At 40.8% G+C, this 144,179-nt stretch overlaps 4 protein-coding genes across 7 annotated transcripts; 1 reads left to right on the top strand and 3 right to left on the bottom strand.

The window, feature by feature from the left end:
* Nucleotides 1–15,750: 15,750 nt before the first annotated feature.
* On the bottom strand, nucleotides 15,751–36,777 carry meis2b (Meis homeobox 2b). The gene is made up of 13 exons (XM_026142974.1): nucleotides 36,423–36,777; nucleotides 35,978–36,192; nucleotides 35,486–35,627; nucleotides 35,284–35,334; nucleotides 35,002–35,052; nucleotides 34,759–34,905; nucleotides 32,527–32,641; nucleotides 26,776–26,915; nucleotides 24,360–24,436; nucleotides 23,589–23,647; nucleotides 23,392–23,481; nucleotides 22,620–22,716; nucleotides 15,751–16,041 (listed from the first exon to the last, which is right to left on the bottom strand). The coding sequence occupies exons 1-12, from the start codon at nucleotides 36,432–36,434 to the stop codon at nucleotides 22,658–22,660; spliced, it is 1,158 nt and encodes a 385-aa protein (XP_025998759.1). The 5' UTR covers nucleotides 36,435–36,777; the 3' UTR covers nucleotides 15,751–16,041; nucleotides 22,620–22,657.
* A 27,548-nt stretch (nucleotides 36,778–64,325) lies between these two features.
* Nucleotides 64,326–102,980, top strand: kcnk10a (potassium channel, subfamily K, member 10a). The gene is made up of 7 exons (XM_026194931.1): nucleotides 64,326–64,944; nucleotides 66,885–67,270; nucleotides 92,615–92,732; nucleotides 95,950–96,110; nucleotides 97,908–98,100; nucleotides 99,610–99,752; nucleotides 100,130–102,980. Exons 1-7 carry the CDS (start codon nucleotides 64,890–64,892, stop codon nucleotides 100,805–100,807), a joined length of 1,734 nt encoding a protein of 577 aa, XP_026050716.1. The 5' UTR covers nucleotides 64,326–64,889; the 3' UTR covers nucleotides 100,808–102,980.
* A 748-nt stretch (nucleotides 102,981–103,728) lies between these two features.
* On the bottom strand, nucleotides 103,729–120,410 carry cfap206 (cilia and flagella associated protein 206). 2 transcript variants are annotated; one of them, XM_026143526.1, is made up of 12 exons: nucleotides 120,118–120,410; nucleotides 119,953–120,036; nucleotides 118,055–118,145; nucleotides 116,654–116,842; nucleotides 113,383–113,550; nucleotides 110,652–110,866; nucleotides 109,492–109,611; nucleotides 109,142–109,229; nucleotides 108,880–109,020; nucleotides 106,912–107,123; nucleotides 106,643–106,786; nucleotides 103,729–103,991 (listed from the first exon to the last, which is right to left on the bottom strand). In XM_026143526.1, the coding sequence occupies exons 1-12, from the start codon at nucleotides 120,268–120,270 to the stop codon at nucleotides 103,770–103,772; spliced, it is 1,827 nt and encodes a 608-aa protein (XP_025999311.1). In that variant the 5' UTR covers nucleotides 120,271–120,410; the 3' UTR covers nucleotides 103,729–103,769. The 2 variants fall into 2 exon arrangements, with proteins under 2 accessions (XP_025999311.1, XP_025999310.1); XM_026143525.1 differs by having other exon boundaries at nucleotides 109,142–109,328; nucleotides 120,118–120,409.
* Nucleotides 120,411–122,362: 1,952 nt separating this feature from the next.
* On the bottom strand, nucleotides 122,363–139,587 carry LOC113037207 (uncharacterized). Of its 3 annotated transcripts, XM_026194020.1 has the most exons (24): nucleotides 139,357–139,587; nucleotides 139,052–139,138; nucleotides 138,660–138,783; nucleotides 138,478–138,580; nucleotides 137,791–137,904; nucleotides 137,587–137,703; nucleotides 135,828–135,988; nucleotides 135,198–135,344; nucleotides 134,878–134,980; nucleotides 134,290–134,418; nucleotides 133,936–134,118; nucleotides 133,194–133,447; nucleotides 131,247–132,107; nucleotides 130,701–130,791; nucleotides 130,395–130,502; nucleotides 127,863–128,444; nucleotides 127,044–127,733; nucleotides 126,567–126,689; nucleotides 126,143–126,271; nucleotides 124,887–125,079; nucleotides 124,628–124,752; nucleotides 124,305–124,495; nucleotides 124,049–124,182; nucleotides 122,363–123,952 (listed from the first exon to the last, which is right to left on the bottom strand). In XM_026194020.1, exons 1-24 carry the CDS (start codon nucleotides 139,409–139,411, stop codon nucleotides 123,720–123,722), a joined length of 5,037 nt encoding a protein of 1,678 aa, XP_026049805.1. In that variant the 5' UTR covers nucleotides 139,412–139,587; the 3' UTR covers nucleotides 122,363–123,719. The 3 variants fall into 3 exon arrangements, with proteins under 3 accessions (XP_026049805.1, XP_026049803.1, XP_026049804.1); XM_026194018.1 differs by having other exon boundaries at nucleotides 127,044–128,444; XM_026194019.1 differs by having other exon boundaries at nucleotides 127,044–128,444; nucleotides 135,828–135,916.
* Between the last annotated feature and the right edge of the window lie 4,592 nt (nucleotides 139,588–144,179).

Genomic DNA, 144,179 nt, shown 5'->3' with positions numbered 1-144,179 from the left:
CACCAACCTTCCAATCAGTAGATGACCTGCTCTACCTCCTGAGTTACAGCCACCCCCATGCAGTTTGTTTGGCACCACCATGTGCAAAGCGGGACCTAGAAGGAGGAGGAGGGGATGATACCATCTCCAGCTGAGTCTGGTTGAAGGTAACAGTGATGCCTGCCAAGAGAACCCAGGGGACAGGGCTTAATGTGACTGAGGTGGTGGAGCAGAGAAGTCACTGTCCGTCCCTAGGGGATATGAATGTTGATTAAACATGTGCTCAGCCTTGGATATTGAGTAATTGGTTGTGGAGCAAATGTCAAGCATTTGTTAATTTCAGTATTATGTGGGGGTTCATAGTTTGTGATCGGTGAAGGAGGACAGACATGAGACATGTCTGTTTGTTCTCAGTGAGAAAAGGTGCTACTTGTCTTTAGGTGACGAATTCAGTCATATGACTGGAATGTGATATCCAAAAATTACTAAAAAATAAATAGCATTTCTAGCACTGTGAGAGCGAACCAGAAAACCTAGAGGAAACCTATACCGGAGAACAGTTACAATCCTACTGAAAGCCACTCCCTTTTTTACATTAAATTAATTAATTACTGAACGTTTATAACAAGACAAAAATTTTAATTAAATGTCAACATTTTGACCCAAGGAGAACAGGACTTAGTTCCAGGTGAAAGGAACTCTTAATGCTTTAGAATACTAAGAGACACCAGTGCAAAAAGCAAACATAGATGAGCAGGTTTGTAAAGGCAGGAAGGTGAATGCTGTGGCAATATAGTTTAGAGCTGGAAACCATGCTGGGAAGCCTTGCTGGGAATTTGTCTCATATTGGTCAAAAATCATTATTGTCAGTCTGAAAATGTTAGTGCTGATATTAGCATTTTGTCTGAAAGAGCAAGGTAGACTTACATTTGTATTCACATATTTCATAAATATACACACTGGATAAGACGTCTTTAAACTTTTCTGTTTGGTAGGAAGGGAGACTTCAGTCAATAAACTTTGACTTCAGTCAAAGTATTGACCGGTATAATGATCTGGCAGGAGAAAGAGGCAACAAACTGAAATGTCATATATTACGCCAGCTAAAGTTTGAGATATGAGTCACTTTTAGTGGTCTGGTACATAATTAACCCATATTTCTGATAGCATTTAAAGTATTCATCTGATTTGGCGACAGTGACATTGTCTGAGTCTTCCTTCAAAATCTTTATAAAATGTAATCTGACACATTCTTTTCACCCAGACAACTCCTGCAACACTCGCAGAAACAGTTTTAGCATTAGTGGCGAATTAGGAGCCCTCACTGTGAATACTGGAAAAAAAAATTCTGCGCCATCATCTGTGCAACCAGAACTGCATACACCTCATGTTTCTATCACTATTTTGTGTAGGTGCTTTGAGCTCTAAATGCAAAATCTGGATGTGGTTTATTTCTTCCAATCCAATCTAATGAGCATCATCTCTGTCTAGGGATGCAGGCTGTGGTTCTTGAATCTTCTTTGTGTGGCTGGACAGGTGTCTAACTGAATGATGAATGGCCCTGTTTCTCCCCACATAATTGGCTACTCGCTGTTTGGTCTTAGACTGCCTGCATGTCTGCTGGGCAGCTACCTCCATCTGTCAATCAACAACCTGCTGCTGCCTGGCTGGACCTCTGATAGCTATGCTAATGTGCAGTCCTCATGCCCCATTGGCTGAATGTGTGCTGGTCCAAGCTAATCCATTAAAGCGGTGACAGTAATAATCTCTCCCCAAACACAGGGCTCCAAGTGTGCTAAATGTTATTTGACCGTTCCTGTCACATTGGTGCTGCCAAGTGCACCGGTGAGGAGATGGATGAGCCTAGTTCTGGGCACTCATTCATCACCTGCTGACTTGTGTTTTTGTGCTGTATCAATAATTTAAGGGTTTCTGTGATTTTTGATTTGTTTCAATAAAGATTTTTTTTTCTCCGTTTCATTTTGTTTTGGGTAAAATTACTATACATTTGGTGTGTTTATTGTGTAAAATTTAATTTGAAAGTTCATAAATTGTTAGTCACTGTTTTCTTTAATAATGTAAATCGACTTCTTAACCAGCTATGCTTGAAAGAACAGGAACAAAATATATGTAATCAATCCAGCTCTCTTCACAATTACTACTGTTTTCTCACACTGTGTATAAATATGCTTATGTGATGAAATATCACTGACCAGGATTGAATTTTCCGATAAGCAATAATGCTAAGAGTTTATTTTTTACAATAATTGCGCTGCCTTATTGCAGTAAATATAATCAACAATAAAGAGACACGCAAGACCAAATATTTAATCTGTCCTGTGTGTGTGTGTGTGTGTGTGTGTGTGTGTGTGTGTGTGTGTGTGTGTGTGTGTGTGTGTGTGTGTGTGTGTGTGTTTACGTGCAACACTGGGCCTGGAGCCAGCCACACATGTCAACAATCAAACTCACCTGCTGTTGATAATCCTCATCAGGACCTCACTATTTAACAGAGGGGCTTAGGTTCAGTCAGTGGTGGATTGTTGAGTCTCACAGTCAGTAAAATGCTGGTTCATTAAGGTGAACCTGTCATTTTTCAGAGAGAAGCTAACTAATCATTGTGTCTTGTTTTGCCAGGAACCCTGTGAGGAGAGTGTGGAGGGAGCCGAGCACCCTTTGTAAATACTGCATTGAAAATTGTATATCACACCACAGGCCAAGACAAAATTTGTCTTCTGTCAGCCCCACTCGACCCAGCTGACCCACCTGACCTAACCGCTGTACTTGCAGTTTACCACGATTTAGCTAAAGTGTTTAGCAAAGACCTAGCTCTCTCTCCTGCGTCACCGTCCCCACGACTGTGGCATTGATTTGCTTCCCGGGGCCCTCCCTTCCTACTATCCGTCTATACAGTCTCTCTAAAATGGAGGGGAAAGTCATGGAGTATTTATTATATTACCGATTCTTGGGCTGCCGGGAAAATTCTGTCCATGTTCCCACTTGGTGCAGGGTTTTTTTTTCTTCGTAGAAAAAAAAAGACAAGTCTCTCTGCCCCTGTACCGATTTTTGTGGTTTGAGCAAAATCATGGGAAAAAGAACAAGTACCCTTGCCCTCTTTTGTCTTCAGCTTTTGAGTTACTGCAAGGAGTTACTATGTTCACCAAGCTTCATTTACGTAATTCTTACCATCCTCTCAGAATCAGAGAGGGAGATGAATGGAATCGAATAGCTGGTTATGCCATTTGGACTCAGTAATGTAAATAGTACAGAGAGTAAAGTACAGATACCTGAAAATTCTACTTAAATACTTTAACAAAGTATTTATACTTTACCACATCTGAAAACCAGATGCGAAATTCATACTATGCATTAATAGCACTGGTATGAGTCATCCACCAAAGCAACATCCATCCTTTAACTATTGAAGCGTAGTTTGTCATTTTGGGTATGAGACATGTAATTTTAATTAATCTTTTAAAATTCACTTTAGTTTGTCTTTGAACTCAAAAGTTCAAAGACAAACTAAAAAATCTAGGTTCTCTTAAAAAGTATATGTACTGTATGTACGGCTGCAAATTTTTGGTTACCAACTTGTAAATCTTGTTCATATCCCAGTCAGCATTCCCAAATGAGAATCTATGAAAGTTCTTGCATGTCCAATGGGGCATTTATAAAGGGACTGCAGAGGCAAAAAAGCCACATTTCAGCCAAAATAAAATTCATGCCAACGTGATCAATGTTAACGAAATGGCTTTGGCCATCATGCTCACTTATGCTAATACTGAATTCATTAAAGTGACTGGAAATGCCACAAGAGCAGTGCAAAAAAGTGTGATGTGAAATCAGTCATGAATAAAACATGAAAATAAACTGCACAAATAGCCAATGACTGAGGAAAAACAAATGAAAGTTCCTATCTAGAAAATGTATGCTCATACAAAACTTAGTGGCCTGTGGCAAACGTTGCCAATTATGCTTTAGGAGATTTTCGAAATTAAAGAGAGATCTTTTTATATTCTTTTAAGTAATAGATATTTATGACTGTCAGTATCATTCAACACAGTCAGATATGCAGCAACTAAGAGTTTAAGTACACACATTTACGTATTTAAGCAGAAACTATTCTCAATTCCAATCAATCAACAGTATGGTTCCACAGGTAACAATGTCAGTCACTGAGGTGTGTAAATCACCAATTTCTTCTTCTTCTTCTTCTTTTTTACTGTTGAGAATCTGATGTAAGTGGTCGTGGTGTACTGTCTCTTTGAAATGGTTCTGTTAGGTGTCATTGCAGGCAAAGGACAGAGGCACTGCCACCCATGAGAACTTCGTATTGAGAGGATTCATTTCATCAAGAAGAGCATTCATTGTGGAGCCAAATTGTTTCCACTGAGTCCACCCTTGACTACTTGGATTGAAGCCCGAGAAACTCTGAGGAAAACTGTCTGTTTCTACACAGTACTATCTCACACAAGCAGCACTGCTCGTTGCTGTAATCTAATTTTTTTTTTAAAAACCCGGAGGATCTGGAAATGCTTCACATCAGATGCTGTCACACCACCCCAGTGCTGCTGTCATCAGCACTGCTGTGTGAGCAACAGCGGTGAGCACTATTGTAATGTAAGGATCGAGAAAAGTGGCTGTGAGTTCAGAAACTTTACAGTCTTGCCCCCTTCCTCATCCCTTGCTGCTTCATGTACACCAAAGCCCTGCACATCTGTCCTTTGTGTGCATCCATCAGCCCAGACACACAGCTTAAAGACAAAATGATGGTTCAATCCCTGGCTATTCCAGTCTGCATGCCAAAGTATCCTTGGGCAAGATATTGGACCACACACTCACAAAAGTGAAATTGAGTGGTTGATACATTCACAAGAGTCTAACATGTAATTTGTAAAATTTGTAAAACAAAATACTTTTATGTTTCTATAGTGAACGTAATTTAATCATGTACAATCTGAATGAAATTCAACAACTTAAAACTAAATTTCTTTTATTTTTTTATTTTTTATTTTTTTTTTAGTGAGAGTGGTTAGAGTCCTGGACTTGTGATATCACAAGATCTTGCGAGATTTAAAATTTCAGGTAAATCGCTCGGTTTATAAGACGCTGAAAAGCATACAGACACCACATGTACGATATTGTGATTTATATGGGAGGATCGGCTGCTTGCGTCGGCAGCTAGGTGACTGCAGCCTGGGGAGTTGGAGGGTGAGGCATGCATGCTGGCAAAAGTAGCCCTGGAACAGTTTGCAGAGGGCCTGGTTGGGAAGTGGCACACCGCTGCTATAGACCGGCGAGCCTGGAAGTTGGGGTCACTCTTGCCACAGAGAGCAGCGCAGATACCAGGGAACAAGTGCTGGAAGTGTGGGCTGCTGGGACACCTGAGTTGGCACAGGTGTTCCGCATCGCTGGAGCTCTGGCACCAAAAAGGACGTACAGCATTCTGGTAAGGTGTCACCAGGCTTTGGTGGACACGGGCTACATGCAGACTATGATCCACCAGACTCTGGTTCATCCCAAGGCATTACTGGAGGCAGAGTGGGTGAAGGTTAAATGTGTGTATGGGGACATCCACAAATATTCCACAGTGCTGCTGGTTACTAAATTTAAACTTTTCCACATTTTGTCACATTACAGGCACAAACACGAATCAATTTCATTGGAATTTCACGTGAAAGACCAACACAAAGTGGTGTACACGTGAGAAGTGGAACAAAAATCCTACATGATTCCAAACATCTTTTACAAATAAATAACTGCAAAGTGGGGTGTGCGTAATTACTCAGCCCCCTTTGGTCTGAGTGCAGTCAGTTGCCCATAGACATTGCCTGATGAGTGCTAATGACTAAATAGAATGCACCTGTGTGTAATCTAATGTCAGTACAAATACAGCTGCTCTGTGACGGCCTCAGAGGTTGTCTAAGAGAATATTGGGAGCAACAACACCATGAAGTCCAAAGAACACACCAGACAGGTCAGGGATAAAGGTTTTGAGAAATTTAAAGCAGGCTTAGGCTACAAAAAGATTTCCCAAGCCTCGAATATCCCACGGAGCACTGTTCAAGTCATCATTCAGAAATGGAAGGAGTATGGCACAACTGTAAACCTACCAAGACAAGGCCGTCCACCTAAACTCACAGGCTGAACAAGGAGAGCGCTGATCAGAAATGCAGCCAAGAGACCCATGGCGACTCTGGACGAGCTGCAGAGATCTACAGCTCAGGTGGGGGAATCTGTCCATAGGACAACTATTAGTTGTGCACTGCACAAAGTTGGCCTTTATGGAAGAGTGGCAAGAAGAAAGCCATTGTTAACAGAACACCATAAGAAGTCCAGTTTGCAGTTTGCTACAAGCCATGTGGGGGACACGGCAAACATGTGGAAGAAGGTGCTCTGGTCAGATGAGACCAAAATGGAACTTTTTTGCCAAAATGCAAAACACTATGTGTGGTGGAAAACTAACACTGCACATCACTCTGAACACACCATCCCCACTGTCAAATATGGTGGTGGCAGCATCATGCTTTGGGGGTGCTTCTCTTCAGCAGGGACAGGGAAGCTGGCCAGAGTTGATGGGAAGATGGATGGAGCCAAATACAGGGCAACCTTGGAAGAAAACCTCTTGGAGTCTGCAAAGACTTGAGACTGGGGCGGAGGTTCACCTTCCAGCAGGACAACCACCCTAAACATAAAGCCAGGGCAACAATGGAACGGTTTAAAACAAAACATATCCATGTGTTAGAATGGCCCAGTCAAAGTCCAGATCTAAATCCAATCGAGAATCTGTGGCAAGATCTGAAAACTGCTGTTTGCAAACGCTGTCCATCTAGTCTGACTGAGCTGGAGCTGTTTTGTAAAGAAGAATGGGCAAGGATTTCAGTCTCTAGATGTTCAAAGCTGGTAGAGACATTCCTTAAAAGACTGGCAGCTGTAATTGCAGTGGAGCGGTTTTACATGACTGACTTTCTGACACTCTTGGAGCACTCGGGGCCCTTTATACAACATGCCTCATTCACCAGTTCATACAAACACTTTTTTCTGTGCTTAAATGCTTTGTATCTATTCTATCTGCCCCTGCCTGAGCCTGGTTCTGCTGGAAGTCTCTTCCTGTGAAAAGGGAGTTTTTCCTTACCATTATCTCCAAAGCGCTTGGTCATAGGGGGTCATATGATTTTGGGGGTTTTCTGTTTTCTTTTTATTATTGTCGGGTCTTTACCTTACACTGTTGTTGTGATATTTCTATATAAATAAAGTTGAATAGAAATTGAATGTATCTCTTGCCACATTCTTACTTTGATGGATGCATCTGAAAGCAATTTGGGGTTAGTATCTTGGATGAAGACTGGAGCAGCCAGGGATCAAACCATGAACCTTCCAATTAGTTGTTCTCATTTTACGCATTCAGGAACATAAAGCTGTACCAAATGTGATATGAGGTTGGCCTTTGTGACAAGTGAGAAATGTTCCACCCTTTAATAGATGTATTTATGGAAATATTCACAAATTATTCACTCACTTCGGTATTCTGAGTCTATATTTTTTGTTAATGAAGGATACATTCCTTAAAAAGCATTTATTTTGGTTATCCTTTGTTTTGGGGAGAACATAACACAGAACTGCAACACTTTCTTTTTTTTTTTTAATCTGTAAAGAAATTTTCTGCTTTATGCCAGCAGCCTAAATGGAGCTTACTTGGATCAATAGATATCAAATAGAGAGTAAATTATCTGAATGGAATTTAATGGACCTCTTGTGTAGGTAAACAATACAGCCAGTAGTAAATTTCTCTGCATGAGGAGTTTGGAGACGGAGGGTTGGTGGTTGGGAGCAGTGGGGTCAGGGGTTGTAGAGATGTGTTAACTATAGTGTGAGGAACTGTCAAACAGACTGGACAACAGTGGCTACAAAAATGTCAGGTGAAAAAACTGGGACGACATGTGTCACTTTAATTCCAGAGCAAAGGCCACTGCTGCAAGTTTAATGTCCAGAGTGCCTGTCCAAATCCTCATCTGTCTCACACTAATCAGTAGGAAAACATTTATATTCAGAGCCTCGTGGACAGAGCTGCAGGGGAAGAAGGGTCTGGCTGACATAAAATACTGATTTCTTTATAAAACTCAGGGAATGTGACACTGATGGTCTGAGTTAGGCAAGAATATCTTTCACTGACAAGACACCGGAGAGTGACACCGGCTGGGATCACGCCCGCCATGATTTCCTCCTCTTCCTGTTATTACTCCTGCCCCATCTTACAATAAGCTATTTATTAAATAATTAAGATTTATATTATTCTTTTTTAAATGTTCATCTATGTCAGTGCATACAATACTACTAAAAATACTACTATAATATTCTATTATGCTATATGCTGGGTACATGTGTGTTTATAGCTGTTGGGAATCATAAAATTAAATGGACTTATATAGCCATTTTCTAGTCTCATTAACCACAATTTAGATAAAGGCTTCTCTCCACACTTTATTTTACTTATTCTACATTTACGCAGCAAGCGTGCTCAACCACTGTCCCATTCAAATATTCATCCACATCAAGAGAAATTTAAGGAGAATCAAAGAGGTAAACCATATGGAAACAGTCACACTACATCCCAGAAGCACACGTAAACTAACACTGTGTTGATGCATGCCCAATCATCCAGGTAAGGAAATCCCAAAAAGTTGATTCTGTTCATCTGGACATAGTGGGAGAAATGTGCAGTGTTAATTAATACTCCACATTTACTTTCATCAGCACATGTATGCTCAAACCAAAATGATTCAGAGAAAGAAAGATTGAGTTGGCGCAAATACCGCATGCATTAAGTAATGGGTGCAGTGCATCAGCAGTATATTATCTAGGACAGTGGCTAGGGCTTGTTGACAGGATGAAGACATGATTGAGAAAATGAGACCTCAAGGAATGACCAAGTCATCAGCACCACCAACTCTTTTCTCAAAACACCTTCTTTCGATGTATTTATGTCTTATCATTTGCCGTGAAACCCACAGTAAACTCACCATGTGGGGGGTTTCAGTTCTCTTTGGACTAATTCTCTTTGCTTTTTTCTTCATTTAATTAAATTATTCATGTCTTTGTATTTATGATAAACTGTTTAGGACAAGCATCTGGATTATTTAAAATAAGGCAGGTGCCATCATTCCACTGGTATGTGGTGGTGGATACAAGGTCCAGTTTTTTGACCATTTCATTCACTCTTTCACTTTTATGTGCACAGGTGCATGTAAATAAATAGAACATCCATCCATACATACATGCATTTTCTTCCACTTATCCAGGTTTGGATGTGGGGCAGCAAGTCTAAGCAGAAAATCCCAGACCTCTTTCACCTTGGTCAACTCCCCAGCTCATGCATAAAGCAAATAATCTATGTATTGCCATTCATGGAATTAATTTTCTTGCACATAATTTTAACAACTTGTGTGCTTAGTAGTAGAAACCATGCACACAAAGAAGCCATCATACTGGCAAGAGTGTCAAAGCTTAATTTTGCTTTCTCAAACCAACCTGACTTTTGACCCTTTGGAGGGCAGAGCACAAAGAGAGGAGGGTAATACTGACAATACTGAAAACTTTCACTGGATTATTTTAATGCTCAAAAAATCTTAAAAACCAGAGGATTCTAAGGTGAGTTCTGAGGCCTCGACACTATTGTCCCATTAGTCTCTTATACTGTATCACAATATTGCATACTTCATTATGATTTTAAAATGATTTTTAAAATGATTTTTGCACTTAATGCAAGAAATTTTTGCTTGAAATAAGTTTAAAAAAATTTTTGCCAATGGAACAAATGGAAAATTCTTCAGATCCAAGATGCACTGTCTAAAAACAAGTTCCCATATCTCACTGAAATGTTACTCTGCAGCTGATTGTGTCTCATTTTAAGTGTGATGAGATATTTTGACTAGAAATTAGACAAATATACTTGATAAGATTTTGAGTTTTGCAGTGCACTGTGTTGGAGACAGACTGATTTTATGATATTCAGCTGGAAGTATACTCATGGTCTCAGCCTTGCTGCCATTTGAGACAAGGTAATTGTTACAGAGCCAATTACCCGAACCCAACTGACTTTCTACAATTTTTCTAATAATTTACTAACAAATGGCAATTTTGAAATAGGCTGATAATTATCAGTTGAGCTGGCATCAAGATTAGTTTTCTTTAGTAGAGGAGTTACCTCAGCATGTTTAAATAACAAGCTTGCCTCCATGAGCTATTAATAATAGACAGCAATGTGGAATCAGTGTTGGCGAGAGTCCCAGATAGGACAGAATGAGGTAACATGTTCAAAGAGGGTTTCACCTCAGTGCTCTGAGTCGTAATTGATAAACGACTCAGGGCACTGAGGCCCATCTTCATAAAGGGAGGAACTTTTTAGACCTCAAGTCTATAATCTTTACTTACAGTGTGATTAAGAAATATGTTACAGTCTTGATCAGAAACTAATACAGTTGGTCAGTCAATGCTGAACACAACTGGTTCCTTATGCCCTGGTTCCTACCTTGAATATGGATATTTCTCCACAGTGAGTTGAAGACTTTCTTTAGTACACATCTCCAACTTCTCAAAAGTAGGGTTACTAACAAAGTCATATAAACTGATCCAAACTAGGCTAATTTAAAAGCAATGTCCAAACTACAGAGTGTGATTAACGGATGGATTCTCCTGCTCAGTACCCTGGCAAAGAGTTTCTCTTAGTGTGACCCATGTAATTAGAGCACACTCTCTGGTCCCGCTTCTTAAAAATAGGAGCCACCATCCCAGCCTGAAAGGCACTGCCCAAAATTTCCACCCAATGCTTCAGATACATGTTAACCAAGACAGGCCAACACAGTCAAGATGCTTGAAGTGCTCAAGGCAAATCTTATCCACCTGAGGGGACCTGCTACTAAGGAGCTGTTAAAATGCCTCAGTGACCTCAGTCCTTGTGATGGTCAAGTTGTGCCCTTGTCCACAGACCTTGCTTCCTCAATGTCATAGGAATTGAAGTATTCCTTTGAATGCATAACTACATCCTCAGTCAGCGGCACCCCATCCCCACTATACACAGTGCTACTGGATCACTTATGGTTTGTCAGAATTGCTTCATGGCCAACTGAAAGGCTTAGTCCAAGGCTCCACTTGGCCTGCCCGTACCTATATTTTGCACGGACAAGCTCAGGCTTCTTCTTCATGCGAGAAGTGACATTCCATGTCCCAGGAGCTATTTCCAATGGTAGAAATTGAATTCTAGGGCATCCACATTTGGGTGCTGGCCACATTGCACCCGATCTCTATGACACCTTCTGCAGGTGATGAGCTCACAACAGGATGGGCCAATGTTACTTCTTCTGGCTGCATCTGAGTGGACCCTGTGGCTCAGGCGCAATCCATCGAGCCGCCTCAACATGCCTGAATCCAGGATGTTTCTATATTTTGATGATTGAAATCATCAAAATTCAAATTATTACAGTAATTCCTAAGATGATTCAAAAATGATTTACAGTATTTACAGTACAGAAACGTCCAGCTTTTGAAAATTACATTAATTTGTAAACCCAATACTCAATAACTCTTTATCGTATAAAATGTAGTGTGGTGTGGAGGCATCACATCGTGGCATTGCTGAGGCAATACTGTAGCTCAGGTTACTTTGCTGACTTTTTGTGACTTAGTTGACTTGTAGAAGCTGTAAGCAACTGTCAGCAGCAGTCTTTCAGTGATTCTGGTTGTGTGTCTTGAAATAGACAGGTACGTGCTGTTTATACTTTTTGAATATTAATGTAACAAAACTTGAAATACTGTTACGGAATTTTTTAGCAGTAGGCCAAGTTTATCAGAGTTAAATTAGAAAAATCCTTAATCAAATGAAACATTGTAGCTTCCATGTACTAGAATATTGATTTTTTTTTGATTTTTTTTTTTACTTTCTGAAATAGCCGATGGATGATGGACTGTTTTACAATATTCTGTTTGTTGGTTTTTTGCATGTGACTCTGTCGTGGGCAGTAAATAATTGTGGTATTTCTGTCATAAAATATGTATTATGTCATGAATGACACCATTTCTTTTAAAAGGGAAATTAAAGGGAAAGAGTGTTTAGCAATCTCCTGCTCACAGTTTGTGCGCTCATGAACTTTCCCGGGAGTTACCGTTTAATGTTCTGCTCAGTCATTTGGTAGAGCACATTTTGAGTCCCTATGTTTTTCTGAAACATGCACTGAAATTAACTTAAGCTGTTTCAACAATTTCTACCACTTGCTTTTGATCTGTTATTGTCAAAAGATCCACTGGATGTCAATCTGCCTTTAAGTGGTAGACCTCATCTATTAGCTTCCTTACAGGAAGTTAAACAACAACAAAGGGACGCTAGAAATGTGTGGACTCTGTTTGGACTTTTGTTTTTTTAGAAAGAAATAAAAACTCTCCTGATCATTTATTGGTATTTATATTATACGTTTATTTCTACTACATGAAATTAATACTAGAATGATTTCATAAGTATGCTTAAAAGCATATCTAAAAACATTTTCAACCAAATAATTAAATTGTCATTTAGGTGCACAGGTAGCAATGCTGAGATGATCAACTTATAATGCTGAAGAAATTTGTAAAATCTGAAAATTTACTGTTCATCACATTTAATCCTATTTGATCTAATACTTGAAAAATATATGTTAAATGTCTAGAGAAAAATATGCAGATGTATTTCCATTGTGGGTAATTCTAGTGCCTGGCATATATTGGTGCACTGACATGTTACAAATTTATTAACACTGCATGGCATATCATTTTTGGTTTTTATTTTATCCTAACAAATAGATAGGATAGGATAGGATAGGATAGGATAGGATAAGGCCATGCAGTCTGATGTCTGTGGGATCATGCCTCTTTTGACTGTTAAACTGTAGAGCAAAGAGAAAGATATCCATACACTGCTGATGGTTGATTTGTGCCTAAAGTCGACATATAGCAGGTACTGATCTTTCTGACATGCTAGTACACATGTACAAGATACCAGCATGGTCAAGATATATATGTCCATCCTTCCACTTATCAATGTTTGGATACATCTTTGACCTATGCACCAAATACAGCTAAGTTGTCTGTAAGGGAGATTATGACCTATTGAGCAAGAAACCAATATCTCTTAAAAGGATTTGATTGCAGTCAACCACAATTTGAAGCAAATCAACATGACAGCATCTAGAACTGACCAACCATCATCCTCCTCTAGACACATTGATACATCGCCAGACCCTCACAACCACTATCAAATGTGTGTTAGCACAAGTGCAGACATTTGCCATGTCGATGTGACAAACTGGAATGGTGCTAATTATGTCACAATTGTTTGTAAAGGTGTAAATCCCAGAAATACAATATGTTTCTTGACTTGAATGTACACCAACAGTGTTTTGAGAAATACCTCCCACAAATATAAGGATTCTAAAGCCCCAACACTTAATGTTTCAGGTGGTTCTCTTGAGCAAGGATTACAGCTTTTGCTGGGAAGTTTTAAGAGAGTCCAAGAATTTTATTTGATTTTCTCTTATCTGGTTATGTATTCGGAGTTTTAGCACTAACAGAATTTCAACAATTTAGTTGAGGCCTCTATTTTAAAATTGTAGGGTTGTTTAAATAAAAAATAAAATAAAGACTCTTGTTACTGTTGCCTCAACTGAGTAAGAAAAATACAAAGACATTTTTTTCATTGTTTTGTTTCGCCCTGACAGCGGTTCTTCTAATTTGGGGCTATTGAATTTATTAGCTATCTTATAGAAATGAAAACATAATTAGGCTCAAAGCACTTAAAAGCCACATTTATATAGTGCTTCACTATATGCACGGTAAGCATTTTATCTAACTCATAGCCACTGCGAGTTCCGTAGGTTTGCCGTTATTTCAACCTATAATATTAAAGGTTTGTTCTTCGACGGCTTCGGCGCTTTGCTTTTCTGAGGAAAAAGCAAAGCTCGTGCATCATGTGATACAGCTTTCTGCTCGAGCTCTGACCCATATTTCAAATAGATTTGCCTTCGTTTCCGACAGCCTTCAAAACGCATTAATGTTCAGCATAGGAGATGCACGAATTAGGCCCGTTACAGCGGAGCTCCTCGGCCTAGAAAAGAACACGCACAAAATCGCTTCCTGCGACATTCTTTAAACTTTTTTTCTTTCACTGTAGTTGGCTACAATTTGTCACTGTGAGGCCTTTAAATGCAGTTTTGCACCTTTCGTTTCTGGTAGTATTAAAATATTAACTGAACACACACGGAAAATAGACCGTGGAATACAATAAGATGATGAAATAAGCGATACGTGTTCATTGTTAAACAACAGTAAATACTAAATATAAACCACTTTTTTCTTTTCCATTTTCTTGCTTAGGTGTTCTGTATATAAATGTGAACAGATCGAAACAGAGGCATGTAACTCTGTTATTACTGATTTACTGATGATTAAAGCCACAGTTAAAAGACGATGTGTTTCCTTCTTTATTTGGTGGTTAGCATAGTCGCATCACGACAAGAAGGTCCTGGGTTTGAATCCAGTCTGCAGCCTTTCTGTGTGGGGTTTGTTGTCCCCGTTTTGCGTGGGTCTCTCCGGGCTCTCCCTCCCACGGTTTAAACACATGTATGAGGGTATTTTAAATTGAAATTGGCCGTAGGTATTTTACTAGTGCTACAACAACAGATAGCTAATAATAATAATAATAATAATAATAATAATAATAATAATAATAACAATAATAATAAATAATAATAATAATGGATCGATTTTTTTTTTTTAGCATTTATTAAACATGTATTAAGAGTTTGCTGCTCTTCAGTACAAAGCGCAGATAATCGGTGCAGGCTGACAGTGATAAACGAGCTGTTCGCTGCATTAATGTATTTATTTATTATTCCATATGTGCTTAATTTAATGATGTTGTCCTGTTAATAATTAGTGTTATCACACACACACATACACCCAGAGCAGCAGCCACGGTAGTCATATTGGAGTGAAAGCTGGAGCTTCCGCCTTGTTTCAGATTTTCTTGAAATCGCCCATCCATCATCTCTGCCGCCATCAATCGAATAATACGAGACAACTGCAATTTCGTCTCGTATCGAACCACAGATACGTGACCTGCTCCACGAACCGCTGCTGCGGCCTCAGCTGCTTTCTCCTTAGGCCCGCTGTTCAAGTAAAACACAAAGCTCTGCTCCGTGCTCGTTTTTGCTTTCCTCCGTAAAGTCTTTATTTACTTTTAGTGCAGATTTGTTGTCCGTGATTTGGTGCTACAAAATGATTTTAAACATTGTCAGGAATTCAACTCACAACCATCATCTCATATTCCGTCATCCAGATCCTTCCATCCAGGAGTCTAAAAACTGTGAGATGTCAAACAGAAGAAAGAAATGCAGAAACAAACAATCACAGAGTTTTCTTACAAAATCTTGCTTTGAGCTTGGCTACAAAACGTGTCCGTGAGAAGAGCTGCAGTCTAACGTCTAACAGATCACAAGCACGAATATGGACTGAAAGAGCCAAACAAAGAGCACAAATCTCTACAGCACAATCGAGTTCCCATCGTTTTAGAAACATATGGGTTTTTTCTCATCAAGGTGTGTGTGTGTGTGTGTGTGTGTGTGTGTGTGTGTGTGTGTGTGTGTGTGTGTGTGTGTGTGTGTGTGTGTGTGGTTTTCGTTGTACAGTTTTTTTTAAGAGGTGGTCAAAAGGTAGGGGTGTGTGTGTTGGGGAGGGTGGACAGGAAAAACAAAGAAGTCTGTCTTTGTAGAAAAATAAATAAATAATTTAAAATGAAACAGAGGATATGTTTGGTTCTTCCTCTCTATAGTCATTGCTCTTCTAATTTCCTGTGCAGACGCAAAGCTCCTCAGCTCACATCAAAAATCTGTGGGCTGAGTTGATGACACGTTTCCGTGGTGATCCTCCACAGGCGCACGCAGGACGTGGGAGTGGTACTGTCAGGTAGATGTACGGTCAGAAGTGTGACTTGTCAACAGATCTGTGCAGCCAGAAGGAGATCCCTGAGCCAACCATGAAGGCCTGGACACAAAGAAAGGAGATGAGTCCACAGCTGCTCTGACCCACTGACCCACAACATGTCCTGTCTCTGAAAAAACACTTTAATGTAGATCTTGCTCTAAGACATGCCATAGAAACTGTCTCTTATCTGATCATATCCTAATAACATTTACATTTACAATGATAGACTACACAGCATTGGCAAGTAGGCTTCATCACAGCAGATTTTAACCATTAGAGGAAAAGTTACTCATAATCATCTCACAGATGTAACGGTATGTACGGTTACTTTCAGTACCAATTAGAAATTAGAAATATCCTGTCTCAGAGTGACGCTGAAAAACTAGTTGATGCATTTAGTACTTCTAGGCTGGACTACTGTAATTCATTATTGTCAGGAAGTCCTAAAAACTCACTGAAAGCCTTCAGTTAATCCAAAATACTGCAGCAAGAGTCCTGACAGGGACTAGAAAGAGAGAGCAGATTTCTCCAGTATTGGCTTCCCTTCATTGGCTCCCAGAATTGCATTAAAATCCTGCTCCTCACATACAACGTCTTAAAAGATCAGGGCTCATCTTATTCTATTGACGTTGCTGTACCATATCACCCAATTAGAGCACTCAGACTGCAGGCTTATTTGTGGTTCCTAGAGTATTTAAAAGTAGAATGGGAGGCAGAGCCTTCAGTTTTCAGGCCCCTCTTCTATGGAACCAGCTTCCGGTTTGGATTCTGGTTTTTGAATATTCTTCGATTTTGTGTTTTTCATGGTTTAGTAATTTGTATTTCTTTCTTCTTTAGTTATTCTCTTTTTATATTTTGTGGTTTCTACTTCTTAGGTTTCACTACTCCTCTGTGGTCCATGTATCATGTCAAGTTAATTATGTTCTGTTCCCCAGTTCCAGTGTCGCGTCTGTGTCTCAGCATGTTTCCTGTTTTATTATGATAGTCCCTCGTCTTGTGTTTAGTGTGTTCAGTTTTGCTTCCTCCCTGTCCCATTGCTTCTGATAAGCCACAGCTGTGTTTCCCTCCTGTTTCCCATCCCCTCATTATCAGTGTGTATTTAGTCCTCTGTTCTCCTCTGTCTGTTGTTGGTCCATCTGCTTGTCTTCCCTCATGTTTCCCCAAGACCCAGGTTTTATTTTTCAGGTTCTTGTATTGTTTTTCTATGCATCTCGTGCTTTTGTGTTTAGCTTCTCCCAGTTTAGGTTTTGTTAGTTCTATCTCATTCTTCCCTCACTTTAGTTTGTTTGCGTAGACCTCAGCAGATGTGACACAGATACCACAACTTTTAAGATTAGGCTTAAAACACTCCTTTTTGCTAAAAAATATAATTAGGGCTGGATCAGGTGACCCTGAATCCTCCCTTAGTTATGCTACAATTCCCTGCTAGGCCCACATCCTCATTTTCGACAGCATTTTTTTTAGTAGATAAAGGTGAATGGCTTAAACATGAATTGAGCTGCCGTTTGGGGAAGGCCTCGGAGGGGACTGGTGGTGGCTCCTGGGCCTGGCAGATCCCCAATGAAGGCATCTCGCATGAGAAGCAGTAATAACTGTGATAATAATTACTAATAACAGTAATAATAACTATTCATACTGTGCGGTATGAAGGCCAAAGACCTCTGCAGTAATATCACTGGTAGGCATAGCGCAGATAAGCAGCCCGTGGCCTCAATAAGGTTGTCGAGGATTCCATAGAGTGGAGCGGATGGGCTCAGAAAAATCGGGAAGAAATGGTGGGAGAGGAGATCAAAGAAAATTTCAGACAATGAAAGACCTTGATAGATGAATGAGGGGAACTCTCGATCGGGTAGCTAGACTCTACAGAAGCTCTGACAGTGACACATGCCGGGATTTTGAGACTTGTGGTAATGGCTTGACGGCTCGTGAGCTTGTCTTGGAGTAGAAGATGGAAAGGGGATGCCTGGTTGGTTAATTTACTTTGGATAAGGCAGCGATAACTACTGTGCCAATTTCTGAAACGAAGGTGACAGTAAGCAGTTTTGGAAGGGTTAACTCAACACTTGCTGGTGGGTGACTTTGCTGAATTTCACAGAGGTGGCGAGCAGCCGGAGTTACTTCATAACTGGATCTAGCGGAGAGAAAATGACTGGATGGATCAATGTAGCAGACCGGATTGTTGGCTGGCAAGAAAACTGCTAGAAAGTTTCCTGGGACGGCAGGTGTCAGCGGCGTTCGGTTACTCTGAAGCACCGCGTTGACGTTCAGAGTGTTTGGGTTTCTTGGATTGCCTGGAGGGAAATCGATGAAGCAGAGCTGTGTAGTTCTTCATCTGATGTGGTGACGGACAAGAGGGCGATTGTAAGCAAATGGAAGGGTGAGTAAAATTACGTTACTCTTGTGAGATAAGTTGTATTAAAGATCTTCTCGAAAGAGCAAGAACGAAACGTGTTCTCACGAAAACGGGAACAAACAGCTTGTAGAACTTGGGGGTCATATATAATATAAGAACTGGAAGGGCCGTGTTTGGAGGTGTGGTCCTGCTCCGGAAATTCAGATCATTTTTCTCCAATAGGTGTAGGCTGCAGGTGGATTTCCATGATGAATTGAGTATTTCTTCTTCAGTCACCTTTCTCAGTATGTGTTTATACACCTCTCTGTCTTGAATCATTACTTATTTCTGGCTCTCTTCCACAGCGTGGCTTTTGTTCTGTCCTGTCTTTTAGCATTCAAGAGAATTTTATTTTGAAAGGCCAAACCACTCATAGGCATCCTGTTCACACAGTAGTAGTCACAATAGTAGTAGTGAGATAGCCACACGATAGTGAATAATATATATCAAAGAAACTGTCATATTTTACAAGTGCCAGAAAAAAAAAACTGCTACTGATGCTTTTCAGCTTTTATTATGAAAGTCATTTACAGCCTCTGTGCGGTCGAAGGGTTTGGTGGCAAAGGCAGTGCAGGTCTTTTTTCTTTTATGTTTTGTAACACAGCAGCTTCCATTTCCACAACACTTAATGACCTGACAAACTTAGTTTATCTTGCTCTCAATTGTCCTGAGGGATAGCAGCTACTTTTCTTTTCCAAGTCAGGTTTTACAAGTCTACTTGTGTTTTGTTTTAGGATTTTGCTTTTTAGTAAGATTGAAGTAAGGCCTTCAATCCTCAAGGAGCTACTGAGGATGGGCTTTGTCAGCTAGAGGAGTGAATTCATAAAATAAAGTAATGTGAAAAAAATGTTGTTGTTTTGCATATTTGTCATACATGTTTCAGATCATCAAACAAATTTTAATGTTACAGATAGATACTTAAGTAAATGCAAAATACAGTTTAAAAGAATTATTTCATTTATTAAGGGGAAAAAACAATTAAAACCCCCTTGTCACAAAGATTAACCAGCAATTTCTGGAAAGCTCAAGTTTCACTAGCTGCACCAGGGTTGAGTACTGACAGACCCGTTGGATCAATAAATCATTTAAATAGAACCTGTCTGACAAAGTGAAGCAGGATAAAAGATCTCAAAAATCTTTTATGATCTAAAGAAACTGATGACACACAAAATCACCGACATCTATCAGTCTAAAAAGTGTTACAAAATAATTTCTACAGCTCTGGGATTCTAGCAAACCATGGTGAGAGCTATTATCCATAAATAGAAAATCTTGGAACAGTGGTGGACCTTTCAGGGGTGGTCGGCTTATCAAAATTACTCCAAGACAGACTGACAAGTCTCCAAGAACTCACAAAAGCACCTATAACAACATCCAAAGACCTGCAGGTCCCACTTTTCATGATTAAACAATAAGAAAGTGACTGGGCTAAAATGGCATCTGTTGCGAGTTCCAAGGTAAAAACCACTGTTGACCAAACAGAACACAAAGGCTTGTCTCACATTTTCACATTGAGAACTTTTTGGAAGATTTGCATCCAATTACATCTGACATAAAACTAGCATACACCTCTCATAAAAAAAAATCATAGCAACAGTCAAATGTGGTAGTGTAATGGTCTGGGATTACTTTGCTGCTTCAGGATTTGGATGACTTGGCCAATGATTTTCTGGTAGAGAGCAGAATTCATCAAAGATCAGTTTGTGCCCTAAAGCTCAAGCACACTCGGATTATGCAGCGGAACAATGATCTGAAACATTCAGGTGCGGCAACTATGCAAACAAATTAGAAATCAGGAAGAAATCAAATTCTGTTTCACAGATGTATGAGACAAAATATGAACTATATAGGTCCTAGAAGACCCAGAGGAAATACTGTGAGAAAGAACACCCACCTGTCTTCGGTATTTTTCTCTCAGACAAGATGATAATCTAAGGTACGAAACAGGATTAGGGCCACTGAAAAAAAGTGGGCATGTCTTTTTTTTCTTCTTTTCCAGAGTTCTGAGAAAAAAGTCAGAATTCTGACTTTAATCTCAGAATTCTGATGAAAAAATCAGATATCTGAGAAAAAAGTCAGGATTCTAAGAAAAAAGTCAGAATCCCGACTTTTTTCTTAGAATCCTGGAAAAGAAGAAGAAAAAAAAAAGACGTGCCCACTTTTTTTTTTCCAGTGGCCCTAATCCTCTTTCGTACTAAAGAGTAAATGTGCAGGGAAATGTCACACATTAGAGCGGACTAATATGTTTCATGTAACACTGATGAACTGCTAGCTGTGAGAATGAATCCATATTTCTGAAGGAACTCTATTTTGTTTTTGTCGTTTGAAATCATTTTGAATTCAATCTGAATATATGCACTGCTTGGATTCCCCTGGTGGCTATGATGAAGTTTGTGATTAAATGGACAGTTGTGGCTCAGGAGGTTGAGGGGAACATGTGGAACAGCAATCCACATGTCAAAGTGTCATTTAGCAAGATACTGAAGTTATACCTGATACAGTCATCAGAATGTGTGTGTGCGTGTTTGTTGGTACGGTTGGAGTCTATTCCATTTAAGCCTACCACAATACTTGTGTTTATTTTTGATTATATTTTGTATTATAATTATTTAGCTGATTGGACTCTTGCATTATTTCACTTTGTTGCCTCAAGGTCCTTATAGCACAACGTGATTTGTGCTATATACATAAACTGAATTGATTTTTTTTTTCTACTAAAATTAGTCGCTTATTTTTTCATTTTTGCATTGCAATATTTTAATGAACTGAAGCTATTTTGTTTTGGGTTTTAATATTTTGTCTGCTGTGACACAATACATCTAACTGACTAAACTATTGCCTGAGTAGCTTTAAACTAAACTGATTCTGTAAATTCAAACATTACCTCAAAGAGTGTTTCTGTTTTAATCCAACAAAAATTGCTATTAGTTTAAAACTGACATGTGCAGTACATAACATAGCATATGGTGGACCAATCAAAAAAGAGTGCACAACAGAGGAGTATAAAATTGTGTAGATTCAGTCATCTGTTCTGTAATGGCTAAATGTTATGGTTCAGGCTTTATTGTGTGTGGAAAAACCCTCATATTACTCCAAACATAGCTCTCTTTCTTGATGCAGTCTGGAAGAGATTTATTGCCACTATCAGCATATGCACTCACCAGAGATCAGGAGAAACTAGACAGTCAGTGATTATTCACAGAGAAATAGTTACATTAAATACCTTACAAAAATATACAGATAGCACTGATTCAGAGCGCTCAATGTTTCTATGTAGATGTATGTTTTAAAATAAGCCTTGTGAACTTCATTAACAGAGCCCTGGAATTATTAGACAGGGAAGAGAGGGCTGCACTGGCAAAAAAAAAATCACCCTGCTAAAAAAAATGAGCAAATGCAGCTCCTATTTACATATAAAAAGCTCTATTAATCAAGGTAAGTGTCATTACAGCATGGCTCATTGAGCAGAGGAGAGTGGGTGTTAAATAAAATTCTCTGTGGTTGGTGCCTCCGGCAGGCGATATGTCTTGATTTGAGAACTGTCAGCAGAGGTGAGAAGCTGATAGAGGGTGGAAGGGGAGACAGAGGGGGGAGCATTACCCGATTCTTAATCAAATTGCAGCGGGAGAAGAGAATGAGGACAAAACTGGCGGGTTGGGGGTGGAGAAGGAGAGAGAAAGTGGTTGAAGTTAGATTTAAAATGGAGTGTGAATCTGTTTCCCCCACAATGACTTGTTTACTGATGTTTACTGAGAGAGAAAAAAGCTTTTTATTCTGAAAGATGGTCTGACTGACCCCACGGATGTTTAAAATCTGAACTGACTGAAATAATCATCTACAAAAATAATATAGTTTATATGTAAATAATTGTTTAAAAAAAAAGAAGAAAGGAGTCTGACAAGGCACCAATCCTAAAGCCTTGTGCAATGCATGAACTTGAGCCAAAAAGATGTCATTTGTGAAACCATTAAGAAGATACTGACATTCTTTCTTATTTCAGTTTCATATCTATTTGTAAAAGAATAACTGAAAATCTCTAATTCCACAAGTTTGTGCTGAGATACCTAACGCTGGCATTACCATGACAATTAAAAGACCTTGCTGTGTCTATGTTAGACTGTAAACAAACTGAAAGAGCAGAGTGGAAGACCAAGTAATAAGAGATAAGGAGAAGTGAGTTCAAGAGTTCAAAATTGCTTTTCTGGGATGAAACAAAATGAAAAGTGACAAAAACTTTACTTCTTACTTCACCCTGTTGTTCAGGCTTGCCTCAGTGGAGTGAATTTACATGTAGTGCCACTGCCCATCCATCCCCATATTCATACCCATGCTACCCATCGGCCCTGCAAGTAAAGTAAATACACTGTTAAGAACCACCAACACAAGACAGAACAGTCCTGCACAGTATCACAGAAACCAATTGAATTTTTCAAAATATTCATAAAGGACTTTTAAGTTCAGCATCAACCTTTCTTGAGTAAAAATACACAACATAACTACTTTTATATTTACTTGTTTAATGATAGGTTTCACTCATAAAGTGATGTGCTCTGAATCAAATGTTGCATTTATTATATATGCCACTTCTTTGACTTTTGGTTCTTTTTTGCATTTTCAATGAAGACTATAGACATAGATAATATAGACATGTTCCTCTATGGTTGTTGCCACTTCCTAACATATAAAACCTGCTTTGTGTCACTTTATATCTTTATCCTGTCCTTCTTTTTGTATTATGTTCAGTATTACTTATATGTCTCTCTGTAAATGTATAAAAATACACTTATACGCATGCAGATGGACTTTCTTGACCTATGCACTGGCCTGACCCACATACTCTTATTTTCTGTCCACTGGGGCTGCATTTAACCATGCCCTCATTTTCATTAAGATAAGGACAAATAACAAGGTTTACTTTACTAGACCATAGAAACTCACGAGGACAAGATGAAACCTGTTACACTGATTTTGTCCGTCATGATTATTTTTTTTAAATAAATGTTTGAGCGATTACTCACCACCAGGTCGAAGATTCATGTGCTGCTGCCCATCAAGAACAAAGCCTCCCATTGGCTGGCCATCTGGACTGTAAGCTGTACCCTGACTTACTGTGAGAGAAGATGAGAAATAAGACTATTGGTTAACTTGAGGTTAAATTTCGACCCCAATTCATACTGAAGGAAAGGAACTATTAGCAGTATAGTGAACACTGAACCTGCTCTGTTCGACTGGTCAATCATAGGCTGGACTATTCTCCTCCTTGCATTGATAAACCTGGAAAACAAAGATCAGTAACAATGAAAATGCTTAAATATTTTTTATTAAGTTCAATATTCTTGACCCTTGAGAACAGATACATGATCCAAAAAAAGAAAAAAAAACCCTGATGTGAAAGAATACTTTTTTCGACTTTTTTTTAGAAAATAAATTACAGTTAGTTTCTTTCCCAGTGGTGTTAGTACACAGAGATTTCTGATAACTTTGCACAGAAATTAAGTGCATTCTCTGTAAAAACACATCCTCTAAAATGCCATCCCTCTTGTAATTATCAAAAATGAAGAAGACGAAGTGTTTTGTCACCTAAAGTCAGTATTTATGAACACTTTCACTGTAATTTGGAACCTTTCCGTGCGTCTCCAGGGACCTGACCAAAAGCCTGTTTTTTCCTTATTAAAATAATTTGGGTCACTTTGAGAAAGTAACACAACCTACACATGTATTGATTTGGGTTCAGACCTGTAGCTGTGACATGACAGCGCTAACCACTGCACCACCCTGTGTCACCTGTTCATTCAGTAATGATAATACTTATTATAAGTATTAAAATTACCTGTATTTAACTCATAAGCATTACTTATGTGTTAAATATAGGTAATTTGGGCATTTTCAGCAGCAAAAGTCAGGTTTTATGTATATTCTGCACTGCACAAAGCAAAAATGTTGAACATATGAAGATGCTTACTTATCTGGTTTTACACCAACTTACCAGTTGTTCACTTGAAGAATGGTGAGACCTGTGTCCTGTGCTAGCTGCTTTTTCTGTTCCTCTGATGGGTATGGGTGCTATTAGCAAAAAGGAAGATAGACTAATAGATAAGTGATGCACAAATTAACTCTGCAAACACACAACCTGGTCCTGTTTTGGCTCCCAAACATTTTACACTAAAGCATGTGGCTTTGTGCCACAGCATTTAGCATTAACCGGGTGGTATATAAAATTATTGGATGGTATACAATGGTAGCTTTTATTTGGGACCCAGTAAGGCCAGGCCACTCCCCAACCCTCCCTGTCTTGATTCAACCTCTTTTCCTCTGGCCCCAGTCCCTTTGCAAACTCTGTGTTTGAGTGTGTGTGAGACTCTGGGAGAAGGGTGGCAGATGGCAGACAGAGGTGACCTGTCTACTCAAAGCAGGGTCGTGGGCCAGTCTCCATTCTGCTGTTGTCAGGCCATCTCCCGCAGTCATCGTTGAAGGATGAGCTTTAAACTACTTTTCAGGGAAAGTCAGTGCAAGCACACACACATACTGGTTTCCTTTTTTTTTTTTTTTTGTATGTTTGTCACACTTAAATATTTTAGGTCATCAAACACAAACATACACAAAATATTAACAGGAAATCAGGAAGGGGGCAAACACTTTTTCACAGCACTGTATATTATTACATTTACATTCAGACGTCCACAAAGACACACTCATATACTTACAAGCTTAAACACAACCATATATATTACAAATACACACACGCAAGCATTTGTACAGTAGGCCTCCAAATATCACGAGAGATGCACAGAGAGGAAAGAAGAGACACCAATTTAAATAACCAGAGGGGAAAATGCACAGTTAGCTTTGTGAAATCAAGTGTGTGATGGTGGATAGTCACACACTTGTAATAAAACACACACAGTCTATGTACTGAGGATGCTTTTTGCCCCCTCCTAGCTCTCAGCTGGCAGAAGAGTAGCATTTAAAATACTCTGAAAGAAGTAACATAATGTACTTTAGATAATGTTGTTTTGGATTCAATGTTAGATAACTTAACTCATTTTCTCAGCTTTTTCCAGTACAAATGGCCACACTGAGAATGACTTTTTCGTGTTTGAAATTCACTCCAAGAAAGATGCTGTAAATGATTAGTAAACAGCAAACAGAATGTTTTTTATACAGCACCTTTCTACTCAGTACTCAAAGCCATTCACACATTTACACTCCGATGGAGCAACTTGGGGTTAGAAACCTCCCCAAGGATATTTGGGGAGGATTGAACCACCAACCTTCCTGCTCTACCTCCATGTAACCCCATTCATGGGTGTTACATGCAAACAAGTGCTTAAATTCAAGGTGAGAGAACATCTTTTCAGCTGACACTTATGAACACTTATGAAAGTTTGCTCTACAAACTCTGACACCAATCTTTGAATGTAGAGAGATAAAGGTTTGCATGGAAACCAATAGATATCGTTCTGCTAATAAGCAGGTAACGGATAATCTACTGAATTAAATCCTTGCACTGCTGCTTTTTATACAGCACTCTCGCAAAACCTTTAAGAGCTTTAAGAAGAGATAACAAAAGCAGGAGGGGACAGCTACTGATGGATAGAAACATCCCCACTGCCCCCACAGACATCTAACCAAAGGCCTCACACTGTAATGTCTGACAAAACATAATCCCGCTCCTTTCACACCCTCAACAAGTGATGAATGCTTGAGCGCTTGGGTGTTGCAAAAGGCCTTTGAGGGGCCAAAGTCCCCTTGCACACTTTTCATAGACACATCCTGCCATGGCAAATACTTGTGCTTAACAAATTAGGCCTGAAAGGAGATGGGAACACAGAGGGGATAATTCAACTATCCTTGTCTTTATCTACAGAATCTAAAGGTGGGCTTTGGAAAGGAAGGGATTACTCCAAGTCCAGGACCTGTGTGGGCCTTTTACAAACTAAACAAGTGAGGGGTTACAGCACATCTAAGAGTATAAGAGGTAGAAAAGGTGAGGAGGCTGTGATCATTGGATAAAACGTGATGCTGTCCTTGTTGGATGTGCTCAACATCTTTACAGAGATGAGCTTCTTTTGAATGAAAGGCTTCTGATGTTGATTTCTGAAGAAAATGCCTGGACTGCTATTTCAAAAAAGGGACCTTTAGTCACAAGTTCCTCTTTGCTCCGTTCTCTTGCAATGGAACAAAGACGAACATGGTTTCAAGATGCATTCGGAAAACACAGAAAAACAGTGAGGACTCATTTCAAACAACTTTTGCCTGATGGCGCGGCCTTAGCTGGACGACATTACATTCTGTCCTCGTGCACATTGTAGGGTTTCTATTACAAAGAGGAGAAAATGTTGCAGTTGTATAAAAAGCCACAGCTAGATGTGGCTTGTCTGAATGAGGCTCTGTTCGCTTACTGTAAGGTGCTGGAATAGCCACGCTCTCATTATGTTTGTCGCCACTTTGGGGAAGATGCCTCGTTTCTTCTGTCTCTTCTTGTCTTGGTCATCCTCATCTCCCGTGCCTGGTGATGCCAAGCTGTTGTCAAGGCCGTCACCTGCAATCAGAAACAAAAGGAGTCATATTATCAGGAAGCTTTAACGTGGCCCGATCTCTCTATAGAGCCACGTTCTCCTTTATGGCACGGCAGTACAAATTTCTTTGTCTCACCTCTGCTTTACTTCCCGGCCACTGGATAATGAAGAGGAGTTTGTAGCATAGGAGCTCAGTAAAACCAAGAGTTATTAATTCAATGTGAGCCACGGCTTTGACATGAGGTAATGACTGCAGGAGCTGTGCGGCTGACATGAGATAATGAATGTTCAAAATGCAGTCAGACTGTGTTCTATGTACTCGTATGTGTATGTGACCTCTGTTTGAAGCAGGACTGAAGTAAAAGTGGGGACAAACAAAAACAGAAAGCCAAGCTTGTAAATGAAGTATGAACCCAGTGTGTTTAAAGTCACAGCGATGTGTCCGTATGGGCGACTAAGGCAGAACGAGGGGGTGTGGGTGGATGGGTTGTTAGAGCGTGAATCCTTCACCTTGCAGTTCAGTATGACCATCCAACACACACACTCCCCCTCCCCCTTCCTTCATCAACAATACAAGTGTCAGGCTGTCTGCATCACAGCATCATTCCTGCTCTGGATCCTGCTATTAGCAGCATCTCTGTTTGATTTCAGCAGGAAGCTGGCGCGGGTCAAAGCAGGAGGCTTCCTTTAAGCTGAGATTTCCGCTCCCACAAGCTAACTCACTCCAACTTGCAACACAAGGGGCACTCTGGTCTCTCTCCTTCTCTGACATTAATTGTGCATCATGCGAGATGATTTACTTTTAACAGTGGTGGTTATTTTTCTTGCCCTCGGGGCAGAGAAGCCTTGAAAGCCTGCCTGGAGGGTATGTGAATAATGCATCTGAGAGACTCCTCCCCTGAGGCGAGACAGGAACCCTACTTTTCTTAAGAAATGCCCTAGTATGTCTTTTTGTTTTTAGAGATGCATCAATCAAATGTGCCTATATGAGCCATATTCATGCATAAATATTTCAGCTAATGAATATTGACACTAAAAAGCCCTGTTCCAGGGTCAGGCTCCAGGGGCTGTGGGAGTTTTACGGATGGTGTCCACCAGCTGTAAGTCAGAGACAGGATAGCGTTCCTGTTGCTTCCGTCCCCCTGCTGCTGTCTTCCTGTTTGTTTGTCCAGCTGCTGTCACTGCTAACTTCAACATGATGATAATTAACCAGCATAAAATTGTATTCTTACTTCAACTCTTTAGGAAAAAATGTAACACGAGCACATTCGATTCAGACTGACCTAATCATTCTAATTAACTACATACACACCGACACTGACATATAGCGGCCAGAGAAACTGAACCCAAAGAATATTCAAATCTCCACTAAAATGATAGCTGTGTAAGAAAGACAGAGAGAAAAGGTCTTGCTCAGCTTAATTGTATCAAAGGGAGGCACACTGTTCCCTCTCCACCCCTCATCCTCATCACTGGTCTGCTCCTCTCCTCTCCTTTCTTCTGCTCCAGAGAGGGAAAAGCCGCAGGGCATATCCTCTGCTACACTAATCGCTTCTGACTGTTCTCCGGCAACTCAGCCAATCTAACCAGTGTGTGACAGTGCAGTCTCAAAGTCATATGCCCGTGCAAGTCTCCCATGCCCCTCTGCTCCCACCCTTTTTCATCTCTACTCCCCCTCCCTAGTTAAGTCTGCCTTCCAGTGTCTGCACGCGTGACACACGAGGGGGTACAAGGAGGGGGGAAGATACCGCAGGGATGACTGGAGTATTGCCCCGGGGTGAAGAAAAACACACACAAAAAATAGCATCCTGAGATATCAACACAAGTCTTCCTTTTTTTTTTTATACCTCCTCAGCTTACTCGATAGATAGATCTGGTTCTACTGACCGCTCTGAAAACCAAACAGTCAGACAGCCCTTTGGCTGCTCATCTGGTCTGGTACGTAAATGGCGTGACCCACAGTAAATGTGATATTTATTATATGTTTAAAGGAAAATAATCATTTTTAAAAAGCAGTGAAATGTTTTTAGAAAAAAAACAAACCCAAAAATAACATCTAGATATTTAAATTGTTTTATATTAATCTCCCCACTGGACATGTTGGTAAGTGAGAAGCAGCTAGCAGAACTGATTGTCGCACCCCCCCAGCAGCATCACTGATGCAAAGCCAGCGTGGGCTACCTAATGAGCTCAGCAGGGCCCTGATTCATCATCACTGACACCCCAAGACTCCTCCCATTATTACACATGAGACAGAGCATAGAATGGAGCAGCCGGGAAGACTTCCAACACAGAAAGTGAACACATGACAGTTAGAAACTCTGATACGGAGGAGCATCTGTTTGACGGCAGGAAGCTTTCATGGTAGCAGCACCATGTGGCAGTGAGAGCTATTTATTCTTTCTTTCCATATATATATATATATATATATATATATATATATATATATATATATATATATATATATGAATCCACTTTTTGAGTGATTGATGATATCATAGGTGAATGATTTTTCACCTATGATTGAGGTACAGAGACAATTTAAGATAAGCAGGATTTACAGAGGATGTGTGTGCTTGCAGTAACTATAGTATAACTATAAATTATGCTCTCATCATCCGCTGTTTTACCTAAACAGGTTAGCAAAAGTAAAAATGGCTTCTCCACAGCATTGAAAACTTCAAACTGCAAAATCCAGTGACAGACATACACTTTATTATAGGCTCAAAATCCGTTGTTAACAAATGTGCACACTGTTTGTATCTGTGTGAACACGTGGCTCCTGACCAGTTAGAGCATAATTTCACGTGTGACCTCAAGCTAATTACAACAAAAATTTTGAATAACATTTTTGTAAGCAGTCTGTGCAAACTGAAGTAAAACATGCACACTTACAGGCAATAAAATACAAAAATGTGATCTTTTTTAAAATAAATAACTTGTAAGATAGATGCTGAAGGGAGGTGTCACTAACATAACTCAAAAAGTACAACACATCCTGTCCCTCACATTCCACTTCTCAGCAAGAGTGAGGAGATTTTCTAGCTTCTCCCACTGCCTTTTGTTTTATTTGAATGGACACCTTCTCCCCCTCCACACTCCTGGGAGAGCACGGTCCTTTTAGCTGTGGTCAACCCAAGCGGTTGAGCTATCAAACACAGCCTTCTCTGCATATCACACAGCTTACAAGGCAATGACCACAGAGTGGGAGGTTACAGAGGAGCAGGCAGTTATGTACGAGGCTACCAGTACCACCAAACCACTTCAGTATTCCCCAGTCACAGTGGATTTCTTTTTTCTGTGGGTTTCATCAGACCACAGAAGCTTGGCTAATGATGACGATACCATAATCACTTCCTGTTAGGAATGTTTTTAAATAATTCTGCCAGTTTGTAGAGTCTCTTTCACCACGTGTGCTTCTGAACAAATGTCACTGTTGTTGAAATTATGTTTGATCTCATTTCTTCTGTAGTCAAACTGTGACTGATTTATATACTGATGTATATATGAACCAATAATCAATAATGAACAGCGGAGACTGATTGATGGACATCTTGGACAAAAACGTCAGCAAAGCCATCGTTAAAAACTCCCGTACAGAACAAGCTTATGATGACATAATATGAAATTTGCTGTCTAACAACATTCAGAAACTGTTGAATAATAAATAATGAATAAATAAGATTAAGTGGTGCTGATATTTCCCCAGTTGCTCCTTTCCAGACTTTACTGTATGTTTACTTTGCTTCAAAGCCCTTAATGAAGCATGTGGAATACCTGTGATCTTGGTTGAATGCTAAGAAATATTGATCCATTCATTCACACTCTCCTTTTCCCCTCTGCTACAGCTACAACTTCTGCACTGATGCCAAGTGCTGCTACCGAGCTTAAATAGTGCGTCTGGTGATTTGGTTAGGATCACCGACTCGAGAAAAGAAAACAGAACCACTAATGTTCGATGTATATTACAAACCACACCCTTGTTTGTTTCAAATGTAAAACTACTGCAAAGAAAATGTTAATAATGAGGAGTTTTGGAGGCGATATAGGCAAAGACAGAAACTGGGGGATTAAAAATATACACAACACTAAGTTCTACAGTGAGAAAATAGAAGCAAGGTTTGTGTTGCCAAATACCAAATACTCACAACATTAATCATTCTTTATTGGACTGGACCGATTCCCATATAACTACAATATTATAACTCAGTGAAGATCATCCGCCTGCTCTGACTGAGTTTAGTATGATTTTGTTCCTTTAAGGTTGTGTGCTCTTCAGGTTAGAGAAGAAGGATCTTTTCTTTTCTTCCTTATACAGAAAACAGTCTGTCCTTTCATCTCTATGAAGGGGCATTCTGCACCCCCATCCACTATCCATTCTCTACCAGGTCAAAGGGCATGGACCTTGGGTTTTCCCTGCTGTTGTTTAAACAACAGCCAAAAGGAAAGAAACTATTCATAAGGCTATTTAGACTATGGACTTCCTCAGCTCACCTCCGCACCCAACTTCTGGATCATTAAAGTGTCAATTAAGATTTACCAAAACTGCTCTCTTACTGCATTTTAGTTGAAATGTAGAAGTGAAGATTGTAAACTGCTGTGTTTATAATCAAAGTAAGACTCTTATTCACTTTCCCATGTTCTTATAATCGAATCTAAGTTTCCAATTGTTCTCTTCGATGCTCTGCTCACTACTACCTGATGAGCAGAAGGTAGAAAGTCTCTTAAAAGTCATAAATAGCAAGTCATAAATCTGTTACAGCCTCCAAACAGAAACCACAGGCAGGACACAGAGTGACAAAAGATAGAGCGGGGCTGGACACAAGCACGGGGAGACAGAAGCAGGCAATAACAGCAGTGAACTCAGTTTTCTTTATCAACTACAACTGATGTGAGGGGACAACCAGCATATGTGCTTACTAGAGCAATTCATAATGAACTAAAGAAAAAGATTACTAGAATACAGAGGTATCGATGTGCAATATTATTTCTTGAAAATGTATGCTTTAGAAAGTGTAAAGGATGAATAAAATATATTCTGTGTATGTTTGTTAAACAGAGAAAGCAGACCAAACCAGAACAAAACCATTATTGCCATTCTCACAAATCCTTAATAGTTATATTCTAAACAGGAACAATTTATGAGTCTGAATAATGTTTGAAAACTTACTCTGACAAAAATCAATTCGGGAAGAATTATTAAGTCATCATTTTGCTGATATAAAAATAGTCAGGCTTTGATTTCTTGGTTAAACTGGACATTAAAAAGACAAATTGCTAAGTGATATGCCTGCATACCTAAATACTGGTAGCCAAAAGGTCCACAGCCAGAGCGCGTGAGGATGCTTGTGGCCATATGACTTAATAGTTATATCCTTTTATATAGAAAACCGGGAGTAAATACACATATGTGTATTTGCTGTATGTGTTTTATAGCTTGGGCACTGTCTTAGAGCAGGCTTCCATGAACTTAAATCATCTGTTTTATCAATCAATGCAATTAAGCTAAAGTGATTAGATAAACTAAGAGTGTTGTCTTTCTTGAAATGCTCCCCCAGAATCACCAATCAGCTGGGCCCGGTGAGGTCACAACAAAGTCAAACCTTTGTTATGAAGGCCTGAAGGCGCTCTTACCAAGTTCGCTGGTGTTGTCTCCGCTCTGGGAAACGTGTCCCCCACTGGATGGTCCTGGAGTACCCACAGAGGGAGTGGAATGGGAATCATCCATGTCTCTCCAGGACGCTGGGTTCTGAGAGGTAGTGGACAGGTACAAGGAAATGAAGCAGGGAAGAAAGACGAGGGTAAAGACAAAAGGAATGTCCAGTAAAGTCCAGTATGAGTTCCATTATGCAGTTAAGCGAAGGCACAAACACAAGTAATGTGACAATACCAGTTTGTCCATGAGGAAGGTTTGAGCAGAAAGTACAACAGCAACAGTTTAGTAACCCTGCAGCATGTGGATCCTGCCGTGTCCCGACTGTTTCTGTGACCAGAGTTGGGGAGAAACGTGCATTTATTGGGCTCACTGGCCTGCCACTCAGACTTTAGCCTAAACCCTCTTCACTCTCTGCGTCAGCTGTTTGGCAAATGGTGATCAGATGAAGGGCTCAGCAGATGACAAGAAGAAGCACCGGGACAATGGCACAGTATGAATAAGGCTCTCAATGCTGGAGCCTCTTTTCATACCCAGCCATGCAATAATTACAACTCCTTGGTACACACAGCTACTCAAAAGAGGTGACATGTGTTTTCATGTTCATCAAGCTAATGAAGAACATCTGGTAACAGGAACAGAGCCTAGTATATAGTGTTGTGTTCATTCACACAGGAAAAAACAGTCTTGTACAGTCTCTCTGTGTCTCACACTGTCCTGTCCTGCTACATCCATCATTTATACACTGACCAACTGCAGAGCACATGAGGCACTTATGAAAAAGTACACAGGCTTTGTCTTCTCCAACCCAGCACGTGCTCTAAATAAGTAATGGAATATTACAACACCATATTCACTTGTCAGTTGTGCAGTGGCAGCTAATAAACACGTCCTTCAGGTTCTTGGAACGTAAAACTGAGTTGAGGTCCATATATCGTTCAGAAGGATTGGTAAAATCAAAGTGCTTCCTCACACTTGAATATTGGAAACAGTTGCATTAAATATATATATTTAGAGACGTAACTTTTGGACTGGGGTTCGTTTTAAGATGACACAGCTGCATGCATTCATGAAACTGCAAACTACTGAATGAGTAGAAATTTCCTGTTTTCATTCAGATCATCTCATTTCATTTCATTCGACTTTAAATGTTCTCTCAGTTTAGCAGCGTCGTTGCTCATGCTGAAGGTTTGACATCACTGAAGCAGCGTCAACAGAACCATACACGACATCAAATATCTATTTCCGGGATGTCCTAATGTAAATCTTTTATGAACAAATTTACCAAACAATAACTAAATAGACAAAATAATGCATATAGCATACAGACTGCTGACAAATGAGATTCCACATCAGTTTCAGTGCTCCTCTGCACTGATTCTCATTCAGAACTCTGGAAAGTGTGTCTCTTCCCTCACTCAGTGTTTAAATATGAGCACTGTTTAACAGTTTTCCTCAAAACTCTTGAACATTTGAAAAGGATAAGATTTAATTAAATTAGAATGAGATTCTGACACAAATGTACCCAGTAAAGCCAAAGAGAAAAGACACACTAAAGCTGATGTTGGACGACATGCTGTACCACAGTTTAACCATTATCCTCCTTGATTGTGATGAGTGTCATTTCTTGAGAGCTTCTGTATATTTACTGAAATTACTCATTTGAAAAAATTATACTTTTATTTATCTATTTAAATAAATATTCATCAATTTCAGATTAATTTTTTTATCTGATCTGCAGCAACTATGAACTCCACAATGGAACATTAGTAAACCCAGGAATTCTACATTCTAATTCTACTCTTTACCAGTCCAATTTTTTTGTGTCAAAACTTCAGCCATCATCATTTTAAGATCCTCATGCTGTATGTAACTCTACATTAGTTCAAAATTGGACTTTCTTAGTAAATGAACAAAAATAGGAAGTCCTGTGTGAGGCACACAGGACAGCCTGACACAGGCCCTGCGCTCTAACGTTTCTGTTCAAAGCTGCAGCCGTAGCACCGGCACTGATCATCCTTTCTTTCAAGCCTTTCCATAGAACAGGCTGTCTTAACAGCACCTGTTACGGGCTTCTTTTATTTCCTGTTTTTCATCATTTTTATGATCTATATATATATTTAAAGAGATCATAACAATAACGAGCAATGAGAGTATATATATATATATATTGAATAACGACCAAAAAAAAAGGTTTCCACGCCGTGACTCACATGATCTGCGAGATTAGTGGAGGATCCTGAAAGGTCGTCAAAGTCCGACTTGCAGACGTCTCTCTCCTCTATGACCAGATCGATGGGCATCTTTCCTTTCAGGCAGCTGATGTAGCGGTGGCAGAAGTTATCACAGAGCTCATGGACCTGCCGAGGCCAAGCTCACATTTAGCGAACACCACGAGACTGAAATACTGGATTAAAAACCTGTTTTCACTGAGCCACGTGAGAATGAATCTTTACCTTTTCTAATTCCAGCAGATGAAACCGCAGGACTTGAATGGCTTGAATCATCTAAAAATCACAAATATTTTTTTGTTGATGCTTTCGTTGTGGTTGTTTTCTAGAACCTCAAAATATTAGCACCCATCCAATAATAATAATAATAGCCTAATAATAATAATAATAATAATAATAATAATAATAATAATTCATAACTCATAATCAGCTATGCGTTTGACGCGGGCGGACACTTCTGTAACGCCCTACTGCGCGTGGACAGCAGAGAATGAAAGGTGAGCTCACCAGGTTATCCAGCTCTGGGTTAGACGAGAACAGAGGTTTCTCTGCGCGGATCTGCAGAGCAAAAGGAAACCGAGTGCGTGAGTAAATGCTGTGGACCTGATTCCATTTCCACTTTTCAGGAGTTCCCTCCATCACGGTGACACGCAGAGTGCCGTGTGCTGAGCGCAATGGTGACACTTGGTTTCTCGCTTGTGTGTTCTACCTGCTTTGCGAACACAGCGATGTCTTCGTTGAAGGAATCTGAGGAGCAGACGTCTCCTCCCGCCACACCGGGCTCTCGGGGCGTGCAGGTCGCCAGCTCGCACTTTTCGAACACCAGAGCCAGCAGAGGGAATAAAGGGTGGCTGCAACACACAGGAGCACAGGCCGCAGAGGCCTACACATGAAGCATCAAACCAGCGCTCGGCCCTGTCACGCATATTTATGTCTTCCTCCTTAATGCCACTGAAATATCAAATATATTAATACACAGAGAGGATTTCATCCGTCCGCCGCCAACTACCTGTAGACACCCAAAAACGAGCTCAACACGAGCTGCAACACGTACATTGACTGAATATATTTAATTTCCGAAATTTAGATGAAACTGTTCAGAGGCTGATCGCACACAAACAATAATAACTTACGCCTTTTTCTATGACACAAATCTGCACATTAATAATAATAATAATAATGTTTGCTGCTGTGTCCGCACCCGTAGATTTGGTCCTTGTCTCTCTTGAGTGCGTCGCTGACGGAGCTGCCCATGATGTTGTGCGGAGCGTGGGCTCCGTAGTGCTGTGTCGGGTGTGGGGGAGCCCCGTGACTCAGGTGGTGGAGCTGCGGTAGGGGCCGGGGTGCGTGCGGGTCTCCGTACATGGAGCCGGGGACTCCGTCCATCGCGCCTCCGTAATGAGTCAGCTCATCATACTGGAGTGAAAGTTAGAGTTCCGTCAGTGCACGAACATAAGAGGAAAATTTCAAAGTCGACATTGATGATTTCATGATAAAAAAAAACATATTTGATATTTTTTGATAAGTATAGCAACTTCATGACGTTTTTCAAAGGTTCCTCAGGTTTCTTTCAAGGATGTAATGTGACTAGTGATTAAGTGGACTGTCATTGTGCAAACAATTGAAATAATGGTCGTTAGACGTACCCTTTGCGCCATGTCCGTGCGCAGTCACCACGCGTGTACACAGGAGCCTGGAGCGGATAACTAGTTAAGTTTTAAACTTTTGAATCCACGAAGGAACTGCAACCGTGTCCTTTTTTGTAGCATGGAGTCCGGAGTTAATGGGAGTAAGACGGCACACGTCCTCGCGCACACTGACACGTTCCCGTGGTACCGCTTTGCCAGATCTGCGACTGTGATGCTGTTCCCAGCTTTGCTGTGCCTGTCGCGGGAATGCGCCGATCTCTGGTCTCACTGCGTCCCTATGCCCACGCCTCTGCGCGCCAACACGCTCACTGTCCGCAGGTCCACTCCGCTTTAGAACACGGCGCTGACGGACCCGCCCCCAGCCTTCTGCGAAATCTGCGAGGTTTTAAATGTTTTTATAGGGTCACTGATTTCGAAATAAAACGCCACGAAATGCATTCATTCATTCATCGCCTTAGGAGCAGGAGAAAGGTTTCTGGACAAAACTGCTCAAGTCTAAGAGAGATCATCTTATTCTTCTTATTCATCTTCTACATCAGTTAAGTCTTCAAATTAAACAAGAAATGAAAAGAATGTTACCTACTGCCACTGGACAGTAGTTCATACCCCAACCCTCCAGCTACTGCATTTTTTTTACAATATCCCTAAGATGGAACTTCCTTTTACACGGAACTGTATTTTGTTTTTGTTTTTTATTAAACGTGTCAGAGTCAAATAAATTCAGTGCTGCTCACGATATCAAACAAGGAAAGTAGTTCTAAGTGTACAGCTGGTTCTATGTACACTACGACGGTTCTATGGGAAATCATTTGAGGGCCACACACATGGACCGCACTTGATAATTTTCAATTTCGAAATCAGTTGCAGCATATATAGCCACAAAGTTTAGTCTCCGTGCTTTTATTTTGAAGACCAAGCACCTAAACCGTTAGAGGAAGCTGAGCCGGTGACACGCCACCAGCTTCAAGGTTTGCTTTGCATCGGATGAAACGATCAGTGAGGCAGAAGAGCCGTCAAAATAGAAGAGAGAGATGAGAGCAAGATAGTCCCAGAGATGGGAAATTCACATTGTTGTAGCAGCAAAGTGGACAAGGCAGAATAAATAAATAAATAAATGCAGTACACTTAAGAACCATACTATGCAAAGATAGTATGGTAGAAGAAATATAACTTCAAGTATATGTACACACGCACGTGTGTGTGTGTGTGTGTGTGTGTGTGTGTGTGTGTGTGTAAGTTTCAATACTATTTCATATTGATTTTCTATTCTCTTTTTTACCTTTTTGGTGTGCAAGTCAGAAGTCAAAGGTCAATCTGTTGAGTTGACAGAATAAGAGTCTTACTGAACAACAGTTCAAGTGCTGAACACATTACTGCCTTGCGTTAAAATATTAATTGCCTTTATTATATGTGTGATTTTACTATACAAGCAACTTTCCAGAGATTAGTCCACATTGGTTTCCCATCACATGGTGGTGGTCAGAGGGCCCGGTGGCGCCTGTGTCCTGCAGCCTCGCCTCTGTCAGTGCGCCCCAGGGCAGCTGTGGCTACAATGTAGCTTGCTATCGCCAGTGTGTGAATGTGTGTGTGAATGGGTGAATGACTGAATGTAGTGTAAAGCGCTTTGGGGTCCTTAAGGACTAGAAAAGCGCTATACAAATGCAGGCCATTTACCATTTACCATACCACATAGTCCCTTAAACTGGCAGTTGCCTACAGACATCTGTGTCAGACACAATATGTTTGAAGGTTGCCTGTGTGGTACCTGCACAAGTCGGTAAATAGTGTTTCTTTTAAAGTCTGACCACACAAAGCACTTTATATAACATGCCTCATTCACTCATTCATACAACCACTTTTTAGCTAATGCATAAGTAGTTTCTGTCTAATTTTCACACTCTGATTGATGCTTCAGAGGTGTTAGCATGGTTTAGTATAGTTGGGGTTAGCATCTTGCTAACTATATTTGGCATACAGACCAGAGCAGGCAGGGATCAAACCATCAAACTTCTGAATAGTAGATGACGTGCTCTACCTGCACCCCTAAGTGATGCTGTTAGATGCTTTGACTGAGTTATTAAATGTTGCTGGGTCAGACAGAGATGAGTTAGAAATGATAGAGCCAGCAGACATGGTAAGGCACAAATAAAAAGCAGAATAAAGAACAGGTTGTGGCTGTGCTGAGTGCTGTCTTTCAGGATCAATGGACCTCTGTACAGACACCTCACCATCAGGGATACATGCCACTGTTGACAGACATGAATGCCTTCCTTTACATGGAACTACTGTTTGTATGCTCTATTCTAAAACCTCCCAAAGGTTTATTTCATTGCTAACTCTTTCTGTCACCAGGACTGTGATCAGAATTCAAGCATGAGCTTACAGCCTTGACATCATTACATGACATCATATATTCACCGTGTAGAAAAGCACTATATAAGAACCAGTCCATTTGCCTTTACGAAAGAACCCCAAAAATGAGTCCACACTATAAAAATGATGCCAGATTTGACTCAGGATCCTCACTGTGCCCCTACTTTAAAGTGGATTGAAAGGATGGTTGTTGATTGTAGAGAAAGAACACACAAGCAAACAGATAAGATATAGACTTAGTGAAATATTTTGCTCTCACACTTGATAAAATGTATAGAAATATGTATAATAAACTCTAAATCAGTATATTAATTATTAAACCATGAAACGTATCCACATTTTCAGTTAGCAATCACCTTTAATCACATTCGTGTGATTAAGTGTTTGCTTAAAAAGTGAAATATTTTCAGCACATTGCTCAGAAATATCTCACACATTTTCTTTTGATATGTCCTGTCTGTAAATTATTAAAGGCATATATTTGAATTATAAATACACTAACTATAAGAAAACAGGCAAAACATGCACCATGCCTGAGGCTACGTCTCTTCATTGCATATAATTTCCATGTAGTCACTCTCTGTTTTCTCCGCTCCGTGCTTTCTCCTCCTTTGTGTTTACCTCCCCCTTCCTCCCTTCAGCTACACACACCCTCCCACCACCCTGGCCAGCCAATATGGTCTGAATAGAGGCTGATTCAGGGTGTCAGGCCCTGTCTTAAATGTAATAAATTAGCACTGAGCTGGGGAAAGGTGCATCCTTCCCAACACATCACCAGAGAAGGAGCGTGTGCACCACCATCCTTGACCTCGTCTTCTAACCCCCACTTTTTATACACACACACACACACACACACACACACACACACACACACACACACACACACACACACACACACACACAGACACTACAACCTCCAATTCCCCCTCCATCATCAGCTAGTCCTGGTCTGGTTGGCTCTGTCAGCCATCATCCAGTGCTCCAGTGAGAATCATTAGCATTGTCATAACTGGCTGGGAAAGGAGGCCAGCAGAGACCTGGTTGAAGGGGTAGTGGGGGATATCTGTGTTTGTGAGAGTGAAAGAGTGGGTGGTAGTATGCAAGTATTCATAGCTATGTGTTTGCATACAGACACTGTAGGTTTATGAACAAATGTTCATCTTTTTCGTATGTGGCTATTTCATGAGTGCGAATGTCTGTGAGGGCTGGTGCGTCTGTTTGCCTGCACGTGCGTGTGTATGTGTGGTTGTGTGTGTGTGTGTGTGTGTGTGTGTGTGTGTGTGTGTGTGTGTGTGTGTGTGTGTGCAGAGGTGTGGACTCGAGTCACATGACTTGGACTCGAGTCAGACTCGAGTCATTAATTTTATGACTTTAGACTTGACTTGAAAAAAGGTTGTAAGACTTGTGACTTGACTTGGACTTTTACACCAGTGACTTGGGACTTGAATTGGACTTGAACCTGTTTACTTGAAAAGACTTGATATTTTACCCAAATCTAAAATTTAACATACATATTATATAAAAAGTGTGGACCATTAATTCACTTTATTCATTCATTCATTCTTACCACACTCCGTATGTATGTGAGCGTGAGCTGTAGCACAGCCAATCAAATTAACCAGATTTAAAAAAAAAAACAAAAAAAAAACGCTCGAGCCAAAAATGCTCCCAAGAGTAATTTCTTTCGGCTACATAAACTACGAAGTAGTCAACAAAAAACGAAATGCAACATGCAAAACATGCAAGAAGAGAATTACAGACGGAGATGGAACAACTTCCAACTTTGTCCGACATTTGAAGTTGCATAAAGAACGGTAAGTGCTGCCTTTTTTTGCTACGATGAGATAGCGACTTAGCTAACTTCATCTTATTAGCAAATGTTCTCCGGGCTACGTTGATGATACTGTTTGGCTTTAACAGGTATGATATGTTTGTCATGCTATTTTAAATCCGGTCCTACAAGCGCATCCAAGAATAATACGCAACTTGTTCGCTCAGAATTGTCGGTGAATGGTGAGCAGGGTCCGTTTCAGAAAGTGGGTTCTGTAGCTGTACTCAAGGAAGACAGTTTCTCTCCGTCTCCTCCTCATCATTAACCCCGTAGAGCTACATGTTTATTTTTGTAAGAAAACCAATTACACCCTTATTTTTTGTTTATTATTGTGACTTATTTTGACATTGTTATGTGTTGCCAGACCATGGTTATATTTCATTATGCCAGTAGATACTGCTCTTGCATTGCTGTGGAACTACCAGAGAGACTCTAGCAATAGGCTCTGTGCACGCGCAGCTCAGAAATAAATGAGCTCCGTCCTGAGCAAGACGCTAACTTCGGTGTCCTCTCTATTAATCCACAGTTTGCTCATATTTGGCTACGCAGTGCTCTCTAGCCTGTGTGCTGCTTGCTGCCGGTCCAGATTCCCCTAGGTCTGGTGCCGGTAACATATGGTCGTGTTTAACTTTTGCATGTCTGAGCCAGGGAAAAAAAATTTTGGTTAGAAAATCTGGCCCACCTTAGTGTGTAATTGAGTAGTCCTGCTATATAAGGCCTTTTTCTTCTGTCATTTATGTCAATACATCAAATAAAATACTTTGATCTTATGTTATTAGCTGTTGTTTATTTGCAAAGGTCAGTTATTCTTAACAGGGATGCTAAACATTGCTTATTGGAACTGTATGCAGAGTTTTGAGAAAAGTGTTTTAATAAATATTGTTTATATATTTTTCATTTATATTTTTTATTGTCTGAAAACTATGAGAGTTTAAGTGTTAATAGTTATTTAGGATTATTAGGATCAACTTAAAGTAAAATGCAATTCATGAATGGCTGAAATGGAATTTCTGACATGAGTCTAATATGCTTACCTCTATCAGATTTGAAGAATACCAGATGAAAAAGAGGATCACAAATGAACCTCAACAGCCTTCCATATCACAGTTTATGGACACTTGTGCCGGACAGTACAGCATGACTCATCCACAGCAGAAAGCTATCACGAATGCATTATTAAGTGACTTGATTATTGGTTGCAACCTGCCCCTTTCTATTGTGGAAAACAAGAATTTTCGGCACTTTCTGACGGTAGTTGACAGAAAATACAGCCCGGTATGTCGCAGAACAATTATATCAAAAACGGAGAACCTTGCTGCTGAGAAACGTTCAATGTTAAAAACTCAGTTGAGCGAGACTGATCATGTTTCAGTCACTGTGGACATTTGGTCAGACCGAAGGATGAGGGGTTTCCTTGGTATCACTGTGCACTGGATACAGAAAGAGACAGAGAGGATGCAGCTAAAATCCAAACTGCCGGCCTTTGACCGCTTCAAAGGATTACACACTGGTGAAAGAATCTGTGAGAAATTTGAAGCTATATGTGACGAATACAACATTAAAGATAAACTAGACTATATTATTAGTGACAATGCTGCCAATATGCGAAAAGCATTCACTGTGTGCTTCCCCACTGAGCAAGCTGAGGAACATGATGATGGTGATCATCTTGACGACCCAGAGCTCTGGCATGACTTAACCTTGGAAGATCAGGAAACAGTAGGTGCTGCTATGGCAAAGACACAGCGCCTGCAGTGTTTTGCGCACACACTTCAGCTGGTGGTGAAAGATGGTTTGTCAGAGACCAAAGTGGCATCTCCTTCACTTTCAAAGTTATCTAAGCTCAGCTCTCTACTGCACACAAGCACAACATTCAAAGATGTGTTTGAAGCTGAATTTGGTGAACAGAAAGCGATCCCTGCTGCTGTAATCACAAGATGGAATTCAACACTGAGACAAGTGAAGGCAGTTATCCAATGTGATCATCTAAAACTCTGTGCTGTTCTTGAAATGACTGGGCACAAGGAGTTATTATTCACAACACGAGAGTGGAACCTTTTGAAGGAGATGGTGGACATCTTGAAGCCTTTTGGAGAAGCAACAGATTTGACACAAGGTGAGAAAATAGTCACGATTAGTGCTGTTGTTCCATCCGTGCTGTCCCTCAATCACCACCTTGAGAAACTGAAGCCTCAAGTCTGTTTCCTGAATGGTCTGGTCAGGAGCCTCCAAGCATCTTTGAACAAAAGATTTCTTGGAATCTTTATCAGTGTGCGAATGTCTAGAGCAGAAGATGGGATCACTGCCCCCTTTTCAGATCCAGTGTACCTTAAAGCAGCTGCTTTGGATCCAGCATTTTCTCTGTTGTGGGTGGAACACCATGTGTTGGGCAGTTGTGACATAAAGACAGAGGTGACACAAAAAGTTAAAGGTAAAGATTGAATATAGTTTATATTTTTTCTGTATTTTTTTTTGTCTAAAATTGTAATAAAGGCTCTTTTGCTGTTGTTAATTTGTTTTGCCAGATCTGATCCTGCAAGATGCGGCAGATCCTGCAAAGTCAGAGCAACTTGTGACTCCTGGTGAGGAACATCAAGAGGACTGTGAAGATGGAGGACTCTTTGCTGCTTACTGTAAGAGGCAGAAGAAGGATGTGGGGAAGAGTCCAGCTCTACAGCTAAGTCACTACCTGGATATTGCTGATGGACAGAACGCCCTCTTGTTCTGGGCAATGAACATGCAGACTCTTCCTTCTCTGTTTCATGTGGCCACCAGAGTTTTGGCAGTACCTGCATGTAGTGCTCCTGTGGAGCGAGTTTTCAGCTATGGTGGCATCATTCTACGGCCTCATCGTGCACAAATGACTGACAGACTTTTGGCCAATTTGGTCTTTTGCAAATGCAATGCAGAATAGTTAATAGTGAACTGAAATAAGTTAAAGTGCACATTCTTGTTCATTGTTTATTTATATATATATATATATATAATCATTCATTGTTTTGTACATACGGAAATCTCAGCACTTTTTGTTTCAACAGGAAGTTCTGCTTTTGCATTTTTTCACTGAATGTTTATTCTGTGAATTTGTAATTTAAAGGAAGACTATTCTTGCAGCAAAGTTTAATTGAGCTGTGCAAGGTGCAATTTCAGAATTAGTTTGTTCATATTTTGTAAGTTACTTGTTTCATCAGGTGATGAGATCAATACAGATTTAAAAAAAGAACACATGGTCTATTATTTACACCTAACATATAACTGCAACATTATTTTTTCGTTTTTTTTTTTTAAAGACTCGAAAGGACTTGAAATTCAAAGTTTCAGACTTGTGACTTGACTCGGACTTTTACACCAGTGACTTGAGACTCGACTCTGACTTGCCTGACATTACTTGAGACTTGACTTGAGACTTGAGGATAAAGACTTGAGACTTACTTGAGACTTGCAAGACAATGACTTGGTCCCACCTCTGTGTGTGTGTGTGTGTGTGTGTGTGTGTGAGAGAGAGAGAGAGAAAGAGAGAGAGACAGAGAACTGGTCCTGCATGCAGACATAGAGTGGTAATAAATAGAATGTATGTGGCAGCTGCAGAATTTGAGCAAAGTGGATACATGACTTAACAAGGTGTCCTGATGAAATGTGCAGAAATGGTTAATGAGTAAGATCAATTCAATTCAGTTTTATTTATACAACACCAAATCACAGCAACAGTTGCCTCAAGGTGCTTTATATTGTAAGGTAGACCCTACAATAATACATGCAGATAAAAACCCAACAACCATATGACCCCCTATAAGCAAGCACTTGGCGACAGTGGGGAGGAAAAACTCATTTTTAACAGGAAGAACCTCCAGCAGAACCAGGCTCAGGGAGGGGCGGCCATCTGCCACGACCGGTTAGGGAGAGACAAGGAAGACAGGACAAAAGACATGCTGTGGAAGAGAGCCAGAGATTAACAACAAGTATGATTCAATGCAGTGAGGTCTTTTAACTCATAGTGAGTGAAGAAGAAGTACTCAGTGCATCATGGGAATCCCCCAGCAGCCTATACCTATTGCAGCATAACTAAGGGAGGATTCAGGGTCACCTGGTCCAGCCCTAACTATATGCTTTAGCAAAAGGAAAGTTTGAAGCCTAATCTTAAAAGTAGAGATAGTGTCTGTCTCCTAAATCCAAACTGGAAGCTGGTTCAATAGAAGTGGGGCCTTAATAACTGAAGGCTCTGCCTCCCATTCTATTTTTAAATACTCTAGGAACAACAGGTAAGCCTGCAGTGCGAGAGTGAAGTGCTCTAATGGGGTGATATGGTACTATCAGGTCATTAGGATAAGATTGGACCAGATTATTGAAGACCTTGTAAGTGAGGATTTTGAATTCAATTCTGGATTTAACAGGGAGCCAATGAAGGGACGCGGGTATAGGAGAAATATACTCTATCTTCCTAGTCCCTGTCAGTACTCTTGCTGTAGCATTTTGGATTAACTGAAGGCTTTCAGGGAGTTTTTTAGGACATCCTGATAATAATGGATTGCAGTCGTCCAGCCTGGAAGTAATAAATGCATCAACTAGTTTGTCAGAGTCACTCTGAAACAGGAAATAATTACTAAAGTTAACTCAGAAAGATCAATTGGAGAAAGAGACTCTAAATGAATATCAATGGTACTGAAAGAAGTTGTAGATAATGTTACATCTGTGAGATGATTATGATTAATTATTTTCTCTAATAGTTAAAATTTCATCTGTGTAGAAGTTCATGAAGTCAATAGCGCTTTGCTAATTATTTGAGCTGTATAGTGTAAACAGAATTGGTCCTAGCACTGAACACTGTGGAAGTCCATAATTAACCTCAGTGTGTGAAGAGGACTCTCCATTTACATGCACAAACTGGAGTCTATTAGAAAGATATGATGTAAAGCACTGCAGCACAGTACCTGTAATACCTACAGCATGTTCTAATCGCTCTAATAGAATATTATGGTCAACAGTATCAAATGCTGTACTAAGGTCTAGCAGGACAAGCACAGAGATGAGTCCACTGTCAGAGGCCATAAGAAGATCATTTGTAACCTTCACTAAAGCTGTTTCTGTGCTGTGATGAACTCTGACACCTGACTCAAACTCTTCCAATAAGCCATTCCTCTGCAAATTATCAGTTAGCTGTTTGAAAACTACTCTTTCAAGAATTTTTTTAATGAATGGAACGTTAGAGATTGGCCTATAATTAGCTAAGACTGCTGGGTCTACAGATGGCTTTTTAAGTAACGGTTTTACTGCCAGCTTGAAGGCCTGTGGTATATAGCCGATAAATAGAGAGAGGCTGATCATATTTTAGATTAAAACATTAATATTAATGTAATAAATGTAAATATTAATCAGTTACACCTGATATGTGTAATGTACATTCCAAGCCTATGTAAAAACCCAATTTTATTTGTTGTTATTTATATATTCTTTCATGGTTAGGGCCAGTATTTTTTATATTTCTTCAACAACATGTACTAAAAAAAAACACTTGCATGGAGTATTTACAAGAAGACATGTTCAGCAAACAGAATAACCTAAATAATTCACAATTGAAGAGTGTTTAAAAAAGAGTTTTGCCCACAGTGTTTTAACCTACAAAGGTCTCACATGTCCCTGACAGTTCTCCATGGTCCATCTGTGCACTCTGTCATCCTGATACAGTTTGATAACCACTGGTTAAATGTACCATCACCTGCAGTACATGTGTATTTCTCTCACACAGTCACAGTCAGTGATCACTGATTCGTTGATACCTTTGAAGAAAGGTAGTCCTCTTCATTTCCATAATCCATAAATCAAACTGTACTTCTTATAAATCTGTCACTGCAGCCTGCGTATGCCATTAATCTTTCTGATAATCAATCCTCTGCATGCTATTAGTTATTAGACTACATTCTGTTCATGAGTTAGAAAAAAAACACGTAACATATGTGAATAGTTAGCATGTCTATTTCTCCTTTGTTTTTTTAAGTGATTAGTAATTCGATATTAGTACAGGTTGCACAGCCATTTTCTCTGCACTTTTGTATTTAGCCAGTAAAAAGACAAGTCATATTTCTATTAATATAGTTTAATAAAATATATGCTCTAAGCCAGGGGTTTCAACCCTAAATGAGCTGTGGGTGTGCTGGCACTGTCATCTCATTGGAGGGCCACCTTGGTGTTCAAGTAGCATAACATAGCATCTTTATTTAAAATGCACTTTACAACCAACAATGTTGACCAAAGTGCTACAAATATAAAACAGAGAGAAAACAGTTTAAATTACATATAAAATATCTTAAAATTAAAAATAATATAGTTAATAAGAAAACATATTAAGAGACATCAACAAGTCCTGCTGTGCTGAAAGCCAAGGTAGATAAATATGTTTTAAGTTGTGATTTAAAAACAGATAAGGAAGGTGCCTGTCTAACATGTAAAGGCAACACACAGCAAACGCCCGATCCCCTCTGAGCTTACGATTAGTCCTGGGCACACTCAGGAGGAGCTGGTCTGCCAACCTGAGGGACCGGGAAGTTATGTATGGATGAAGAAGCTCAGAGAGGTACAGAGGGGCAGCATTGGACAAACATTTAAAAACAAATAAAAGCAGCTTAAAATGGATCCTAAAATGCACGGGCAGCCAATGAAGTGAAAATAAAACTGGGGTGACATGCTCGCATCTACGTGTGCCAGTTAAAAGGCGTGCAGCAGCATTCTGAACTAGCTGCAGTCGAAAAACAGAAGATCTACAAAACAAACAAACAAACAAAAAACCCCACAAATATTTCCTAAAATGTAGTGAATGTAGTGTTTTGTTTTGTTTTTTTATTATTATTTTAAATATTGTATAACAAGACAAAACTGCAAATGTAAACTCAAATTATTTTTCTCTCGTAACTAACTGAAGCCTTTCATTGAACTATAATAAACACATTGGTCCTCTCATCTGGCCAGACACATAGCAGTACTTCTGCTATTATTTTGTTCGTATTCAACAAAATCAAAATGCAGACAGAAGTGTACACATTAGTTTTTGACTCTCTCACTGAAATAACACAGCCAATCCCTCAGGATGTTTGTACTCTCTGCTCATATTGCCTTCATATTAAATCAGTTTGGGCTTTTTAAAGAACTTATTTAAATACTGCACTCGACAACAAACAGATCGTCCCTAACAAAAAAAGGAACATCAAGGGCCAGATTGCATTAGATTTCTTTCTGTAGGGTGACATGGGCTGGAAGTGGCCCCAGGGCCGTGAGTTTGAGGCCCCTGCTCTAAGCATTGTAGCTCGTATTGATTACGTTTTTATATTCACTATCATTTGAGAATTTACATGACCTAACAGTTTGTCTCATTCAGTTTAATTCACAGCCAGTGGTTGGGGTAAGAAGAACGCAAAAGGAGAAAAGAAAAGCATTATGAGACATTAACATTAACTCATTCACTGCCATTGACGTCTATAGCCGTCAATTGCAGTGAATGAGTCAATGGGTTTAACTCATTCACTGCCGATGGCTGGCAGTGAATGAGTTAACAATAACAACAAGCAAATAGGTAGATACTATTTTATTTGAAAATGAATCAGGTAAGCAGGGGGGCAGGTAGGTGTTTCTGGAGAGTATTCAATGACAGATTACCGGCTTAGGTGGAGCAGAAGTGACCAGCATCCAGGTTGGAAGAGTTATGGCGAGGTGGAGTGAGACAACTGAGAAGACAAGAGAACAAGGTAAGATACAAGCACTATGATGAACACAGGATACGAGAAGCCACGAACTAACATAGGATTAGTTGTGAGCGCTGGTCTTAAGTAATGCCGGTCTAATCAGCTCCAGGTGGGAGCCCTGGGAGGAGTGATGATGACTCCACCCAGAGGAGGGGCGCCAGGCACTATAGAGAAACACTGACTCACCCAGACCACGACAAACTGTCTCTATCGATGTGGTGTGTGTATGTGGCGTGTGTAGGGTGTGAAGGAAGATGTCATAGAAGAGGGATAGTAGTATAGCAAAGACAGTGCCTTAAAAATAAAAATAAAGCATGCAAGAAAATAAATCAAGCCAATTTTACAACAGATCAATCACATCAGAGTGTTTGTTGTCATTTTTAAATAATTCCATATGTTTGTTTGTTTTTTGTCAAATGACATGTAATATGAGCGACTGGCTTGCTTGGCAGGTCCAGTGTGGAGTGACTGACATACTGTTTAGTTGAGACAGATTATGAGGGTCGTTCCCCAGTGAACACAGGTGCTCCAGGCACTACATTCACACCACAGCTTTGTTGTTTCTTTGTTTAACTATATTTCTAGAATCTAAGTGAATTCTGATATCTAATTTTATTTTTGTGTACATCAAGTTTTCAATGTACAATATTAATGCCTTAGTTCCACATTGAGCATCCAAACTGTATGTTTTATTTTGAATGTTTATTGGTTCTTTGCTAGCCTAGATTATGAGCACTGATTCCATCAGTTGAATTTTTGATAAATCCTGTTAAGGAAGTTAAACAACATGGTGAGGTTATTATTGAGAGCTCCAGTCTTAGCCTGTGATTAGACCCACAACAAACCTGTATCTGTGTTCTCCAATAATTCCTGTCCTGTCATTGTGGAGTGGTACACCAAGATGACAGACCAGACCAGAGCCCCCTCCTTTTTCTGTGCATTTCTATACGTGCATGTAGTCATCCATGTGTGTGGCAGCATGAGAATAAGATAGCTAGACTGGTGTGCATGTATGTGTACTCTACCCCAGTATAGGCGGCAGTATTAATGAGCCCAGATTTCATTTCCGATGAGCGATTATTTGACTGTTCATTTGGCTAAGATTTATGATGAGGCCCTATATCTGTAGCCTGCAGCACTGCACAAGTCTTTAATAATGGGGAATGAACACATTAATCACCCTGTAGCAGTCAGCTACAGAAAGCAAGGGAGCACCATCCAATCTGCATCACTGGATGAGAGAGACTATCACCTCATATTCATTTAAAAACCTTATCTAGTACATGGAGGTAAGGAAAAATGACCTGTCTAACTGAATATGATTTAACATCATAAAACTGAGAGTCATACACACACTAGTTATCCTGTTGTGATGAAAGACACAGACCAACATTGGGCTGTCTGCCCAATGTTGAGGATGCACAAACAGAATCACCATAACAAACCCACAGGGTTTATCTAGGGTGGAGCATTGCCACTATTCGCAAAACCTCATGAGTCTCAGGGCTATATATATATAACCTTATATATATATATTAGTGCTTTAGCGTTAATCTCATTAAAATGACGTTAATGCCATAACCGCATTAACGCGACAAATCTCCATTAGCAAGTTTGCACAGTTGTAGCCACAGCTGCCCTGGGGCAGACTGACAGAGGTGAGGCTGCCATATCGTGCCATCGGCCACTCTGGCCATTACCAGTAGGCGGTAGGTGAAGTGTCTTGCCCAAGGACACAACAACCGAGACTGACTGTCCGAGCCGGGGCTCGAACCGGCAACCTTCCAGTTAAATGACGAACTGCCAACTCTTTGAGCCACGATCGCCCCACTTCATAGACGCCTCACTGTCACTTACCGGAACTTCAACATTATGCAATTCATACTGTACATAAATGCCACTTGTTTTGCACAACAGCCAACTGCTGACCTCTGTATATTTTATTTTTATTTTATATATATGTACACACACACACACACACACACACACACACACACACACACACACACACGTGTATATACATATTTAGTATACATATTTAGTAATGCACATACACTCTTATATTTGTACATGTATTTATTCTTATAATTCTCAGATTTACCCATTCTTATATTTGCTTGTTCTTGTGTTATTGTATTTTGCACACCTCTGTTGCAACACTTCTTGGACATGTTGCAGTGTGCACAACTCAGCTGCTAGAATTCTTACCTACACTAAGTCCTGATAAGTCACGCACTCCCTTATGCACTTCCAGTGAATCCTAATCAATTCCCAGATATCCTGTAAAATGAGTCTCTTCACTTACAAATCCCTAGATGTTCTTACTCCCCAGTGTTTATCTGATCTTCTCCTACACCGTCCCAGATTCTGCCTTTCACAGACAAAGGCTTAGTCTCCATTTCTCACACCAGGCTGTGGTCTTACAAAGACAGAGCCTTCAGTGGTGCTACGCCTACTCTTTGGAATCAGCTCCACTATGGGAACTGCAGTGACTGGTCTCTGAACATTTTCACCTATTCACTGAGGCCCATTTATTTGACTTTTGTGTGTAAAACAACTGTGAGTTTCCTGAAGGACTGTATATAAATAAAGAAATATATAGTGGCATTTAAAAAGTTGTTTAAAAATATAAATTGAATGTTATGGTGATATGATGTAGTAATGATTTTTTGTCTAAATTTTTAAAAGTAACAAAGCAAAATCACAATCAGAATACTTTATTAATCCTAGAAGAAATTATGTGGTTACAGTTGCCCCAAGACAGTAAGAACAGAATAACTCTATTAGATAAAAATAGCAATAAAGTGTTTAAATAATTTTAAAATATAAGGACGTTTCAAGTGTCCTAAGCAAAAGGAAATTTGAAAGAAAAATATATTTTTGACTGGTCAATCATACAAAAACAAGGGCAATAAATGTCATTGTTTCAAAGAAACATACTTAAAAACTCATAATTGTTCTTCAGCCTTTGGCACAGAGCTGGGCATAAATTCAGAGCTGTCACATCTTGAAATCTGCCTCAGATTTACATGCAAATTTAGATAAAATCTGTATCTAAATTGATGGACTATCTGAAGCATCTACCACATTGATAGGATACACCCCCTCGTGGCTCAGCATGTAATTAACATTTCCGTTTACATAGAGCAATATCCCCATCTACTGGATGTATGGCAATTACACTACACTACTGAGAAACAAACGTGTGACCAGGACTAACTATGCTGGTCACATAGATCTCCACTGCTTGGTTTTATGATACAGAGATGGATCAGGTGACAATGAAAAAATAAAAGTTCTTAATATTATTCATAACAATTTGGAAATTAATCACAAACACAGCCTTAGCTTAACTCATCTGACATTTCTGCACAATTCTGCAGACATTGAAAGCATGCTGTTTAAAGCAAACATTGTGGCCAAAACCCTTTTACATGCAAAATCTATTTTTACAGCAAATTAATAGAAAGAAACCACCGGACAATTCTCATCAGTTTCTGAGATGCCCTTGGCCATAAATTAAGTCTATTTGTCCCCCATCATTAACTTGACACTGTTGTTGCTATTGCTACTAATTCAACCCAGAATTTGGGTTGAATTTGCAGTAACTTACAAACTCATGAATTCAAAAAGTTCATAATGGTGCCAACGGTCTTGTAGTTTCTGTTATGACAGTTTGTCTAATAATAAATCTGCAGTGGCAGCGAGGAAGGAAAAAAACATCAAATAACTCTTTGCACCAATTATTACCTGAGGACAAACAGAACTACTTATATTGGGGCGATCGTGGCTCAAGAGTTGGGAGTTCGCCTTGTAATCGGAAGGTTGCCGGTTCGAGCCCCGGCTTGGACAGTCTCGGTCGTTGTGTCCTTGGGCAAGACACCTCACCCGTTGCCTGGTGGTGGTCAGAGGGCCCGGTGGCACCAGTGTCCGGCAGCCTCGCCTCTGTCAGTGCGCCCCAGGGTGGCTGTGGCTACAATGTAGCTTGCCATCACCAGTGTGTGAATGGGTGGATGACTGGATATGTAAAGCGCTTTGGGGTCCTTAGGGACTAGTAAAAGCGCTATATAAATACAGGCCATTTACCATTTATTCAGTTGTGTAATAACTTTCATTTTGCAGAACTTTAAATTTGGAAACAAAATTATCAGAAAATGGCAGCTTCATAACTAAGTTCAAAACTTCAAATTGCAGCAATAGCTGAAAAAGTGTAACATGACTTTGACAAACTAACCAAATGGAAAGTCTTGAGACAACCATCTACAGACAGTATAGAACAGACCTAGGGATTGTATGGCTCTAAGTCTACATTTGGTCCTTTGGTTATCCCTGACCACCCACATGAGGGCAATATGAAATTTGGATTCAAACATATAGAAGAATACAAGTATACATCAAGCCATCTGTCATATTTAAGCCATTAGACACCGTTTCATAAACTCCCCATCAGATAACAGCTCACTAGTTTTGTGATTTTGTGAGAAATCACAATATAAATTTGTTTCTTTTGTTTGGAAGCTAAATGTTATTTGTTTTAATATTTATAGACATATTTACGTGTCCTAGCGAATGTAGCTTTACCGCAAATGCATTGAAACCTGAGTTTTCTCCATAAGTTTGTTTTTTAGTTCCCTTGATCGTATACTCATAGGGGTCTTCTCAATCGCTCTTTGTCTGGTCTCTTAATTTGCCATGGGAGACCCAATCAGGGGGCAAAACCCCTTGGACAACAGAGTCTCTGGGATACCCGGGACAGACAAACCCCTCCACCAGGATAAGGCAGCGATTTGTGGAGAGGCTATTTATTCTATTTATTTCTATTTCTATTTCAACACAGAAAACCCTAATTTTCTCCTCAGTGGCTTAGTCTGTGCAGGCCCCACATTAGCTTTACACCAAGGGGCCCACATCATGGTTTTCTGTTGGCAACCCACAGGGGGCTTGTCCATAGAACACCCATATATGGACCCCAAAAAATCCTGTTGGCTTGTGTTGGCAAATCCATTTGGGGTCCACATGGAATAAATGTGAGATTACCCTCCCCACAGCCACAAAGTTCACCCACATCACCTAGTGTTCTCCTGCACTGACAAATTGGCTGGCCAGTTATTTTTATTTTTATTTATTTATTTATTTTATTGAGCATCAACAATGTAGTACAAAGACATACATATAGCAAGGCCACAACGCTCCTTTTTATATATTTACCCCACCCCAAGAACATATTGGACACCAATCCAGAGGGAAAAAAAATTAAAATAAATAAATGAATAAAGTGAATTTAAATGAGGTACAAGGAAATTCACCATATTTGAAGATGTGCACTTAAAGTTTTGAAATTTAAGCTTAAATTTCAAAACTTACATTTAACTACTGATTTTATCTATCGTTCTGATTTTATCTGTTTTGATTTTATATACTGTTTTGTTTGTTTGTTAATTAGTTTGTTTGCTTGTTTTAATCAATTTTAAATCATGCTTTTTATTTGTTTTTGTTTCTAATGTCTCTGTAAAGCACTTTGAATCACCTTGTTGTTGAATTGTGCTATACAAATAAACTTGCCTTGCCTTGCCTTGCCTAAAGGGGAATAGTTTGCACAAAATTAATCCCAATCACACACACACACAAAAAAAGGATTCACGGCAGCTGTCAAGCATCTTTCAGGTGGGTATGGTTTTAATTTTCTCTAAATGTTTTAGCAATGTATCCCAAAGTAAATCCGTTGGGCATCTTTCTTCGCCTTTAGACAATAATTCTAATGGCAAGAGAGCCAAATGGGACAGGCAAAAAAAAAAAAAAAAAAAAAAAAAAAAAGCAATGTATCCCAAACAGCAAAGAATCTTTCCTTTGACCCCTTGACAGCGTACTTTATCTTTTCCAACTGTATAAATTGTGTCAGGTCACTAAACCACAAAGCTGCTTTGGGTGGCTTTTTTGACTTCCAATGCAACAATATCCTTCTGCGTGCAAGCAGTGTAGTGAAAGCAATTATGTTTTTATGACTCTTGCTTAATGTTCTATGTCCTCTATCTGTGACACCAAATATAGCCATAGCTGCATTGGGTTGAAGCTCAACATTCAATGCTTCGGACAACGTTTTGAAAATTGTTGACCAGTAGGCTTTTAAAGTTGGACATGACCAAAACATATGTGTTAAATCTGCAGAGGGATTTCTACATCTGTCACAGCTTGCATCTATGTTTGGAAATATTTTAGCCAGTCTTGCCTTGGAGTAATGAATGCGGTGTAGAATCTTGAACTGTATGATGTTTAATTTGGCACAAAAAGTGCTGTTGTTTACTCTTAAAAGAGCACTCTCCCAGGTCTCCTCCTCTAAGTCCACCCCCAGCTCGTTCTCCCAGTCTGCTTAGATCTTTGGCATTGTTATATTCTTAAAGGAGGCTATACAATTGCTAATTCTTGAGATAAGGCCTTTAGGCTTAAATGTCAGCTTCAACAGATCATCTACAGCAGTAAATGGAGTTATATTTGGAAAGTCAGGGTTATGATGCTGAAAGTCCCAAAGCCTTAGAAATGGCTTTGTAATGATTTCCGGACTGATAGATGTCAGTGACTTTGTTTCTCATCTAGTTCTTGTGGCATGATGTCGCTTTTGTAATCTTTTAGCCTGATTCACTTTGTCAGATTCTATTTAACTGATTTCGTGATTTAACAAGTCTGGCAGTAATCAGGCCTAGGTGCGGCTAATGAATGTCTCCCACAGTCTCCCACAGTGTGTGTCTGACAAGGTGATCAGCAACACAGGGGCACCACAGGGGACTGTCCTCTCCCCCTTCCTCTTCACCCTCTACACCACAGACTTCAGCCGCTGCACAGACACCTGCCATCTTCAGAAGTTTTCTGATGACTCTGCGGTGGTTGGATGCATCAGCAGGGATGATGAGTCAGAGTACCGGGCTGTGGTCGACTCCTTTGTCACGTGGTGTGAGCAGAATCATCTGCAGCTCAACGTGGCAAAGACCAAGGAACTGATCGTGGACTTCAGGAAGACCAGGAAACACTTGACCCCTGTTTCAATCCAGGGGGTCAGTGTTGACATTGTGGAGGACTATAAATACCTTGGAGTACACATTGACAATAAACTGGACTGGGCTAAAAACACCACAACACTTTACAGGAAGGGCCAGAGTCGTCTCTATTTTTTGAGGTAACTGAGGTCCTTCAACATCTGCCAGAAAATGCTGAGGATTTTCTATGAGTCTGTTGTGGCCAGTGCGATCCTCTATGCTGTTGCATGCTGGGGGAGCAGGCTGAGGGTCGCAGATGCCAACAGACTTAATAAACTAATCTGTAAGGCCAGTAATGTTGTGGGGATGGAGCTGGACTCCCTCAAGGTGGTGTCGGAGAGGCGGATGCTGTCCAAGATAAAGACAATGTTGGATAACACCTCCCACCCACTCCATGACATGCTGGTCAGTCACAGGAGCTCGTTCAGTGAGAGACTGAGATTACCGAAAAGCACCACTGAACGACACAGGAAATCATTCCTGCCTGTGGCCATCTCCCTGTACAACGCATCCACTTAACACACTGGTTACTGCTACAACTACACGTTTCTTTTCCAGCTATTTAGTGACTTATGTATGTATATATATGTATATATTGTACTATTCTTAGTTAGCGTATTGTCTGTCTTGTCTTAATGTTGGTTTATGTTGGTTTATAATGGAGCACTGTAACAAAAAATAATTTCCCCCAGGGATCAATAAAGTATTCTGATTCTGATTCTGATGAAACTGAATTCAACTTTCTTTCCAAAGAGGGTCTGCACAGTGTACCTACACAGGCCCCAAGAGTACATGTGATTTCTCATGTATGTGAAATGCGCGTGCATGTATGTGCATTCTTATGTCCCAGAACAAGTGACATTGCTCATTCATGTTGCTTGCCCCTGTCATGAACCCAGAGGGTTCATACGAGAGGCAGACCTAAAAGCAGACTCAAGAGCTGATTCACTTCTTCACCAGACATTATTTACACACCAACTGACTGAAATGGCAGAAAAATGCTCTATAGGTGAGTGTGGGCTGAGGAATGTTTGCTTACTTGCAAGCTACAGCTGAGACGCTTTGAGGAGGGTAACTGAGGGGGTGTCTGGGCTGCGAGCAAGCACTGGAGAAGGTGGGGGATCTCTTTCTGGGTTCTGGAGGACTTCTGGTGGTGAACAGTGGGCAGGAGGGCAGGCAGTTAGGTGAGATGAGTAGCGGATCCTTTGCAAGAGTACTGCAGGTGAAACCAGTGCCTGACTGAAAATGGAGCAGGGGACGGGTCCTGGAGGATGTGACCTGAGAACAGGCTTGATCTGGGAAACGTGGAAAGTAAATGGTAAATTGACTGATTCTTATATAGGGCTTTTCTACTCTCCTGGAGCACTCAAACTGCTTTATACAACATGCCATATTCATCCATTCACACAAGCACAAGCCTTTCTATGCTTTTAAGTGCTTTCTAGCTAACATTCACACACATTCATACTCCAATGGATACTAACCGGAGAGCAACGGTTAGTATCTTGCCCAAGGATATTTGGCATGCAGACTGAGGGAACCAGGGATTGAACCACTAACCGGTAGTAGATGACCTGCTCTACTACACCACAACCACTTCAGGAAAGTGGGATGGATGCACCAGGATCAACTTTAGTCTAACTGCAGACGGACTGATGATGGGCTCAATCTTGTATGGTCCTATGAGGCGAGCAAAGTTTGCGAGAGAGGACCCTCAGAGGAATCTGTCTACCAGACAGCCATGCCATACCCATTAGTGCTCAATGAACTGGAGGAGGGCCACCTGAACCTGGGTCCAGACACGTTGACATCGTCACTTGGTGTTGAACTGAAGGAAACGCCAACTCCATCTCAACTTCAGGGAATAGAGTAGGCTGGAAACCAAGGGAGACCTTGAAAGGAGAGAGACCGGTAGCAGAGCAGGTGAGTGAGTTATGAGCATATTCTATCCAAGAGAGCAGAGGTGACCAGGTGGAAGCATTGTGGGAAGTTATACAGTGAAAAGCAGACTCCAACTCCTGATTTAGTCTCTCTGTCTGGCCTTTAGACTGTGTTTTATTTATTTATTTAATTTTATTTAGAAAGAGGGGCAATACATATTAATGAACATTTTAACAAATGTAAATATGCCAGATTATAGCGTTGGGCTAATTTCCATCTGCAGACCCTCTGGCAGGTTGGTGTTAAACACAAGTTAGTAAAAACATACAGAGACAGTATTTACAGGTCATGTGACAAGGATAAAAACAGTGATCACATTATACTAGAACAAACAATGACAAGAAGAGTGGACACAGAGGACAGTATAGATAACAATAACGGAAACACATCAATTATATTGCACAAACCCCAGTATTGCACATGCCCTGACTGTCCTGATATTGCACTGACCCATTACACTAATAGTTGTTTCCCTTTTTGTAATACACTAACTCTTTTTCACGTCCAATATAAAGCATGATTATTAAACATGATCACATGTTTGTGTGTCCCTCAGCCGCCCTTTTAAGTGACTCTTAAAGATGGGTAAACACTATCTTGCGTGCTGCACAATATCGTTTATTACTTAGTATCTACTGATATCTACTGCTAGCTAGTTTATTGTGATGGTGCCGTTTTTTTTTATTATGTTGCTCTTTGTTGTTTGCTTTCTCTTCTGTTTTTTTTCTCCATACAGGTGACCCAGGTGTTTTTTGTTTTTTTTTCTTTCTTCCCCCCCTTCTCACCGTCTCTTCTCCCCTTTGGTTTTCTTTCTCTCCCTCTCTTTCTTTCATTCTTTCTCCCTGTCCTATCCCCCAGTCATGTCTGTCCCGTTTGTAGCAACTGAAAATAAAATGAATTCATAATTATAATAAAGGTCAATCAAATGGACCAATATGGCAAGGCCATGATGATCCACTTGGTAAAATAAATCCGCTTGGCATCTTTCTTGGCCTTAAGACAACAATTCTGATGGCTAAAGATCCAAACGGGACACAAAAAAAAAAAAAAAAGATGGGTAAACTTGTACTTTCCCTCACTGACAGTGGAAGACTATTCCAGAAGCTCACTCCCTGATATGACAGAGCATTCTGTGAAAAGATTTTAATCGATAATCAAAACCTACCCCTACACTTAAGTCACTTAAGTCGAGACCAAATCTTTCTAACACACTCAACCAGTGCTCAACCCTGTCAAAAGCCTTTTCTTGGTCCAGAGAAATCAGACCAATATCACATCACAATGAACTGGAGACCTCCAACATATCTCTGACTAGTGACACATTATCAACAATAGATCTGCCTGGCATTCAGATCCATCACCTTCTTCAGTCTGTTTGCCAGCACTTTTGACCGTATTTTATAATTAGTGCACAATAAAGAGACAGGCCTCCAGTTCTTAATATCTTGAAGATCACCTTTCTTTGGTCACAGTGTTAGAACTGCTCTCCTGCAGCTCTGAGGTAAAGATCCTTCAGTGAACCTCTCCTCAAAAACCTCTATGACACCATCACCAAGCTCAGACCAAAAAGCTTTATAAAATTCGACTGAGAGTCCATCTATGCCAGGCACCTTCCCTCCATGCATAGAATAGAATAGAATAGAATACCTTTATTGTCACTATACAGATATACAATGAGATACAGAGCATCTCCTACTCGGTGCAAACATGTGGGAGAAGAAAGGGGGGTGAGGTGCACAGTTTGTGCAGCACTATATATTCATTATGAACAGTAACTAGAAAAAATCACACACACACACACACACACACACACACACACACACACACACACACACATACATATATATATATATATACACACATATATGTCAGTTAAATACATCACATAGGAGACACACACAGTGATATTTGAGAAGTGAAATGAAGTTTATTGGATTTACAGAAAGTGTGCAATAATTGTTTGCAATAATTGTTTAATATGGCATTTGAGCATAATAGTCCCATAAATAAAAACAACCCATAGTGCTGTTTGAGGATAGCCGTGTAAATGTATGTATTTGTTTGTCATTGTTTTAGTCTACGTTGTGCATTTGTTTTCTTTGGTAGGTGTAAAACCGGAATTAGTGGAGCGCTGAAGAGAAAGTAGTAGGCACTAGTCTATTCTTTAGAGTGCGATACCGTGTGTCCAAAGAGGCTATTAGAGCTAAAAAAAAAAAAAAAAAAAAAAAAGTGGTTGGACTGAGTTTAAGTGCTATCTGGCACCATCCGGTGGAAGGACGGTGATACTGCAGGTCACTCCCCAGGCCTGGTAGACATAATTGAAACTGATAACAGATAATAAAAGGAATAAATAAACTAAAACAAGAATAATAAATAAATTCACTAAATACAATTTTAAGAATATATTTTGAGGACTGGATTAAAAAGTTTAAAAAAAGTTGGCAGCACGGTAGCATTGTTGCCTCACAGCAAGAAGGTCCTGAGTTCAATTCCACCATCAGGCCAGGGTCTTTGTGTGTGGAGTTTTCATGTTCTCCCCGTGTTTGCGGGAGTTCCTCCCACCGTCCAAGGACATGTTGTGGGGATAGGTTAATTGAAAAGTCTAAATTGCCCCTAGGTGTGAATGTAAGTGTGAATGGTTGTCTGTCCCTGTGTGTTATCTCTGCGACAGACTGGCGACCTGTCCAGGTTGTACCCTGCTTCTCGCCCTATGACAGTTGGGATAGGCTCCCACAACCCTGAAAAGGATAAGCAGATGGATGGATTAAAAAGTTTTAATTGATTGATTAACAAAGACAGAGTAATGACAACGCATAAGCAAAGACTGACAATTTTTTTTTAAAAGTAATGAAAGAAAGAACCTGAAATTAATAAGAAGAAGAATAAACAAAGGTGAAGGTGAAATAAGTAATAACAACAAATTAAAATCAGGAAATATATAGACAAGCAAAAAAATAAATAAGATTTAAAAAATTTTTTTAAATTATTTATCTAGAAAGAACATAACATCAAGACAAAATAAATTAGAGAATTTGAACCGCAAGAAACATAAAAGAGAAATTACAAAGGCAACTACCATCCCTGCAACATTCAAAGAAGAAGAACCAGCATCCCCCAGCAAATTGAGACAGACTTTTTAAAGAACCAAATGCTGGAAGGGGAAATCAAAAAGAAGAAATGGGCAAAATTTGAAAAAAAAAAAATGCCTCGATGAAATATGAATAATGTGGGGGAAAAGGAGGATTTTTTGTGTGCAACAAGCTGAACACAAAATAGTTTGTGTGTTTGAGCTGATAGAAACACTGTATTTTAAATGACCTTTCCACAGCATGTTATTTTGGTGGCGATCGTGGCTCAAGAGTTGGGAGTTCGCCTTGTAAATCAGAAGGTTGCCGGTTCGAGCCCTGGCTTGGACTGTCTCGGTCATTGTATCCTTGGGCAAGACACTTCACCCGTTCCCTACGGGTGGTGGTCAGAGGGCCTGGTGGCACCTCTGTCAGTGCGCCCCAGGGTGGCTGTGACTACAATGTAGCTTGCCATCACCAGTGTGTGAATGACTGGATGTGTAAAGCGCTTTGGGGTCCTTAGGGACTAGTAAAGCGCTATACAAATACAGGCCATTTACCATTCTTTATGTTCACTCCTCTACTGTAGGGCTAGCTAGATGGTGAAGTACCGCAACTGTTACTTATGGTCACCTGTGGTCATTCCTGTGCTATGCCAAAAAAAAACCCCCACACACACAAAAAAGACTCACTTTAACCCCTGACTATGGCACAGTCTTTTTATGCAATATGAATTATACATATGGACAGTCTTTCATGTTTTACTGTTTAGGCATATAATCAGTTTGATGTTTGAAGGCTCGCAGTGATGTAAAATAATAACTCCCCTCAAATCCATTAAACCAAAAGTAACAAGCCCATTTTGAAAATGTAAGGAGTAGAAAATACAGATATTTGTTTAAAAATGTAGGGAGTAAAAGTAACTGTCAAAAAAACTAGTAAAGTACTGAAAATTCTACTTAAGTACACTAATAAAGTATTTTTACTTCATTACTTCCCACCTCTGCCTACAGTAAGCTGTGAGATCAAAGGCTCGTCAGGCCAGGTGGGCTCTTTTCTTTACTTGCTTCAACTTTAAGATAAGATAAGATAAAACTTTATTAATCCCTTGGGTGGGTTCCTCTGGGAAATTCGGTTTCCAAAAGCACAGCACCGACAGAAGTTACAGTTACAGAATATTATATATATATACACACACACACATATATAAATAAAATATACGAAGGGGATAAATAGAATAAATAGGAATAAAAATAAAAATACAAGTGAATTGCACATTTCAAGTATGGAGTCTATTGCACCGTTGACTATTAACAAAAGTATTGCACAAAAGGTATTGCACAGTGAGGTGAAGAGGCACTACAGCTTAGTTGTTCCCCCCTCCTTTGTCCTCCTGTTTCCCCTCCCTCTCCCCTCCAGAGAGGAGTTAAACAGTTTGATGGCGTGTGGGACAAAGGAGTTTTTAAGTCTGTTAGTTCTTGTCTTGGGGAGAAGCAACCTGTCACTGAACAGACTCTTCTGGTTGTTAATAGCCGTGTGCAGAGGATGCCCAGCATTGTTCATAATGTCCAGCAGTTTTTTTAGTGTCCTTTTCTCTGCCACTGTCACCAGAGTGTCCAGCTTCATGCCAACCACAGAGCTAGCCTTCCTTTACCATCACTTACAGATCCAGATTGCATAATATAAATATAAATATAAATCTTGCCTTGTCCAAACTGCTCTCCTCCTCAGACTGCCCAAGGAAGAAACTATCTTGCCTACATCATGCGTAATTGGTTTGTTAACCTGGGAAATAGATTCCTTGGTTCGAAACGCCCAAAGAAAAGAGTAGAACCCAGGTAACACACCTCAACTCCTCATCCCTGTGAAAGTCCGGTCAAAAGTAACCTAGTGGGCACATACTGCCAAATGTATGGGTCATCAACCACACAATATACTTCCTGGCTCTGTTATGGTGGCCATCTTTTGTGAAAGACTCGAAGTCAACTTGAACTGCACTCCTGAGAATGTAAGAGCAAAACAAATGTCTGGCTGATCAGTACCAGATACTTGCACCTTCTTATCAATCAGGTCAGAAAGTTTGGTTATCTGCGAAAAATATCCCTCTGCAAATGAAACCTAAGAAATTTGCAACCAAATACACTGGACCGTTTGAAAATGATACAGTGATTAATCCTCTCTGTCTCCCCATTTGAGGTTGCTCAGTTATGGACACCAGATGTCGTGGAAGGGGCTTCCAGTACCTGGTTGATTGTGAGGAATATGGCCCAGAGGAATGATCCTAGGTCGTGCATCCCGCCATCCCGGACAAGAAGATGGTGAGAGAATTCCTCCTCAGACTCCCTTTATAGGTTGGGGAAAGGTACTGTCACAGTCCATCTGTCATCTTACCTCTTTCTATTCTATTGACATTGTCTTTTTAATGAAACACATCTAGCTCAGTCATGTCCAGTCATTCAGTTTAGTGCAACCTATCATGTTGTGTTAATTTTGTCTTCATAATAAACAGTGTCCACATCCTCATTCAGCCACCTACGTGACACTTACCTGCCTTTCCTTGTTTTCTGGTCTACCTGGAGAGACCTGAGATGCAGAGTGGTGAGATGTCTTTGCAAAGAGGGAGTCTGGGAAATGGTTTGGAAACTTTGGAAAGCATCAGAGGAGTTTGGGATTGTCACTACTGTATAATCTTTTGACTATTCATATTCACTGTAAATAATGGTAAATAATTGACTCATAATTATAATCTGTAATTTTATTTTTTATACTTAATTATAATTATAAATAATTGACTAAGGAGTCCTGCCAGAGTCTAGATCTTGACAGTTTCTTCCTGTTAAAAGGGAATTTCTCCTTTCCACTTTTACCAAGTACTCTCTCATAGTAAGTCTTCTGATTGTTGAGGTTTTGTGTCGTTGAAGGGTCTTTACCTCACAACATAAAGCAACTTTAAGCAGCTTGTGATTTGGGGCCGTATACACAAAACTAAAAAAAATTAAACAAAACTGAATTGCTTCTGATTGAACACCGGTATCAAAAAAGATGAGGTTAAAAAATGTGTGTTTTTTTGTGGCTGCTGTGAGGACCAGATATTTCTCAAAGGAACAGCTGTTAACTCAGAAACACAGGAACAACTTCTTGATGTTAAATGTATATTAAATATTTTTATAAAATTAAAAAACGCAGGCACCTGCACTGTGACATGGTTAACTGACAATCTAAAGAGGGATAAATCATACATGAGAAATGAAGGTGTTGTATGAAGTCTGATTTCTCAGATCTAAAATCTGAAAATGACAAACTGCACCTGTTCAGCGTGGCTGTTTTATTAAACCGGATTTGATTCTCTCTTCTATAGCAACAAGAGTTTACTTGCTAACATGTTGAAGGGTTACTAAAACTTCTTGACACTACTCTTAACTCTGCTATCGCATCTGTTTACTTGCTAATTCTAGCTCGGTTACTGTACTGTGTGTAGATTGATCAGAGCATAGGAAGCATAGCCAGTGGCAGCTTGTCTAGCATACTGGTCTCCCATTAGTTTCTTGTTAAAGACCACAGATTTATCCACAATGTGAATGCCCAAACAATCAAAGAAACTGCTGACCTCTCAGCTTAACAAGCTCCGCCTTCGTTAACAGCTAGGTCGTGGACAGGCTCTTAAGAAAGAAACAGCAACAAACTTGGCTATGAAATTGTAGTCAAGCAGAATCAAGCCTGCTTCCAGAGCCAATAGCTAACTGCGTCAGAAGATGGCAGCAATCTTGTGCCATCAAATAGGCCTGATATGACTGAATGCTGTTGGAGATGAAAGGAGAGGGTTAGAGTTTTAACACTCCACAATCCTAACCCTAATTCGTGTAACAATGGAGTCAACATATTTTAATTTAGCACAGACTTCTTATATAATGCTTATATTTCTCAACAGCTACCAGGTGTTATTGTTAAATAAACACTGAAGCGCGTCTTGCTGTGGTTCAGCATCTCTCCTCTCTTTGCTTGCTCCTCTCATTTGGACAAACGTGATCTAGTGGTAAAGGCACGACGCTGCGCTACGGTGTGGAGATTAAGCCAAACTGCACCAGCAGCAGCATCTGGGAGTGGTGGGTCTTGACAACTAGCAGCGCAGAGCTGTTCAGATGCACCGTGATGTAAATGTATAACAGAAATCCGTCGCAATGTGATGGTTAGATTCTTCAGTGGAGCATCGCTTCTCGTTACCCGCGCCCATGGTGTTTACTGCTACACAATGCAGACGGTGATGCGGCGAGCGGTGGGTGTGCGCTTCTGAAGACCGCCACCGTTGGGGAGAAGAGAAGCTTCATACAAGCAGCAAGTCTCTCAGCCACTGAAGCGGAACCACGCGCTGCGGATAATGTCTTTTTACTCCCTGCCATTTTCCATTCTTTCCCGGTTAAAAGCGACGGAATCAACAGAAAGACCCTGAAAGTTGGATATATATTTCTTCTAATAGTGGCAGTGCCAGAAGAGCCAAGATGAAATTTCCCACTGAGAATCCAAGAAAACCAGGGAACATGAACCCTCCACCAGGTTAGCCCGTCAGTCAGTATGCTGTTTTTGTGAAGGTGCTGGTGTGTTTTATTCATGCTGCACTTTCGCGTTAGATGTCGTTCTGGATTCGGTGAAAGTTGGCGTTCACATCCTCCCATTACTGCATGTTTTGAAATGAACTGCTGAAGTCAAACTGCTCTTTGTGACCTTTATTTGCTCTGTAAACACTAATTGGTCCAGTATCTCCCACTGGCTTGGCTACTTAACATGCTGACCAGACATTGAATTTCCACAGGAAGCTGCATGCTGAAGTTTACTATGGGCAAACACTGCAGCCGCATCCACCCCGCGGCGTCTTCGGTACTCTGTGGTGTTTATACCTGAGAAATCATTTAATGGCAGAAAGAGTAATTATGCCCACAGCGGGGCAACGCAGGGACATCTAGCCTGAGGCTGTTAGTCAACAAATGCTCCGGTGTGATGCAGCGGGGAGGTCTGTCGTAACATTACCTCATCCACCCCCGTGGAAATAGCCCCCCGAATCCCGCATGACCGTCACGTTCTCCCACACCGTCAACATGCGCATGTTTATCGAGTGTTTGCAAGCTCTTGATCAGTTCAAAGTCTTTTATATGGCACCCCTCTATTATTTTCAAGTGCTGTTGGCACATCATTAATTGCGGGATTTCTGAAGTGTACACCTGCATGTAAGCTTAACTGTACACACTGCAGCTGACTGATTACATAAATCAAAGCAGCCGTCTCTGCTGGTTTCTACAAGTGTACTAATGTCAGTGAAATGTGTTGCAGCTGTCATGATTCCCTGTGCTGCTTTTACATAACACTGTGTCGTGAATAGAAGAAATGCAAAATCCACCTGTTTGGCTTTGCTGGGCTGTAACTCTGAGAGCTCATCACGATCTGTTTTTGTCAACCACAGAAGAAGGTGTGACATTCACTAATATGTTGGGATTTTTTTTACAGTAACACTTTCAGTGGCGTAGCAAATAATAAACAGCAGTTACTTATATTCAGAGAATGATTGTTTAAAAGAGATATCGATAGAATTTACTCTAAACACTATCCACCAAATCAGAAAGCCTCTAGATCTGAGATGCAGTTGAACAACTGTCAAAACTTGAATTGTGATTTTCTGCCCAAGGTCAAGAAGGAACATTCTAGTGCTGCACCCTGTTATTGCTGTGGTTTAATAGCTGACATCCTCTAAATAATTATTTAGTTTGTTCATTCAAAACCTATAGAGTTCATTATTGCTTCAAGTTCTGTGACTTTGAATAGGCATGAATTGAATCTACTTATTCACTTGTCCATTAATCCACTCAGTGTTTTGTTTCTATAACAGAGACAGTGGTGAGAAATTTTATTAGTGTCAGTTAAAAGTGAAAGTAACCTCAGCACCTTAGTGCTTGTTTTATTTAGTCTTCCAAACATCATATTGCTCCCACAGTCCAAAGACATGCAGTTAGTGGGGTTACCTGGTAATTCTAAATTAGCCATAGATGTGAATGCGAACAGACTGGCGACCAGTCCCGTGTATACCCTGCCTCTCGCCCTGTGGTAGCTGGGATAGGCTCCAGCCCACCAACATACTGACAAATAACGATAACAAAGATAAATCCATGATGATCAAATATTTTTTCTTTGGTTTCAAGTAACATGTAAAAAGTATTTTTATAAGCACTTCATAAGCATATAGACTAACAAATTGTACTTCAGTGAATTCCCATTGCATCACTGTTAACTACCACCACTGAGTACCCTGAGGACTTTGTTTGGTCTTTCTGCTTTTCTTCATCTGCAAAATTATTAGCATATGTTTTAAAATCAAACAAACTGTCCTTTCTTATGCTTATTCCTGCTGATCACCTGTTTTCTATCAGAGCACTTGTCAGTGGAAAACATCACTTCAATCATGCAAATATCACATCATTCTATTTTTCATTTCCCCTTTGTTTCAGTGGAAGTCCAGACCAACCTGGTTTCACCAAAGAAGGTGCAGCCAGGCATGCTTCAGTCCAGCCTAGTACATGCCAGTGTGGCCACTATGCAGAACCCAATGGGCTGCGTTCTGCCAAGGCTCTCCGCCTCCTCCCGTCCGCCGAGCATGGTGGCCAGCATGGAGGCGGTGGCCGATGGCTCAGCTCCCTTCACCATGATGAAGCTGAAAACTGTGCTAGCTGTGTTTGTAGTGGTGGTGACCTACCTGGTGGCGGGGGGTTTGGTGTTCCAAGCGCTTGAGCAACCCTTTGAAAATAACCAGAAGATCACCATCACAGCAGAGAAGGCAGCTTTCCTGCTAAAACACCCCTGTGTGTCCGCAGAAGACTTGGAGGCTATCATCAAGGTAAGAGCAGCTGCTGTTTGATAGATTTGCCTTTCCTCAGTCTTTGACTGGTTTTCCCAGTGGGGACTCAGGTCAACTGAAACCTAAGCGTCACATTGATCTGACGCCATTCGAGCACATACTCTGTCAGGCACCCTGGTGTGGATACAGACCACACTGAATAGTCTGGTACAAATGCGGAGATTGCTCAATGTTTCCAGATATCCTTGAAGAATTTCCTTAATGATGTACTTTATTGAAAGAATATGACTGGGCATGTATGTGTTTGGAAGGAAAGCCTGCTGACTATGGTTAATTCAATAAATTTGTTGAAATTTGAGTGTACTGGCTTTTGGATGTTATTCAGAAAAGAATGGCAAATAATAGTACATAAGATCATTACAAAAAAATTAAAAAGTGGTAAAGTTGGAGTATTTCTTAGTAAATCTGAAAAACATAGACCTCTGTTTATATGTTACTAACTAGTCATCTTTGTGTAAAGCATAATCTTTTAGGTTTAATATCATATTTGGGAGTGGTTCTAAAATGATAAAAAATAATCATTGCAAAATATTTTTTTTCTCAGTAGAAATATGAGAGAGGTCAATGCAAAATTGATAATCTCATTTCATCCATGTTTTGACTGACAACATGAAAGGCCATTAACAAAAGTAAAAGTAACAAAGTAGTAAGGTTGGAAAAGGAAGGAAAGAAAGGCTGTTTATTTGATTTGATTTGATTTGATTTGATTTGATTTGATATACCTTTATTAGTCCCACAAGGGGAAATTTCATAAGGCTGCCGACCTATTGCACGCAATGGCGGCGCCATCTTACCCTCCGACCATACATACATTACACAAAACATCATATGGGGAAGACAGGTCAGAGAGGTATAACAATGGAAAATGCACCACATGAGGAAAGATAAGGAGAAAAAAAATAACTCCCCCCCCCCCCCCCAGACTGAGCTCCAACAGGGAGATCAGTTTGAGAACAGAAAAAAACACCTCTGCACATAGCACATGAAAAAAAACTCTTAATACACCAAAGAAACACATGACAAGCAACAGGGGTGGGTAAAGGGTGAGAGACAGCCGATTTAGACAGTACATCCGGGCCTGCAGCCTGTGCGCTGGTCTCCTTGATCCACTGTCAGCATCAGAAGGGAATAAGCGTCAAAGGCGTTTGGAAAGGGAGAGGGGATGAGTGTGTGCATATCAGTGTGTATGTATGTGTGTGCGTGTCCAGAGTTCAGCTGAGACAGTGTTCTGCGCCCTGCTAGGCTAAGTAAACAGTCTTCCAGCCAACCCAGGTGGCCTTGCATGGAAGGAACAGTCTAAACACAGTCGTTATCAGGGTGTTGTTGTTCAGCTCCAGCCTTGCGACCGCAGCTGGCGCCGAGAGGGTATCCGCATGAAGTGATGGTGCTTTTTACTTTAGTGCGAACAGCTCATGAGAATTTCAAAGCAGTTCTACAGTCCAACACTGGTCTCTCAATATCCCGTTGGAGAGCCACGAGCTTCGCCATACTTGCGCTCTGTGATGTTGTCATTTCTTGTGCTCAAGGAGCTGATTTCTGAGAACTCACGACAGTGTGCCTCCCCGAGATGTCATCCAATTTGCGCCCAGAGATGTTATTCCGAGCCAGCCCTTCCGAGATGTATCCAGTCTGCAGTCAGAGATCTTATTCTGAGTATTCACAGCAGCCGTAAGCCTTTCCAAGATCTTATCCGTGCTGCGCTCAATGAGCCCATTTTGAGAAACTCACGCCTCTTCCCATCGTTTCAATCCCAGCGGGCAGCCTTGTGGGGGTTTGAACAGCTGGTTCTGCTTCCTTAATTCTTCGATAAGTCAGGGTCAAGCCAGCTCCGATCAGCCAGAACCCTGTTACCATGGTTCCGAATAGGTCGATATCTTCAGCACTCAGGCTCACCCAAGCCCAAACTTCTCGTTGAGAAAGGGGTGTCAATTGCATTTAGGTACCAGTTGATCCAATCCATAATTCCTCTTTTAGGTTTTAGAGAACAGACTGTGAGAGAATGTTCCAGGGAAAAGTAATACAAAAAACACGAGACTAGACAAGGACACAAGAGGCTAAGCAGGGAAGCTAAGGGAGAGGAGGAGGAGGAGAGGAAAAAGAGCAAGAGTAAGTATTGCTCTAAGGTGCAGACATTCATGACTCAGTAGCAGCTTTTCCTTCTTTTTTCTTCTTTTTAAAAATGTAATAACACTGCACATTCATGGATAGATCCTTGTCAGGACTCTGTCCTTGGCTTATTTAACCAGTCACAAATACATAACAGTGGTTTTATAGATTACAGGTTTTACAGTTTTGCTACTGTTTACATGCGCTGCTGCAAAATCTGTGTTGAAACTCAGACTGTTCGGGCACTCGAATTGAAATTTCTATCTGGGAACTCAGAAATTCTGACTTGCAACTTCAAAAGTTAAATGCACCAAGACCAAGTCAGGTTAGGCTGACACCATACATACTGTTGAGTATTGCAGCATCGACAGCGATCAACTCGAAGGGAAATGATGACGGAGGCAAAAATGTCCTTAATATTTTATGAACTTTATTCCTCTTCAACACACGGCAAAAACTTTTCTCATAGGTGCCGTATCTATTTCTCTTCTTCTTCCGTTTTAGGAACGTACAATGAAACAGTGCCTCCTTGTGGTGAGCACTAAAACACTGTCTCTGTTAAACCACAGTAACCATAATGCAGTTAAACAATGTACAACATGAGTACACACAACGAATATCTTAACACCCCCTCTTGTACTCAGGTTGCTGGAATCTAAAGAAAAGTTTTACAATGAACGATAAACAGTCGTACAATCTCTACCACACTTCCTTTTCCCTTTTTTTTTTTTTCCTCCTTTTTAAGCACCAAACATAATGTCAGCAAACTTAGCAAGTTTTAGCTTGGAAACAGGTTTGGTCATAACATCTGCCACCATTTCTTCAGTGGCGCAATATAATAGACACATTTTTCCTTCATTTACAATGGACCTTACAAAATGATATTTAATGTCCACGTGTTTGCACCTCTGTCGGCTCACAGGGTTTTTAGCCAGGGCAATTGTTCCCTGGTTGTCCTCGTACACTATTGTTTGAGTGTAGCTGTAGTCATCTATACCTTTCAAAAGCTGTTCTAAATATATACACTCTTGCATTGTGGAAGCCAGAGCCATATACTCTGCTTCACAGGTAGAGAGCGCCACAGTGGGCTGTTTCTTGGTCTTCCATGAAACTAAAGAACTGTTGTTACATAGACGTACACAGTAACCAGTAGTGCTGCGTCTGTCGGCAGTGTCACCTGCCCAGTCAGCATCACTGTAGGCCACTAGACCCAAATTTTCATCTGTGTTTCTTCTAAAACACAACTTCTTATCTTTGGACCCTTTGAGATATCTCAACACATGTTTCACAGTTCCCCACTGTTCTTCTGTAGGCTCATGGAAATGTTGCGATAACTTGCTTACCACAAAACTCAGGTCAGGACGGGTACCTGATGCAAGGTATATAAGACTGCCTACAGCCTCTCTATACATCCTCACATCTCTTATCTTAGTAGCACCTTCTGTGTAACACAACTTCTGATCACAGGGAGTTCCTCTGTGTTTACAGTTCTGCATGTTAAACCTCATCAGTATCTTGTTGACATAGGTTTCTTGTGACATTGTTACACATCCATCAGACTGAGTGAAATCAATACCCAGAAAATGCTTAAGTCTGCCCAAGTTTTTCATCTTAAATTTGACTGAAAGCATTTCTTTCGCATCCTTCATTACCTTTTCATTGCCAGCAGCAATTATCAGGTCGTCCACCCAGATGATCATAATCACCATGCCATGTTTAGTCTCTTTGGTATAAACACAGTGGTCTGCTGGGTTTTGCCTGAAACTGTTCGCTGTTAGGTATTCATGCAAAATCCTATTCCAGTTACGACCAGATTGTTTTAACCCATACAAGGATTTTTGTAATCTACAGACTAGCCCTTCTCCCTCTTCATAACCTTCTGGCTGATCAATGTAGATTTCATAATCAATGGGAGCGTGTAAATATGCTGTCTTCACATCCATTTGATGGGGTAACAGGCTCTCCTGCGCTGCTTTCTGTAGCAAAACTCTTATGCTAGTTAAGTTGGCTGTTGGTGAGAATGTCTCTCCATAATCTATCCCCGACTGTTGGCTGTAACCCTTGGCTACGAACCTTGCCTTGTATCGGTCGTTTCCCTCAATGTCACTCTTAACGGAATAAACCCACTTTCCCCCCACTGTTTTCTTTCCCTTTGGCAAAGTGGTTAGGGTAAAAGTGTCATTTTCCCGTAACGAGTGAATTTCTTCATCCATGGCTTTGATCCAGTTCTTTGAGTTAGCTGATTCTATGGCTTCCTTAAATGTGTTTGGGACACCACACACTGCCCTGTAGCAGTAGTCTATGGTAGTGTGGATCTCATCGCTGCCACTGTTGGCAGCTACAAAGTCATTTAAATGTCCCGGTTTTCTTCTCTCCCTAAGAGGATACCTTTTGTTGACAAATCCATCACTTGTCACATTTGTCTCTTTTCGTTCACGCTCATCAGGTATACCACTTTGTGGACTTGTGTCTGTCACAATAGGTTCTGGAACCTCATTGTCCTTGTCACCTTTCTCTGAAGGTCTGTTAGCCATAGGCTGTCTTACTCTGCTACAGTCATCATTTAGTTCTCCCTCATCTGTCTGTGTTTGTCTTTCTACATTTACTTTGCTCACAAACTTAACAAGTCTATGTTTCTGAACTTTCTTAGTTTCAGGGTGGTAAACTAAGTAGGCGGGACTGTTCTTATCATAACCTACAAAGAAACCTTGGTCACATTTTGAATCAAGTTTCCCCTTGTCCTGTTTGTATGCATAGCACACAGACCCAAATTTCTGCATTTTTGACAAGTCTGGCTTTTTACCTGTCAGCATTTGGTAGGGTGTTTTCCCTGTTCGCTTACTAAAGCATCTGTTCCGTGTTACAGCAGCAGTTTGAATGGCATAGTTCCATAGGCATTTCGGTAGCTGACTCTCAATCAGCATGCACTTGCCCATCTCGAAAAGAGTACGCCACCCCCTCTCGGCTGTACCGTTTTGATGGGGTGAGTACGGGGCTGATGTCTCATGCTTAATGCCATTTTTCCTTAACAGGGTTTGGAAATCTCTGCATGTGAACTCTGTCCCATTGTCTGATCTAATGCATTTTACGTTGCCATATGGTGCAACATCCGCTAGAAATTTCTCTGTTGCCTGCACTGTATCAGTTTTCGTCTTCAGGAAATATACAAACACTGAGTTTGAATAATCATCAGTGAATGACTGCACATATTTGTACCCATCAATAGATTCAGTGGCTATCGGACCTGCTAAATCTGTGTGTACCATTTGTAAAGGAGCCTTTGCTCTTGTATCCGGATCTCTGTTTCGGGTTTGTGCAAACTTTCCCTGGATACACACTTCACATTCCTTTTCAGGTCTATCGGTTCTCCCCTTAATCTGCATACCGTTAACCACACCTTGCAATCTTACTACATCTTCATAGTTGCAATGGCCTAATATCTCGTGCCATGCCTGTATGTCATGACAGGTGTTACACTTATCATTACCCTCAACTTCAGTCTGCAAATAGTACAACTTGCCATACACATGAATGTTAAAGTTAGTACCGTCTTTGTGGGTCAACGTGTCCTGCCCTTGTTTAAAGGTGACTGTTGCTCCTAATGCAGTGGCTGACTTTACAGAGAATATGTTCTGGGGGTATGATGGAATAAACAGCGCATCTTTCAGCGTTGCTTTGCGTCGCTGGCCTGTATTGTCAATCAGGAACACCTCTGCGTCCCCCCTCTGTTGGGCGACGCCTCTGCACTGGGTACCGTCTGCCAGTTCTACGCTGTGTGACTCCGGTCTGAACGCGTCGTCGAAGCTCTTGAACTTGGCGATGCTGTTAATGATGTGTGAGGTAGCCCCAGTGTCCACCAACAGGCCTTTCTCCTCAATGCTGTACGCTGACTGCTGGACTTTGATGTCTACGCCCTTAATCCTGAAGGCATAATCTGGCGTTTCTGCTTTGGATCCGTTGCCGCTCTCATCTGCGACCTTCCGCGCGCCATCTTGTTTGTCTTTATGTCTACACGTGGTATCACTGTGTGTGCTGCTTTTGCAATGACTGCACCACGTCCTCCGTCTGCACACTTTTGCTCGGTGGCCTTTTAGTCCACACTTGAAACACACAATGTCCACATCGCTCTTGTATCTGCATTGTGCGCTGGATCTCGTGTGCTCACGGCCGGTTCTTCCTCCTGTTTTCATTACGTTGTCGCTACACTCGGATGCGCTTGACTTTTCAGTGTCTTCGAAACTCCGTAGCTTTGTTTTGAACTCAGCAAATGTCATATCGTCTTTATCGTGAGTAACGTGTATTGCAAATGGCTTAAAACTTTCAGGTAGACCTTTTAAAACCATAGCAATCAATAATCCATCACCTAAAGTCTCACCCGCATTGCGCAGTGCTGTAATGGCGGCCTCTGCTCTGATGACATAGTCTGTGACAGTCTCTCCCCTCTTTTTCTGAAGCGATGATAGCGTGGTGTACAGGTTGATGATTCGGGGCTTCCCCTTTCCAGCGTAGTAGTCCCTTAGTATTTCTAATGCTCTTCTCCCATTATCAGGGGCATCTCTCATAATCAGTGAGAGGCTTTTATCGTCCAAGAATTGGATTAACTCGGCGTAAGCGTCGGCGTTCTTCTTACCGTCTGCTGCTACTTCAGCCGCGCCGTTCGGTTCCTTCAGAACGGTGTCTTTTAATCCCAACAAGTGCAAATATCCTAGCACCTTAGTTTCCCAAAGTTCATACCTGGTCTCATCTCCGTCAAACATGAGTCGAGGCAGCCTGCTTGCTCCTCGTTGATCCATGTTGCTATTTAGCCGTTAGCCCGCTATCCGTTGTGGCTCCGGATCTTCATGAGAAAAAACTCTTCTTCGAGTCGGCCCTGGGCCCATAACCTGTTGAGTATTGCAGCATCGACAGCGATCAACTCGAAGGGAAATGATGACGGAGGCAAAAATGTCCTTAATATTTTATGAACTTTATTCCTCTTCAACACACGGCAAAAACTTTTCTCATAGGTGCCGTATCTATTTCTCTTCTTCTTCCGTTTTAGGAACGTACAATGAAACAGTGCCTCCTTGTGGTGAGCACTAAAACACTGTCTCTGTTAAACCACAGTAACCATAATGCAGTTAAACAATGTACAACATGAGTACACACAACGAATATCTTAACACATACCATTAGGTTGCGAGTTGGGAGCAACAGCATTGTCAAATATAACAGAGTGGTTTTTATATAGCACCTTTCTACTGAGCACTGAAAATGCTTTCTTATTCATTCTTTTACACACAAATCTAGACAAGTGCTTTTTCTATGCCTAAGCACTTGCAACCTAACATTCACACATTCGCACAAATTCATGAATGCCTTGAGGGCAAACCAGGGTTCAATATCTTGGCCAAGGATAGTTGAACAATTAGTAAAATGATCCCTCCCACCTCCTGAGCCACAGATGCATTTAAACACCCCACCCCATGATAGTCCAAGGCTCAAAAGTGTGGCTAAAGCCTTAGCTCTGGGACCAAGAGCTTCTCAGGCCTGCTAATGCATTGCAATTTTCAGTCTCTGGCTTCCCAAATTACAACACATAACATTAAGCATCCTATTCACACCAAGACAAACAGTGAAACAGGAGAAACTCAGTTTGTGTGTTGTCTTCCTGTTTGGGTGACAGCTGCCTTCACCCTGTGCAACCATGGCAGCTCGAATGTGTCAAAAAAGTGTGGGATGCAACATCTGTATGCCTCTGGAAGATGATGAAAAGCAGGTGGTCACCAAAGGCAGGTCCTTGGGCTCTTTCTGGGTAGTGCAGTTCCATCTTTGGTTATCTCAGTCCCAGCTGGTGAGGCTGATGTGGCTGCCTGTCGACCCACACTCATGTTTGGCCCAGGGGCACCCCAATTTTTGCAGCATGCTCGAAACAGCCGCCGTGTTCCTCAGGAGATGTCAAGGGACATGTTCAGAGGTTGTGAACCCTGAGATCCAAGATGCAAAATTCTTACGGTCCCTGGGGTGAGGCAGGCCATCAGTGCCAGCGGTTGGTTTGCCACCACTGACCTGAAGGATGCCTACTTCCAGATTCCTATCTGCCAAGGCCACTGGCAGTTCCTGGGGTTTGGGTTTGAGGGGACAGGTGGGTGATCAGAGCAGGTGTGTTCATTCAAAAGCAGGGACCTTTGTGGAGTCCTGCCCATGAACACAGACACAAAAAAAATTGACACAGAGTGACGGGAGAGATTCTCAATCACCCTAGGGCCACTTCCGGGCCATACTCAGCACAGATGTTTCTGTATACTATCCCAGACATTTGATTATTGTATTCCATGTATGCCTCGCCTGCCTTGCACCCTGCTGTTATGTGCTGGATTGTCTCAGCGGCATCTATGCTCCAGGGGTCTTGCCTGGTGTGGTAGACCCCAGCCTCTATTGTATTGTATTGAATTGAATCTTTATTTTGACAATGTTAAAACAGTTCAGCAACAGAGAAAAAATAGACAAACAAAGCAAAACAAAAGGAAAGGAAAACAAAATAATACTAATTATTAATAACTTACATGTTCAAAAAGGAGTAGGAAGAAGCATAAGCTTATTTACCCCCACTTACCTCCTTTCCACTATTTAGTAATTATTAGTCTGCACTTTTTCTTCCTGTTTATGCCCTGTCCATCAGAAATTCTTTATTACCATTAAATTACATGTTACATGTATTATTTATTTATTTATTTTAAATATATATACCTATATAACCCCAGTAACCTGTCAAAAGAGATACAATTTGCAGACATATATACTCATATAAACATACTTGTGCACCCACACACACGTATACACATCACTGTTGTGAAAATAGTGGGTGAGAACCCCCCCTTTAGACCCCCACCTCCTCCCTGTACTTTGCAAAAACCATATTTTTGAACCGCTTTTAAACTGAGTCATGCTGGGATGTTGATTCCTTTCTTCACTTAGTCTGTTCCACAGCTTCACTCCACACACAGAGATGCAAAAAGATTTTAGTGTTGTACGGATACAGGGATGTTTTAAATTTAATTCCCCCCTCATATTGTATTCCCGTTCCTGTTTAAAAAACAATTTTAGAATATTGTCAGGAAGTAGGTTGTTTTATTGCTTTATACATAATTTGCGCATTGAGGAAGCGAACCAGATCTGGGAATTTTTGTATTTTTGATTTAAAGAATAGTGGATTTGTTTGATCTCAGTAGCCAGTTTTATGGATTATCCTCATGGCCCTTTTTTCCAATATGAAGATTGATGATAGGGAACATTTATAAGTATTGCCCCAAATCTCTGCATAGTAATGCAAATAGAGTGAAATCAGTGAACAATAGAGAATGTGGAGTGATCTGTGGTCCAGAATGAGTTTTACTTTACTCAAAATTGAAATATTTCTTGATACTTTGTTGTGTATATGATATATATTAGAGCTTATTTTATCATCTATTATCACACCAAGAAACTTGTGTTCAAGAACTCTTTCAATTTCCACATCATCTACATGAATCTGCAGTTGTGAGTTTCTTTGGGAATTCCCAAATGAGACAATTTTAGTTTTACTTAAATTTAGTGAGTTTGTTGTTGTATCCAGCAGCTCCTTTAGAACAAAAATATTTGTGTTGTCTGCAAATAATACTAATATATCAGATACCTTAAAAATAGCATTTATATAAATAATAAATAACTTTGGACCTAGTATAGTCCAAGCATGATGAGGAATATTCTTCACAAATTGTTTCCTGTCACTTCAATAATTTTTAACCCACTGCAGTACAACCTGTAGAAATAATCTGGCTGCATACTGTTTCTGATCAATAGCATTTGTAATCTCCTTGATTGACTGACTGAATTAATGTCAGTGATGTTGATCTTTTCGATCTGAATCCATATCGACTGTCAGACAGTAATTTATATTTATCTAAGAATTTGTCTAATTGTTTATTAAACAGGTTTTCTAGGATTTTGGAGAATTGTGGTAGTAAAGAAAAAAGCCTGCTGGGCTTCTGAGCCCTTTTTTTTTCTAATTTTCTTCTTTTTTGGCATTTTAGGTGAGAAACTTTCACAATCCACAGTTCAAAATGCAAAGATGATCTCCCTGGAAACTCATGTAGGGCAGACCTTGACAGATGATTTAAGGGGAAATGAAACAAGGCTTGAAAGCCAGATCTCACAAGCAGATCTTAATTTGAGTTGTGACCCAACACTTTCAACTTTGCTAACACCAGGGCTTTTCACAGCCAAAAGCTCACAGCTAATAAAGCATTATAGTAACAGCCAGTTGTTTGGTCTGGACACTTATTGACCTCAGCAAAAGTGAAACCCTGTATGATAATGGACAGGATATTGCAGAGCACAGCTGCTGCAGCTAAATCTGGAAAGCTGTTGTGGATTGTTGCCAGCTTGGTTTCACAGCCTAACACATTTGCGCACAAGGGAAACACAAAAGCTGCATAGTAAAACCACCAATCCTTGAGAAAAAAAAACTGTGATTGGATAAAAGTAAAACCTAAAGTGGTTATTTATGTTGTTAAGGGAAAGTAAGCGGTAGGCAAAAAGATCAGATCTCGCCACTTTGTAGAAGAGAATTCCTTCCTTCTTATCTCATACTTAAAAAGCAGACTTTCAGATGGCTTAGGCCTGGTCACACCACAACTTCAAAATGGAGACTTTAGGAGCCAGGGATTCAACCACTAACCTTCCTGTTAGTGGTTGGAAGACAACTCTCTGACAACTCTAACAGTTGTGTTTTGATGAGCTCTGAAATGTATTAAAAAACTCATGCATGCTGGAAAAAAGAATAAAAGGTAGAAATTACATTTTTATGTGACTATTTTCAGAGGTGTTTTTTTTTTTTAAGCCACTTATAACTGACCTATTCAAGCATAAAAACAACTTTTCGCTGCTGCTCCCTTCCTGATGCAGGCTTAATGGGGAATTGTGTCTCTAGCTGGGATTTAAGCAGTGACATTAAGATAATGTGTTATCCACTAAACCATTGGAGACATCCCAACAGATCTTATGGCGTAATGAATCTATGAACTTTTTTAATCAAATATTTGTCAGTAGGTACTGAGGAGGTCAGTCAGTGTCTACAGCCATCTGTAAAACATTGCTTAGGCTCTAAATTGAACAGTGAACCTAGAAAACAAGATTTTTGTTATCTGGAAAACATATTCCTCATTAAGAAGCAGTGGTTGACCAATGAAGCCAGCGCAGCAAAGCCTAACCATAAACTCAGAATTAAAGATAGAAAGATTAGCTGTTCAGTAAAAATAATCCCCTCTGTATGTGGAAAAATATATAAACGATATATATATATCACTGACTATTAAAGGATAGCCAGTGACCCTGTAAACTGTATTTCCTCCACAGCAAGCACCATCCCTGCCATCCTGGATCCATATTAGAGCAAACAGATTTACAGAGAATTAGATTAACAGGTGCCACTCCTCCTGCTCCAGCTTGTGTCTGCACCGTCCTCTGAGTGTTGGTTTTATTCTGAAATGATAGGAGACTGCATGTTGGTATCAGGGGGGATGTAGCTAGGCAGCTTTAGAAAGTAGTCTGTTGGATGTGAGTGAGTGAAGACAGAGGCGTGGATTAAGTGGAAGAAGTTAAAGAAGAAACAGTGTTGCTTAGATTTCAGGGAGGAGTTAAGACAGAATCTGGGTGGTAAGGAAAGCACATCTGAAGTGCTGAGGAAACTAGTGTTTGGTGTATCCTTTGGACAGAGGAAAGGTGACAAAGACTTGGAGGTGCAACGAAGAATTACTGGAAAGTATTCAAAGGAAGAGGTTAGCAAAATAAAGTGAGAGAGGTGGCAGAAAGAAAAAGAAGGAAAAAAATAATCAATTACCAGAGACCTTTAAAAAAAAATTTATTTGTTGATACTTGTTTTTTGTAGATGGTCTAGGACTTCTAAAAGAGGTTTTTAGTTTCAAGAATGTAATTTTCCTGGTTACATAGTTACTTTAAAAAAAACTGGGCCTCATTTGTGTTTCTTAGTGAGGCCTACAAATGTTTCACAGAAAAATCCATGATTTATCAATATTTTAAAAACAAAATTATAGCCTGGCTGCCTTATATGCAGTCACCTGGCAGCAACCTAACAGAAAAGCCAAGGCCTCCCTCTCCCCAGCCACCTCTTCCAAGTTAGGAGCACTAAACATTTCACTTTTACATTCAGCTTTCTCTTCACCATAATGGACCAGTGCTGATCACGGTCTTCACCTCAATTCGTCTGTTGAAAAATATTTCATTATCCATTGTCTCATCTTATGTATGTTCTTTCATTAAAACTTATGTCTGTCATTGCTAGATATTATCATGTATACTTTAATTTCTTGGGACTATCGTATGAATTCAGGAGAATCTGGATTTTGTTTTTCTTTTCTTTTTTACCCACTCAGCCATAAAATACTGATAAGGTATTGCTGTCACTCCACTGGGTGTTGCTGTTGCCTGTATTTTATTTTTTTTTCTTCCTTGCAGTAAGTTTTTTCATGTGGTTGTGACAGATTAGGCTTGGTCCTTATCCTCCAGATGTATTCTTTTTATTTATATATATATATATATATATATAACAAACTCCCTGGCTTGAGGGTCCCACGCAGTATCTTAGCTGTTCCTACAACTGCGATCTTTTGGACAGAGATCACAGATGTTGTTGCTGGGATCTGCTGGAGCCACTTGCCTAACTTTTGGAGTCAGTGTACATTACCACTGGGACCGCTTTTACCTTCAGCCTCCACTTCTTCTCCAGTTCTTCTATGAGCCCTTGGTACTTTTCCGGCTTCTTGCGTTCCTTCTTCCTGATGTTGCTGTCAATCGGTATCACTACATCTAGCACTATGGCCGTCTTCCTCGCCTTGTCCACCATTATTATGTCCAGTTGGTTAGCCATCACCATTTTGTCTGGCTGTAATGGGAAACCCCACAGGATCTTAGCTCGGTCATTCTCCACCACTCTAGGGGGCGTAAGATCCATAGAGGACCCCAGCCTCTATGGATCTTGTGCTCAGAGCTTGTTGCCATGGTGCTGCCATGATTCGTGCTTCTGCGCTGTCTTTCAGTCCAACTTTGTCCAGCCACTGGTAGGATTTCTGGATGTCAGCCACTTCCTCTATCTGCCGGTGGTACGTAACATGCAGGGGCCTGTCCTTCCATGATGGTTCCTCCACTTGCTCCTCTTTGTTGGGTTTCTGCTGACTGAGGTATTCAGTGAGCATGTTTATCAGTTGGGGCTATCTTCCTGAAATGTGTTTCAATTCTGGCCCCAAGAACGATATTTAGCGGCCCCTTACCTGAAATCAAAGTTTGATATTAGTGTGGCCCACGCGAGGGGTTTTTCTCACAGGCACCTGCATGAGTCGTTGCACTAGGTGGTTTATATTTTTTAACACGTGTGTGCTACCGTAGGTCAGGCTCATGAACTGTCACCGAGTAGAGAAAAAATATATCCTGTCACACAGTGCAAATACATTTTTTGTCACCCAGCCACAGTCATGTTTTTTTCAAACCCTGCCGTGAAGAGAAAGGTTGGTGATGAGCACAGACAATTTCAGGAGGAGGAGGAGGATGTGGACGAAGCCATTGCTCTGCACTGCATTATCCATCAGCAGGCCCTTTGCAGCAAATGCCTGAAGTTTGACAGTGTGATGTCCAATGTTGTGAAATGCATCAACCATATCAGATCCAGGGGCTTAAAGCACCGGTAGTTTTGTGCCTTTTTCAAGGAAATAGAGTCAGCATATGGGCATATGCTCTACTTCACCAAGGTACGTTGGCTTAGCAGCGGGAAGGTCTTAAAGAGGTTTTTTGAGTTGAGAGCAGAAGTGAAAGCCTTTATGGAGAAGAATGGGATGGCTGTTTCTGTACTAAGTGATCCTGAATGGCTAATGGACTTAGCTTTTCTTGTTGACATCACACAGACAAGCTAGGACAATTTGTCAGAAATGCCCCCCACCTCTCCTGAGCTTTACAGGATGTTCAAGCGGAGCATGTGCATTTTTGGCACCACCAATCTGTGTGAAAAACTCTTCTCCACAATGAGCTTAAGTCAAAGTTCAGGTCCAAACTTACAGATAAGCTTCTTAAAGCCATACTAAGCATCTCGGTTGCTTCGTCCCTCAAGCCAAATCTGGCTCAGCTGTGTAAGAGGAAGCGCTGCCAAGTCCAAAAACCACAATCTGCAGCAGTTTGCTGTAGCCAACTACCGGAAGAGAAATGCTCATAACTTAGTGGTATGCATATTTATAAAAGAGAATTTGCATCTATCAGATTTGTCAAAAACCATTGACGGAGACATAGGTTAGACTTTAGCCCCCGTTATTGGCGAACAGGTTGCACTCTTCTCCTCCCTCAGTTGCAGCTTCATCTAGGGATGAACACACACACACTTTTCCCTGACCTGTTACCCAGTTTCTTGCACCTAAATCTGTCTGTGAATGCCGTGTTTATCATCTCCCGACCTCGCTCTAGTTACTCCCACATTCCTTTCACTAAGTCTGCACAAACAATTCTCAGTCATGGGAATCTGTAACTTTTCTACTTATTTTATTCTGAGTGCTCAGTAGTGCAATGAACTATTATAGTGATCTGAAATTAATTACAGTCCCCATACCATTTGCCAGCACGGGTTTTGTAAACCAAACCTTTCTAGTCCTGACAGTAAGAATTTCAGTGTGTCCTTGTGTATTTGCCCTTCAGCCAGCCAAACAGCTATCTGTCACACCCTGAGTGTGACTCATTACACTGAGACTCCATCTGCCAGGACAGACACTTGCAGGGTAGCGCAGCGCTGACTGTGACACTTGACATGAGCTCCCTTTCCTTGTCCTCTCCCAGCACCTCTGCAAACAAACTTGGAGATGCACACAGAGAGAAGAAAGTACAGTGTTATGTAACACAAAAAAACAGGGCAATTGATTCTTTTTTCAGTTTCCTAAAAGGTGTTGCTTTGCCCCAGGCAAGGAGACTGTACTGATCTAGCCATATACTGAATGTAGCATTTAATTTGAAACACACAAATGTGTTTGACTGGGTTTCTTTGAGGTACAGTGGTCCCTCGTTTATTGCGGGAGTTACGTTCTAAAAATAACCTGCGATAGGTGAACATTTTCACACTTTTCTGTCTTGTTTAAACACTCTCAAAGTTCACACCTTCATAGAAAAATAAGTCCAGTATTATAGAATGAAACCAAAGATCAAACCCTGTTTTCAGGTCCAGAACATGGAAATAGAGGAGCTGCGATTTCAACATTAATGAATCAATGGTACAGAAGCAAGAAGAATGAGTTGAGTAAAGTTTGACATATCCGACTGTTTTGTTTCGCTTAATGCGCCTTATAATCCGAAATATACTGTAACTTCTACCTTCCTTTAGCATGTCCAGAAGTCCAACTTCTTGTGCGATGGTTAGCATCTTCCTCTGCCTTTTGTGTGCTACTGCATGTGCCTTTGACGGTGCAAAACGTTTTGTCGATGTTGTTTTGTTGGGGAGAAAACTTACAAGCATACAGTACAGCACTTCAGAGTCACACTGCTAGCGATCGAAGATGTATGTTAATTTGACAAGCTGAATGCATTCTGTACTGGACAGCCAATCAGGACACAGAACACAATGCGTTGTTTTTTTGTTTTGTTTTGTGTTTTTTTTTTTTTTAAAAAGCAAAATTGCACAAAAAAAGTCTGCGAAACAGCGGAGCGCACAACAACAATAAGGTTAAGAACCACTGTACTAGACACACTGATGACGCCTTTCCCAAAAAAGTTGATTCTGTACATCTGGACGTCGCGTTTTCATGGGAGAAATGATAGGGTCGCCCCTACAAAACTGTGTTTCACAGACGAAGGAGTGAAGATTTTGCAGAAGGACACACCGGCCTCGTCTTCCCTTCTAGAAGTGCATGCTTAAATGAAGATGAATAAAGATGAATAAAGGTTTTGTGAAATAACTACTGAGGTCCGGTGCCGTCTCTGGATGCCTCGACGAATAAAAGAACAGGGGTAAAATTGATTTCGCAACAGTACACTTTCTTTAACTCTGCAGCAGCAAGGTAATTTATACTATATGGCGCAGTGCTTCTTTCACAGACATGACAGAGAGAAAAGGGGCTCTTTTTTCATGTCATGCCTCCCACATTTGAATATCATTTGAGGACTGATTTGGCTTTTGGCCTCAGGCTCACGCTTACCACTGGCTCATGTGTGACATGCAAGCTTGACTTTTATTGTGTGTTGCTGTTTGGCTTAGTGGGTTAGTTCCTCCACTTCAGTCTGTTGAAAGCTGAAGGTTGTCAGTTCAACTACAGCTTTACATAGTTATTTTCATTCTTGTGGGCTCACACACCTAACCCATCCTTGCTATGGCCTCCCCAGTCCAGCTAGCCGGGTCCTTTTAGCCAAGGCATTAGCTCAGCAAGCAAGAGCGTCTCTGGCCTGCTAAGGGAGCCTAACTTGTTCTCGCTTCGCGAATTTTCACTCTTTGAATTTACAGTTTATAACTCCTATTCACACCAAGATGAACAATAAGAGCAGTGTTGTGGAAATGCTATGTTGCTTACCTTTCGAGACTGGGGACCACCAAGCTGGGTTCTTCTCTCGCCATTTGTTGATTCCCAAGCGAGACGGGGAACTCCGTCTGAGGGGCCTCAACCTCTCTCTGCACCCCCTCCAAGATGCTGATGGGACTTGGAACACTTGGAATCCCTTGAGATACCACTGTTTTCCATTATTATTGTTATGTACATATCTATAGCTACATGATTGTAGGGAAAATGTTAAAATTCGACCTATTTTTTTTTTCAGACAAAACATTTGTTTATACCTTCATGAGCTTGTATGTACTTGATATATTTTGTTTTGTGTTGTATTTATTTTATCTATCTATCAATCTATCATTCAAAAGGAGAACATGAAGCTGTAGTAATACGTTTACATACAGTCATCCTGGGCATGAATGTGCCAAAGAAGGTGTCACGAGCTGTTCTTGTGTGTTCAAACAGAGCCACAAAATTTGGTAAGCTATGGCAAACAGCTGTAAAATGCTAATAATGGAGGTCAAATCGGAGAAGGACTATTTGAATGTTACTTAAGTAAATAAACTGCTGCAAAAGCAAAAATAAATGTTTTTCAACACTTCCTGAACCACAAGAAGCATTCAAAACTCTAGAATTGAGGTGTAAGACATTAAAAAAACCTCTAGTTCACAAAAAAGGATGTCCATAAAAGCTGAAAGGGCTAAACACACTGAACGCAACAACTCATTACAAACAATTTAAAAGCGTGTGACATTCTGCTGGGTGCACTGACAAAACTGAATATTTGGAAGCACAATCTAAACTTAAAAACCTGGTATTTGACAGAGAGACCTAGGTGGAAACAGAGAAGAAAGTGATGAAAATCCTCTTGAAAAAGGTATATAACTTTAGCGGGAGATCAAGATGGAAGAACTGTGGTACAAGAACAGAATGGCCATTCTCCAATTGGCAAAGTTTCTCAAAGGATCTAAAATATTCATAAATTAGGCTTTTATGGATGTACTGAGGAGAAAAAGGAAGGAGTATATGGGCTCTGAAGTACTGTTAGGACCGAAGATACATTTTTCAATAATTCACTTTAACAGCAGAAGCTTGTATACCAACTTTCACAAGATCAAACATTGCCTCGGTCTTACACCCTTTCAATAAAGCAAAGTGAGACAGGTATGGACTTGGGTGAAGCAACTTATGAAATTATTTCCAAGAGCAGAGAAAACACAACTGAATGTGATGTTGCTGTCTTTATTGATGGTAATTTTATAAGTGTGGTGGAAGGAATGTCAGTAGTGGTGTAAAAAACAACCTAAAAATAATGTTTATCTGTGGTATTATCTGTAGTGTGAGAGAGGAGGACAAAGGAGGACAGAACACGAGAGAAGACTGAACTAAATTTAAACAAAGAGCGAGCCATTTATTTGGGTTGAAAACATGAAAATAAAAAAGGCAAAAATGAACAATGGCGAAAACTAAAACCTAAACTGGGAAAAACTAGACTGTGACGACCACGAAAAAGAACATTTGTGACATCGAGGGAGACAAACAACCTGACAAAGAATGAATGAAAATACACAGACTAAATACACACAGGAGGTGATCAGGGGAAACACACGGGGAAACAGCTGACACAAATGAACATAACGACGTCACAGAGGAAGCGTAAAACTAAACACACTGAACGAAGAAACACAAAACTTTCAAAATAAAACAGGAAACATGGAGTGATGTAGAGATGAAGACACATGAAACACGCACACAAGAAATACATGACGACTAACACAGAAGGCCTAGGTGAAACAGCCTAGACTAAAACTTGAGGCAAACTAATAATAATCCTAAATCTTATCATCTTCAAAATACCACAAAATAGATCAAAACAAACTGAAAACGCTTGGTCACAGACCCAGCCTCTGACATAGTGATATCAATATTTACCTGAAATAAGCACAAACTGAAAGATGAATCAACACCATATACAGCCTCAGTATATATCCCAAAATCATCAAACCCAGTTATTATACTTCTCATTATTCAACAGTGATTGATTATATATTTACCAGGAATCAAGAGAACATCACCGACCACCTTCCAGTATTTATAGTTTATTATGGGGGTTATGGCAAAGAAAGATTTTCAAGATAAGGATCAAACTTGTAAATGGGTTAGAATTGAACAGGTAATGGAATAAAAAAGATGCCAATACATTTTTTTAAGTATTTAAATTATTGCATGATTAAAAATTGCCCAATAAAATAATTTAGTAGAAAACAAATATCACATAATAATGTCATGGATTATATAGAGAACTTATAAATTGCTGAACAAAAGAACTTGGAAATATAAGTTAACTAATATTTTGTGACACTGTAAAAACCAGTATTACAGTGAATTATTAGAAGATTGTGATGATAATATTAAAGATAGATATGCCGTATACCTCCTCCAAACCATCAACATGTCTTTTAGAAGAACTACCATTAATTAATGCTTCAATTTTAAATATGATCAACCTATCTCTATTTATCGGTTAGGTACCACAGGCCTTCAAGGTGGTAGAAAAAGTTAATTTCAATTCAATTCATAACAACAGTTGCCTTAAGACCCTACAATAATACAAACACTGATACTTAAAAAGCCATCACTGAAGCCAGCTGTCTTAGCTAATTGTTGGCCAATCTCCAACCTTCCTTTCATCTCAAACATTCTTGAAAGAGTAGATGCAAAACAGCTAACAGATCATCTGCAGAGGAGTGGGTTATTTGAAGAGCTACAGTCAGGTTTCAGAGTGAAGGTTACAAATGAGGAATATATCAAAGACATAAGAAAAAAAACTGAGGTTATTGGGTTGGCTACCATTGGGGTGACTGTAGCTCAGGAGACAGAGCAGGTCATCTGCTGATCGGAAAGTTGGTGGTTTAATCCATGGCTCCCCCAGTGTGCATGCCAAATATCCTTGGGCAAGATACTAACCCCAAATTGCTCTCTGATGCATCCATCGGAATATGAATGTGTGTGAATGTTAGGTAGAAATCACTTAGAAAGCATAGAAGAAAGTGCTTGTGTGAATGGGTGAATGTGACATGTTGTATAAAGTGCTTTGAGTGCTCCAGGAGAGTAGAAAAGTGCTATAAAAGAATCAGTCCATTTAACCAGATTCTTACTCTGGATGGCATTACCTTAACTACCAGTAACATTGTGAGGAATATTGGAGTTGTTTTTTAGACCAGGATATGTCCTTCAATGCACATATTAAAAAAATAGGACTGCTTTCTTCCATTTGCGCAATATCTCTAAAATTAGAAATACCCTGTCTCCGAATGATGCTGAAAAAGGACTAGAAAGAGAGAGCATATTTCTCCTATCCTGGCTTCTCTTCCTTTGATCCCTGTTAAATCCACAATCTAATTTAAAATCTTTCACATCACATGCAAGGTTTTAAATAATCAGTTATGTCATGTTAACTTAAAGACCTCATACTACTGTATCACCCCGTTAGAGCATGTCCCTTTAAGACTAGAGGCTTACTTGTGGTTTCTAGGGTATTTAAAAGTAGTATGGGAGGCACTGTCTTTAGTTTCAAGGCCCCTCTTCTATGGAACCAGTTCCCCCTTTGGAATTCAGGAGGCAGACAGCCTCTCTACTTTTAAGAATAGCCTTGAAACTTTCCTTTTTCACAAACCAGTTTGGGCTGCATCAGGTGACCCTGAATCCTCCCTTACTTACACTGCAATACGTCTAGGCTGCTGGGGCATTCCCATGATGTACAGACTGTGTCTTCATCACTCACCTTTTTTCACTCTGCATTTTAAAAGGTATAATTAATCTCTGGTTCTCTTCCTCAGCATGTCTTTCTCCTGTCTTCCTCCCCTTACCCCCAAAGTGTGTTTCATGATAAACAGAAAGTGGTGTGATGCCAGGAGCATTTCTACTCTCTCCAGCGGCTGCTCGCCACATCTGGAGTTCCTGAGCATTAAGTGCCGCCCTTTCTATCTGCCCCGTGAGTTCACCTCAGTCATCGCCACGGCGGTCTACATCCCACCCCAAGCGGACACAGGTATGGCTTTGTCCGAATTACATGATGTGCTGAGCTCGCTTCAAAACAAGGACCCGGGCGCAGCCCTCATTGTAGCAGGAGACTTTAACAAAGCGAACCTCAGACAAGTCATGCCAAACTTTTACCTGTCTCGTGTCCAACGAGAGGGGATCGGATTTTGGATCACTGCTACACGCCATACAAGCAGGGCTACAAAGCTGTCTCACACCCGGCTTTTGGGAAGTCTGACCACAACGCCATCTTCCTCATTCCCCAGTATAAACAAAGCATACGGAGGGAAGACGTGACCAAGAGGGAAGTAAAACGGTGGACTGCCCAATCAGAAGCTACGCTACAGGACGCACTCAACGACGTAGACTGGGACATGTTCAGAGCATGCGCAGTCGACATCAACGAGTTTACGGAAGTAGCAGTATGCTTCGTCAATATGCTAGCGGAGGAGATTATCCCCACTACGAGAGTCACCACATTCCCAAACCAGAAACCGTGGATGGACAGATCGATCCGCACTGCAGTAAACGCCAGGACTGCCTCCTACAACGCGGGTCTTGCCACTGGCGATATGAGCGCCTACAAAGCGGCCTCATACGGCGTGCGGCGCGCGGTGAGAGATGCCAAACGCCGGTACCGGGAACGTGTGGAGTCCCGCTTCCACCAGGGCGACGCACGGAGTATGTGGCACGGACTACGCACCATTACGGACTACAAAGCCAGGGACACTGCGCCGATCAACGCCGACTCTGCATTCACCAACGAGCTGAATCGGTTCTACGCCCGTTTCGAGGTTAGCCAGGCGGCTAATGCTATCTACCGCCTGACTACCGAGGACAGTGACGTCATCAGCGAGAGACCGGTGACCAGCATCGCGGAGCATGACGTCCGAGCGGCACTGAGGAGAGTGAACACAAGGAAAGCGGCGGGGCCAGACGGCATCACCGGCCGTCTGCTGCGCTGCTGTGCTGACCAGCTAGCAGGTGTGTTCACTTACATCTTCAACGAGTCCCTGGCGAAGTCTGTGGTCCCCACATGCTTCAAAAGATCCACCATCATCCCTGTGCCCAAGAACAGCAAACCCTCATCCCTGAACGATTACCGGCCAGTTGCACTGACCTCGGTAGTAATGAAGGTGTTTGAGAGGCTGCTGAAGAACATCATCTCCTCCTCCATCCCAGACACCACAGATCCACTGCAGTTCGCCTACAGATCCAACAGATCCACAGAGGATGCCATCGCCCACGTCCTACACACCACTCTCAGCCACGTGGACAAGAAACAGGGTAACTATGTGCGAATGCTGTTTGTTGATTACAGTTCAGCGTTTAACACAATAGTGCCCTGCAGACTGTTCACAAAGCTGAGGGATCTGGGACTTAACAGCCGTCTGTGTGCATGGGTGTTGGACTTCCTCACTGGCAGAACTCAGGTGGTGAGGGTGGGCAGGTGCTTCTCCAACAGCATCACCATCAACACAGGAGCACCTCAGGGATGTGTCCTCTCGCCACTGCTCTACTCCCTCTACACTTCAGACTGTGTGGCCACCCATGGCTCCAACACCATTGTGAAGTTTGCTGACGACACAGTGGTGTTGGGTGCCATCTCCAACAACGATGAGGCGGCCTACATGGATGAAGTGAAGAATCTGGCATCATGGTGCCAGGACAACCACCTCCAGCTGAACGTCAGCAAGACCAAGGAGCTGGTGGTGGACTTCAGAAGGGATCAGCACAGAGACTACAAGCCCATTATCATCAATGGAGCTCCAGTGGAGAGGGTGCAGTCCTTCAAGTATCTTGGTGTCCACATCTCCTCAGACCTGACATGGGCTGCCCACATTCAGGTCCAGACCAAAAAGGCTAGGCAGCGCCTGTACCACCTACGACAACTGAGGAAGTTCAGGGTCTCTCCAAAGATCCTCAGGATTTTCTATACAGGCGCTGTGGAGAGCATCCTCACACAGAACATGACATCATGGTTCGGGAACAGCTGTGTGAAGGACCAAAAAGCTCTCCAGAGAGTGATCCGTACAGCAGAACGCTGCTGCAGGATTGCTCTCCCCCCGCTTCAGGACACCTACACCAGGAGATGCCGGACTAGAGCAGCGCAGATACTGAAGGACCCGTCCCATCCTGGCAACAAACTGTTCCAACTTCTGCAATCTGGTAGAAGGTTCCGCATCTTCCGGGCAAGGACAGAGAGACTCAAGAGGAGCTTCTATCCCCAAGCCATCCGTGCCCTAAACACACACACCCGCCCTCTCACATCATCTATAATTGACTGAGACAGGACTCTTCCAGACACTAAACCAAGGCACAATGTACATTTCAATTCCTTTAATTTTAAATATGTTTATATTGTCTATCCTGTAAAATAGTCAGATGTCTATTCATATTAATGTACAGAATTCACCTGCTTGCTGCTACTACTGCACATTCACCCAGTGTATATACTATATATATATATATATATAGTATATACACCCCCCCCCCCCCAATTTTTGCACATGTCGAGGAGCGTGTCAGGCTACATTTCACTGTGTGTTATACTTGTATAACTATGCATGTGACAAATAAAGAACCTTGAACCTTGAACCTTGAAATGGTCGCGGCAGATGGCTGCCACTCCCTGAGCCTGGCTCTGTTGGAGGTTATTTTCTGTTAAAAAGGATTCTTTTTCCTTCCCACTGTGGCCAAAGTGCTTGCTCATAAGGGGTAATCTGATTATTGGGGTTTTCCCTGTTTTCTATTATTGCGTTGTATTGTATATTTAATAATTTTCGTCCTATCTCCAATCTACCATTTCTCTCAAAAATCCTTGAAAAAATAGTTGCTTCACAAGTCCATCTTCACCTAACTGATAATAACCTTTACGAACAGTTCCAGTCTGGCTTTCGTCCTCTACATAGCACTGAAACTGCTCTTATAAAAATAACAAACGACCTTCTTATAGCAGCTGATTCTGGTCTCCTCTCCATCCTTATCCTTCTTGATCTGAGTGCAGCTTTTGACACCATCTCTCATCCCATTCTCCTTAGCAGATTAGCTTCTATTGGTCTCTCTCACACTCCACTAGCCTGGTTTAAATCATACCTATCTGACCGCACTCAGTTCATTCAATTAAAATCCTTCACTTCTCAGCTTTCTCCTTTATCCACTGGGGTGCCCCAGGGATCTGTCCTCGGGCCCCTTCTTTTCATCATCTACCTTCTTCCACTTGGACATATTTTTCGTAAATATAATATTCAGTTCCACTGCTACGCCGATGACACCCAGCTCTATCTCTCTACCAAACCTGACTCTACTCTTCCTCCACCCTCCCTCATCCTCTGTCTAGCTGAACTTAATTCTTGGTTCTCCTCCAACTTTCTTAAACTCAACAGCAATAAATCGGAACTTCTTCTGGTTGGCACTAAACGACTGCTATCCAGAATTAACAATTTCTCTCTCACCATCAATAACTCGCTGGTCCCTATCTCTCCCTCTGTGAAAAGCTTGGGTGTCATTCTCGATAGCACATTATCCTTTAACTCACATATCAATAATATTACACGTGCAGCATATTTCCAACTCCGTAACATTAATCGCCTCCGCCCCTTCCTCACACCTCACGCCACTGCCATTCTCATCCATAATCTTGTTATCTCTAGAATTGACTACTGCAACTCATTATTATTTGGCCTTACACAAAAATCTATCAACAAGCTCCAACGTGTCCAGAACTCTGCTGCCCGTATTATTACTAGGACTTCTTCTACCCACCACATCTCCCCAATCCTGAAGCAACTTCACTGGCTCCCGGTCAAATTTCGCATCCATTTTAAAATAATTCTGTATACATTCAAGGCTATTCATTCTCTCTCTCCACCGTACCTCTCTGACTTATTACAGATGAAGCTCCCATCCCGCTGCCTCAGATCTTCATCTTCTCTTTCTCTCTCTGTTCCCTCTGCTCGTCTGATCACAATGGGAGGGAGGGCCTTTAGCTGCTCTGCCCCTCGACTTTGGAATTCCCTACCCCCGGACCTCAGAAATATTAGTTCATTCTCTCTTTTTAAGTCCACCCTCAAAACTCATCTGTTTAAAATTGCCTATTCTTAAATTTCTGTATGTTTTTAACTTTTATCTTCTATTTTTATCATTGTGTATATTTCCAGTTTTTATCTGTTGTACAGTGTCCTTGGGTGCTTTGAAAGGCGCTATTTAAATAAAATGTATTATTATTATTATTATTATTATTATTATTATTATTATTATTATTATATTATTGTAGTAGCCTTACTTACAGTCCCTTGAGGCAACTGTTTAGATTAAGCACTATATAAATAGAATAGAATAGAATAGAATTGAATTGAATTGAATTGAATTGAATTGAATTGGTGGTACAACAGGGGTGCAAGGCTGCAGGTAGCACTTTGAGTCCCTGACCTTAGGCCTGTGAGGGACTGGTGAAGTGCCACAATCTACAAAACAATTCCCTTTTTAGGTCTTGCCTTGTCGTTCTTGTTGCCACTTGTGTGTAACCTGTCTCCTCAGAGTGAACTAAAATATGAAGACTTAGCTGAATCAACACCACAGCACAGTCAGCATTTTTCATGATTCTCTCTCTCTCCTTATCTTATCTTCTCAGCACTCTGTGGAGGCTGTGAATGCTGGAGTGAATCCTGTTGGTGATACCTCCTACAACTCAAGCCACTGGGATCTGGGTAGTGCCTTCTTTTTTGCTGGAACTGTCATCACCACTATAGGTAATAAAAATTTGGAAAGACTGAACTGAACATACTGAACATTTTAATATGGTCCAATGTAGGGAATGCATAGTTCATTGTATTACCTTTAACCTCTGAATATACACCAGAGTTTATCCTTCAATAGATTCTTCAGTACTGTGCCTGTATAACTGCATGTAAGCATATGGAAGCCATGGGCAATATAGAGGTTTTTGACTCTTTACATAAAAAAAGTAAACAGAAATAACTCTCCACTTAAGGAAGTTGGATGCAGTGTACGTGTAACCCACCACATATAAGGATAAATTCCATACAAAATCAGCATTTTCATTCCTGGATACAAATGCCAGTCAGTCAAGAAAGGCATGAAAACTATGAATGAACACATATGGAATTATGTAGTAAACAAAATAGTGTGAAATAACTCAACTCAAAACATGTTTTATATTTTACATTCTTCAAAATAGCAACCCTTTGCTTTGATTACTGCCTTGCACACTCTTGGCATTGTCTCGATGAGCTTCATGAGGTCGTCACCTGAAATGGTTTTCCAACAGTCTTGAAGGAGTTCCCAGAGATGCTGAGCACATGTTGGTCCTTTTGCCTTCACTCTGCTGTCCATCTCATCCCAAACCATCTCGATGAGTTTAGGTCAGGTGACTGTAGAGGCCAGGCCATCTGGCGCATTTATCATTTCTTTCTTTGCTACATAATTCCATATATCTTGCTATATATGTTTGATGTCTTCAGTATCTACAATGTAGAAAGTAGTAAAAAAAGAAAACCATTAAATGATTAAATGAGAAGGTGTGCCCAAACTTTTGACTGGTAGTGTATATTCACTATCCCTGCCCTCACACGCTTAAACCATCTCAGGCTTTCTTTCTAACATTATCTTCCAAACACTCAACCTGAGTCGTCCCTCTGATGTACTCATTTCTAATCTTCTTCATCCATTCTGGTGACTCCCGATGAAAACCTCACCATCTTCAGCTCCATTTCCTGCTCGGTCTCCTGTCTTTTTGTCAGTGCTAGTCGCCAAATCGCACTATAGCAGGCCTCACTACCATCTCGTTCACCTTTTCACCAGTTTCCCTCTCTTTCACACACATATCTTCTGTCTTGCTTCTACAAAATTTCATTCCTCCATCTATTCGTGCTCTCATCCACCTGCTTCCTACTCTCATTAGAGATCACACTGACCTTATCTGTCAGTCTGTTAGTCGCTAATGCAAACAAGAAAGAGCCCAGAGCTGATCTCTGATGTAATCCCACTTCCACCTTGACCCTATCTGTAGTAAACAACTCACCACTGTCTCTCTGTCCTCATACATGTCTTGCACCATTCTCAAATACTTCTTTACCACTCCAGACTTCCTAATGCAGTTTCTCTCTTGGCAACCTATCATATGCTTTCTTTAGATCCACAAATACACACTTTGGCTCCTTCTGACCTTCTCTGTACTTCTTCATCAACAATCTCAAAGCACACATTGCATATTTAGTTGGTATGGTCCTTTGTCTTCAGCACAGCATTTTGGGTTTATTCATGACTTTTGATTCACTTCTTTGAATTTAAGTTCAATCTTTGTATTAGTAGGTCTTGAGTTTATTATTTCTAGTTCCTGGCTCTTGTTTTATTACAGCTCACTTTCGTATCCAGGCAGTCAGAGTCAGAGAGACTTTATTTATCCCCAAGGGGCAATTAAGTCTGTTGCTAGTCTCCTCTCTGTGTCTTTTCATGTTGTAGTCTGTGTAGTCTCCGTGTTTTGCTATGCTTTTGTCTCCCCGGTCAGTCATATGTGCATGTTTGTTTAGCTCCAGTATCTGTGTCAAGTTCACGTGTTTCAGTCTTGGACTCAGTTTGTGGGTGTGGTTCCATCCTCTTTTATTTTGATAGTATCCCGTCTCATTTGTGTCATATTCAGTTTTGCTTCCCCTGTCTTGTTAGTCGGATACCAATCAGCTATGTTCCCAATCACCCTAATTACCTGGTGTGTATGCTGTCTGAATCTCCGTTTGTTGCCCTGTGGAGTTGAAGGTTGGATTTCCTTGTTTTGTACTTTGTTTTAGTTTAATAAAACCACCTGTTGTTTAACCCTGGTGTTTTCAAGTCCTGTATTTGGGTCCTACTGCTGCCTGCTACACAGCCTCCTTGGTAGTAGTGCTCTTTCTCAGCATGAAGTCATACTACTGCTCACTGATCGTCACCTGTCTTCTTAACCTAGCTCAATACAATACAATCACATGCTGCTCCATTCCTCAGGTATCCTCTCAGTCCATTATCTGGTCGAACTCACTCTTCATTCTCCTCATAGATGCCTCACCGTTAAGTTAACTCCATACTAAACTTACCCCTTCACTTCTGATTCAATAACTTTCCTCCGTTTGTCTTCTGTGCTCTTATTTTTTTCATTCATCAGTTCTTCAAAGTAGTCCTTCACACTTAGTGTCCACCTTAACATACAGCTCACTATAATGCATTTCCTTTGCCACTGCCACCTCTTTTCCTGTACACCTTGCCTCCCAGTGCTTTTGTGTACTTCATCTGACTGTCTCACATTTTCTTTGAATACACTCCTGAATTTCTTCATTGCACTACCAGGTCTCCTTGTCCACGTTCCTCTGTCAGTGGATACATCAAACACCATGCTAGTAGTTTCCTTAAGCCCTACAGCTGTACTTTCCCAGTCTTCTGGCAACTCTTCCCTGACACCACGTTGCAGTCTCTTATCACTTCCAAATTGTACCTTCTGCATTAGATGTAGTGTGCGTGTTTACAGCTACCTCCATCTTGTATGTCACTGCTTGTCACTCACTCTTTTCAAAGTATGTGTTGACCACAGTCATTTCCATCATTTTCACAAAATCCACTGCCATCTGCATTTCTCTCCTTAACACCATATCTACACAACACTTTCTCATCACCTCTCTTCCCTTCATCTACATGTCCTTTGTTGTCTGCTCTAATCACTGCTCTCTCCCCCGGGAAGACTCTCCCACTTCATCCAACTTACCGAGTGTTACACTATAAGCTGGATTCATGTATTCACACGTACAGTAGACTGGAGGATCTAGGGGTTTAAACAGTCTTTAATAAACCACCCCAATGCCTGCTATGAACTTTACATACAAAGTAGAATGTCTCACTAACTTCTTTTCTAACTGCTTAACTGCTTTTTTCCTACATATTGTAGATCTATATAGCCCCCTCTATCTCCATTTTTCCCTCTAGGATATGGTAACATTGCTCCAAGCACAGAGGGAGGGAAGATTTTCTGCATTCTGTATGCAATATTTGGGATCCCGCTGTTTGGATTCCTCCTCGCAGGTGTTGGGGACCAGCTAGGTACCATATTTGTCAAAAGCATTGCCAAAGTGGAGAAAATGTTTCGGGTGAGTCACAGTGGTCCTGTTGTGTTATGTAACTTATTGCCTTTTAAAATGAAATGGCCGTCAGTAAGATGTTTTTCATGTGGGGTCCTTGGTTTAACATAAAAAACTGAAATGTGTATATATATATATATATATATATATATATATATATATATATGAAAATGAAACACACTGGGTAGAATTTGTTCAAATGCTACTTATTTATGTTCAGTTTAAATACACAGCTGCTGTGTATTTTTAAGGGTTGTAATTCTCCAGAGATGCATGTACCCAAAGCAGGCGTGTGAGTCAGTCACAGGTAAATTTAAAGTGAGCTGTTTATTATCAGATTAGTAGTTGAATCCAAAAAAGTAACGTTAAGTCAAACACTGAAAACCAGGAACTAATAATAATCTACACTGCAGAATAAGAAGGGATGAGAACAGGTACAAAGCCGGGAGCAGGAACACAGTAAAAATAAGGATAAACAACAGCTGATCAGACAAAGATAAAAGGGAAGACTGCAACTATAAATACACAAAAGGGTGGTTAAGGCAGAGTGGTGACACCTGGTGTGAAATGCACTTCACACACGTACACACACGCACAGTTGTTTGTCGCCAGATGCCACGTTTATTTCTAGTTTTCATTTGTTATGACCGTCCACAGTCTGACAGCTCCGGTCTCAGCTGATTTCCAGCTCTGCCTCCGCTCCTCTCCCGTCTCACTATAAAAGGGGAAGGAAACCATCATCAGTCCAAACGCCATCAGCTGTTCTCACCTGCGTCTCCAGCACCGCCCAGTTGAGCTCACTGCACCACTCCTCCCCTGCAGCCGCGCCCGGGACCACACCTCCGCCGCACCTGGGAACACAGCTTAAACTCATGAGGGAAAACAATACTAGCAAAATTAAAACTGAAAACATAAATAAAATAAATAAAACACGAAATAACCAAACAACGGGAAATCCTTGATGAAGACTTGACATAAAAGGATGGAACACTAAGGGAAAATATAATATACAAAACTAGGGAACAAGAACAGAATTGATACAGTAAGAGAAAAATATACATTAATATAATCCAAAGAAAACCAAGAATCGCAGGTTTACATAAAGAAAACTAGACCAGAAATCCCACAAAACTCAATTAAAATAACTGGGTAACAGACCAAGACCCTAACACATAAATTGTCTAAACTAAAAAAGTTGAAACCTTGTTGTTTTATGCAATAATGTGTTGGTTTGGCGGTTTACAAAATCATTTCAACTTATTCTTATTAAGATACTTTAATTTATTCCATGTAGAATAGATTCACAAAAACGGGCAGACTCAAATGCAGGATATATCTGTCCATGAAACAATTTAAGGTTTTTGACAAAGTTCAAAGATGGACAGAAATATGTTGAGAGGTAAGTTAGGAAGTTTCCTGAGACGCAGTCATTGGAGGACTTGAATGGGAGATGGCTGGCTGGCAGAAGTGAAGAATATAAGCCACACAAATGCACGGGAAGACTATGACTATTCACGGACTATGCACGGGAAACCAAAAGGTGAACGAGGAATCTCAATGAGCAGGGGTGATGCTGCCACAAAAGTAGCATCACCCCTTTCATCGAGATTGCCTTTTCCCACGCTGAGGTGATCGTCCGAGAAGCATCTTAATCTAAGGTGGGAAGAGATGAGGAACAAAATCCTCTGTCAGATCACAGTCACACTTAGAGCCCTGCTGAAAATGAGACTGGTTTAATAACTTATACTCCTGATAGAATGTGTATGTCTCTCTTTCTCCCTCTCCTCTCCTGCTTTTACCTCTCAGAATAAACAAAACCAAATCAGTCAGACTAAAATCCGTGTGGCATCCACGCTGCTCTTTATCCTGGCTGGCTGCATCTTGTTTGTCACCATCCCAGCTGTGATTTTCAAGCACATTGAGGGCTGGACAGCTCTGGAGTCAACCTATTTTGTCGTCATTACTCTGACAACAGTTGGAATAGGTGACTATGTGGCAGGTAAGTCCTTGTCATTCACACTCTGTTATTCACACAGAACACCACACCCAACAATTAGGTTGTTTTGGATAAATCTAAAGCAGGTAATCCACTAACAATATCTCATAATCAAGCACAGACAAGATCTTACAACTTGTGAATGAGAAACAAGATTTGTTTCTATATGAAAATCTGATGAAAAGTTTCTTGTAGGGTGTTCCTCTTGGATTTTAAAAGTGAGTCTATCATCCAACAAGGGTCCTGAGTATTTTTAACACTCAGCAGAGTTTAACATAACACATAACATAACACATCAAAAGCACTCTAGGCCAGAACAACTTTAGAACCAGTGGAATAAAAAAAGAATAAAGAAATATATAGTGTCATCTACAAATGTACATTGTGCTTTTGGGTAGCATAGTATTGTTTATATTCAGAGTGTATAAATGCACTTGACATGTGTCTGTGAAGGTTCTCAGTCATCCAGGTCATCGTAGTCAAAGGAGCTTGCAAAGAAAAGCGTCTGGACTTCTTTGAGTTGCTTGAAGACGTTTCACCTCTCATCTGAGAAGATTTTTCAGAACTGAAGAAGCTTCTCAGATGAGAGCTCCTTTGACTACGATAACCTGGATGACTGAGAACCTTCACAGACAGAAAGAGCTATGGTGAGGATGCTCTTCATGGATTACGGCTCAGTGTTCAATACTATAATACAAGACATCCTCACCACCAAACTGGACCACTTCCACATCCCCCATGCCACCTGCACCTGGATCAAAGATTTCCTCAGCTACTGCCAGAGCCATACTGTGCTTGGCCTGCCAGTACCTGTCAGCTGCCTCCTGGAATGGCACAGTTAGCCTGTGGACTCACGCTTTAGCTTGACAGCTCCCTTCAACTCCACTGTCCACCATCTGGTTCCTCCCTCCAGGAATGCTGTTGAAGCACTCCTGGAGACTGGAATCGAAGATCTCGTGGACCAAAGCCTCTGCCAGATGCTCTCAGTACACCTTCACTTGGTGTACTTCGTGGTGATCAAGCAATAGCTCAGCTCCTCTCTTCACCTAGTTTTCCAAGTACTTTGGGAAGCCTGAAGTACTGTAATGAGTAACTGAGTCACTGCTTTGGTGTTTTTATATGTAGATTGCTTTACAACCACAATTTTTAGTAACAGTATGTAAATTGTCTTCTGCACATTGGTAATTCAACATATTTTATAACTGTCAGATAGCATTGTCTTTATTCTGTGCAAAGACTAAAATCAGCCCTGGACTGAAATGTCAATTCTCCATTAAGGACAGGTTTACCTGTAATGGATGAAGGCCTCGGTCCTGTTGTGACATTTCCTAATAAAGAAAAAAACAACACCTGCTCCTATAACAAATACTTATGCCAGTTATGTTTTTGTCTGTGCTTGTGGACCCAAAACAGATAAAACAAAATACATGAATTCCCCCCTTTCAATCCCTGAAAGGTTCGGGAGAGGACACCTGCAGGCAGTTACAAGTTTGTTTGTTTTTTCCTGATCAGGTGGAGACCGGAGAATTGAGTACCGGGAGTGGTACAGACCGCTAGTGTGGTTCTGGATCTTGGGTGGCCTGGCTTATTTTGCTGCAGTGTTGAACATGATCAGTGACTGGCTGAGGGTGCTGTCCAAAAAGACAAAAGAAGAGGTACGTTTTCACATTAAACCTCTAATCTGGGTGCCACCAAATTGCCATAATTTTACTATACAGCTGTTTATTCTGTCATATACATTAATTTGTATTTAGTCAGATTTTGGCTGCCAAAGTTATTCATCCTTACAGTTCAACCTATTTCTGACTGGTGACATATTCCAGTGAGAATCCCTTCTGTTTTGAATTAACATCTAATCTAATTTGTCTCATGTTCCAAGTACTCAGAGAAGTATGTTTCTGATTACCATGTGATAAGAAAACAGACATTCTGTTTTCAGGGGCTCTGCAGGTGGGGTGCACACAATAAGGTAAAGGGAACCTAGTGCAGTATATTTACTAAACCTTATATCTGACAATATTCTTTTCCTGAGGTTGGAGAGATCAAAGCTCATGCAGCTGAGTGGAAAGCAAATGTTCGAGCTGAGTTCAGAGAGACACGCCGGCGCATGAGCATAGAAGTCCACGACAAGTTACAGCGAGCTGCAACCATCCGAAGCATGGAGAGACGGCAGCTAGGCCTGGACCAGCGTGCTGTGTCCCTGGACATGCTTTCCCCAGAACGGCGTGCCATCTTCAACAGTCTGGATGCCAACAACTATAAGACTTCTTCCCAGGAAAGTATCGACACTAAGCTAAACAACCTTCGACTGCGAGAGGCCGAACAGTGTGACCGACGCTCCAGCTCCCAAACCATGTCTGAGGACAACATTTTTAATCGCCTTGGCTCCGTCACCAAGCTAGCCAAGCGTAACAGGAATAGAGACCTAAAGAAAAACATCCCAGATGAAACTCGCCGGCCTCATAGTGAAGCGTACGGTTACAGCATACCTGCTTTTGACTGCAGCATACCTACGACAGATGAAGGAAGAAGAAAAGACGAAGGAGAGGATGAAAACGAAGACAAGGAATGCAACACCAGTTTGTCGGATTTTCCACTGTTTGTGGAAGCTTGCAAGCTGCAAAATGGGCTTATACAGGAGCACACCAAAGAGAACGAGGATGACAAAACCCATGATACAGATCTCCATATTAAGATAGACTCTGCATGATCCTACAGATGGGTTTTTAAATACCACCATTAGTGCCTCTCCCTTATTCCTGTGTGTGCTTGAGCAAGGACAGAACCTTTCCTTTTTGATATATACAGTAATGGTCACATATTCAATGGGCTCTATGGATCTGAGGCATAGATGTTACTTTCTATAAATCAAGACCTGGAAGGGTTTCTGTCATTGTTCTTTGACAAATGATTGTTAAGTTATAGTAAAAGTTGTCAGCTATGTCCATTGTTTTTCTCAATTGTACTGTACTCAGCTATAATCTATAAAGATACACACGTATCCCATGGAGAGATTTCAATTGTCCAAGTGGGAAAGGGAATTTTCTGTTTTGTCATAGTATACAGTACATGTCATATACAACCACAAGTTGTTAGTCAGCACTGTTTCTTCTGTACACTGCACTTTCACTTGAATTTGAAATGAAATATAAACAAACATATAAAGTTTTGGCATGGGCGGAGCTACAAGAAACTGTTCTGACCATCTACACGGGGCCCCGCTTTTAGAAATGATCCAGAAACATTTAGACATGGCAGCAATTACCAATGTGTCCAACCATGCAGATGATGTGGTTTGTAAAGAACCAAATGAAATTGTAAAAAATAAGCTGATGCAGATCACTCTCCAGATTCAAAAGTGTTAGCATTAAAAAATTAGACTTAAAAACAGAACTGGCACTGTTAGATGTGTGATGAAAGTTTGGATGTCAGTGACAGAATTGGAGGTGTCTTAAATGAGGTCTTATGTGTACACACAGACGTACAACTTTGTTGTGACTTCATCCGTGTCTCAAGCATAATAAATATGAAAACAGAAAAAAAAATGCTGTGTGGAACATTAAAACATAAAGGCCTGACTTTCTTATGATGTGTTAGTTGTCATGTTGCCTACTAAAAATTGATTCTTAAAATGTGCATTGAAATGTGACTAAAAACATGCCACATGTTGTCTGTGCATGATCCCCAACCTTAGCCATTGTCTCTGTACAATGTCTGACCTCTTTTAACACTATCTCAGGGCCTGATATTGTCTCCTAAGTATTGAATGAGGGGTCAGTAACTATACCTGTTCTCAATGAAAGAATGAAAATAGAATGGAAGAAGAGCCATAATGAAAGAGGAATGTCTATTGCATATTCTCCATGAAACATGGTTTGAGACGATGGGTTTGAGAGTATAAAAGGGACTTGCTGTTACTGTCAGTGTGCATCGTGCCCTTGTTATTGTACCTTAAACGAACATATTTAGGAGGTGTAGATTGTCTGTGGCAGTGACATTACAGATCTTGATTTGACTTGGGTTTACCCCTTCGCCTGCAGTCTGGAAAATTCAAATGGATGGACGTCAGTGGAACACTGATCCACCAGGACTGACACCTGATAGGCTGTGACACCTGTCAAACGAGTAAATGTGGTCCAAAACATACAATTCTAGCCTTAATACCTTTTTGATGGATTTTAACAGGAGGAAGGATTTTAGCTCTGGAGAATCAATCTTGATGTGAAAAACATGGGATTGGACAGTTTGGGACATTATCAATGAAATTCTATGCAGTTGGAGATTTCTGTGCAGCCAGCATCTGATGGCCATTGCCAGTACTCCATCTTCATGAACTTGTGCATCGGCTGCAGCTTCAGCCATCGTATTGGCTGTTTGAGCAGATAATTTCCCCCAAAATAAAATAGTCTCGTACTCACTGTGTACCTTTTAAGGGGGAAAAAAGAAAACGTGCTTAAATCATACTGTGATATTATGATGCTCATACTGTTTTAAACACCGCTCCTAGCCTCATGTTAATGTAGTCACTATCTGTGTATGCACTCTTGTCTTATCTTACTGTTCACATTATTAAGTGAAGCTCTAGGCTAGTGTCAATGCAAGAAGGTGTGTTTTAAAATGCTTCCAAGTGATACAAAAATGCAAAGCTTACAAAGAAAACCAAGACATGGAATAAGGCATGCTGTATTACAGATTATTATAATGTATATGATGTTGACTGTATACGACCACTTGCTTCAAAGGATGGCGTTTTTAACTGCCTGTGTTAATAAGATGCACAAGCTATGTACTTAGACACTGCTCACAGTATCTCCTGTGCAACCATTACATTAAAGGTAGTGATTGCCTTTTGGAATTAAAGATCACTAAATGAGTGCTATTTATGATTTTGCAAATGTCAAGATTCAATTTGTCCTGGTTTTAGTTTTAGTTATTGTTTCCTGTGTCTGTTTCTGAAAAATATCCACCACAGACCTGCATCACTTTCAGATACACTTCCTGACTCTTTGGTTACAAAGGGTAGCTACTTGCATTCAGATAAACAAGGAGAAATTGGGGCATGTTGGATCAGTTTCTGCTGTTCTTAACAAAGATATAATGTATGTTTAACATGACATGCAATACCCCAGGTGTATCAAAAAAGCCAGCTGTGACCGGAGCATGAACCTGAAACTAATCACACACACTTTATTAATAAAGTGTGTGTGTGTGTGTGTGTGTGTGTGTGTGTGTGTGTGTGTGTGTGTGTGTGTGTGTGTGTGTGTGTGTGTGTGTGTGTGTGTGTGTGTGTGTGAGAGAGAGAGAGAGAGAGAGAGATGTGAGAGCTTTCACCTATCCAAATCATTTAATTCAGGTCTTCCAATGGCCCCTTTCACAGCCACAGGTGTATAAAATCAAGCACCTAGGCTTGTTAGGCATGTAAAATCACAGAGCGGGGTTAGTGGATGCTGATCTGCATAGTGCCACGGAATCATACCTTCAAACTAGAGCTAGGCATCTTGTCTGGTGTAGTCCAGGAATCATGTTTCCAGGGTTTAAAATTTTAGGGTCAAGTGCTGTAAACAAAAGCACTGCAGGTGGTGTGTCCAGAGGGTATAGGCTATATAAAAGAAAAAGGATAAAAACAACAAGAAGATTCTTACATCAACTTTTATTTTGTTAACTATTTCTCTTTAATCATCCACAGATCTGGTCAGGTTTGCTTTGACAACATGTGCACCCCTTTGTCCTCTCAGACCTGCTACAAAGGTTTGAGGTTTAGGCACTTGGCTTGCACCATCTCTCTTGCTTTGACAGGCAGCATTCTTAGGAAGCCAGGTCTGAGTGACATTTTCCCGCCTCATGTGACTCAGGTCAGTCTGTACTGAAACGGTAACTCTGGTCTGAAGATTGGCCTAGAGATATGAAGCATGGAAATGAAAGGTCAGTAAATAAAGTCGTGCATTGAGACAAACAAAACAGAACCCAACTCTTGAAACCACTGTAATACAGTAAGGTCCAGTTAACTTTGTTAGTTACATCTTGCTAGTACCAGGTTAGAGTTTGCCTTTCATAACTCCCTCAGTTCTTGTAGCATATACTCAACAAGGTGATGGAAACAATCCTTTTAGGATTTTGGTCCAATAGCATCACATAGCTGCTACATGTTCATTGGCTTCCACATACATGATGAAAATCCCGTTCGAAATCCTATCCTATATAATCCACTATAAAAGTTCTTAAAAGTACTCTGTTGGACTGCGATGGTGACTGTGAAGCCCATTTCAGTGCTACAATGACAACTCATTGTCATGTTCATAAAATCCTTTTGAGATGATTTAAGCTTTGTAACAGGATGTGTTAAGCCATCTGAAGGTGGTTACACTGTGGCTATAAAGGGATGGGAAAGGTCAACAATACTACCCAGGCATTTAAAAAAATGCTTGGTTGCTACTAATGGACTTCAAAGTATGCATAGATAATATCCCTCATGCCATTATACCACCACCAGGAGCAACCTGGGCTGCTGATCCAAGGCAAGATGGATCAGGGTTTCCAGAACCACAATCTTTACTGTCAGTGTGCTTTCGAACAACGAAAACTGTATGCAAACCCCTTCAGTACAAGTAAAAAAAGGGCACTTTTAAGAAAAAGAAGTATATCTGTACAATAAATTTTAAACAAAGAAAAAAAATATATAGTATGTACAAGACTGTGTATCAGAATGAACAAGTGAGAATACACACAGTGATTCAGTCCTTAGAATATTGCACGGTTCCTTGGAAATATTGCACAGTTAAAAGAAGAAGAAGAATATTGCACAGCTAAAAAGAAAGAAAAGAAAATATTGCACAGTTGAAGGTTGTGTTTTTGCATTGATTTATCTCCCTGCATTTATTAATGCAACAGCCCTGGTGTATGCGCTTTTTCTCAGTCTGTTTGTTTGGCCTTAAATGTCCTGTTCATGGTGTTTACACCACATTTTTACACTACATTCAAATGTTGTGGCAAAAATCTAGACTCATCAGACCAGGCTATTTTCTATCGTGTCTGTTTTATTCTATTCTATCCGATAATTTTTTTGAGCACATACATACTGTACCAGATTCAAAGTGTGATGTGTTCAAAGAGACCTTTCTGCATTCATTAGATGTAATAAGTGGTTATTAGAGTTCCTGTCCAGCCCAAAGATATTAGGCCATTCTCCTCTGATAACTAATATCAACAAAGTATTTTCTCCCAGAGAACTGCAGCTCACTGGATATAGGCTCAGAACACAGACAGCACAATGTTCATTTAGAGAAGGGTTGTTAATGACAAAAGCTGTACAGGTAAAGATGAACCTGAGGCTGCCGTGGGACGCCTTGTTCCAAGAAATTAACATATTCATTCTTAATAAAAGCAGCAAAGTTACACATCGACACACAAACATACACACAAAGACTTTAAGCACTTAAAATACTTACTATAAACTTACTGCATTTATAGTAAGTATAAATGTACAGTAAACTAATATCTGCTAAAACGTGTAAATGTGACCATTTCTGCATGTCATTGGGGTGCTATGAGGTCTATGAAGTTCTATTATAAAGTACACAAGAAAATTATATAAGAAAAAAAAAAAAACACTATAGCACATACAGTAATTGAAAAGATAATCTAAGCACAATCAGAAAAGACACTTATGAAGGAAAATGTAACTTCTGATAAAACCACATCAAATTGTAAAACTGTAAAACATGGAGACAGAAAGAAAGAGCATCAGGACACATCAAACAAAAAGCTACTATAACTGTGAGCGTCGGATGGCCACCCTGCATATGCGCGTTTGTTTTCGTTCATGACACTTACTTCCATGCCCTGCCTAGAGCCGTCCAGTTGGATTGCACAGATTTGCCACTTCCAGAAAGGTTTAGCCCATTTACTCCCTTTTTATGGGCCAGAAAGAAGGTAGTCAGAATTGACCGTGGCTGACAGAGAATTCCAGGGTCTCCTGAGGGTCTTCGTCACCATCAGGTGGGCTCCTGAGGTTCTCCATCTCCATTGTCTGCCTCCAATGCCTTTCACAAACGTGAGACTAATCTAACCTGTAGACTCACTGAGTGGGATAAACAATGCCGAGTCTAGGCCATGATCCGCTGCTTACTTTATGGCTTTTTCCACCCTGAGTTGTGGCTTTCTTATGGAAAGTGAGTAAACGGGCTGAACCTGTCTGGAAGTGACAAATCTGTGCAATCCACTGGACAGCTCCAGGCAGGGTGGCCTCTCAACTGTTCCAATACTACTATTCTGTTCTGTGACTTTTGATATTCTGCTACTGCTGATAAGTCTTTTCACATTCATGAATCATTCAAAAACAGAACAGTTTACATTGTACATTTTAAATGAATGACAAACACTTCTCTCTGAAAAAGGTTACAAGCAACCCAAGTTTAATATATTACCTAACGCTGTTTGTAGAAAATGTCATACTTTTAAGTTATAACACCGTTAAGTATTACTATAGGTTTCAACACTTAGCACACATCAGACTACAAAGTGAGAAAAATAAATGAACGTGTCTCACCAATTTGAGAGCTTTTCGTCTAAGCTCCCACTCATTCCACTCATATGACTTGACAATGTTTTTCTCCACAGGGTGAATTTCAGTCTGAGTGCCACACTCACATTTTATACCTGGCTTCACCGGTAAACCCTTTCTTGGCTGGGTCTGCCAAACCAAAAGTCGAAATCAGTTACTACCAACAGATTGTCCAAACATAAGAAAGTTTTAAAAGCTCCTGTGAATTTCATTAAATGTTTTTGAAGTGTGTGTTGTGGCTATTAGAAAGTTACCTGTGAGAGTCTGCTCACATCAGAGTATGGACTAATACAGGAAAACTGTTGGTGGAGTTTGAGGAGCTGAATGAGTTCAGGGGAGTATTTGGCTTTTTCTGCAACCTCTGCAACAAAGCTGTCTGGACTAAGGGCAAACTTCATGGCAGCTTCTTTGGAGGTAAAAACATAGAGCTTCTCCTTGTGTTTCAGGGCTCCGATGTATGGATTACCTGCAAGAGATAAACATTAATATAATATTGGTCTACAGCCTCCCTTTGATCTACTCTATGTTCATTTAATTTGAAGTTAATGAAACAATCTTCCCCCTGATCCACCCATCAGAGAAGGAGACTGAATGTTAGACAAGGTGCTTAAGTATAGAAAAAAGTGCTTCTATGAAGTCTTATGTGATGAAGTGCTTTGAGTGCCCAGTTAACTAACCGATTAATGTATCTAATTACACAGGTGAGAAGTTTCACTAAGATAAACACTCATATTAGCCTTATCATCAAAGACTTGTATTGGCTAACACTGTACTTAAAAACTATTGGTAATCCCCACCATTTATGCTTTCCAATAACATCATAGTGGCAACAATCACAGCCATGCCTGCTTACTTGATGGACAGCTTTACTCAAGTTGTCTGCTGCTAATCTTAGTATATCACCTTTATGATTAATTTTAATACTCTGGTTCAGAAATTCAGGGCTGTGAAAGAGACAGTCCAGCTGCAAAAACAGGTACATGTCCTGTAAATCAGTGTCAACCTAATACTGCAGTATTTATTTATTTAGTTAGTCATAGGTGGAAAAATTTGATGTGCTGACATGTAGGAGAGAATTAACACGTTGTTAGCATTCAGCCTGGTCTTAATGAGTGACGCCAAACAGTGCTCCCACAGACTACTAAGAATGATCAACAACTGATATTATTTCTATACTGATTCTGTGCAATTAAAGCAGTATCATCATATGATCCCTCAACCGAAGTGTAGGGAATAAAAAAATAAAATAAAAAATAAATACTTGAAAAACACGATTTGTAAAATATATTACGTAGATTGTAGGGATTGCATTCTTTTGAAATACAGCAAATTCAACAAATCTGTGGAAAATAGCTGCAGTACATTTAAGGCCAAAAGCAAGTTTTACAGACAGGTAAGAGAGTCCAGACTATCATTAGTATTACACATGTTAGGTGACCATTCAAACAGCTCTCCAACCACCCACAGAAGGCAAATGACTTCCAAACCCCACCCCAAATATCACTACCTTTGTCCAGCTGAACCTGGTTCAATAAACCTAAATCTGATTCATTCTAGTTACAAACTTGAACAAGCATTATGCCAAGACTATTAACACACATCACTGTATATATATATATATATATATGTTATAGCATCAACTCTGTCAGCATGACTGAGCACCAAGTCAGCAGCTTCGTCCTCTTCACTCACCAGCTTGGAATAATCGTGACTTCACAATCAACAATAAAACGTTATACTTGGAAAATCAAAGGCATTACACATTCTTAACTAGAGCTTCTAAAAGGTGTCTCAGACACAGTTGACTGCATTCCATTTTTGAATTTTATAATATAACATTTTAATTACAATACTAGCCTAAATTCTGGATGGATGGATGGATGGATGGATGGATGGATGGATGGATGGATGGATGGATGGATGGATGGATGGATGGATGGATGGATGGATGGATGGATGGATGGATGGATGGATGGATGGATGGATGGATGGATGGATGGATGGATGGATGGATGGATGGATGGATGGATGGATGGATGGGATCAGGAAGGCAGTATAATTATAGCTATGAAGAGGCTTTGGTCACCACCTTTGTGACCATTCAGAGAACAACTTCATAATTCCCTGCAACTTCATGAGTGTTTTTAAAGAAAGCTGACACCTTTACTCACACACCTAAATGTGTTTTACCTAAGCAAAAAACCATCACACTGGAATCGTACCTGGAAGTAGAAGGCCATCTCTGGTTACAAGTGTGTAGCCACAGAATCCATTATACTGTAGGGGCATTTCCTCAAAATTGACTGTTGTTTCAGGAAAAAGCCATTCCTGTGTCTTCAGGGAAGCTGGATCAACGCAGTTATCTAAAAGACAAAATAAATCACAACCACATTTAAGACTGGCAAAAGCTAAGATCTTCATTTCTCTTTTTTGTAACTCTTGTGGAAAATGCAGTTTTGTTTCTGTGGGTGACCAAAGCCATACCTGAAGACTCAAGCATTCTCTGTTCGTCTGTCTTCACCTCTGAGTCCTCCAACAGACTTTCTAGATATGCTTCAGAGAAAATCCTGGCCTGGGAGGCAGAGAAGGGCTGGAGTCTGAGCATGATTTTATTGAGCATGTACAGGAACTCACCCTCATCCCGAAGTTCAAACCATAACTTTGACAGCATCTTGAATAATGAGAAATGACAAAATAAAGACTCTAGGTACAGACAAATATAAGAATCAAGGAGAAAGAAAATCTTGTACACACTTCCATCTATTCCTTCAGATGAAATATAAAAAGACATTAACTGTAACAACTTAAGAACACTTCAAAACAAAGCAACTTACGAAAACTGTTGCAGCTGGTACTGCTGTTTTTGACTGCACAGTTTCTTTTAGCATCTTCATCTGTGATGAGACGTCACTCAGCAGGGTTTCAACATGCTTAGCACATGAATTTGCATCAGCCTGGTGGTACAGGAAAATTAATATTTCACTAAATATTTTAATATAAAAAAAAAATCACCTTAAATAAGATGAAAATAGCCTAAAATGCCCAGTGGTACATATGAAATAGCAATGGGTGTACACACAACATTGTGCATGCTTTGTTTCGTTTTGTGCTTTTTTATTGTCCAAACTTTTAATAGTGCGTATCTCAAGGAAAAAATACTCAATAACCAAAATGAGACTAAGGCTGAAATAACAGTATTCAATTATTTCAGCCTGATCATCACTTTTGTGACCATATGGTTGGTAAAACAGCTGGTTAAAGCGCTCGACCCAGGATGCAACATCCAGGTAGAAAATATTTTTCAGTTTTATTATTTGACAATATTATTCAGCTGCAATTTAAGGTTGTTAGTTTAGTTATTGTTAAAGTATTATGCAGTTATTTTATAAGTGTATTTAAAATGTACACTTCATGTTGTGTTGTTACCACTACTCTATAATTATACAGGCATCTTGCTTTAATTGATACACACTTCACATTAGTCCGTGATAGTCGCCCACTGGAAAAATTTATTTATCCTCTTAAATGCTGCCGACTTTTAAATTCAGAATTATACAATCAGTTTTTGCTTTTATCTATGTGCGCACTGGATGCTTTTTGTAGTGATTTCACTACGAGAGATCATACAAATGACATTCAGTGGCTTCAGCCGTCTATGGGTGAACCTCTCCAGTCAGAAAGTGGGCGTGACCTAAGATAAACTTCGCTCAACTTTCAGGCCAGTCACCCAGTGGTCAGCTTCATGATGATCATGTGGTGAGCAAATAGCTTTCAGTGTGTACACAGCTTAAAACACTGTCTTAATATACTGTAGTACACATGTTTCAATTAATTACTGCACCCATTTCTTTTTTCCTAGCTCAAGACTTTTGCAAAGCACTAAAAGTTGGTACTATTGTTATTATTAAATGACTGATATCACTGTTATAACAGGTGTAGTCTCCATGTAAATACCATGTTTTTAACATTTTGTTTAAAGTTACTGCCACCTTACCAGTAACATTTTTAGGAAAACTTCATGCTGTCTGGCATTGTACAAAGCCTGTTTGAGGAGAATAACGGGCATGTCAGAATGTCCCAGCTGAACATCAGAGCTTGTTAGCTTCTCCAGCACAACAGTGTACTTGAACACCAAAGTCTGTGTCACACACAGCTCATTTGCTATGCTTTTACTGGTGACTGGAAGAGCCTCTTGAAGAACTGCAGGCACTGCAAGGAGAACACAAAAAGGTATAAATATCACTGTTGTTAGATCTGTGTGTTTTGTGAATCTATATACATTCAGCTGGACTTTATCATGCCCCAAATTAAGATTGAGTAGGCTGAAGAAAGACTGGAAGAGAAAATCCAGCAGGGGAACTAGAAAGCAAGAATAGGAGGAGGAGAACTGGAGAGAAGAGAGGACCCGAGTCAGGGCGTGATAGCCCTGTGACAGCACAGGACACAGAACACAAAGCTGACATGTGGGAGATGCTGGAGCTGGAGCTGGCTGCCATCACCACTGGAAAGAGGCCTGACAGAGTGGAGTTGGGTAAGAGCCTGAAGCCTCCCCCAGCCCTGTGAGTAACCTGTTTGTTTCCTCTTTTGATGTAACAACTTGTGTCAGGGGCTGAACCTGACAGATTCTTTAAAACAGTACTGTCCACAGTTAAACCTCCCCACAGAAACCCTCAACATCTAAGGTGCACATATGCATATGTAATGGGGTGTGATTTGTGGCTCAGCTGCAATGGAGGGGTGGAGTGATAGATTCAGGGTGTGGTCAGCAGCTCTCCATCATCAATCATGCCTCCCCTATTTGAGTTGGACAAAATTACCTGATGCCAGAGCTGTGTGCTGTGCTGAAGGAGGCAGCTGGAGGCCTGCAGAAACTAAAGAGTGTGAAGCACCACAAAAAAACGTTCACTTACTTTGTGATGCTGAGTGCGTTGGATCTTTTTGTCACGATTGGTACCGAAATCCAGTTGTGGGATGATGGGCCTATGACTAACGCAGTTGAGTGACGCTGGCAGATATTGTGGTGGAGTTGATGCATTGGGAGCAGGTGTTGGTGCATCAACAGCAGCTCAACTGGCTACAAGACCAGGCTGAGTGCCTTTACATGTCAAGGCTCACTGTGTGGCAGGCAGGATGTAGGACCCAAATGCAGGACTCATAAACGCAAGGGTGAGAACTAAAAGTGGCAGCTTTATTTTGGCTGTAAATGACTCTTTAATCATACAACAAACAAAGCCAAAAGCGAGGAACTAGAAATATGAACTAAAATCAAAGCACTATGACACTGGGAAGCTAAGGAACTAAACTGGGAAACAGATAGAAAACTACTAGGAGAACACAGGAAAACATGCACCAATAGCGTGCGCCCTGCCCAGAATGTCAGCTGGTGAACCAGCCACCCTTTCCAAAAGCACCCTTGCACCCACTCCTGTTAATGGACGTCCCGTTTGAGCACACTGGTGCAAACCTCATCAGGCCATTTGTAATTCTAGGTGTTGGACCCAGCATTTTGAGTTTATTGTGTTTTTGTATTATAATGATGATGTAAGTTTCTCTAGTTCGTTTTGAGTTTATTCTTTCTATGTTTCTGAGTTTTCTTGTGTTCCCAGTTTAGTCTCTCGTCTGCTAGGTCCTTTTTGTGCCTCCTGTGAGAATCTGTCTTGTTGTCTGTGTTTACGTTTCTGTGCATATAGCTCCCTCGCCCTCTGTGTGTCCAGTCGTTATGTTTTTGTCTCCTTTTTCTGTACACGTGTTCCTCTCATTGTGCTTTATTCTTTGTCTCCCCCGTCTGTCATGTGCATCCACATGTGTTCTCACCAGCCCGTCTTGTCCCATATGTGCATTTCATGTTTTAGGTTCCTAGTGTTTAGTTTCCCGAGTTTAACTGTCTTGCTAGTTTAGTCCTATCTCCTTGTTTGTGTTTTCGTGCAATCTATGAATAAAACGGCTCTGTTTTTGTGAAGTCCCAGTTTCACGTCTGTTGATTCTCTCCTTTTGGGTCCACCTCATCATCACTTCACACATTCTGCAGCCACATACCATGAAGCCATTTCACTGGAGTGCAGAGGGATATCACTTTGTATTAGTTCTGGTGGATTACGCAACAGGATAACCTGAAGCAATGCTGCTGTGCACCACTTTACCAAAGAGTGTCGTGTAGACACAGTTTCAGGTCATCTCCAGAGTCGGCATATCGAAAGAGATACTGACTGACCAGGACACTTCATTCATGTCTCGGACACTTAAGTTGTCAACCTGATTAAAGAAAACTGCAAAAAAGGTCCAAGCCCAACCAAGAAAAAAAAAAAAGATGTGTACGTTCTAACCCTCAGGGCAAAGCTACACACACTGGGGAGATTGTCACAGGTTTACAGAGTGGATGTTGCTGAACTGAAACTGCATTTTGCAGAGGTGTCCCCTCTCCCTCCCCTCTGCCCAGTCGTACAACACTCACAAACCACCATTATGGAGCAAGGTCTATAGTGTTACAGGCTTGAAACGAAAACAGCTGGACTTTTTGGTTCATGAAGACATTTCATTTCATTTTGGTGAACTGTCGGCCAATGTTGTTGGTCGGCCTACAAATGTTTTTAAAAGTATTTTAACTGCATGCGACTGCTTATAATTTCAAATAGCAAAGAGACAGTCACTGAGCTAAATCTACAGTAGAGGTCTTCTAACAATCAATCTCAAGCTGGCAAAGTGAAAAATAAGCATAAAAACTGTACTTAGTTCATGGATGTCAACCTCCTCTTCACCCCTCTTGTTGGCTTTGTTGAAGAGTCGGATCCCAGTAACAATCATGGTGAGTTCTTTGAGCTGCTGCTCCTGGTCTCTCTTTAAGGCCACTCGAAAGTTTCCCAGTTCAGCCTGAGGGAAGACGCTCTGCAGGACAGCTATGGCAAAGGAAGAAGAGAAGTCAAACGTTAGACACACTGCATGTATAATCATTATTACCACCACCACCACCATTCACTGCATGGCTAATTGTTACACTATATCAGTGTTTCCCAAAATTTTTTTTGCTGGGCCCCCCCATTGTTTTACAAAAAAAATGTTCGGGCCCCCCCACCAACTAAACACCCCCCCCCCCCCGCACAAACATATCCTCCAACCACACACACCCATATTTTGTTTTCAAACTCCGTTGCGGTTTATTTCACACCTCAAACATTTAGTAAACAATTAAGCAAATACAAGTAAACTGCAATAAATTACAGGTAGTTATAAAATAATCTCAGAACTCTTTTACGCTACGTCCACACTTAAACGGGTATTTTTGAAAACGCAGCTGTTTCTACGCGTTTGGACATTTCGTCCACACGTAAACGGAGTTTCGAATCACTGAAAACAGATTTTTTTTTTTTTAAAACGCCGTTTTTTGCGTTTACGTGTGGACAAGGAATACAGAGTTAGTCACGCAACGAGTGGTGCCTTTTTTCACGTCACGCTGTGCGCCACGTTGTTTACATGAGATGAATTGCAGAATGGCAGATAGACAAAATACTGTTAATCTTACTATCTTCAGGTTTTACACGCTTACGTATACACACGCAGTTACTGTCCCTCCATTTAGAAAGGCAGAGGCGTCACGGTGTAATTATTTTACGTGTAGTTGTTTTTTTTTTCCTGTGTAATATTCAACATTGCTATCAATACATTTCTCAAAAAATGCCTCTGTGTGCAAAATGGGTTCAAAAACATAAACAACTGTGTTATACTGTTTGTCCTTGATTTGAACTGGGGAAACAAATCGTGGTAGGACAGGCCGGATATTATTTGTATCCCACTGTAACTTTACTATATACAGTGGGGCAAAAAAGTATTTAGTCAGCCACTGATTGTGCAAGTTCCCCCACCTAAAATGATGACAGCGGTCAGTAATTTGCACCAGAGGTACACTTCAACTGTGAGAGACAGAATGTGAAAAAGAAAAAAAAAAATCCATGAATCCACATGGTAGGATTTGTAAAGAATTTATTCGTAAATTAGGGTGGAAAATAAGTATTTGGTCACCTCAAACAAGGAAAATCTCTGGCTCTCACAGACCTGTAACGTCTTCTGTAAGACGCTTTTCTGTCCCCCACTCGTTACCTGTATGAATGGCACCTGTTTGAACTCATCATCTGTATAAAAGACACCTGTCCACAGCCTCAAACAGTCAGACTCCAAACTCCGCCATGGCCAAGACCAAAGAGCTTTCGAAGGACACCAGGAAAAGTATTGTAGACCTGCACCAGACTGGGAAGAGTGAATCTACAATAGGCAAGCAGCTTGGTGTGAAAAAATCAACTGTGGGAGCAATCATCAGAAAATGGAAGACATACAAGACCACTGATAATCTCCCTCGATCTGGGGCTCCACGTAAGATCTCATCCTGTGGGGTCAAAATGATCATGAGAACGGTGAGCAAAGATCCCAGAACCACACGGGGGGACCTGGTGAATGACCTGCAGAGAGCTGGGACCAAAGTAACAAAGGTCACCATCAGTAACACACTACAACGGCAGGGAATCAAATCCCGCAGTGCCAGACGTGTTCCGCTGCTGAAGCCAGTGCATGTCCAGGCCCGTCTGAAGTTTGCCAGAGAGCACATGGATGATACAGCAGAGGATTGGGTGAATGTCATGTGGTCAGATGAAACCAAAGTAGAACTTTTTGGTATAAACTCAACTCGTCGTGTTTGGAGGAAGAAGAATACTGAGTTGCATCCCAAGAACACCATACCTACTGTGAAGCATGGGGGTGGAAACATCATGCTATGGGGCTGTTTTTCTGCCAAGGGGACAGGACGACTGATCCGTGTTAAGGACAGAATGAATGGGGCCATGTATCGTGAGATTTTGAGCCAAAACCTCCTTCCATCAGTGAGAACTTTGAAGATGAAACGAGGCTGGGTCTTCCAACATGACAATGATCCAAAACACACCGCCCGGGCAACAAAGGAGTGGCTCCGTAAGAAGCATTTGAAAGTCCTGGAGTGGCCTAGCCAGTCTCCAGACCTCAACCCCATAGAAAATCTGTGGCAGGAGTTGAAAGTCCGTGTTGCTCGGCGACAGCCCCAAAACATCACTGCTCTCGAGAAGATCTGCATGGAGGAATGGGCCAAAATACCAGCTACTGTGTGTGCAAACCTGGTAAAGACCTATAGTAAACATTTGACCTCTGTTATTGCCAACAAAGGTTATGTTACAAAGTATTGAGTTGTATTTTTGTTATTGACCAAATACTTATTTTCCACCCTGATTTACGAATAAATCCTTTACAAATCCTACCATGTGAATTCATGGATTTTTTTTTTCACATTCTGTCTCTCACAGTTGAAGTGTACCTCTGGTGCAAATTACTGACCTCTGTCATCATTTTAGGTGGGGGAACTTGCACAATCGGTGGCTGACTAAATACTTTTTTGCCCCACTGTAAAGAGCTAACATCTCCAAAATGTCAGGAGTAGTTATTTATTACAACAAGTGTTTGTGAACTAAAAATAAAGAATGTGGGATACTGTTTGTCCGTGATTTGGACAACCCAGCGCGTGCTGCCGATGCAAGGGAAACTAATTCTGTTGCAGAGACCTACCTCGGCACTTGTGCAGGTGAAGCCAGTGTCCAAGCTTTCTTTTTTTCTTTTTTCTTTTTTTTTATACCCCCCCCCCGGGAACCTCTGCACCATATTATGTAAAATTGTTCATTTATTTTGTGAATAGAAGAGATTCCATTCAGAAAACTGCTGACAATTTGCTCCCTTTCAGAACCTGATCTTTCTAACTGGAAGTCTGATGTTACATAATATGAACAGACTTGTGGTTCATCAGAAATGTTTTGAAGTTCATAGTCAGCTCACAAGACATATGTTGGAGAATCACTGAGAATAGCAGAAAGTGCTATCTGGATGATCTGGGGTTAGAATTAGTAGCGCAGCCTTTGGTGTAACGTGGCATTACATTTTCAGTATGCAGACATGACATTGTAGTTGGAACAATGAAAAGTAGTATGAGACCTGTAGCCTCTTCCATAGTGTTGGTATCTGTAGGCGAACCCATAGCAGAGCGCTGCAGGATATAAGTGGTGATTTTCTGGTAAAGGCCATCCAATTCCTTCCTTGATTTCACCCTGTTGTCAGTGATCTCTCTGCACAGTGGACTCAGCTTGGACTCTTCTGACTGGTGGATATCCTCAAGAAACTCACCTACACAAACACACATGGTCATCACCAAAAGTCATTGTGGCAAGGTTTTGCAGTCTGAAGTCTGTACGTGACTCAAATAGAGCACTGCAATAGCACAAACATGACTAAATAAACCCACATATGACAGCTTCAGATAATCAGCTTCTAAGCTGACCAACACACGTTTTAACTAGTCTGGAAATGTATCATTTAAGATCGGGGTTTATGACCTCTAGTGCCTCTGTTAAACAAGTTCAGCATAGCCATGCTGAACTGCAGTTTAACACATCCAGGCTTTATATGCATTAGACAGCTCATCTAAACATAAAACCCAAGTTGGAGATAATGGGAAATGCAACAGTGGTTATCAATTGATTGGACTCGTTGGTTGACACAAAAATGAACCAACTTAGCATAGCCTACTTTGATCTGTAAAGAACAAAAAATATTTAATGGCAAAAAGCAACACTTTTGCTACAAATAGGACAAGACTGCAACAATGTGATGATTTTATTGATTGCAGCACTAGGTATGCCATTTATTTGTTACAAAGCAGCTGCACATGAAGACATGGAAAGCATTACGTCCTCTCCTTGCATACGTACTGAAAACCTACTGCTGAAAAAGATTGGTCTGTAAAAGCGAAGCTGTTGATTTACCTGTCAATCTACAGTCTCATCACTATGGTTACAAGCTCTGGGTAGGGCCTAAAAGAATGAGATTGCAGATACAAGCGACAGGAATAAGCTTTCTTCAAGGGGTGGCTGGCCTCTCCCTTAGAAACAGGAGTTAAGTCATTTGAGAGGGCCTCAGAGTAGAGTTACTACTCCTCCACAACGAAACTAGCCAGCTGAGGTGGGTCAGGTATCTGGCTAGGATGCCTCCTCGGTGAGGTGTTCCAGGCATGTCCCACTAGGAGGAGACCATGGGTAGACCAATGATACGCTGAAAAGATTATGTAACCTGGATAAGCTTGAAAAAGTAGCTGGTGAGAGTTAGGGCTGAGCTTCTCTGCTTAGACTGCTGCCCCTGCAACCCAAACCCAGATAAGCAGATGAAACTAGATGGATGCTAATAATTGGTCATTGGCATTTGTAGACGACTAGACAGATGTTGTATAGCAAAATAAATCTAAAAATAAAAAATAAAAAAATTGAACAACCTCGAGCAAGCTTAGCATACATTACATACATGTATTGGTGCCACATAAAATCAGAATGAGGTTATACTTACATTTCGTGGTATAATTCATGTCAAAGCACACCTGCATTTTGATAGTGTCAAGGGATGGGCTGCACTTTTCTGTGAGTTTATCCAGACACAGCTGGAAGACATGTTGCAGAGGGAGACATTTTCACTGCTTTGCTGATGACACACAACTTTATCTGTCCATGAAGCCAGATAACACACACCAATTAGTTAAACTGCAGGAATGTCTTAAAGACATAAAGACCTGGATGGCCTCTAATTTTCTGCTTCTTAATTCAGATCAAACTGAGGTTATTGTACTCGGCCCTGAAGATCTTAGAAATATGGTATCTAACCAGATGCTTACTCTGGATGGCATTACCTTGGCCTCCAGTAACACTGTGAGGAACCTTGGAGTCATTTTTGACCAGGACATGTCCTTCAACGCACATATTAAACAAATATGTAGGACTGCTTTCTTCCATTTGCGCAACATCTCTAAAATTAGAAATATCCTGTCTCAGAGTGACGCTGAAAAACTAGTTCATGCATTTATTACTTCTAGGCTGGACTACTGTAATTCATTATTATCAGCATGTCCTAAAACTTGCTGAAAAGCCTTCAGCTAATCCAAAATGCTGCAGCAAGAGTCCTGACAGGGACTAGAAAGAGAGAGCATATTTCTCCTGTTTTGGCTTCTGTTCATTGGCTTCCTGTTAAATCCAGAATTGAATTCAAAATCCTGCTCCTCACATACAAGGTCTTAAATAATCAGGCCCCATCTTATCTTAATGAGCTTGTAGTACCATATCACCCTATTAGAGCACTTCGCTCTCGCACTGCAGGCCTACTTGTTGTTGTTCCTAGAGTATTAAAAACAGAACGGGAGGGAGAGCCTTCAGTTTTCAGGCCCCTCTTCTTCTCAGCTTCCAGTTTGGATTCGGGAGACAGACACCATCTCTACTTTTAAGATTAGGCTTAAAACTTTCCTTTTTCACTAAAGAATATAGTTAGGGCTGGACCAGGTGATCCTGAATCCCCACTTAGTTATGCTGCAATAGGTGTAGGCTGCTGGGGGACTCCCATGATGCATGGAGTATTTCTTCTTCAGTCACCTTTCTCACTCTCTCTGTGTTAATAGACCGCTCTGCATTGAATCATATTTGTTATTAATCTCTGGCTCTCTTCCACAGCATGTCTTTAATCCTGTCTTCCTTCTCTCACCCCAACTGGTTGCAACAGATGGCCGCCCCTCCCCGAGCCTGGTTCTGGTGGAGGTTTCTTCCTGCTAAAGGGAATTTTTACCTTCCTGCTGTCGCCAAAGTGCTTGCTCATAGGGGGTCATATGATTGTTGGGTTTTTCTCTGTATGGGTTATTGTAGGGGCTACCTTACAATATAAGGCATCGTGAGGCGACTTCTGTTGTGATTTGATGCTGTATGAATAAAAATAAATTGAACTGAATAGATTACCATCATTGCTTGTGTTAGTCTTACACCAAAAGAAGAAGGGGGGGAACTCAGATTCAGCAGTAACAAGTGTAACAAGTGTAATATATGTTAATAAAAATGGGCTTTACTGTCATACAATAGTAGTCATAAAGAGAAATCAAAGACAAGGGAACAAAACAGAAACTACAGAAGTAAATGAAATAGCCACAAAAAAAAAAAAAAAAAAAAAAAACAGGATCTAAAAAAAATCAGGACTCAGAAGAGGAGAGCGCAGCTGCCACTCCCTGTTTGAAGTTGCCTCCTGTTAAATGGAAACGTCTGACTCTTGGCCTTTCTCCCATAACCTCACTAAATGGAGAAGAAATGCAGTGCATCATGGGAAGCCCCCCTTCTACCTCCTAATTTTGTAACAGAACAGAATTTCGACTCAAACATACACAGTGATTTTCAGAACCACTAACACCAATTAGAAAAAGAAATAAAGCAGCTCACCTCTTCGAGTTTTTGAACATCATCTTTAGTAAGGGTCCTGTCAACATTAAAGCCATTTCTTGGGTCCAGCACCACAGCAGACACCTGTGGATGTTTGAGAACATCGTGAACGTGTGCAGCAGCAGCGTTAGCTTAACGACTAAGTGCTTACTTCGTTTTACCGACCATAAAAGCTGCCAGCGTCTCCGACACCGCATGTCCCCTCAGCCTGCACTCGTGCACAATGTGCCCGATTACGGTTTTAAGCAGGGTTTCCGCACCAGCCTGAGACATTTCTACCGCCGGACCTACGGTGGATTGTTGATAAGCAGTTGCCATAGTAGCGGTGCAAATTTGTCCACTAGAGTGCGCTACAGTTAAACAATGCTTTAGTCCATAGATGAAACCTCAAGTATCGGTGTTAAGACACAGTCTTCTGCAGTTCCCATAGAACGTGGCAAAAGGCCATGCATGTGTCTGTTTTCTTTATGCAACCAGGTCATAAGTTACATATTGTTGTAATTACACAAAATGTGTTCTAAAACCCGAACTGTTTGGAGAAAAATAAAACTCCAGGTTCATTATGACATCTATAAAGAGAAACTTCAATTATATTTTACAACTGAGGAGTGCAAGGAGGTCCTACTTCTCTGACATCGTCACCAAAACCAGTCATAATGCTCGGGTCTTATTTGCAACAGCTGACAGGCTAACAAACCCTCCTGTGTCAGTGGCAGCTGAACTTCATTCGACCATGGCCTGCAATGACTTTGCCAAATTCTTCACAGACAAAATTCAAAAGATTAGACAAGCAATTGGTACATCAACAGCAGATTTAGGATATGTACTGTGTCCACCGAAAAACTGTTTAAACACCATAAAACAGTTTCACCCTATTAACAGCAAGGACCTGGAGGAAATTTAACGTCAACTGAACTCTTCCTCCTGCTGCTTAGATGTCCTGCCAACAGATTTTTTCCAAAGAGGTCTCAAAGACTTTGGAGTCAGACCTGTTACAGATCGTCAAGCTTTCTTTAATGTCAGGTGTGTTTCCAGAAGCACAAAAAAAAAAAAAAAAAAAAAAAAAAAAAAGCTGAAATTAATCCTCTACTGAAAAAGGACAATCTTGACAAGACACAAATGAACAACTACAGGCTGATCTCAAATCTTTCATTTTTAAGTAAGAACATTGAAAAAGTTTCTTAACAACTCAATTACTTCTTAAAACAGAATAACTGCTATGATGCCTCCCAGTCAGGTTTTAGACAGAACCACAGCACTGAAACTGCTCTGACCAAAGTGTTTAATGACACATGTCTGAATACAGACAGTGGAAAAATGTCAGTCTTATAGTTTTACTGGATCTCAGTGCAGCATTTGATACAGTTGACCACAACATATTACTCAAACGACTGGAGAACTGGGCAGGTCTTTCAGGAACTGTACTAAACTGGTTCAAAACCTAGAAAACAGGAAATACTTTGTATCAATAGGTAACTTCACATCTGAGCAGACAAGTATCACATGTGGAGTTCCCCAAGGTTCCATCATGGGACCTCTTCTGTTTAACATTTACATGCTCCCACTGGAACAGATTATAAAGAACAAAATAAACTATCATAGCTATGCAGATAAGCACAGATATATTACTGAGGCCCTGTACAGGCTCTTGATAAATGCATTGAGGAAATTAATAACTGGCTGTGCCACAATTTTCTCCAGCTAAACAAAACTGAAGTGGACGCAGACCTAAACTTAGAAAAACACATTAAGGCAATAACAAAATCAGCTTACTATCACCTCAAGAATATTTCAAGGATAAAAGGTCTGATGTCTCAACAGGACCTGGAAAAATTAGTCCATGCATTCATCTTTAGTAGGCTTGACCGAGTATGAACCTTCCAGATCCCCCAGGTCATCTGGAGCCAGTTTTTTTTTTTTTTTTTTTTTTAAATCAGTTCCGAGTCCGAACCAGACACTGAGAAGCTGCATTCAGCTTTTATGCTCCATATATCTGGAACAAACTCCCAGAAAGCCTCAGATCAGCTGAAACACTCAGTTTATTTAAATCCAGGTTTAAGACTCACCTATTCCCAGCTGCATTTGAATAAAGCACCAAATCCAGTTTTACTTTTAAGCCTAAATTCTTAAACTTACATTTTAACTACCGATTTTATCTACTGTTCCTTTTTTTTTTTTTTTTTCTAAAGCACTTTGAATCACCGTGTTGTTGAATTGTGCTATATAAATAAACTTGCCTTACCTTTCATCATACAACACAGGAACACACTGGTTACATTTAGGCAAATATGAAAAAGCAGATCCATTTCCGTTTTAGTCTCAACATTCAGGGACGTCTACAACTGAAACAAAGTCAGCACAGCAGGATGATGATTACAATATTTATTAAAAAAAAAAAAAAAATGACATGGTTCAGGAAAAACACTGCTGGACTCGGCCCAGCCGTTTAACTACAATTAGAAGAACCACACAATCCATGAGCCTGTTCACTTCAAACTTGCCTGAAACGGCAGCTTCTGCTGTCACCGCTCAGTAATTTCCCCATAAGAGCAGAGCTCTAGGCCACATGACAAACCCTCTGCTTTTAGACAGACACTTAAAAATACAAAATTCATGCAAAGTACACACACAAGTCCAAAACAACATAGACACACACGTGGAATTCAAACTCATGCAACTGAATTTCATGCACAGAATAAATAATAAAAATCTTTAAATGTTCACCAAGTCTAACAGCACGGGCTGCCACTGTTTGTTTTTCTTCAGAATTTAACAGGAATTGAGCAGTTTGGCATCACTGGAACAGAGTCCACAAAAAGGATAACTTGTGCAAGAATGCATGTAAAACACACAATGGTCCCCTACACAAAAAAAAAAACAAACAAAAAAAAAAACAAACAACCTCCACACTGAAAAATTATACAGAGTTCACAATGTACCAGAGCAACACGTGCAACGAGGTCTAAGAACCAACAATGACCTCAGGAAAAACTCATGTACACTGCACCCATCTGATGAGTATTAGGAGCCACTCCATTCAAGGGATTCTGCACAGAAAAAGAAATTAAAAACAAATATATTCTGTCATGTGTTATGATGACAATCTGAGTCATATTACAACGAAAATGTGGTATTAACTAAAGGAATCATTGAAAGTTGCATTGTGACAAATCCATTATTGCAGAAGATTTAAGAATAAATTCTGCAGAGCCCTTAATACTCAACATTCAGTGCATAAAGAACCACAGCAGATTACAGCTGGACTACCATGTGTAAAAGCAAGTATCATGTTTCACATAAAAGCAAAAACAATAAATAAGGTTTTTGACAATATCAGATTAATGCACAATTTAAAGCTGACACATCAAAATTTCTTCATGTTTCTCAATTGCATATTCTTGAAACAAAGACAGACATGAATTAAAGGGCAGCTTCAGTTTCAGCCCCTTAATCACAGAACATGAATATATTTAGGCTTAAGTTCTTGGGACACAGAAATTTAGAATTTAAGACACACTTAGAGGTTTTATAGTGATAGCAACGACAATAGTAATGATTGGAACGTTTTGATCAACTTCCTTATTGCCGTGTTAGTGGGCTGTATAGGAAGTGCATAAGGTGTAAGCAGGAAACCTCCACTAAAGAACAGGGGAGAGAAAATTAAGAAAAACACAAAAGATTCCACAGAGAGGGACAACAGCTGAGTCCCGCTGGCTCAGCAGCCAGCAGCACTGTTGATGAAATGAGCCATCAACCTTTCAGTCGATTCAGAAGCACTTCCTGAAGACTATCTGCGGTCCATACTCCTCGTATTCGTCCCGACTGATCCATGCAGAGGTAAAGGTAGGCATATTTGCCAACACTGCTCCTCCTCTCCACACTGAGGAGTCTCTATCTTTGGGGCTGGTTACACAAACACTGCCCCCCATGTCTGAGGGCAGCAGGCCTTTGATTTCATCCTGCAGTCGCTCAGGCAGGCCGGGCAGCAGAGTGTTCCCACCTTCAGGAAGAGAGGACAAAACAAATGGAAGCAGAATTTGGAAAACCATTGTACTTCAGATTGTAGTGCAACACCTTACCAAGAACCAAATGTTACCTGAAAGTACAATGTTTCCCAGGAAGCAGCGCCTCAGGTCAATGTCTGTGCTGAGGATTGACCTGTAGATGCTTTCGTGCATCCCATAATGGTCCCATCCAATCAGCTCAGGTTTGAACAGAATCTCAGGTGCCCTAGATGAACAGGGGGTACACTCTGCTAAAGAGTCTGTGCTATACAACAAGCAAGGTGACCACAAGATCATTTCTAAAACTTAAGTGTTGGTAAAAAGCAGGAAGCAGCCCCCCAACATTACCTGAACCTCTCTGTGCTGAGGGTAATAATCTGCCCATCTGGCATGGTGTAATGCATCTCTCTGCAGGATGACTGCCCCCGATTTAGCTCATCTTCATAGTTGAGAGAGACACAGCAGCACTTCTCCTTCATCTCCCTCACTATCTCCTCCTCTGCTGTGGTACGCATGCACACTCCCTGTTCCCGGAGAAGCTTAAAGAACAAGCACAGCAAGCTGGTTTTGCCTCGTCTTTAAACTAAGTTAGGAACCATCCAGGGATTATGCCTTCCAAGCAATCAATAACATAGCTCCTACACTGGAGTATTAACAGAAGTGCTAAATACCTTTTTAAGATGCAGTGTAACATCTAATCCAGCCAGGGGAAAGCGTTGTACAGCATGAGGTAGACAGTATCCCTCAAACACAGGCACACTGTGGCTCACTCCATCCCCAGAGTCAAACACCACACCTATATCAAATACGCACAAGTAGGATCATAGGATCAGATTTGAGTGGTTTAAATACACCAAGCTGAACAAAGTCTTCAGACAAGCCATCATCCGTGTGCATCAATCAGTGCGGGAAGACGAGCGACTACAGTACCAGTGGTTCTTCCCGCTGCGTAGAGCGCGAGCACTGCTTGCATGGCTACATAGGTGAAAGGCACGTTGAAACACTCAAACATGATCTCAACCGCGTGCTGCCGATTCTTCAGAGGGTTCATGGCCGCTTCCGTCAAAAGAACCGGGTGATCTTCTGGTTCCACACGCAGCTGCTGGAACGTATGATGCCAGATCTAAGAGACAAAAAGTCAAGCACCAAGAGTAAATGAGCTTGTGGACAACCACCAATACTTTATTTCTCTTGAGGGAAGCATGTTAATGGGTGGGGAAGTTGCAAAGTGGGTGAGTTCTCAAAACACAGACATTCAAACTAGACTACCGGTAATCCACAGGGACAAATAGGTCTGCAGCTGCCCTCTAAGCCTCAGGAACATATTCCTATGAAGTGAGGCTTTTGACAGCATCAACACATATACACTGTGTGACCAATGATGGGATAAAACCAGGGTATTTGCTGAACGGATTTGTTATATTTGAGACTTGAACATAAGAAAACCATTTGTGCCTTTCCACTTTGCCAGCAAGTTTCAAGCAGCAGAGACTGTATGATAGATGAGCAAATGTACCTGTAACGATCAAGTATAAAATGAAACTTTTGCAGCCTTTAAGGCTGTACAGACTCTCCCACATGCCAATAGCAATTTTATTTATACAGCACATTTCATTATTACGTGTAAACTCGCTTTGTTTAACACAGCAGATAAAAATACTGACGGCCACCATCACTACTGCTCAGCCTCCTACCAGCTGCACCTCATGTTACCTCATTCTCAGGTTACTGTGTTCACAAAGCTGGGTGTACACGCCACCCGCAGGCCTGACACGATGACAACAATACCCCCTCAGCCTTTTATGGCTTAGGGGTAAAAATATTAAAACCAGTGCAGTAGCAAAATAAAACAGCATATTAAGTGTAAAGTTTTCTAGTCCATTTATGGATATATGCACAGCAGGACCACAATAACATGTTTTTAAACTGAATGTACACATTTTCCTCACATGTCAAGTACTACAAACAAAAAGGCTTTGGGTCGTGCCTCTTTCAAACTAAGCCTCATATTGCTGGAAAAGACATCCAACATCTTCAGTCAGCTGGGTCTGTGGAACAGCTGTAACCTGTAGTCAGTAATCGAGTTCCAGACGACACATCAATATACGTAACATTTAAGTACTAAAGGGGAATGATTCCGACATGAGTTTTTCATTTTCTAGTTGTTATGCAAACACGAGTCTCACCTTTTCCATTTCATCCCAGTTGTGAATGATTCCATTCTTTATGGGGTGCTTCAGAGTCAGAACCCCTCTCATGTGTTCTGCATCGTGACCAATGTAGGCCTCTCTTTCAAGGTTACCATTCAGTACTTCCTGCAAAGACAGGACACAAAAAAAAAAAAAAAAGTATATTTATACCCACACTTTAAATCCCCATAGTTTTCCTTATAGCTCAAAGTAGCTGTAGGCAGATGCCAACCAACTATAAACACACATCATGAGGCTGCTGCAATGAACAGACAAAGGATGCAAAGACCAAGGCAATTTATAGAATACATTTACTGAAAATATTTTGAAAAGAAACGCTCCATAAATATGTTTAAACATGTAGGGGCCAACCTAAGGGACACGAGTTAAAATCAAAGCTTCTAACAACGAATGCACTTACCTCATACTTTGGCACCCCAATTATTGTGGGGAATATAATGGTTGGTAGGTCTTGATCTGCAAATCCTGCCTTTATCAAACCAGAGCCTGAATCCAGTACAATTGGACTCTTGAAATCTGCAATCTAGAGATACAGACACAAGCTTTTTTTTTTTCCTTTCCTTTTTTAAAAAATAAAATAAAATTCCAGAGGTTCAAAAGCACTGAAATGATCTTTTAAGTTTATATTGTGACTACAACTTTATTTGTTTTCAAGTCTGGCCAGCGCTTTAGTCTATAAGCCCCATTTTAGTCATACATTCAAAGTATGTGCGCTCAGTTACACATGGCACACAGCAATTTAAAAGCCTGGGGTTGGGAGAAAGCTTTCATAAGAACTAAAAACTAATGTTGATGTTAGGCTTTTAAATACGAGATATACTTGATGTTCTAAATGAAGACAAAAAGGTGACAGCTGAAGTAGGATGTGCCCACGTACCTCCGTCATGGGGCTATAAAACTGGATCTGACTTTCAGGTGACCCAGAGATTCTCAGAGCCTCGGAGCTCTGAACGCCATCTAGTAGCTTTTCATTTGGTTCGTCTCTTCCACCCGAGTCAAACTCTAGAGGCTGATCAGCAGTCACTTGGGATACAGACTGTTCGAGCTGGTGGTCATCTGCAGGAGGTGAAGTGTGGATTTCCTCTGCTGACTGCACATGTAGTTTGAGTAAAGATGTGGGCATCTTTTCATTTTTAGTCATTATTTCAGACGAGCGCTGTAATGATGCCCAACAGTTCTCTGGGGGTACATGGTTATCGTTTTCATGTTGTGTTACATTTGGACTGGAAACCAAGCTGTGGCTGGTGTCTGGAGGCACATTCTCTGGCAGCTCTTCAAGTACTTCATTTTGTAGATGAAGTTGGCCTTCACCTACAAAATAATGATCTAAGGACTCCTCTGTGGAGTGAGGAGCTTCGAGTTCAGCACGGGCTTCATTCACAGGAAGCAAAGACTTTCTTGGCTTAGCTACAGGGGGAAGGAGTGATTTTCCACCTGGGTCAAAGGTGCCATCATCTACCCTCATTTCAGGGATTAAAGATGCTTCTGGACTGCATAAACTAGCAGACCTGGCCAATTCATTCCCATCGATGTATTGCGATTGGACCCCTGCCTCTTCTGAGGGTTCCTGTAAATCAAATACATTGTTCAAGGTAATTTTGTAATATACTGACAGACCAGTTGTACAACCACTAGCATCTTGACACTGGGAAAGTGGCAGTTGAGCCACATCTTGTGGTGAAGCCCCTTTGGTTACCTTAAGGTCTGAAACATCTTGAATAATTTTAGTCACACGTGTATTCACAGACCCATCCATGGCAAGGCTGGCGACTGATCTTCCAGAACCATTGGGAAAGAGATCACAGAGCACTCGATCATCATGTTCTTTTCTAGGCCTTTCAGTTATAGAACATTTTTTAAACCTTTCATCAATATCCTCATTCTGTTTCTCCAGCTCCTCCACCTCCCTCTTCTCCTTTTCCAGCTGCAAATGTGAAGCCTCCCTCTCATTGCGTGAAGTCAGTAACACATTTGTACCCACAGGTTTGCTCTCCCAGAGCTCAGTGTTGAGTTTCTCTTTACTGCATCGAAACTTGTTGATCTGCAAGTTCTCTTCCATGATTAACCCGTCCAGGATATGAACCTTTCTCAGTTCCATCAGCAGGTCTGGCTTGCTGTCAGATACCGTTGGAGCTTCACTGTAAAGCCCATCCGCATTAGCTTTAGTTTCACGTGCAGACCCAGCCGACACAAGGTCAATGAAACCGTCAGATTCTGCAGAGTCAACGCAGTCATCGAAACAAAGAACACCAGCTTCAGCCAGCTCGTAGGACGACATCTTAAAAGAATAAGGAAAAATATAGTGAATACCAAGGGACTATAAAACAAGCTGACAAACCTACTGTCACATTACCCACTGGTTTGTAGGCTTCCCTTCAGGCAAACTGAGTTTTTCCATTCTGGCCATCATCTACCTATTTTTTGGAACCAGCAGTAAATTAAACATGGTTTAAAGGTTTGAACAGGTAAGACTCAGATTGATATCAGGCCTTAACAGGGGCTGATATCTACTCTATTCTGGAATTATTTTCAGAACAACCATCAGCACAATAATTATAAGGAGTGAGTTAGACATTAACAAGCTAAAGATTACTGACATTTGTATTTAATATGAAAAGTTATTTGAATCAACATCTATTTGAGTCAGACATTTTATAAGACAAACCCCAGCATGTCTGTCAGCCTCTGATGATGAGGGTTTAGCCATTTCAACATAGCACAGTACTTTGCAAATTACATAAGAAAAATATTTTAGCCAAAACTGGAAACAAGCTTGTTTCACTACTTGAAACAAGCTCAATACAACCGGGCTACAAAAGATGACAGTTGTCCACCTGGCTCTGTGTAAAAAAGTATTTGCCTCACATACCTAATAATCATTGTGCCACTGGCTGTAACAACTGCAGTAAAGTGTTTGGGAGAACTGGCACGGAGTCTTTCATGTTACTGGGGAATTTTGTTTTATGAGAAAAGCCTATTTATTCATTCATTTTTGGCCGACACTTGAGGTCCTTTAAATGTGCTATACAAATAAAGCCGACTTGACGTGCAGACGTAGACTTGCCAGACAAATTCAGATCATTTAACCAAAGCACTTTAACTTCAGGGCGTAAACTGATGGCCGGACAATCTTCTTGGTGAAGAGCAAAATTATTTACCGTTACCTGCCAACTAAATACATGCCAGGACAAAGTAATATTACACTGTATGTGAAAGAATGGCAAATGCAAATCAAAGGAAATAAAATTATTGAAGTTGAGTCAATAATTGAGCTGACTATACAGCAGTTTCCAAAGTCCTTGTACTTCATGACATCTGGGAATGACCAATTAAATTTTCCTCTAATGGTTAAAAATCCAGGGGTCCACCTGGTGATTACTATGAATCATGGCTGAAGTTGGAGAAAACCAATAATTACTGAAATAAATTTTTATTTTTGGGTAATAAAAATATCAAGTAGATTAATTACTTCTTACTATAAAAGGCTGGCATAACAGATCTGTCAAAAAGGAGAGTATAAATATAAACCTGAAAAGAATACCCTGAAAGCTGTACAACTCATGGGTTATACTTCATAGAGGAGTAGTCAGAGGCTCCTCACCCTAAAGAGGATCCAGGAGTTCTTACTTTAGTCTGTCACTCTTTTTTCTGTCTTTTTCTCTAGCTTTCTGCTACGTGTGCATATGCTTAAGGCTCTAAACCCTAGGGTTGCTTTGTCTCGTTATTCTGTGTGTAGTTATGTGCTCCTTTGTTTTTGCATGACTGTTCAATAAACTCTGCTCTTTTTCAGAGGATCTTATTTAGTCCTTTGATATAAAATCCTAAAAAACAAACTGCAAGTGTGTTTTGATCATCTGAATGTAGACGGTCTGTGGGAATGACAGAAGAGGAGACGCTGCAGAGAGGCGTGTAAGACGGCAACTTGGGTTCCCGTTTGGATCGTTTAATAAATTTGGCCAGATTTCCCAGAAAGGAGAGTTGCTCCCAAAGTGGGATAAATCCCGTCTCTCCTAACAAGACCAGGTTTCCCCCAATAGTTTATAAACCACACATCAGTTTCACATTTTGTCCATCTTCCTCTTACAGTCCAAAGACATCCCTGGACCTGTGCCTTGTGTAACTTACCTCTTTTTCCGTGCCATAGAGGCATAGAGTAACTGAAACAAACCGATATCGAAAATTAATAGAATCTGTAACAAAGAACTGATCTGCTAGATGCTTCACCCACCGTATCAAGCTGGTCCTCACCATCACACAATCGCCAGACACCCTGCCTGTCCTCTGTCCTCAGCAGTGCATCTAGCACAGCTTCCTGAGCCAGAACATTTTCCTCCTCCTGCAAAATAAAAACGAATAGTTATGTCTATAACTTCTGTTCCCTTTCAGTCGATTCACTCAGTACACTGGACACGCGAGGGCGTGATATCCCATACTTATGCGTTGTACCGAGTGAATCGACTGAAAGGGAATCCGTTCTGTCCAGAAGTCACAACAACCAGCACGGTCTTCATTTCTCAAACGATCCCCCTCTCACCTCTAATATTTCATCAGCCTTGTCCAAGATATTCTCCACTTCCCTCAGACCTTCCTCTTCCTTCACATCCCAGTCCTTCATGGACAACTCGCTGAAAAGTTGCGAGGGGAAATAAAATAAGGCATTAGGCAATTCTTCAATCTGCCTTTTCCCAGTTTACCATCCTTCCTTCAACTCTTTCATCTGACCCTCATTAATTTGCTGCCATAAGGAATCAAAGTAGACAATACAGTGTCTGTATGTTATGATGAAATGTAACAGTAGGTGCCACTGGAGGAATTTTACTGGTTCAGAATGCAGTTTGGCAGGTGATCATGCCTGATCAGTCCTCATCATAAATTGCAATAAATCAGAGTCCCCTTATGTGACAAATCTAATTATTTTGTCACTTGTGACCAACAATAAAAAATATAAATTAAAAAAAGATTACTCGTGTAGGATCTGTGTAACAACTGAAATTTCAATACCACTGCTGAAATTTCTTTGAGAATAGCACACTGTAGGAGAAGCAACATACTGATCGACATTTGAAGCCAAACAAATTACCCATCATCATCATCATCATCATCATCATCATCGTCATCATCTTGATTTTGGTCATGAAGGTCATAAGAATCCCAGAGTAGAGTGGGAACCCCCTCTGTGGAACAGATGGACTTGTCTCTTCCTTCAATAACGGTGCTGGAGAGAACACTGCAAATGGGACTTAGTTCAGGATGTTCCACACAACTTTGTGGATGTAATATCCAGTCCCTGCTCTGTGATCCTTTGGGTTCTGTGCTCCTTAAAACCTCCGGTGTAGGCTGAATTTGAGACCTGCTAGCCTGGGTGCCACTGACATGCTCATCTGAAGAATCGTGATCAACTTTTTGAGGTGCTGGATTTTGTGTACTGCTGACAGTGTAAGAGTTTTCCAAATCCTCTACCGGCAAGCTAAGCCAAGGGTTACTGGACACAGCAGCTATGCGCTTTACTTTGATCTCAAACTGATTCAGCAAATCAGCTTTAGGAGAGCTTCCTATAGAGCCCAAGTCATGCTCCTCTCTGTGAGCCCTATCTGAAACACTGGAAATAATGTCATGGATTTGAGGCGGGCTTGAGGCAGGTATTGCAAAGTCTCTGGTTGCAGCAAACGGGGAGGACGGTTTGCCCGTAGCTGACACCAACCCTGAACCTCCGGACAAGGGAGATGTTCCAAAGACATGGGCAACTTCTTTACCACCTTTACATTTAGCGAGGTTTGACTCTGAAACATGGTGTGGCACAGGTTTTGACGTGGTAGAATCAGCAGATAAGAGATTCACATGGTTGCCCCTCAGTAACTCATACTGCCACTGTAGGGCCATCTGGAGTTGTTCGACAGCCACTGGTCCTGAAGAGCTTAGAAGTTTCCTCAGTGTCAAGCACCTGGCGAATAAAAAATAAATAGAAAATGAAATAATGGCACCAGAAAAAAAAAAATTAATGTGGTAAACTGGTGTGGCTGGCTGCTCAGCCAAACTGTCAAATGTTATTTGACATACTGAATATTTGGGTTGAATGGGTGATGGGATCAAAACTAATTGAGCAGCCATAAGCTACAAACGCTGATCAGCCGATTAAATCTATTCCAAATATTACTCCATCTGCTAAAGGAGAAAATAAATTATATGATTCAGTGACAGCATGAATAAATAAAGAATCCAGTGGACCAATGAATACAGACGACGACAACAACGACACTGGAGTAAAACCATTTAAATTGCCATCATCTGTCAAACTTTCATTTGATTGCTGAATCAGTTGTTCAACTGAAGATAAAAATATAGATCACACAACGGACACAACTTCTAGATGTGATATTTCACCCAGCAAAGACTCATTTTGGCGATTCTGAGTCCAAGTGAAGACATTTCATCTTTCAAAAAGTCACTCAAGTGTCAACAAAAAAATAAAAAACTAAACAAAATGGATGAATGTTTGTTTCTCATCATTTAATTAAAAAGGTTAAACTTTGATAGAAATTGATTTCATCTCTGGTACACCTCTTTTTGTGGCTTGTAACTCATGCAAATCACAAATTCAGCAGCTCAAATTAGAATATTTCATTCAAGTTTGAGTAAATTACTATTGAAAAATAAAGTTGATTCATAGCATCATAGCAGGTCAAATTCTCAAAATGAGGAGCTGCACTTGAGTGCTTCATTCCTTACCCTTCCTACAAGAGTACACACTGGATGATCTTTTATGAAAGGACAACATACTTATACATATTCAGTTTTTAACCAAGTCTGCTTTCCTGAAGAGGACCAAGCTTCCTGCTAACAGCCCATAAATGACATTTGGTAACGGCAGTGGTTGACATGTCTGATGTCTCAGAAAGCTGCTACTTTTCAACAAATTTTTGCACAAAACTGCAAGAAAGTTGATAATTGATGCACACGCACACCTTATTTGCTTGCACTCAAGGTACGACTTTGTACACAACAGTTGAAATGGAATCAATCACATCACCTTTGAGACATTTGTTTCCCCATCTGCTGGATCTCATCATCTGGGATTGCATTTGCCAAATGAGACAGATGGAGCAGCTCCTCCATTTCTGGAGGGGGATTGTTCTTCAGAAAAGTGGACAGCCTCCATCTCCACCCAGGCATCATCCCCCAGTTCTTCTGCTGCAGCTGGATGGAGGAAGCCTCTTCACGAACACCCGACAGGAGCTCCTGGAGGAAGTTCTGGCAAAGGACCAGACTGTACCAGCAGCTGGCCTAAACAGGTAAACGGCATAATTTCTGCTATTCTTGGGGGTGGGGCCAATTTATTTTAGACAACAGTAACCAGGTATGGCAATAACAAAGACTCAAATTTTTGAGCAACATCATCTTTTAAGTAGTTAAAAAGCATTTGTCCTTGAAATTAAAAATGCACACTGGCTGTAATTAGACAGCACAGGATGATAGAAAAATGTTAGTAAGCCAGTTGGATGATAGGTCAGTGTGATTTGAAAGAGGATGTCTGGCACATGTGGAGTGAAAAAAATAAAAACTACTGTCAGTGATTACAGTCAGTAAAGGTATTTTTGTTGTTTTGTTTAACGTGGCAAGCATTACCTCACAAGAGCAAGACAAAAAGCTGTTGATGGTTAGCTTAGGTTCCAAAACAAAAGTTCTTCCAATGAATCAAATGCGCTGCTGATGTTCATGCCACAGTTACGAGCACTTGGTATTACCGCGTCTGTAAGTTTTCCGCAACTTGCCTTGCTGTAGTAGCGATGGTAGCTGGAAACTGCTCTGAGGGTTTGCAGAATCAAGTTCACGGCAGAGTCAAGTTTGTCCTTCAGCCTCTCCAGATCTGCAGCCCAGCTCCCTGTGGGCTGACTGTCCAAGGGGAGAATCTCTGCTGAAGCCTGGATTACATCTTCAGCCCAGCGAACAAGTGCCTGGTAGGTGAGAGGTAACCTTTACTTCAAGCATAAGTTAACAGCATCCGTAACACAGTTAGCAACACTAATGTTACAAACAACTAGGATTTAACTAAACCGTGGTGTAATCTAATCGAGGTCGATCTATGTTGCAAGGTAAGATTCATAACATGCAAGCTAAAGCCATACCATAGCAGGAGTGTGGATGGATGCTTCAAATTCAGACACCAGAATCACAGCTTTTGTAGGGTCCTTGGCAATCTCTACTTTGAAGGGCTGGATCTTCTCTTGAAGAAGAGTTTCAATCTTCTCAGAAACCTGTAAGCAAGCGTCAAGAACACCCAACATCCGGTTGCCTTTATTTGCGGATCGGTTGTTGTTCCCCAGTTACTGGGGGAGCTGATAATTTTCTTCAAGTGGTCACTCAAAGTAGTTTTCCACAAACACTGAGCCGTTTATACTAACACGATTATCTGTACTTTTATCTAGTTCTGTACTTAGCTACACGCCCAAGGCCATTTTTAAAGATGAGAACCGCACCCTTGACAATTCACAATCAGAAAATGATTTAATAGTTCATATTTTAAGGTTATCCAGATGTACAAAGCCACATTTGTCCTGTGGATACTCAGTTTTGTGCTCAAACATTCCCCACTCTGCTCAAACCAAAACAGCCCGAGTAAAGTGACTCAGGTCATTTAGGTTTTGGTTTAGACCACTAGGTTTGAAAAATTTTTTAAAGGAAACCATTACATGTGGACTCGCTGTTAGACCCACCTGCAGCGCATTATCACGCAACTGGAACACACGTAGCCTTAAACGAGCTTTAGAAAACAGCTGCTGCCACAGCAACTCCACTTTTTCCACAGCAGCAGTTATCCTGTAATTAAATGGCACATCAACTCTTAAAAGCGTCCGATACAGTTTCTTAGAGTAGCAAAAAACATTAATCTTGGATAATCCTTAGTCATACTGGCATTTTGCTTTAGCTGATGTGAAATGGGATCATTACAAAACTGCTGTATGGACTTTTTGGTGGATTAAGATAAAGAACCCATTTTCATGACTTGACACAGAGATCTGGCTGCCTGCAGTACCTGCTGTGGTTCTGGAGCATATCAAAGGCCATCTGAGTGAAGAGGGCAGTTCCAGCCATATCCTGGAAGCACGGCTCCCTGTCAGGCCAACGCAGCTTCCCCACCAAACTCTCACAGTTCCTCAGTAGCTCCTCCAGCCCCAACTCCCTGATCACATCATACATGTGGGACAGTAAGCTTTAATGTTTACCTGTGAAACGCCCCTAGATTGGTCAGAAGCTGCCAACACCACCTCTTTCATCTGAACGTGCAGGGGTAACCCTGGGTTAACTTGATAACCAGCTTTCTGAAACAGTTTATCCTGATCGACAGTGTTAGAGTAAGCCGCTTCACATAACAGAAAGATACCCACAGCACGTTGAATGAGTTTCCTAGTATAGGGCCCGAATTAGCAACTAGAGCACATTATTTACTCTTGATGGTACTAATATTATACCATGAATACAAGACAAAACAAGTGTTACACCAAACAAGCATCTGTGCACATCCCCCTCTGCCGTCCTGCTGCTATAAGGTTTATATTTCAGTGAATATTTGATTAACAAAAATATTGCAGACAAGAAAGTGCCACACCCTTTTTTAGACTGCAGCTGCTTGATAAGATCATAACCAAGAAGGGGCAATTCTAACCTCCTGAGCTGCTGAAACTTGGCTTCAGTGCCTAAGCAGAATTGCCGGAGCTCGCTGACGGTGGTGGGCAGTGGCAGCCTGGACAGAGCCTGCAGTGCAGAGATGCATGAAGGCAGCCGCTGGACTACAGACACAAACTCCTGGACAAATGCATCAATCTCCTGCAGGAAGCAGCATGAGTCAGAGATCATCAAAATACATCTGTGCACCCAGGATTTCACAATATGAGACTTCACTACTGTTTATTTTAGACAGCTTTAAGGTGAGCATGAGTTTAAGGCTACTCATTTTCCCGATTTAGTTATGTCAACAGTCGATTAAGTTAACCAAATCCCAATTCAGTCTATGGGGATTGTATCCCAAGTAGTATCCTAAATAGGTTTCCCCACAGGCAAAGAGGTGCCACAGTTAACAGTCATGGCCCAGCTGAATATGACTGAATGGATAATTAATGGAAAGAGGGCTCCTTTCAATGGCTAATAAGATCAGCTCATTATGCAAGGCATTTGCACAAGCTTCATGGTGGTGACCAATAAGAGGTGCTGGCTGCTCAAACAGATCTCTGCATCTATGCTCGCAATAAATATTCAATGGATTCTGACCTATTGTTAGTTATTAGTGGCTTACCAGAGAGACCGTTTCTCACGTCACACTTGAGCAGAAACATTTCAACATACACACAAATCCCCCGATTAATCATAAGACTGATTCTTAAGTCTTGCTATCAGACTAACGGTTGTGTTAAACAAATATAACAAATTAGTTAGAATGGTTGGCTTAAAGTTGGTTGGAGCAGACAATCATCAACATAATCACCCATTAAAAAAAAGTATCCTTAAACACTGAACTTTCAGCTGCTCTTCCAGCTTATTCCTATGACCAAAAGCTTTGGAAAGGAAACATGACTACATCGTCATACATCTAAATAACAGGCAGGACAGACATTCATTTCTTCATCTTACTCATACCTCTTTATAGATGCACACATTACAAGTAGAAAAGCTCATGTTAAATTCCATATTTGTAGCTACCTTTGCTACAGTTGGTGCATGACAAGTTGTTCCCCAGAGAAGCAGCAGCATTTTAATACAGGCGTTTCTCTCTTCCTTCAGCTGATCCCGTTTGGGCTCACAATTGTCACCTGCATCAATTTTATTCTATCACTAGTATTGTCTTCTGTCACCCCAACCCCTCTCATTACATCCATGAATCTTCTGAGGTCTTCCTCTTTTCCTTCTGCTTGGCAGTTCGATCTTCATCATCCTCTATATAATTTACCCACTATCCCTCCTCTGCACATGTCCAAACCATCTCAGCCGTCTCTCTGATGGACTCGTTTCTAATCATCTGATTTTCATTCCTCTTCTGACACTCCTAACTTCCTAATACAGTACCACATCTTGGCACCTTATCATATACTTTGTGTAGATCCACAATTGCACAGTGAAGCTCCTTCAGAACTTCTCCATCAATATTCTCAAAGCAAACATCACATCTGTAGTGCCCTTTCTCAGCATGCTGCTGTTCACAGCAACTCCTTCATATCTTCATTGTATGGCTCATCAACTGCACATCACATTCCTCTGGCACACTTACTCTCTGGGATTGTTTCCATCTGGTTAAAGTCCACTCCCTCTGTCCCATATATCACCACAGATATGTGATCAAGACCACAGGCCCTTACCCTCTGTATCCTCTTCACAGTGATTTTTCTACACTTTCTAAATGAAACTGGTCTCGCAGAAAGCAGCATCACTACCTTAATGAAGGCAACCCAGCTCTGATGACGGTACATGAGGTATCCACCCAGTGACCATGGTAGCTGGCTTCGATCAATGTAGTTCTGGAGCTCTGGGATTTCTCTCAGAAGGACCCTCTACAAAATGTTTATAAAAGGAGATCAGAACTGCTCACGTACATTAAATCTCAACAAAGTCTGTGCATAACAGTTTGATATACTCACTTTGAAAGAAGCAGGATAATCCTTCGATGGAGCCAGCAGCTTCAGCATTAGCTTCTCAAGATCCTTTTTTTTGGGCTGAAGGATGTACACAGTGTGGACTGTGCGCTTTTGTAGCTAAAAAAAAAAAAAAAAAAAAGGAAAATAAAAATTTGCACCAACAATTATTCTTGGTTTTCCTCAATGAAAACACATGGTTGCTCATACAGCACTCAATCACACAGCAGCAAGAGTTTTTAAAATGGCTTCATTGGTTAAGTAAACGTAAACATCTCTGAAACCCTTTGCCTCATCTTCAATTCTTCAGGCATTAGATTCATGCAACATTTTCTCCAGTTTGACTCCCCAAAAGCAACAACACATAAAATGTAAAAAATGTATCGCTAAATGAAAACCTTCATTCTGGGTTTCTACATTTTTGTCCTTCCACAGGTTAGACAGCTGACATCTAAACAATATTTCATTATTATTTGGGACTCAAATTCTTCAGAGTACTTTGGGGTTTATACTTTTGGTCACAAAAAAGTAAATAATACAATTCATATTCATCACAATTCAACAGCAGCCTGCTGGGTAATAAAAGCATGTCTAAAAGCATTTCAGCATAGAACTTCAGTCTAAAAAAAGTAAACCATCATCTTGAAAAGGTCTCACAATGTAGCCACACACTCCACTTCATCATAACAATACCTCAAGCAGCAGTAGAGTCTCGACAATGAAACTGATGGTAGAGAGTGAGACATCCCTCAGATCAGCCACGACTGACACCATGCTCTGCTTTTCCAGTTTCTTACTGTCAGAGAGAAACAGTCCAAACATCACTGTACACACAAACACAGTGCAAAAAAACGTGTTTGTTGAATTCCACCTACTTGTGCTGATACTGAAAGTAATTTATGAAGTCCACCACTTCAGCTTTGCTGAGGTCTGAGGAGAGTTTGTATTGCCCATCCACTGGGAACATAACCAGAGGGCAACCATGTTGATCAAAAGTACCTAAAAAGCCAGATAAACCCATTATGTGCAAATTTTAGGGATGAAGGGGGAAAATAAAATGAAAGAGGCCTAGACATCCGGTCCGAGTTAAGGACATTTTCATGTGGCTGCCAGTTTTGCCAAAATAAATGAAACATTTAAAAAAGAATGAGTATCACCAGGAGTGGAGGAGTTCTAAAGCCTTCACACAAGCTCTCTTAGGTCTCACACTTTCAAACATTTATGAATACACCAGGCACATGATACACAAATGTGGGTTAATAGCTACCAGGGAATAACACCGCTCCGGAGCTGAGCACATGATCCGCAGGCAGGGTCGGGGAGAGAGCACTCTCCTGCAGCGGCTCCGGGACGTCTGAAAGGGTTGGGAAGAAATTATTTTTATTGGCTCACACCCGAAAACTCCAACAGTCCATAATATCTGACCGCTCCAGCAAATTCCTCAGCTCCACACAAAAAGTTGGCTAAAAAGTTCATCAGTGCTTCAGTCATGAACCCAGCGAGGTGTCTGTGTGCTGTGGCTCCATGGGAGCAGCGCTCACCCTCACCGAGCGACACTGGTCTCTCGCCTACCTTTTGCGCGTCGGCTTATCGGAGATTCTCCACTCCTGGCTCGTTTCCAGGACATGTTTGCGCCGTAAGCGAATTCTCTGTGTGTCTCCGAACCGGACTCGACACTGAGAAGTTCTACTGCGGGGCAGCAAAACAAAGACGGATTAACCCCGGCTGCTCTCTGCCTCTTTCCGCCATCTCACAGCCACCCCAATCCACCTGACTGAATCAGCTCCAATGACTGAGGGCTGCTCGCTTCTTTTATAAACCAGGAGGGCGGAGGAAACGCCGAGAAGGACGGACAAAAAGTGAAGCCCACCAACCGACTCTGCTCAACAAGCAAGTCATTATTATATACAGCACTAAGCCCGTGAGAAATATGTGTTTGAAGTTAACGTTTCTTGTTTCATAATGGCAAGAGACACAAACAACACAAAATGACTGCAAATAGATCCGACAGAGACAGTCAGACTCAGACAGAACACAACTCGCAAAAAAAAAAAGACCACAAAGAGAAAAGTCAAAAAGACACACAATAAAGAGACACCAAAAGACCTCAAATAGACAAAAAACAAACAAAAATCATTCAGAGACTATTAACTTCAGAGCATCCGGTTCTAAATTTTTGTTGCACAACATTCCCATCCCTCCTCATATTATGTACAAATACTAATGTGAAAGCTGGATCAGCAGATACAATATTTTTCATCACTTTGAGGCTTGAACTGAAACTATTTACCTCCATAGAGCAGGCCACTAATGCCTCAAGTGTTTCCTTTTGTGTAAGAACAAGTTCCATTGTTCCTCACTTGACTGGTCTGACTGCATGTCTCATGATAGGCAGTGTTTGTTTAACACGGTCAAGCTAAACAGCACCATTCAGCTATGCAGTTTCTGGAGACATTGCAGTGGGATTGGTCTATTTTGTGGGTTGGGCGGTGGTCAGGGGCAGAGGTCCTGTGGTCCAACCTCCGGTTGACAAATCTACCTTTGGATTGTAAATGGTAAGTGGATTAGTTCTTTTCTACTCTACTGGAGTACTCAAAATGTTTTATCCCATTTACCCATTTAAATGGCCTGTAAACGGTAAATGGCCTGTATTTGTATAGCGCTTTTACTAGTCCCTAAGGACCCCAAAGCGCTTTACACAACCAGTCATCCACCCATTCATACACACATTCACACACTGGTGATGGCAAGCTACATTGTAGCCACAGTCACCCTGGGGCTACAATGTTATACGAACACTTGCCCAAGGATACATTGGCATGCAGACTAGAACAGCCAACCTTCCAATTAGTGGACGACCTGCCAAATCTCCTGAGCTACAGCCAGCCTTCAAATTGGTTTGGAAAAAATGATCCAGGCCATTATGCAGCCGATGCTGGTGCATCTACTCCAGCTCAAAGGGAAAGCCACTGTTGGGTCTGTGATAGAATCCTAGGCCCATGCCCTTCCCACAAACAGGATGATGGAGGCATGGAGTATGACATCACGTATCTGGTGGAAGAAGTAAAGAATCTAAAGTGCCTCTGATCTGTCCATCGCTGGCAGGGAAGGGATCTGAGCTGGTGATTGAGACTGAGAAATACTGGCTAGATATAACTGAGCTTACCTCAACAGCTTGGGATCTGGAACCTCCCCCTGCCCACCCCTTTTCACCAAGTGCAACTCCAGTCAGCTGAGTTTCTTGGTCATACACAGAAGTAAAGGTAAGTAGTATTGGTACTAGCGATGACAGGAGGACAGAAACTTCAGTCTTTCTGTACTTTCCTGAAGTGATATAGTTCACCTTGCTTGTGGTTATCTGCTGTTAGAGTTAAACTTGTAGCTCCAATCTGCAGTACACTGGCATTACATGAAAATGGGTCAGGGGTAATGTAGTGAATAATATATGTTATGGACCCATATGCTTTCTCTGTAGCATCTGAAAAGATATGAATGCTGTGTGTGGAGTCTGACAGGTCTGGGATGCACATAACATCTTCGAAGAGGGAGAGCATGGAGCAGTTTAAGTTCACTCTCCCAGGTGTGCTACAGCTGGAGCAAGTCGTGTGGCAGGTTTGAGCCATTTCGCTCTTCTCTAGCTCCAGAGATTCTTCACCAGTGTTTAAGCCACGTTTTATTTAAACATTTACTTTTTTTTATTTAAGCCAGAGCAGTGTAGGGAATAAGCATGCCAAAAAGATGGTATTGTCTGGGTAGGACCCAATTGGTGTTGTGCATAGTGAACTCAGTGTGCTCTGCATGACTTGATAGTTCATGATGACAGGCTTACAATGATACTGAAACCCTATACTCCGTTTTGGTGTCTCTGCCCCATCAGGTGATAGCTAGATCTCACTGCTCTCCAATATTTTCTGCACCAAAGAGTAAAAAAGTGAAATGTGGATTATTAAACATTAGGTGTCTCTCTTCCAAGTCTCTGTTAATACATGACTTAATAATTGATCAACAAATCAATTTATTGTGCTTTACAGAAACCTGGTTAGAGCAGGATGATTATATTAGTTTAAATGAATCAACACCCCCGAGTCATTCTAACTATCAGAAACCTCGAAGCACAGGCTGAGGGGGCGGTGTGGCAGCAATTTTCCACACCATCCTATTAATCAGCCAAAGCCCAAGACAGACTTTTAATTTGTTTGAAAGCCCGATGCTTAGTCTTGTCTACCCCAGCTGTAAAACTCAAAAGCCAGTCTTATTTGTTATCATCTATCGTCCACCTGGGCCTTACACAGAGTTTCTGTCTGTTCTTCCTTTTAGCATCTACATCCATGTAGATGCTAAAAATGACAGCCTCAACACAGCATTTAATCTGTTATTAGACTCAATTGGTTTCTCTCAAAATGTAAAAGAACCCACCCACCACTTTAATCACACTCTAGATCTTGTTTTAACATATGGCATAGAAACTGAACATTTAACAGTGTTTCCCGAGAAGCCACTCTTGTTGGATAATTTTCTGATTACATTTAAATTTACAATAATTGATTACACAGCAGTGGAGAGTAGACTTTATCACAGTAGATGTCTTTCTGAAAGCGCTGTAACTAAGTTTAAGAATATAATCCACCCACTGTTATCATCGTCAATGCTCTGTACCAACACAGAGCAGAGCAGCTATCTGAACGCTACTCCAACAGAGGTCGATTATCTTGTTAATAATAATTTTACCTCCTCACCACGTATGACTCTGGATACTGTAGCTCCTGTGAAAAATGCAGCTTCAAATCAGAAGTACCTGACTCCGTGGTATAATTCTCAAACACATAGCTTAAAGCAGATAACTTGTAAGCTGGAGAGGAAATGACATGTCACACATTTAGAAGATCATCATTTAGCCTGGAGAAATAGCTTGTTGCTTTATAAGAAAGTCCTCCGCAAAGCCAGAACATCTTACTATTCATCATTGATTGAAGAAAATAAGAACGACCCCAGGTTTCTCTTCAGCGCTATAGCCAGGCTGACAAAAGTAAGAGCACTGTTGAATCAACCATTTAATATTAACTAGTAATGACTTCATGAACTTCTTCACAACTAAAATTTTAACCATTAGAGAAAAAATTACTCATAATCATTTCACAGATGTAATATTATCTACAGCTACTTTCATGAATTGATATTCATTTAGACTCTTTTTCTCCAATTGATCTTTCTGAGTTAACTTCAATAATTACTTCCTCCAAACCATCAACGTGTCTTTTAGACCCCATTCCTACAAAACTGCTCAAAGAAGTCCTGCCAATCTTAAATATGATCAACCTATCTCTAATAATCAGCAAAGCACCACAGGCCTTCAAGCTGGCTGTAGTTAAACTGTTACTTAAAAAGCCATCTCTAGCCATCTCTTAGCTAATTATAGGCCAATCTCTAACCTTCCTTTCATATAAAAAACCATTGAAGAAGTAGTTGTCAAACAGCTAACAGATCATCTGCAGCGGAATGGCTTATTTGAAGAGTTTCAGTCAGGTGTCAGAGCTCATCACAGCACAGAAACAGCTTTAGTGAAGGTTACAAATCATCTTCTTATGGCCTCTGACAGTGGACTCATCTCAGTCCTGCTAGACCTCAGTGCAGCATTCAATACTGTCGACCATAATATTCTATTAGAGCGATTAGAGCATGCTGTACATGTTACAGGTACTGCACTGCAGTGGTTTGTATCATATCTATCTAGTAGACTCCAATTTGTTCATGTAAATGTTGAGTCCTCTTCACACACTGAGGTTAATTATGGAGTTCCACAGGGTTCAGTGCTAGGACCAATTCTGTTTACATTATACATCCTTCCTTTAGGCAGTATCATCAGAAGACATAGCATAGATTTTCACTGCTATGCTGATGACACACAACTCTATCTATCTATGAAGCCAGATAACACACACCAATTAGTTAAACTGCAGAAATGTCTTAAAGACATAAAGACCTGGATGGCCGCTAACTTTCTGCTTCTTAATTCAGATAAAACTGAGGTTATTGTACTCGGCCCTGAAAATCTTAGAAATATGGTATCTAACCAGATTCTTACTGTGGATGACATTACCTTGGCCTCCAGTAACACTGTGAGGCACCTTGGAGTCATTTTTGACCAGGACATGTCCTTCAATGCACATTCTTTCTTCCATTTGGGTAACATCTCTAAAATTAGAAATACCCTGTCTCAGAGTGATGCTGAAAAACTAGTTCATGCATTTATTAATTCTTGGCTGGACTAATGTAATTCAGGATGTTAATTATTAATGTTAATATGAATTTTCACAATTGTAAATTTGTTGCTTTTTTGCTATTATAGTTTTTCAGCTTAATTATAGCATCCTTCACTTGCATTAACTCTTTGGGCC

The sequence above is a fragment of the Astatotilapia calliptera genome, chromosome 15, assembly GCF_900246225.1.
Source record: "Astatotilapia calliptera chromosome 15, fAstCal1.2, whole genome shotgun sequence".
Lineage (NCBI taxonomy): Eukaryota > Metazoa > Chordata > Actinopteri > Cichliformes > Cichlidae > Astatotilapia > Astatotilapia calliptera.
Note: the sequence above shows the minus strand (reverse complement) of the source record. Positions and strands in the feature narration are given on the sequence as shown.

Excerpts from the sequence above, each read along its gene's own strand:
- cfap206 (XM_026143525.1), bottom strand. The coding sequence starts at position 120,270 with ATGGCAACTGCTTATCAACAATCCACCGTAGGTCCGGCGGTAGAAATG. Across the intron at positions 118,146-119,952 it reads ATGTTCAAAAACTCGAAGAG|CTGTGTCTGGATAAACTCAC; the intron begins GTGAGCTGCTTT and ends CATGTCTTCCAG. Across the intron at positions 109,612-110,651 it reads TTTTCCTAAAAATGTTACTG|GCTGATGCAAATTCATGTGC; the intron begins GTAAGGTGGCAG and ends CTGTACCACCAG.
- meis2b (XM_026142974.1), bottom strand. Across the intron at positions 35,053-35,283 it reads ACCCAGAGCTGGATAACCTG|ATGATTCAAGCCATTCAAGT; the intron begins GTGAGCTCACCT and ends TGTGATTTTTAG. Across the intron at positions 23,482-23,588 it reads TGACCAGTCGAACAGAGCAG|TAAGTCAGGGTACAGCTTAC; the intron begins GTTCAGTGTTCA and ends CTTCTCTCACAG.
- LOC113037207 (XM_026194018.1), bottom strand. The coding sequence starts at position 139,411 with ATGTCCTGGAAACGAGCCAGGAGTGGAGAATCTCCGATAAGCCGACGC. Across the intron at positions 134,119-134,289 it reads CCATCCACACTCCTGCTATG|GCACTTGTTCGCTGGGCTGA; the intron begins GTATGGCTTTAG and ends CTCACCTACCAG. Across the intron at positions 124,183-124,304 it reads CTCAGCACAGAGAGGTTCAG|GGCACCTGAGATTCTGTTCA; the intron begins GTAATGTTGGGG and ends CTGTTCATCTAG.
- kcnk10a (XM_026194931.1), top strand. The coding sequence starts at position 64,890 with ATGAAATTTCCCACTGAGAATCCAAGAAAACCAGGGAACATGAACCCT. Across the intron at positions 67,271-92,614 it reads ACTTGGAGGCTATCATCAAG|CACTCTGTGGAGGCTGTGAA; the intron begins GTAAGAGCAGCT and ends TTATCTTCTCAG. Across the intron at positions 92,733-95,949 it reads AACTGTCATCACCACTATAG|GATATGGTAACATTGCTCCA; the intron begins GTAATAAAAATT and ends TTTTCCCTCTAG.